General features: G+C 41.3%; 1 protein-coding gene across 4 annotated transcripts; it reads right to left on the bottom strand.

Annotated features, from left to right (window-relative positions):
- Positions 1 to 23,142: 23,142 nt before the first annotated feature.
- grhl1 (grainyhead-like transcription factor 1) lies at positions 23,143 to 143,588 on the bottom strand. Of its 4 annotated transcripts, none has more exons than XM_060853405.1 (17): positions 143,361 to 143,588; positions 116,653 to 116,839; positions 115,558 to 115,625; positions 113,206 to 113,328; positions 106,913 to 107,291; positions 99,847 to 99,923; positions 95,378 to 95,534; positions 94,797 to 94,908; positions 88,811 to 88,905; positions 46,956 to 47,114; positions 43,528 to 43,615; positions 41,461 to 41,588; positions 39,818 to 39,855; positions 34,771 to 34,856; positions 32,455 to 32,540; positions 29,201 to 29,265; positions 23,143 to 26,764 (listed from the first exon to the last, which is right to left on the bottom strand). In XM_060853405.1, the coding sequence occupies exons 1-17, from the start codon at positions 143,378 to 143,380 to the stop codon at positions 26,650 to 26,652; spliced, it is 1,983 nt and encodes a 660-aa protein (XP_060709388.1). In that variant the 5' UTR covers positions 143,381 to 143,588; the 3' UTR covers positions 23,143 to 26,649. The 4 variants fall into 4 exon arrangements, with proteins under 4 accessions (XP_060709388.1, XP_060709396.1, XP_060709405.1 ...); XM_060853413.1 differs by having other exon boundaries at positions 113,206 to 113,295; XM_060853422.1 differs by lacking the exon at positions 113,206 to 113,328.
- Between the last annotated feature and the right edge of the window lie 591 nt (positions 143,589 to 144,179).

The raw sequence follows: 144,179 nt of genomic DNA, 5'->3' as shown, positions 1-144,179 counted from the left end.
GTACCAGACCTATGGCCTCCTATGACATCTTGTTTCCCTGCAGTTGTGTGGAAGGCTGAAAAACTAACAGGAGATTTCTCCTCAGGGGTAGAGTAGAGGAGCTTTTTATTTGTCGTTTTTACCATATACAACTGATACAGTAAAAACAAGACAGCATTCCTCCAGGACCAAGGGTGGTACGTAGACAGGAGAAAGTGAGGTCTGCAGATGCTGGAGATCAGAGCTGAAAATGTGTTGCTGGAAAAGTGCAGCAGGTCAGGCAGCTTCCAAGGAACAGGAGATTCGACATTTCGGGCATAAGCCCTTCTTCAGGAATCTATGCTGTATAGATAGACAGCATAGACAGCACAAACTACACAATTGTACACGGCATTAAATGCATAAGAATACACAAGTTACAGTGTAATAGAAGAATGATAAATAAGAGACATTTTTTTCCAGTAGCATCTCAACTCGTGCAAAGAATTTCAGATGGGAAAGAGTCCGATTATACTGCGTTTAGGAACTTCGTGGCCTGGGGGAAGAAACTGTTGCACATTCTGGCAGTGAGAGACTGAATGCTGTGGTACCTTCTGCCAGATGGCAGGAGGGAGCGGAGTTTGAGTGATGGGTGTGTGGGGTCTTCCACAATGTCGGTAATGGAGGGACAAGATAGCTGGATGATCTTCTCAGCTGTCCTCCCTATCTGTTGTCGTGTCTTATGGTCCGAGACAGTGCAATTCCTGAATCAGAGCTGAAAATGTGTTGCTGGTTAAAGCACAGCAGGTCAGGCAGCATCCAAGGAACAGGAAATTCGACGTTTCGGGCCAGAGCCCTTCATCAGGAATGAGGAGAGGGTGCCAGGCAGGTGCTGAGTTCAAGGGAATCGACTGAGACAAGGTGGGGGGAGGGGAAATGAGGAAACTGGAGAAATCTGAGTTCAAGTAGAGGTCCTTTACAGTGTGAAAGTGTTGTCCTGAGCTGGGGTAGGTCTAATTCCCTTGAACTCAGCACCGCCCTCCTAACCTGCAATCCTCTTCCTGACCTCTCCGCCCCCACCCCACTCCGGCCTATCACCCTCACCTTGACCTCCTTCCACCTATCACATCTCCATCGCCCCTCCCCCAAGTCCCTCCTCCCTACCTTTTATCTTAGCCTGCCTGGCACCCTCTCCTCATTCCTGATGAAGGGCTCTGGCCCGAAACATCGAATTTCCTGTTCCTTGGATGCTGCCTTCCTGAAGTCAACAACCATCTGTTTCATCTTGTCTATGTTCAGAGACAGGTTGTTGACTCTGCACCAGTCCGTTAGCCTCTGCACCTCCTCTCTGTATGCTGACTCATCATTCGTGCTGATACACAGTCGTGTATCAGCAGGGTGAACAGCAGTGGACTGAGCACACAGCCCTGGGGGGTGAGGGGGAACGTGCTCAATGTGATGGTGTTGGAAATGCTGTTCCCAATCTGGATAATTAGCAGCCTCGGTGATGGCTGTTGTAGAAATTCATCCAGCCGACTCGTCTCAGTTCCCATCCCCACTCACCTCAGTTTCCATTCCACCTCCATATTAATTTAGGGTTTCCACATGATAAAAATCTGCACTTCAACCATTTCCTACTACAGATGGATGTCTGATGCTTATTTCCCACTTCCATGGCAGAACATTCAGCCTCAGTCTCCAAATTGGATAATGCTGTATATCTCCATTACAACACCCTACTTTAAATACTTAAGCTGCTTAAAAAAGTTTCTTCTCAAAATGTCCCAATATGGCATACTCATCATGAATGACCACAGGCAACTTTAACTTTCTGAGCAACAGTACAATGATCAGTTTCTGAGAGACAATGATCACATTGACATGGATCAACATGACTCAGCCTCCAGTCAGCATATTTTCAGATTTCTTACCCGAAGCAACAAAGGTTTCCTTATCTTTTGTTTTGAAGTGATCAGACTATTCTCCAATTATGATTTGGAGATGCCGGTGTTGAACTGGGGTGTACAAAGTTAAAAATCACACAACACCAAGTTATAGTCCAACAATTTTAATTGGAAGCACACTAGCTTTCAGAGTGACGCTCCTTCATCAGGTGACTAATTAAACCTGTTGGACTATAACCTAGTTTAGATTAGATTAGATTAGATTACTTACAGTGTGGAAACAGGCCCTTCAGCCCAACAGGTCCACACCGACCCACCGAAGCTCAACCCATCCAGACCCATTCCTCTACACTTAACACGTCACCTAACACTATGGGCAATTTAGCATGGCCAATTCACCTCACCTTGTGTGTGTTGTGTGAATTTTAACTTCATTCTCCAATTAAGTTTTAACAAGGTTAGCAACAACCAGGGAGAACACTAGGTAGGATTCTGCAGTTCTCAGAATCACTAAAGGGCAAGTTCACAAAAAGTGGAAGCCCCACTTGATTTTATTGAAGTCAGCGTTCTAAATTTAATCCTTTTTAAATTTTTTTTTCTCTCTTTACTCTGAGTAAACAAAGAGAAAGCAAGAGCTGTTGCAGTGAACCAGACAGAATAATGCTGTGTCATTGGCTGCGAGGCTTGACTGACATCCTTCAAATATCATTTAGCTCTCCTCATCCTAACTCAGTATCCATCACAGCTTGCAACTTGCTTGAGAATCACTTTTTTTTTGCAACAATATACCATCTTCGCTTGTGACACCCTATTTCTCTCTTTATTCTTTCCAGGTTCTCGTTCCATTGGCAGTAGAAAAGGTGGGGGGTGGACGTGTTCAATCTGAAACTGAAGGTGAGCCTTCGCGCTGTCTCTCTCTCTTAATTTTTTGCATGTGTTGATGACTTCCACTCATTCGTTACTTTCAGAAAGTAACGTCGGGGAGTCAGGTTGGAGCACTTTGGAAGGGACTAGTTCCAATTATGTATGACAGTCACATGATAAACAGAAGTGGGTGCAGAGCATATGAAGCAAGCAAAAACAGAAATTGCTCAAGAGCCTCAGCAGGTCTGGCAGCATCTGTGGAGAGGAAATCAGAATTAACCTTTTGAGCCCAGTCACCCTTGGTCAGGACTATATGATATGGACCTGCACTGAGGCAGACAAGTTTTCTGCCTCACCTCCACATTCCCAACCACTCCCAATATCCCGTGATGCCTCCTAGTGGCAGACTGGGCACAGCAGCAGCTGCAGTCTGCCCTAAACTCAGACAGTACTGTTTTGCATAGTGTCAAGGTTACAGAGGGAGCAATATGCAAGACCAACCAGGAGTGTGTTGTAATGGGCAAGTCTAGCAGTAACAGAGCATCAAGGAGGCATTCAGCAGCCCTTTACTGGGCTGAAGCAAAGGCAGAGCCAGGCAATGTTACCAAAGTGGGAATAGGTGGTCTGAGAGATATCATAGGTATATGGTCAGAAACTTGTCTTGGAGTCAAATATAACACCAAGGTTGTTATATATCAGACAGTTGACAGAGGGAGGGATGGAGCTGATAGTTAGGGAACAAAGTTAGTAGTGGAGACCAGTGACTTTTGTCTTTCCAGTATTTTAATCAGAGGAAATTTATGTTTGCCCTCTATCTTGCTGTATCCAGTGCACCTTCATGTCCACATCTTCCTGTGCTATTGACTCTGGAGTACTGTGTGCAGTTTTGGGTTCATTAGCTCAGGAAATATATTCCTGCCACAGAAAGAGAGCAAGGAAAATTCATTAGCGTTGTTCCTGGAAAGGTGGAACTGTCTTATGAAGACAGCCTAGGCAAATCAGGCCTGTACTCTCTAGAGTTTCAAAGAATTAGAGGAGATCCCATTGAAACTTACAAAACTCTTAAAGGGACAGCCAGGATAGGTACAGGTAAGTTGTGTCACCTAATTGAGGAGTTTAGCTCACAGGGTATAATTGAAAAATAAGAGGGATGTCATTGACGTCAGAGATTAGAAGATTTTTTTTCCCTTCGTGTCATAGACTCAAAGAGATGTATGGCTGGGAAACTGACCTTTCAGTCCAACTCACCCATGCCAACCAGATATCCTAAATTAATCTAATCCCATTTGCCACCACTTGGCCCATATCCCTCTAAAGTCTTCCTATTCATGTACCCATCCAGATGCCTTTTAAATATTGTCATTGTCCCAGCCTACCACCACTTCCTTTGGCAGCTCATTCCATACATACACCACTCTCTGTGTGAAAACGCTGCCTCATAGGTCCCTTTTAAATCTTTCCCCTCTCACTCTAAACCTAGTCCAGTCCTCTAGTCTGGAGTCCCCACCACAGGGAAAAGACCTTCTCTATTGATCCTATCGATGCCCCTCATGATTTTATAAACCTCTATAAGGTCACCCCTCAACCTCCGACAGTCCAGGGAAAATAGCCCCAGCCTGATCAGCCTCTCCCTAGAGCTCAAACCCTCCAAATTGAGGATTTGGTTAAGAAAAAGAAGGAAGCATGTCAGGTACAGACAGGATAGATTGAGTGAATCCTTAGAAGAGTATAAAGAAAGTAGGAGTATACTTAAGAGGGAAATCAGGAGGGCAAAAACGGGAACATGAGATAGCTTTGGCAAATAGAATTAAGGAGAATCCAAAGGGTTTTACAAATATATTAAGGACAAAAGGACAACTAGGGAGAGAATAAGGCCCCTCAAAGATCAGCAAGACAGCCTTTGTGTGAAGCCAAAAAAAATGGGGGAGATACTAAATGAATATTTTGCATCAGTATTTACTGTGGAAAAGGATATGGAAGATATAGACTATAGGGAAATAGATGGTGACATCTTGCAAAATGTCCAGAATACAGAGGAGGAAGTGCTGGATGTCTTGAAACGGTTAAAAGTGGATAAATCCCCAGGACCTGATCAGGTGTACCCGAGAACCCTGTGGGAAGCGAGAGAAGTGATTGCTGGGCCTCTTGCTGAGATTTTTGTATCATCGATAGTCACAGGTGAGGTGCCGGAAGACTGGAGGTTGGCAAACGTGGTGTCACTGTTTAAGAAGGGCGGTGAAGACAAGCCAGGGAACTATAGACGGGTGAGCCTGACCTCAGTGGTGGGCAAGTTGTTGGAAGGAATCCTGAGGGACAGAATGTACATGTATTTGGAAAGGCAAGGACTGATTCAGGATAGTCAACATGGCTTTGTGTGTGGGAAATCATATCTCACAAACTTGATTGAGTTTTTTGAAGAGGTAACAAAGCGGATTGATGAGGACAGAGCAGTAGATGTGATCTATATGGAATTCAGTAAGACGTTCGACAAGGTTCCCCATAGGAGACTGGTTAGCAAGGTTAGATCTCATGGAATACAAGGAGAACTAGCCATTTGGATACAGAGCTGGCTCAAAGGTAGAAGACAAAGGGTGGTGGTGGAGCGTTGTTTTTTACACTGGAGGCCTGTGACCAGTGGAGTGTCACAAGGATTGGTGCTGGGTCCTCGACTTTTTGTTATTTACATAAATGATTTGGATGCGAGCATAAGAGGTACAGTTAATAAGTTTGCAGATGACACCAAAATTGGAGGTGTAGTGGACAGCGAAGAGGGTTACCTCAGATTACAACAGGATCTGGACCAGATGGGCAAATTGCTGAGAAGTGGCAGATGGAGTTTAATTCAGATAAATGCAAGGTGCTGCATTTTGGGAAAGCAAATCTTCGCAGGACTTATACACTTAATGGTAAGGTCCTAGGGAGTGTTGCTGAACGAAGAGACCTTGGAGTGCAGGTTCATAGCTCCTTGAAAGTGGAGTCGCAGGTAGATAGGATAGTGAAGAAGGCATTTGGTATGCTTTCTTTTATTGGTCAGAGTATTGAGTACCGGAGTTGGGAGGTCACGTTGCGACTACAGGACATTGGTTCGGCCACTGTTGGAATATTGCGTGCCAATTCTGGTCTCCTTCCTGTCGGAAAGATGTTGTGAAACTTGAAAGGGTTCAGAAAAGATTTACAAGGATGTTGCCAGCGTTGGAGGATTTGAGCTACAGGGAGAGGCTGAACAGGCTGGGGCGTTTTCCCTGGAGCGTCGGAGGCTAAGGGGTGACCTTATAGAGGTTTTCAAAATGATGAGGGGCATGGATAGGATAAATAGACAAAGTCTTTTCCCTGGGGTGGGGGAGTCCAGAACTAGAGGGCATAGGTTTAGGGTGAGAGGGGAAAGATATAAAAGAGACCTAAGGAGCAACGTTTTCACGCAGAGGGTGGTACGTGTATGGAGTGAGTGCTGTGAGGAAGGCATATGGTGTACTGGGCTTTATTGGCAGAGGAATTGAGTTCCGGAGTCCTGAGGTCATGTTGCAGTTGTATAAGACTCTGGTGAGGCCTCATCTGGAGTATTGTGTGCAGTTTTGGTCGCCATACTATAGGAAGGATGTGGAAGCTTTAGAACGAGTGCAGAGGAGGTTTACCAGGATGTTGCCTGGAATGGTAGGAAAATCTTATGAGGAAAGGCTGAGGCACTTGGGGCTGTTCTCATTGGAGAAGAGAAGGTTTAGGGGAGATCTGATAGAAGTGTATAAGATGATTAGGGGTTTAGATAGGGTAGATACTAAGAACCTTTTACCGCTAATGGAGTCAGGTGTTACTAGGGGACATAGCTTTAAATTAAGGGGAGGTAGGTATAGGACAGATGTTAGGGGTAGATTCTTCACACAGCGGGTTGTGAGTTCATGGAATGCCCTGCCCGTATCAGTGGTGAACTCTCCTTCTTTATGGTCATTTAAGCGGGCATTGGATAGGCATTTGGAAGTTATTGGGCTAGTATAGGTTAGGTAGGATTCGGTCGGCGCAACATCGAGGGCCGAAGGGCCTGTACTGCGCTGTATCCTTCTATGTTCTATGTTCTATATGTAATGAGCTGCCAGAGGATGTGGTGGAGGCTGGTACAATTGCAACATTCAAGAGGCATTTGGATGGGTATATAAATAGGAAGGGTTTGGAGGGGTATGGACTGGGTGCTGGCAGGTGGGACTAGATTGGGTTGGGAGATCTGGTTGGCATGGATGCGTTGGACCAAAAGGTCTGTTTCCATGCTGTACATCTCTATGACTGTATGATTCTATGACATTCTCATTAGGGTTGTGAACCTTTGGAATTCTCTAACACAGAGGGCTGTGGAATCCTAATGTTTAAGGTAGAGACTGATAGATGTCTGAGTCCCAGTGGCATACAGGATTATGGGAATGGGTGGATAAAAGGCATTGAAGTGTTTGATCTGTCATTTTTGTGTTGGTTAGTAGGGCAGGCTCAATGGGCCGTAGGCTTACTCCTGTTCCTGTGATCTTATTAAAGGAATGGTGTCTGTTCAGTACATTCACCTCAGATAGAACCATTTGGTTGTGAATGAAATTGAACTTGCGCTAGATGGCATGGGAAGCACCTTCTCAGAAAGTATGGGCAAGATATGGTCAGGGAGAGAGGGGTACAAATGAAGCATGTAGATGAATGAAAATAAAAACCATAATCAAATTAAGAACAAAAGCGGGATAATGCACTATCACTATCATAATTGTAGATGTGGAAGAGGTGAGCAGTGGTGTCTGAGAAAGATTGGAACAACAGCATTCCACATGCCTGAATACTATACACAACTAGGTCTTGTGGTTCCATAGTGTCAAGTTGTATGTTTCTTTTATTTGTTCATAGAATGTGGATAAGACAGCATTTATTACCAATTCCCTAAAGGCCCTTATGTCCTAGATTGTATCGAGCTCTTTAAGTGTTGTGTAAGGGTTTTAGAACCCAGGAGCAACCATGTAATGATGTCACTGAGCTGTACATCACTGGATTTAAATAGCAGAGTGTGGAGGGAGTTAGAACTTTCTGGAAGAAAACATCAGAGCAGACTACAACTTGGACATAAAAACACAACCAAGGTAAGTTAGCCCTTGCCAAAAGTAACTATATGTTCACAGCCTGGAATATCTGTGATTACCATGTAATATTGTATTATTGCACAATATGTTGTATTAATTTTAAACTCTAAGCCCAAAGTCAATCCTTAAATTTACCTTAACCTCAAACTGTCTGCAAAGAACCCAAATTTTGAGTGTGTGATAGAAGTGCGAGCTGCCATTCTTAAACTGTTGTTAGAGCAAGTTCCAGGATTTTGACTTAACAACAGTGGAGGATGTCAAGATGGTTTGGGGCTTGTTCCTATGCATCTGATGCCCTTGTCCTTCTAGATGGTCGACCTTGTGGATGTAGAAGATGCTGTTGAAGGAACCCTGTTGGGTTGTTGCAGTCCCCCTTCTAGATGGTATATACTGTGTATTGACAGTGAAGGGAGTGAATGTTTAGGAGCCTCGCTCTGAAAGCTAGTGTGCTTCCAATTAAACCTGTTGGACTATAACCTGGTGTTGTGTAATTTTTTAAAATGTTTAAGATGTTAGATTGGGCATCAATCAAGCAGTTCTGCTTTGCCTCGGATGGCGTGGAGATTTGGTGAGTGTTTTTAGAGCTGCATTCACCCAGGCAAGTAGATGCTATTCCATCACACTCTTGAGCAGGCTTTGAGGAGTCAGAGATGAGTCACTCACCACAGAATTCCCAGTGTCTGACCTGTTGAGAACAGAAGCGAGTCAAACAGTCAGGGCAGGCAGGGACAAGGTAGGATTAATAAATTAAACTGCATTTATTTCAATGCAAGGGGCCTAACAGGGAAGGCAGATAAAGTCAGGGCATGGTTAGGAACAAGGGACTGGGATATCATAGCAATTACAGAAACATGGCTCAGGGATGGGCAGGACTGGCAGCTTAATGTTCCAGGATACAAATGTGACAGGAAGGATAGAAAGGGAGGCAAGAGAGGAGGGGGAGTGGCATTTTTGATAAGGGATAGCATTCCATCTGTGCTGAGGGAGGATATTCCTGGAAATACATCCAGGGAAGTTATTTGGGGGGAATTGAGAAATAAGAAAGGGATGATCACCTTATTGGGATCATAATATAGACCTCCTACTAGTCAGAGGGAAATTGAGAAACAAATTTGTAAGGAGATCTCAGCTATTTGTAAGAATAACAGGGTGATTATGGTAGTGGTTTTTAACTTTCCAAACATAGACTGGGACTGAAATAGTGTTAAAGGTTTAGATGGAGAAGGATGTGTTAAGTGTGTACAAGGCAATTTTCTGATTCAGGATGTGGATGTACCTACTAGAAAAGGTGCAAAACTTGACCTACTCTTGGGAAATAAGGCAGGGCAGGTGACTGAGGTGTCAGTGAGGAAGCACTTTGGGGCCTGCGACCATAATTCTATTAGGTTTAAAATAGTGATGGAAGAGGATAGACCAGATTTAAAAGTTGAAGTTCTAAATTGGAGAAAGGCCAATTTTGACGGTATTAGGCAAGAACTTTCGAAAGCTGTTTGGGGGCCAATGTTCGCAGGTAAAGGGGCTGCTGGAAAATGAGAAGCCTTCAGAAATGAGATAACGAGAATCCAGAGAAAGTATATTCCTGTTATGGTGAAAGGCAAGGACTGATTCTGGATAGTCAACATGGCTTTCTGCATGGGAAATCATGTCTCATAAACTTGATTGAGTTTTTTGAAGAAGTAACAAAAAGGATTGATGAGGGAAGAGCAGTAGATGTGATCTATATGGACTTCAGTAAGGCGTTCGGCAAGGTTCCCCATGGGAGACTGATTAGCAAGGTTAGATCCCACTGAATACAGGGCGAACTAGCCATTTGGATACAGAACTGGCTCAAAGGTAGAAGAAAGAGGGTGGTGATGGAGGGCTGTTTTTCAGACTGGAGGCCTGTGACCAGTGGAGTGCCACAAGGATCGGTGCTGGGCCCTCTACTTTTTGTCATTTACATAAATGATTTGGATACGAGCATAAGAGGTACAGTTAGTAAGTTTGCAGATGACACCAAAATTGGAGGTGTAGTGGACAGTGAAGAGGGTTACCTCAGATTACAACAGGATCTTGACCAGATGGGCCAATGGGCTGAGAAGTGGCAGATGGAGATTAATTCAGCTAAATGCGAGGTGCTGCATTTTGGGAAAGTAAATCTTAGCAGGACTTATACACTTAATGGTAAGGTCCTAGGGAGTGTTGCTGAACAAAGAGACCTTGGAGTGCAGGTTCATAGCTCTTGAAAGTGGATTCGCTGGTAGATAAGATAGTGAAGAAGGTGTTGAATATGTTTTCTTTTATTGGTCAGAGTATTGAATACAGGAGTTGGGAGGTCATGTTATAGCTGTACAGGACAATTGGTTAGGCCACTGTTGGAATATTGCATGCAATTCTGGTCTTCCTCCTATTGAAAAGATGTTATGAAACTTGAAAGGGTTCAGAAAAGATTTACAAGGATGTTGCCAGGGTTGGAAGATTTGAGCTATAGGGATAGGCTAAACAGGCTAGGGTTGTTTTCCCTGGAGTGTCGGAGGCTAAGGGGTGACCTTATACAGGTTTACAAAATTATGAAGGGCATGGATTGGATAAATAGACAAAGTCTTTTCCCTGAGGTGGGGAAGTCCAGAACTAGAGGGCATAGGTTTAGGGTGAGAGGGGAATGATATAAAAGAGACCTAAGGGGCAACATTTTCACGCAGAGGGTGGTACATGGATGGAATGAGCTGCCAGAGGAAGTGGTGCAGGCTGGTACGATTGCAACATTTAAAATGCATTTGGATGTGTATATGAATAGGAAGAGTTTGGAGGGATATGGGCCAGGTGCTGGCAGGTGGGACTAAATTGGGTTGGAATTTCTGGTTGGCATGGCCGGGTTGGACCAAAGGGTCTGTTTCCATGCTGTACATCTCTATGACTCTGTGATCTTGTAGTCAGTCCAGATCAACTGTTCCTTTAAAGTACACTTGAGCTTATTGACAGTGGGGGATTCAGTTGTGATCAAACTACTGAATGTCAAGCAGTGGTACTTGGATTATCTCTTGTTTCAGACCATCATTGCCTGGCACTTGTGCAGCAGGCACATTACTTGACTTTTATCAGAGCAAGCGGAATGTTTTGTATTTGGACGTTGGCTGTTTCAATATCTGAGGAGATGCGAATGGTGCTGAACATTGTGCAATCATCGGCGAACATCCCCACTTCTAACCTTCTGATGGAGGGAAGGTCATTAATGTAGCAGCTGAAGATAGTTAGGCCTCGGACCCTACCCTGAGGAACTCCTTCAGTGATGTCCTAGAGCTAAGATGACTGATCTAAACCAATCACAATAACCTTCCTTTGTGCTAGTTATGAATCCAACCAGCAGACAGTTTCTCACTCCAATTGCCATTAACTTCAGTTTTCTTATGACTCTTTAATGCCATTCTCTGTCAGAGTGTCAAAGGCCGTCACTTTCACCACCTCTGGAATTCAGTCGGGACCGAGACCGGGGTCAGGAGTGGAGTGGTCCTGATGGAAACTAAACTGAGTGTCAGTGAGCAAATTATGGCCGAATAAGTGCTGCCTGATTGCACTATCAACAACATCCTCTTACACTTTACTGATGATTGAGAGTACACTGATGGGACTGTAATTAGCTTTGGGCATTGCTAGTTTTCTTTGCTTCACCCTTGGTGGCTATGGCTGCATAATCAAGAATGTGTAACTACATTAAAGGAGCTTACTAGGGGCCCTCTTGTGATGCAGTATGGTAGTGTCTCTACCCCTGAACTGGGAGACTTGGGTTCAAATTCCAGGTGATGTATAATAAAATCTCTGAACAGGTTGATTAGAAAAAGGTTAAAAAATATAAAGGTGCTTACTAAATTGAAGTTACATTACAGCTTCTTGTCTTTTTCTTTCACCATCCGTCTGCTAAGAATGGGATCAACCTGGTTCTTAATTTGGTAGTGATCCCTGCTGATAATTTTTTCCCCACTTATTTCTGTATGAAGCACTGCAAGGGCCATTAGCCTTTCCAGCCTCGAAGAAAGAAATTCAGAATTAATAATTTAAGCCTGTTCTTGTGATATCCCCCTTCGCACCCCCGCCCCCCCCCCCACCACCCCCCCGAATTTGAACTAAACAAAAGCAGCAGTTTTAGGAGCTGGTATATTAAGTTCAGAATTCAATATCATTCAGATAAAAAGAAAGAAAACTGGTGTAGAAAAATATAAAAACATGCTCCTTTCCATAAGTCCTTTCGATGGAATGAAACAGAAATGCAGGAGACAGGAGATAAATGAAGCAAAACTTTCTTGGATGGAGAGTTTGTGTAATGAATTTTAAATACACTATCAATGGTAACATGTAGCATCTAAACTGATTGATAACAGGTTACTTGAGCAGTTTTGCAGATCTTTGTTCCAGGCAAGATGGGAACTCATAGTCAGCTACACTTCAAGTAGCAAGTGTATTGTTTGTGAATCCAGCATTTAGATAGGCAATAATCCAAGCATTCATTTGTTCTCAAGCCTCCTGACTAATTAGCTTGCCTACAATGCATCATTTTAGGTCCGCATGAGTGCAATATGTGACTGTGTTCAATTCATCGCAAACTGTGTGACCTTGAAAGTGAGGCTATCCCTGAGCCAACGGAAAGTTCAATCAATACCAGACTGACACACTGCAGGTTTAATGCTGTTTCTGAACCTTCCCCCACCCCCCCCACCCCCACCTCACCCTCCGTTATGCTTCTGAGTCTTTTGAAAATTAGAGAAAGATTTCTGATTCTACTGTTGGTCGATTGAGATGTGTACACTGTACCATGCCCCTTTGAAAAAATTATGTCAGGTGCTTTTACTTTTCCTTCTTCACTCCTGTACCTTTAAGAGAGTTTGTTTGCTTCAGGTAATCATTTTCTAATTGGTCTTTCTCCAACAGCCCATTGCCAGTTAAAGTTGCTGCTAAAATTGGCATAATAATAGAATAACATGCACCGAGTTATAAGTTAAAGTTATCAACTTAATATTTTTATGAAAATAATGAAAGCTTTTAACAGGGACTGAAACAGGTCAATTTCAATCAAGTAATACATTTCAGGGTCACTCGACCCAAAACATTAACTCTGATTTCTCTGCACAAGTGCTGCCAGGCCTGCTGAGCTTTTCCAGCAATTTCTGGTTTTGTTTCATATTTACAGCGCCCACAGTTCTTTCAATTTTTATTCAGTACTTTCCAGGATATGGTTTTTTGATTAAAAATAATAATAGTTCTTGTGATGCTGAGTGAAGTCAAAAGAACCCATTGCTTTTGCACATTACTCTTTGCTTGGGAAGTAAAAATAAATAAAAACACTTTGTTATGTTTGAAGCAGCTCTGCAGTTTAGTTCTTGCTGTGATGTAGTTTAGTGTCAATACACCAGGAATTCCGACTCACCAGAGTGAAATGGAGTAAAACTCCCTATAGGAAATCATCCTTGCTGCACTTCAAAGTCAGTTCAAACCTCAGTGCTTGATTTGTGTTAGATAGGTCATAGAATCATAGAGATGTATAACATGGAAATAGACCCTTCGGTCCAACCCATCCATACCGACCAGATATCCCAACTCCTGTACTCATTCTCATTGTGAAGTCACAACACTTCAAACGAACATTAAATTCATCTTTCGAAGATCTTTCAATCTAGATGAATTCTCCTGTTCAATTCCTATTTCTCTGTTTAAAATTTAAAAAACTTGATAATTACTACTGACATTTATTTAAGGATTGTATATCTATGAACGCTATGGTGGACATATAATGTAGCTCCACCAACATCTTGAAGAATAATAAGCCAAATTATTGTCTACTTGATTTCTGACCAATGTCAACTTAAAATAACTTTAGATCACTGTTCCTTGCTACTCCTTACAAGTTTACCTACAATTTTTCTTGTCATCGGTGACAAAGGACTATTGACAGCTCAGCTGTTTTAGGAGTGTAAAATGGAACCATTGCATTCCATATGGCAACTAACAGGTGTCCGTTCCATGTACGAAGTACATTGATCACACTATTGGTAAAGGTGGGAACAGAGAGAGACAGTACAGTGGCGAAAACAAACATAGATCCTCTGCATGTGCAAATCAAATCACTCTAACCTGTTGGAATCTCCTTTGTGAAAGTTGGAGGCCCTGAATACAGCTGGTGATAATGTCACTGAGTTCAGGAAATGTAACCTCCGTGTGACACCTAACCAACAAGTCTAAAGAGGCTATCATCTGAGGAGGCAAGTTTGTCCAAAAAGGAATGTGGAACTCTTTATGCACAGAAATTATCCAACATTGTCTGTTCCAATTTCTATTACTGGTCACAAGACTTGTTGATCGTATTTACTGTAGATTTAAGCAAAACTTAAGTACAACTGAAATTATGCTGTAAACATGCACAATAAAGAGAAGTGCCATTGTCAGAGTTAATTTGTCTGGTGTGTTAATATTGATTGTTTGGAATTGAATGTGATTCCTGAATTGGCTTTACAATCAAGAGTGCACATAAGCCATGTTTGTTGTCCAGCGCTGAGTCATTCTGATACTTTTGGCACTGAGAATTGGTTGGCAAGGATTGTAACTCCTGGATCAGGGCTAAAGGTTCATTAATTCCTTCAAGGTTAGCTTTGAGAGACATATTGCACGTACAAATGAGGAGAACACTCTTGGAAATGTGTCAATGTGGGGCAGATCCTTTTGAGAGTTTTCAGAGTTGGGAATCATTGGCACACCCAACCCAAAAATGTAAATGAAAGCATTACTAAAAATAGTAATGTGACTGCACCCAAGTCCCTAGATAATGACGTCGCTATGACAGAGTTCTTTTTGCACATCCTTAGTGACTAAACACAGAGTGAGTCACATCTACTCTACATGAAGGGGAAGGGTGAATGAGAATTATTTAGTTGCTCGACTGACTGCACGTGTCTATTTCAGATAATCTATAAATATGTGAGCTACCCATTCTCCTGTTTCTGGAAACAGTCTGTTTAAATGATCACCATTAATTATAGGAATACGCAAGTCAATGCTCCTTCTAATTTTTCTGGTGTCTGTGCAAAACTAAATCATCTGAGCAGTACATTTAAACCAGACTGTGCACAGAGTGGAAGTCAAAAAGCAATTATTTCATAGTTTGTTATTTTACAGCTTCAGGTATTCTAACTCCTAAAATAAACAAAATTATTTGCTCAGCTCAAGAGGTCTGGGGACCTGGGTAGCCCTATATAAACAACAAATTTCTTGAATCTTTTGTTGGTAGTTTTCACCTCTACCTTTATTAGCTTGTTATAATATCAAACATATTTGCAAACATCAGGAGGTCAGTCTGAGCAGTGACAGCAGCAGCGACAGAGCGAAGCAGAGTGATCCTGGGGGTGAACAGCAGGATAAATACCTGAGGAGTGGGGTCAGTCAGAGTGACCCTGGGGGTGAACAGCAGGATAAATACCTGAGGAGTGGGCTCAGTCAGAGTGAACCTGGGGGTGAACAACAGGATAAATACCTGAGGAAGAGGGTCAGTCAGAGTGAACTTGGGGGAGAACAACAGAGTAAATCCCTGAGGAAGGGGGTCAGTGAAAGTGAACCTGGGGATGAACAGCAGGATAAATACCTGAGGAGTGGGGTCAGTGAGAATGAACCTGGGGGTGAACAGCAGGATAAATACCTGTGGAGGGGAGGTCAGTCAGAGTGGACCTGGGGGTGAACAGAAGGATATGGTGGATCACAGTGGCTCAGTGATTGGCACTGCTGCCTCACAACACCAAGGTCCCAGGTTCGATTCCAGCCTTGGGCAACTGACTGTGTGGAGTTTGCACGTTCTCTATGTGTCTGCGTGGGTTTCCACCAGGTGCTCCGGTTTCCTCCCCCCAATCCAAATGATGTGCAGGTCAGGTGAATTGGCCATGCTAAATTGCCCGTAATGTTAGGTGCATTAGTCAGAGGGGGAATGGGTCTGGGTGGGTTGCTCTTCGGAGGGTCGGTGTGGACTGGTTGGGCCGAAGGGCCTGTTTCCACACTGTAGGGAATCTAATCTAATCTAAGTACCTGAGGATTGTGGTGAGTCAGAATGAACCTGGGGAGTGAACAGCAGGATAAATATCTGAGGAGTGCGGTCAGTCAGAGTGAATGTGGAACTGAATCTGGGGAAGGAGGTCAGGAGATTACAGCATGACTCAAAAATGACTTTCAGGAAGCAGGTTTAAAGACTGAGTGAGTAGTATCTAGGGAGAGGTAAAGTTCTTACATTTTGTAGTTGTAGTCTGCTAGGAAAAAAGAGCTGGAGTGACAGACCTGCCTTTGGTGGTGACCGGGTAAGGTTGTGTTATCAGTTACTGGATTATTATCTATAGTCGTTAAGGCTAATTCAGTTGATAAGTTTCAATCTGGCAGGAGAGCTTAGCCCCATGGAATGCTTTTCCTCTAAAATGTGGGAAATCAGGGACACATCTAGTCTCCGTCATGATTCTGTACGCAGGAAATGTGTTCAGCTGCAGCTCCTGATTTGCCACAGGGAGTTGCATGGAGCAGCAGCTGAACTCACTCTGGAGCATCCATGAGGTTGAGAACATTGTGGATAGTGCATTTAGTGAGCTGGTCACATCATCAGTAAGGGCTATACAGACAGAGCAGAGTTGGGTGGTCTCCAGGAAAACGGGTAATTGTGGGCAGGCAGCGCAGGGACCCCTGAAGTCATTCCTCCCTCAAGTAGGTAAATCATTTTGAATACTATTGGGAGGAAAAACAGGTGCAGCAGCCAGGTCAGTAGCATCACAACTGGCACAGTTGTGCAGCAGGGAGGATAGAAGTGTAGGAGGAGAAAGTGAGAACTGCAGATGCTGGAGATCAGAGCTGAAAATATGTTGCTGGAAAAGCGCAGCAGGTCAGGCAGCATCCAAGGAGCAGGAGAATCGAAGTTTCGGGCATGAGCCCTTCTTCAGGAATGAGGAAAGTGTGTCCAGCAGGCTAAGATAAAAGGTAGGGAGGAAGGACTTGGGGGAGGGGCGTTGGAAATGCGATAGGTGGAAGGAGGTCAAGGTGAGGGTGATAGGCCGGAGTGGGGTGGGGGCGGAGAGGTCAGGAAGAAGATTGCAGGTTAGGAAGGTGGTGCTGAGTTGAGGGAACCGACTGAGACAAGGTGGGGGGAGGGGAAATGAGGAAACTGGAGAAATCCAAGTTCATCCCTTGTGGTTGGAGGGTTCCTAGGCGGCGTAGTCCGGAGTCCATGCGGGATTAGTCGGTTCCGTAGACAGGTGCTGAGGAAGGAGGTGTGGCTGTGGTAGCGAGTCTGTTTGAGAACGTGGCTGAAGAGGTTCTGGGCAGAGGAGATGACCTGGGATGTGCAATGAGAGAGGGACTCACTGAGATCCTTGTAGAGGATGAACCCTCCAACCACAAGGGATGAACTTGGATTTCTCCAGTTTCCTCATTCCCTCCCCCTCCCCCCACCTTGTCTCAGTCAAATCCCTCGAACTCAGCACCGCCCTCCTAACCTGCAATCTTCTTCCTGACCTCTCCGCCCCCACCCCACTCCGGCCTATCACCCTCACCTTGACCTCCTTCCACCTATCGCATTTCCAACGCCCCTCCCCCAAGTCCCTCCTCCCTAACTTTTATCTTAGCCTGCTGGACACACTTTCCTCATTCCTGAAGAAGGGCTCATGCCCGAAACGTCGATCCTCCTGCTCTTTGGATGCTGCCTGACCTGCTGCGCTTTTCCAGCAGGATAGAAGTGTAGCCAAGCAGTAGTGATGGGGGACTCTATAGTCAGGTGCACAGACATTTCTGTTGCCGCAAGTGAGACTCCAGATGATGTGTTGTTGTGGCCTCCTCTATATTGGTGAGACAGGCTGCTTACTTGCGGAACGCTTCAGAGAACACCTCCGGGCCGCCCGAACCAACCAACCCAATCACCCCGTGGCTCAACACTTTAACTCTCCCTCCCACTCCACCGAGGACATGCAGGTCCTTGGACTCCTCCACCGGCAGAACACAACAACACGACGGCTGGAGGAGGAGCGCCTCATCTTCCGCCTGGGAACCCTCCAACCACAAGGTATGAATTCAGATTTCTCCAGTTTCCTCATTTCCCCTCCCCCCACCTTGTCTCAGTCGGTTCCCTCAACTCAGCACCGCCCTCATAACCTGCAATCCTCTTCCTGACCTCTCCGCCCCCACCCCACTCCGGCCTATCACCCTCACCTTGACCTCCTTCCACCTATCCCACCTCCATCGCCCCTCCCCCTAGTCCCTCCTCCCTACCTTTTATCTTAGCCTGCTTGGCTCTCTCTCTTATTCCTGATGAAGGGCTTATGCTCGAAACGTCGAATTCTCTATTCCTGAGATGCTGCCTGGCCTGCTGTGCTTTGACCAGGAACACATTTGCAGCTGTGATCTCCAGTATCTGCAGACCTCATTTTTTACTCCCTGGGGAAGGTAGACTGGGGGAACATGTTTGAGAGGAAAGCATTTATCATGTGGCAATCTTTTAAAAGTCAGTTGATTAGAGTTCAGGATCAGTATGTTCCTGTGAAAATGTAGGATTAGGCTGGAGAGATTCAGGAACTTTAGATGACAAGAGAAATTGAGAGCTCAGTCGAAAAGGAAAAGGAGGCATTTGTAAGGTTCAGGAAAATGAAGACAGACAGAACCCTCAAAGAATACAAAGAAAGCAGAAAGAACTCAAACAAGGAATCAGGAGGGCTGAAAGGAGCCAGGAAATGTCTTTAGCAAACAGGATGTGGAGGTGCCGGTGTTAGATTAGGGTGGACAAAGTTAAAAATCACACAACGCCAGATTATAGTCCAACAAATTTATTTGGAAGCCAGTACTTCCAAATAAGTCTGTTGGACCATAACCTGTTGTGTGATTTTTAACTTTAGCAAGCAAGATTAAGGAAAATCCCAAGGCACTTTATACATATATAAAGCTAGATGCCCTCAAAGAAGAAGGAGGGAATTTAAACATGGAGCCGGAGGAAGTGTGTGAGGTCCTTAGCGAATACTTTGTATCGGTATTCACAAAGGAGTGGTATATTTATATTCTGGGACATGTCAATATAAAAAAAGGTTTTAAAGGGCATTGAGATAGTCAAGTCCCCGGGATCTGATGGGACCTGTCCCAGAACGCTGAGGAGACAGGTGAGGAAATTGCTGGGGCCGTGCACATAATCTCTTTTGTCCTTTTTTAGTCACAGGAGAGGTCTCAGAGGACTGGAGAGTAGTCAATGTTGTTCCTTTGTTTAAAAAGGCCAACAGGGATAATCAGAGAAATTACAAGCTGATGAGCCTTATAAATATGGTAGGGAAATTATTGGAGAAGCTTCTTCACCATAGAATTTATTCACATTTGGAAAAATATAGACTTATTAGTGATGGCCAACATGGCTTTGTGTCTTACAAACTTGATTGAGGTTTTTGAACAAGTGACAAAGATGATTGATGATGGCAGGGTGGTAGGTTGTTGACTATATGGACTTCAGCAAGGCCTTTGACAAAATCCCTCATGATAGGCTGATAGAAAAGGTGAAGCCACATGGGATCCACAGTGAGGTGGTACAATGGACACAGAACTGGCCTAGACATAGGAGACAGACAGTAGTGGAAGGGTAGTTGTCTGACTGGAGGACTGTTACCAGTGGTGGGACATCTGTTTGTAATATAGAAAATGATTTGTAGGAGAGTGTGGGTAGCATGATTAGTAAGTTTGCAGATGACACAAAGATTAAGGGAATTGTGGTGAGTAAGGAGGATTGCCAGTGGATACAGTAGGATATAGATAGGCTGGAGACTTGGTTGGAGAATTGGCAGATGGAGTTTAATCCAGACAATTGAGTTGAATTAAATTGAATTTATTGTTACGTGCACCAAGGCATAGTGAAAAGCTTTGTCTTGTGAGTAATACAGGCAGACCACAGAGTTAAGTTGCATAGATAGTAAATAATAGGTAAACAGGGGCAAAATCCAAAACACAGGTACAGGCGAATATTAAGAGTTTGTAAGTCCATTCAGTATTCTAACAACAGTAGGGTAGAAACTATTTTGAAACCAGCTGGTGCGTGTGTTCAGGCTTCCGTACCTTCTCCCTGATGGTAGAGGTTGTAGAAAAACATTGGCAGGGTGGGATGGATCTTTAAGAATGCTGGTGGCCTTTCCTTGACAATGAGCCTGGCAGATCGATTCTCTATAGATGGGAGGTTGGCCTTTGTGATTGTCCAGGCCGAGTTCACCACTCTCTGTAACTGTCTCTGATCTTGAATGGTACAGTTGTTATACCAGGTCACAACCCAGACAGAATGCTCTCAATGACGCACCTATAAAAGTTGGCAAGGGTGTTCGCCGTCATGAAAGATTTCCTCAGCTGCCTGAGGAAGAAGAACCATTGTCGGGCCTTTGTAACCAGTGCATTCGCATGAAGAGTCCAAGAAAGCCTGTTGTGGATGACCACTCCCAGGAGCTTGACACTCTCCACTCGTTCCCCCTCTGTGCTGTTAATGTGTAGGGGGGCATGAGTAACATCCTGCCAAAAGTCAATAATGAGTTCTTTGGTTTTGCCGGCATTGAAAGCTAGGTTGTTCTCAGTGCACCATTTTGTCATGTCTTCCACCCCCGGCTGGAGTTTGTTTCATCGCCATCTGAGATTCGACCGACTATGGTGGTGTCATCAGTGAATTTGTAAATGGCATTAGTCTGGTATTTGGTGACGCAGTCATCGGTATACAGCGAGTACAGTAGGGGGTTGAGTACACACCCTTGGGGGGGCTCCAGTGTTGAATGTTAATGAGGATGAAATATTGTCCCCAGTCTTCACTGATTGTGGCCTGTGGGTCAGGAAACTGAGGATCCAGTTGCAGAGAGTGGGGCTTAGTCCGAGATCAGAGTGATGCTAGAAAAGCACAGCAGGTCAGGCAACATCTGAGGAGCAGGAAAAAATCAACGTTTTGGGCAAAAGCCGTTCATCGGGAATGCTCATTCCTGATGAAGAGCTTTTTCTCAAAAAGTCAATTTTTCCTGTTCCTCGGATGCTGCCTGACCCGCTGTGCTTTTCCAGCACCATTCTAATCTTGACTCTAATCTCCAGCATCTGTAGTACCCACTTCTGCTTAGTCCGAGATCACTAAGTTTAGTAATCAGCCTCGAGGAGATAATAGTGTTGAAGGCTGAGCTGTAGTCAATGAATAGGATTCTTACGTAGCTCTTCTTGGTGTCAAGTTGTTCTAGGGAAAAGTGAAAGGCACGTGAAATGGCATCTGACATGGATCTAGTGGTCCGATAGGCAAATTGGAGTAGGTCAAGAGTAGTGGGGAGGCTGGAGTTTATTAATGCCATGACCAGCCTTTCAAAGCACTTCATGACCACTGAAGTTAGGTCCACTGGGCAGTAGTCATTGAGACATACTGCAGGAGCCTTCTTAGGCACAGGGATGATGTTGGCCCTCTTGAAACAGGCAGACAAATGCGAGGTGATGCATTTTGGAAGATCTAATGTAGAAGTATACAGGAAATGGCAGAACCCTTAGTAGCATCAACAATTGTTACTCAAGATTCTGTACCTCGATACCTATGTTACTAAGATGCTGTACTCATGTGAGTAAAGCTAATTCAATTCTATTGGATTCCATTTCAGAGCTGTTCTGTCAGCTGTTCCCTTCTCACTACTTTCACTGTTACTACTTAACTAAAACAAACTAAAATAGCACTTGTGACAAAGATTATGGCAACAACCATCCCCAATATGTATCTTTTTATATTTGGAACTATTGAATGAATAGTCCATGAAAATATGAAGGCAACTTTAATGGGAAAAGATCCTGGTTAAATCAAGCCAATTTCACTTCAAGTGAAAAGGTTCTCTAAGATTAGCATTTGTAAAGAATATGGATCACATTCAGATGCAATGGCTCACAATTTATAGGTACATTTGCAGTTTTACAATATGTAGACGCAAACTTATTATGTACTCTGCCACCTGTTTTGAAGATCTCACTCATGGTTTGGATGTCTGGTTTTCTGTGTCCATGGAATACTAGGAGTAGTAGGATGAAGGATTGGTGACAGCATTCTACCCAAGGTATTTAGGTCTTATCATTGCTATTATATGCAATGGTCTGGATATTAACCCATGCCCTTACCAAAGCAGTCCAATTTCTGACAGCTCTGTACTGAAAGAAATTTCTATTTCCTCTCCCTAAGTGAGGATTTTTAATCAATTCTTCCTCAATATTGGCACCTCAATATTTCTACATTGAGTCTAGCATAGTCTTAAATAATGTAAAAAACCTTTTCTTAAACCTCCTTTTTGTCCTTCTCCAGTCCAATAGAAATAGTCCTGGTATCTCAAATCTCTTCTTGTAATCATTTTGTAACCATGACAAAAACAGAAAGTACTGGAGAAACTCAGCAGGTCTGGCAGCATCAATGGAGAGAGAAACAAAGTTAATGTTGAATCCATTAAATTCTCTTGTTACGCTGTTCAAGCAGTACTGCCAGACTGCTGATTTTCTCCAGCATTTTCTGTCCAAATTTCCACCATCCACTGTATTTTATTTGTATTTTAAGTTCCTGACTGAAGATCTGTATGATAGGTTCCTGTGCCTGACCTCATACTGGTGAACCTACTTTACACACTCCATGATTTCAATGTCCTTTTTATAATGACATATCGCAAACTGCACTCTCCACTCGAGTTGTAAAGCCTGACTATAGTAATATACAAATTCTTTGCTTGACCTCAATGCCCCCTTATAAAAAGATCTAAATACTGTAAACATTTACTTACCTGCACTTGAGCAGCTCATGTTTGCTGCTATAACTTAGGCAGAAGTGTGATGTGACATCTAATTCCATATCAGAAATAAAGATTTACACAGTATATATACAAAATGCCTTTGGCAACTTTAGAACATCTCAAACATTTCCAAACAGTATTTTGAATTAGAGTCACGAATAAAGTATAAGCAGCCATTTTATCATGTTACTGCCTGTGAGAGATTGTGTGCAATGAACAGATCATCTATTCTGGTTGTTCTAGTTTGTTTGATAGAACCTCAGGTTTCTTCAATGGCATGGTTTAAGGCATATATTTTAAATGGTTTTCTTTTTCATTTCCTACTTGTTGGTCCCAAGATGTTCAACAACAAATTCTTGCAAAGGTTACTACTGCAATATCACCACAAACCTAGCAGAATTATGTTGATTGATCTGAGTTCTGTCATGTTTGACTTCACAGAATCTTCCACAGTTCACTAGTCTTTATGTAAATAGTGTAAAGGAATCACACAATAACTCTGACTTGATGTAGAAATGTCCATATAAAATTTATTCCCTTTGGTTTACATTTAAGTTTTAATACATCTTTTCAAATGCATATCACAAAAATCAGAAATAAAAACACTTCAATAATATAGTAAAAACAGTTGTGAATAAGATCTTTTCCATTTTCTGCTGAAAAATTTAGGATTGTAAATATAGGCGATTCAAGTGTTAATGATACTCAATTGTAGCATGACCTCTTACCAAAAATATATATACAGAGATATACGTTTATCTTACATAATTGAATGAAACTGCAATAATTCTTTTCCTTAGCCATGGAAGTAAATTTTGTTTACGAAGACATTTGCTCTTTGTATGTTTTCATATACCGAGTAAATTCAATGTTAAGAATTTGTTTCCTTTTGTTTGGTTTATATATTGATAATTATTTTTAAAAACTGTCTTTTTGAAAAACTTTACAATAAAGCACTAACAAAAACATTTGAAAGTAGAGGAATTCTTTTGGCAAAACATTTAAGTATCCTTCTGTTTTAGTGGCAAAGATGAGATGTATTAGGAATAACTTGTTGTTTTAACAAATGTAGAGCATTAAAAGAAATCATTTTAATGGGCAGCATCACCATATCACTGTGGCTTTCACAGAAGGTTTGTCAGGACATTACACAATAACGTCTAGTGATTTCTTCCATCTGGTGTTTTCCTATTCCCAAAATTCAACTATTGGCTGCAGGCCCATGAAGAAAGATTGGTAATTTGGCCAAGTGGCCGGCTTTTCTAGGCGATAAATGTTATTGCGATAATCACAGTTGAATCACAGTCTTTCCCTGTCTGAAGCCCACACATTTTTCCAACAAGCAGCACTTTAGAAGTGACATTTCTGGTTGATTTACTTACTTTTTGAACTATGGGGGCTGCTTCCACTTGTCATGTCTCTCCTTTTGACTGAAATAAACTGTTCTGGTACAGATGAGGGATCATATTTGGGACCAATTGGGATGATAATCTGTCCTCCTTACCAACGTTAAGGCAAGAGCCATTGATTAGGCCAAAATCCCGAGCTGTCAGAATCCGACTTTACATCAGGATTGCTCAGAATCTTCTGTTTCAATCAACTCATCTCTTATTCTTCTAAACCTTAAGGGAATTCAAATCAAAAAGTGTGGCACTGGAAAAGAACAGCAGGTCAGGCAGCATCCAAGGAGAATCAATGTTTTGGGCATAAGCCCTTCATCAGGAATGTTGCTGAAGGACTTATGCCGGAAACATTGACTCTCCTGCTCCTCGGATGCTGCCTGACCTGCTGTGCTTTTCCACTGCCACACTTTTCGACTCTGATTGCAGTATCTGCAGTCTTAACTTTCTCTGGGGATACAAGCCTAGCTTGCCCAATATTTCCTCATAAAGGACTCCCCCCACCACCCCAGCATTTCAGGTACTAATCTCGTTAACATTCTCTGAACTGCATTTGAATGCAATTACGTCCTTCCTTGAATAAGGAGGGTACAAGTATTGACTGTGGGACTCAATTGCAAGTTTCTGGATCCCAAAAACACATAATTCAGCCCCTTATAAAGGTCCACTGGGAGTTTCGTTTTTGCTGATTCAAGGACTGGCTGACTGGCAGAACCCTGAGTGGCCTGCCATAGCATGTGGTAAGTGAGCTGTCACCAACATTTATGTGGAAGAACTTGGATGATGCCACTATGACCCACAGTAAGTAACCGACCCATGAAGCTAACGTTATCCACTGAGAATAGCAGCAGAAGTTCCCAGTGATTATAAAGCAGCATTTCCACACAATGCACATCCTACAGATATTTAATCCTGGGTCCATAAACTTCGGTTTCACATTATATAGAGCACTGGTTGCGCCTGACAAGGGCTTTAACTTTAAAAAGGCTTCAAGCCACTAATTATTTATTAGAAATTTGGTTTGAGATAAAAGGCAACCAGCAGTATTCTATAAACATTATACAGCAGACTTTTAGATACCTCAGCTAGCATATACAGGAGTGCAGTTATGCTGTTTATAGGATCACTACAAATTTACAATTTGGAGAGAAAAGGATGTGCCATAAAATATATTAGAAATGTTGAATGTATTGGTCCTGAGATTCAAAATCAAATCATTTGCCACAGGCTAACAAATTTAACATAATTCTTCAACGTACACTTAAATTTTAGAACAGTAGAGTTCTTCATATAGTATGGATGAATTATAATTTGCACTTGTACTTGTTTTACATAGCAACCTGGAGTTGAACAAGTTAATGCTAGCATTTCTGTAATTGCTCCATTGTGGTGGTACCACTAACAAAGACATTGACTCATACATTGAAATTGCTGTCAAAGGGAGTGCGTAGTCAGAGCAGACTATTTGTTTAAAACAAAACACTAACCTGACCTCAAGTTGGCAGATTACTGGAAAAGAAAACTGCAGGTTTAACAACCCTTTACAGTTTCCCAGGAGTCCCAAAACAATTTTAAATTAGCCTTAACTGTTTTCTACATTTAAAAAAAACTGTTCCATAGTAAACATTTAGAAGTACAGTTGAGGTTTTTTTTTATTAAATAAAATTAAACAATACAATTTATCTTTAAAACGTAAAGACCCAGACCCTCATCCTTAATAAACCTTTTCTTTTTGTAAATGACAATGAAAAAGGTTGTACAAAGTTATATATTTCTGTGATAATATATTGCACTTAATATACACAAAAAAACATGGCTTGAACTCTGGCTTCTTCAGCCATTCACTGCACTTTCCTGTAGCTAAGGCATTCTGACACCTATAGAAAGGCGTCTTACCACTGTTAGTGTAAAAGTGAAACAGGGACATTCTTCCAAGTGCTTTGTCTCAAATGCTAGTTCCTGCAGTTTATTTTTAAGTTATAAAATGTAACATTCGAATCTCTAAACTCTGAACTTAAGACAAGACACAAATTGAGACAAAACAATATTTACCTTCCATAATAAAAATACAGGATACACAATCACTGAGGCATCTTTTACAACGTTGTAACACATCAAGGTGTTCAACCAATCACCTGAACGCCAAGTTGTGCTCCATCTCTGAAAGACACTGCTATGCGCTTATTGTTTCTTTACATATATAATATATACAAGACTAACAAGGACATGGGTTTTATTGCAACTGTTCTTTGGTTAACATATATTGATATACTGTATGCATTTTGTTCTTTCTTTTACATCAACATAGCTGTCACAGTAATGAAGAATTTAATTGAGGATTAGAGAACAAAAAGCGCAGGAGAAATCATTGGTGGAAACTGAAGCATCATTACACAGGAACGATTAGCTGTTACTTTATTGCAATATATTATCTCAAATGATGCTGATTACAAATAAACACTTTTTGCATTATTATAGACTTTTGCTTTGAAGGTTGGTATTGACTTACAGGGTATGTCTTGTATATATCATATGTATTTTCACACTGTATTTTGTTCCTCTTTTCCTCTATTTCCATAATGTTTGAGTGGCATTAGCCTGGCCAATAAACGCATAGGACTGACAACGAGATAATAGATAACAATTCTCTTCATATTTCAGCAAGAGTGAGCTTGTAGGATCCTGCAATTTCTTCAATGCTTAGTTGGAACGTGTCTTCATTGGAATAGTGCTTCACTATATTATCATCCATGTTCACCAAGATTCTGACAACAGAATGACAGCATGTTAAAATATACCTTTTGATAATGTATAAAACAGGTAAATGGAATTTTACACTACTTTAACACTTCCAGATGGTATTGTGATCAGAAAGTTCCCACATGCGTTGCTGCAGGGCACTGCGTTTGCAAAAGCAGCCAGGTGAATTAACTCGTATTGAGTAAAACCAAGCATGGGCTTTGAAATCTGGAAGGGTCTTCGAAAGTTGAACTAAAAGGTAGCAAATCATTCTACAAAGGAGATGCTTCTATGTGATGACTCCTTAATTTCATAGCAAGTCTGCACAAAGGAGAAAGTGGGTTCAGACAGTACATTCAGAAGGATCAGCAGAGGCCAATTAATAAGGTGCAATGATCAAGTGACATCAACAAAATATATACAGGATGCACCAGGATTACAAAATAGATATTTAAAAAGCCAAATTTGAGAAGATTTGAAGTAGATTGACATTGTTTGTATGGGATGCAGAAATGAAGCAAGACAGTTCTAAGCACAGAAAAAAGGGAAAGCTGCAGAGAACTAATGAAACAACATCAAAAACTAAACCATGAAAGTGTTCAAGACTAAGGTCAAGAGATTTGTGTTTTTGTTAGGTAAGAGTAGCAAAGGACCTTTTGCTCAAAAAGTTGGAATAAATGGAATTAAGGAAGACATCAACTTAACAAAATAGCTGAAGAGGTTTAGAGGGATTGAATGACCGACAATTGTCTCCTAGGTTATGTCTGGGAAGGAGGTGGGGTGGAAGGAAATTAAGATGAGCACAAATATTTTAAACTCAATACCGTAATGTGCAACATTGTAAAATGAGGGAGGATGGATGAGTGGAACTTAACAAAGGCTGGTTCCTGAAGAAGGGCTTATGCCCAAAACGTCGAATCTCCTGCTCCTTGGATGCTGCCTGACCTGCTGCGCTTTTCCAACAACACATTTTCAGCTCTGATCTCCAGCATCTGCAGACCTCACTTTCTCCTCAAAGGCTGGTTATAGGCAGCAGAGTTACGAAGAATTATGAAAGGTGATGGAAGGGAGCTCAACAAGAAAACCATCTCAGAGATTGAGATGAAAATACGTAATCATGATCATGAATTAGATGTGGAACTTGTGACTCAAATGTAATTCAAACAGATTGTCAACGTTGCATGGGACGTCTGGGTGAATGACTGAGGATAAAATTGGAGACAAGGGAGAAGAGCAGAGTTTGTAGCAATGGCTATTAAAAAAAGGCTTTAGTCTTGACGTTTAGTTGTAGGAGGTTTTGACTCACCCTTGATTTGTGTTCTGATAACACTGGTGTGTGTTGAAGTAAAGGAAATGAATGATGATGAGGAGCTAAACATTAACAATGTAATCTTTGTTCATGAAGCATTGTGTGGATGATGGAAGAGCGTTAAGCAGAGGTGGTCAAAGAACATTGAAGGTGGCGATGCAGAGCCTGTGATCAATTTCATTACAGGAGAAGCCAAAGTTGGATTAGTTTGTTGAGACAGGAGAAATGGAATTTGAATGAGCACTCCTATGAAGCAGGATAACGAGTAAAGTAATGAAACAGAATAGTGTGATCACAAACTGGGAATGGTGAGAGGAACCAACAGCGGTAACACACCATGGTCACAATCATAGCAGATGCCAATCATGATTTCGGTCAGAATTGTGAAAGCATAATATGCAGGGCCAGAAACTGAATTGGAAAGATTTGTTCGAGAACTGGGGAAAGTTTGAAATGTTCAAGGATGTAAGGGGCCTGAATTGTTGCTGAGGAACACTGATTTGTCATAGTGAGCTTCCAAAGAGAAGGTAACGTCTGAGTTAACATCCGAGAAAAGGGTTCTACTAACAATAATCAGCAAGAATGGGAGCCAGTAATAATCGATCGAATGATCAGGAGTTAGGATCAGAAAAGTGGTAGATGTTATAGAACTGGTGAGCCTGGAGACCACAGGCAGAGGGAGAAGGAAATTAAAAAGTTCTCAAGAATTGGGGCTGGAATGCGAAGTGCGAAACGATGTCAAGACTAGGGGATAAGAGGAATTAGAGGTAACTCTGTACACGTGGCCTCAATATTTATGAACAACTTTTCATATTTGGAAGTGAAGGTAAAAGATTGCAGGGGGGTGATAATGGAGTTTGATGAGGTACTTTATCATAAAGAAAAGGAGCACTAGTTTCATTTCTCCCCTCCAGGTAACCATGGGGTATTTGGCTAAAGAGCGGGAGTCATGGTAGTCTCTAACGTGGTGAATTATATAAATAAACAACTAAATAATTTTGTTTTAGATGCAGATAAGTTTGCAGCCCTTCTACCTAATGATAATGAAATTTGTATTGGGGAAATAACAGAAAAGTATTCTTGGTTAATTCACCCACTGCAGAATAATCTTCCCCATACCACAAATGCGACCTGCAAAGTAACACTTACTCACCCTTTCTTGCATTTCTTGTAGACTTTTGCAATTTTATCCAGGGGTACTTCATATTTTTCTGAAATCTAGAATAATAGGCCAAACAATCAAGGTGGTCCTTTTAAAATCAGTGGTGATTTCACAAAAGTATATAGCACCAAAAGAGGCGAGTACATCTGTACTCATTCTTTGAGAGAAAGAAAGAGAGAGGTGCTGAGATGTGGCAGGTGGGTGGATGAGAGAGAGGCAGCAGATAGGTGAGGAGCCAAAAATTAAAAGTAGGAGGCAAGTTGAAAATATTACTAACTATTATGTTATTAATAATAAGTAGGAATTTAACAACTCTCCATTACCTAACAGTGTGCGGATTCTCAAACATTGGACTACCACTGAGTGTGTCACTCTCAATTGCAGCTTTTGTTGTTGCAGGATTAAAGAAAAATTGATTCCAAAGACATTCAACACATTAAAAACACAGCAAAATTCTCAGGTGTCTGGAAAGTTTTGTATTCCTCACCCAGACCTCAATAATAATATAAAGGCTCTTGCGAGGTTCGCTGATGGACCTATACATAAGGTATACTACGCATACCTCCAATTGCGACCTCTACTCAACTCACATTTGCAGTATAGAGAGAACAGCTTGCTTCAAAAATGGTGAATTGGCTTATTACTACACAATTTATAGATATTTATTCTAAAGAAAAATTGTAGGTGGAACAAATGTCACTTCTCCAAAGACAAGTTCAGCAGTCATTCTCAATCCTGGGATTCTATCCCCTCTTCAACAAGGTGTTCTCTTTCTCAATTCCCAGATTTAGCTTCCCCCTTCAGTACCCATTTAACTTACAAGGACACTTTCCCTGTGATCCTGGCCTAAAGTTCACAGCAGCCAACCTCTCTCCAAATCAGATACATTTTGTTTGTTGATGTTAATAAATTTAAGAGCTATTTTACTCACTATTCTTTGCAGATTTAAATCAAGAGAAATACGATGAAATATCAAAGATCATCAGTTCACGTTTTCTATCATTTCAAAATGTAAACCTTCTTTGCCTTTTCTAAATCAGCTTGACAATGAAACAAAAGATCCTGGTTTTATCTTGGCTACGAATTCAACTTACCTGCTCCCAAGTGACTAAAATACAAGTTACAATACAAAACCCCACAAATATTTATCTTGTATGGTAATGGAATGGTTAAGGTCTGAACTTAAATCCTAGAGGCCATGAGTTCAAATTCTGTCGTGGTAAATTTAAAATTGAATTCAGTAAATTTGGTAATTTTTGGACCAGCATGTGACTGTGTCAACAGCTGAGGGTGATATCCTTTATTCTTCCATAACCATGTCAACTTTTTAAAAATATATTTTGTGCATAGAACGTTTTTCTTTTTACTGGTCAGCACATGTTGCGTATTGCACTGATACTGGTGCACACAAATGGATGAAAAATAAGGGGGAAAATTGTTCCACACCCTGTTCTTTCCTTACAGCCTTGCATCATTTTATTTTCTAAGTTTGAGCTTGAGTTTGGGGAGAGGCTGAATCTTTTTTTACTGGAGCATAGGAAGTTGAAAGGTGATCTGATAGAGGTCTATAAAATCATGAGGGGTATAGATAAGGTGAATGACAGGTGTCTTTTCCCTAGGGTGGGGGATTTCAAGACTAAAGGGCATATTTTTAAGGTGAGAGGAGAACAATTTTAAAGAAACATGAGGGCCAATTTTTGTTCGACAGAGTAAACATGCGTGGAATGAACATCCAGAGGAAGTGGTGGATGTGGGTACAGTTACAATGTTTAAAAGATATTTTGATAAGTACATGAATAAGAAGTATTTGAAGGGATATGCACCAAGCGTGGGTAGGTGGGACTAGTTTAGTTTGGGATTATGCTCAGCATGGACTGGTTGGACTGAAGGGTCTGTTTCCATGCTGTATGACCCTATGTCTCTATATATTATTGTCTTACAAAAGAGATTGCAAAATATGCTTCCACCATTCTTCCATACTGTACATTTTGCATCATCATCACTCACAATGCAAAAGAAATTCTTCTGGTTTCTGTTGCCAATTATCACAGATCTGTGCACACAGGATACTAACCTGCTGCTGACAGAAACAACTCCTCTTTCCACCTTCTATTTAAGGACATCTCCATTTTGAATATCTTCATTAAACCTCTCCTCAACTTCTGTTCTTAGGAATAAAATCCTAATTTCTCTCCTTTGTCCGCATAACTGAAGTCCCTAATCCTATTTGAATAAATTGCCTCTGCACTCTCTTCAAGATATTTATATCCAGAGGTGCCCAAAGGTGGAAACAACATTCACACAGGAGCTTTACAAAAAAATAGATTTAAAAGGTTACCATAATTTCCTGTTTTCTTTTTAGTTTTGCCTTATAAATGGTGCAAAGGATCCAAATAGGCTTTTTTTTTAAAAAGACATGACTTTTCCCATCGCATTACAAGACCTCTGTATGTGAATGCTCACATTTCTGTTCTTTCACTCCTTCAAAATTGCGCATTTCTTTCTTCTTCCTATCAAAGTGTATCAGAATGCAACACTTCTGTGCATTAAATTTCATCTGTCAGGTATCTATATCACTCGTCTGCTTGCCCACATTATGCTATTATCTTATTTTTTACTGTTTACCATTTTTCCAAGGTTTGATTCACTGACTAATGTTGAAAGTATGCTCCCTATAGACATCATGGTTCTAGTCATGTTCATGGATAAATATTTTAGACAGTGGAATTCGCATAGTGACTCCACTCCAACCCCTCCTCCCCTCCCTTCCCCAATCCCACGTGGTTCATTCAGAAATAAATGAATTTGAACTTAGTTGAGATAGGAGTAAGTATGTTGCAATCAGCCACCTCAGTGCTGAAGTTGGGAAAGTTTTTGATGCTGCACTTCTTCAGCTTATGTTTTCATTTAAGTCATGATTATTAAATGTTTTTGAAATATGTGGGAGTCCTCCCACAATTCAATTGTTTCCCTTCTTTCATTGGGGAGCATGACATACAGTGAGACAAAGGAAGCTTGATTCTGTTTCCTATCTTGAAGGGGAATTATTTACATACGCCTGCTAAAATCTTTTCTGTGGATACTGAGCATTACAGAATCATCTGCTACAAAAATGCTGCAAAGGGTCTCTTTAAACTCCAGAAATGACAAAGATCCACATTCTGTATTTACAGTGCAGATGAAATAATAAAGAAAAGTTATTAGATATCAGAAGAGATATTTTAGAACCTTTTTTCTTTACTTACTGCCTCCATTAGGCCTTTTAGAGAAGGAGTTTTCAACATTAGTGCATCAAACACCTCTTCGCATTCCTTCCTGACGTAAAGCAAAACTGAAAACAGAACAGTAAGATTCTGAATACAAACTGAAAAAGACAAAGAGACCTTCCAGTCATTTGTAATGACTTCTCTAAAGTTAACTTAAATGCAATAACTTGGGTCTTTTTTTTGAAAAGTTTATCATTGAAGACTCAGATTTGTCTGCAGCATTCAATTAGCCATGTTACCACTGATGCCACATCTCGGTTATCAACAAGCCTAAGTCGATGCTCTACATTAACAGGAAACTAGAGTTAATCTGACTGACTAAGTAATTGAGAATTAGCATTGAAATTGAAAGAAAGTCTTATAGTTTTGAACTTTCCACTGTTCATCCTCTGGGCCAGTGCTGAATCCAGTTTGTCTATTAGTGGTTATCAATACAGTACTTATGCACAAAAATTTAGAAACATACTGCACACTGTGCCAAATGCCCCTTGCTCATTGTGCTGCTAGCTATTAACATTTAACAAATAACAATGATTATACGAGAGGCTGCTTTCACATGGGTGCATGAACTTTTTGTCTGTTGAAGGCCAGAACTACTCCATGTGACAAATTGTAAAGTATTGCTGGAATTATGTGTAATTTATGCACTCAAATGTTATTAGAACAAATTATCCTGTGCATTAACAAAATGTACAGCATGAAAATGAAGATGTTCTCCAAAAAGTAACATACAATCTGGATCCAGCTTTTCAACAAATTATTTTGTTTTTTTTCTGAACCTTGGCTTCAAAGTAATTTTTACAGACAGAAAATGAACATATTTTTCATTTTAAGGTGAAATAGAAAATCAAATGAAGAAGTCCTTTGGTCTAGTATTTCATTTTTAATATTTTGATTGCATTATTTTTTCTAGTGTCACTCTGGCTAGACATGGTACCCATCCAGTGATCTTTTATTATCACCTTTCACATCACTATCTCTCCAGCAATGCTGGAACCCTTGAATAGAAACTTTTTACAAGTGCCTAATTTTGGAAGGTGGAACAGCACCGAGATTGAATTGAACCAACACCAAAGCATTAATCAATGGACATTACAGACGTACTTTCACGACAGAATGGTAGATTTTACTACTTTGTCAGTGTCAGGAATTAACAACAATACCCCAACTCAAAGTCGCAAGCTCTCAACTGCAGGAGTTTGCAAGTGGAACTAACCTGGGAAATTCACCAGTCTGCCTGACTCCAGAATTGGGCCATCAGAAAGTACCAGTCTGGCCAATGAAGCTATCAGTGCTGACATATGGCACAGGAATTCAGGAATGCATGAAAAAGCCAAGTCAAATGAAGATAATAAAACAAATAATAAAGGAAATTGGACCATACACAATTAGCATTAGCAAATAAAACGTTTGAGAAATAGCTGTAGAGATTGTGCCAAACAAAGTGAAGGATGAAGGAATATCTTTAGTGGCTTGCACTTTCCATACACCAGTGTGTTAAGGGGACTGTTTACACCCACATCAGGTTGAAACTTCATGCCACGAGTTTTACTTCTCAGTCCATCAGATAATAGTGATTATATATGATACTCACAAATTCACAAAAAGTACCTTTTATTCTTTATATAGGAACCAAGAATAAACAAAAATCAGCTACTTGCTAGAAGTGATTGGATTTTAGATCATTAAAAACTCCCAACTGAACATGACTAGATAGAAATGGTCCTTTCTTTGACGTTACCACTTTTGCTTCTTCCTCAAATCTCCTACCCTTTCATTATATTGGATCCACATACTCTTGTCATTAAGCTGGGATTCTTGTTACACAAGAACGTAAAAGACATATTACATCACAACGATTTATCTCCCTCGCTATAAGAAATTTAATTCAAATTCTACTTAATACAGCCAATTGAGTTTCTGAACCCACAGGAAAATAGATCTCAAACTGTGCTCTTCAACCTCCCAAATGAATTAAATTTCATCCTAGCCAACTTTTTGTGGCATGCTTGATTTTTTTTTGAAGCTAAAAGGATGTCTAGACCTCCTTCCCTCAACCAACATATGGCAAAAAATAACGTTCACTATGGTAAATCCTCCCATTGCACGCCAACACAAACAAATATCACTATGTAGTGGAAGCCTTTTTCATCTTCCCAAACATTACTTTTACATGATCTACAGAAAATTCACATAGCTGTCTCTTCTTCCCCCTCCCTAATACTATTCTTGTTGGAATACTGGAGCTAAACTCTTAGTGTGGCTCCACATCTCCAGTCTACCAGAAATATTTACCTTTATTTGGTTCTTCTATCCTGAGGATCTTACTGGGTGAAACAAAATCATCTTCAGGCAGGAACGACAGCCTTTTGAGCCCTGATCTGAAAGATTAGTTGCATGTTCAGAAGTCCAGCGGTAAATTGCTACTCATTTAAAGTTTCCTAAAGAATTACATTTACTTTTATGGGTTATCAAAATTGCAATTTTCATAGTTTGGGATGTATAAAAACATTGAAGTCGTGGGTTCGCTCGCTGAGCTGCTGTGTTTTTCTGCAAATGTTTCGCTAGGTGACATCATCAATGCATCTTTGCCAAGGTGTTAGAGCTCTGTCCCCACCTGGTATTTATATGCCTCTGTTTGTTGCTACTTCCAGTTCTGTATCTGAGTGGTTTGTATACGGGGTCCAGTTCAATGTATCTAATGATTGAATTCCGGTTGGAGTGCCAGGCTTCAAGGAATTCTCTGATATGTAATCTTTGCCCAAAAACACACTGGCTCAGTGAGCGAATCCACAACTTCATTCACAACCCGAGCGGATTGCTGAAAATTGATTACAAATGGCATGTGTGTATGCACAGTCATAAAAGGCATTCAAAGAACTGGGAGTGATGCTACACGATGCGAAAAATGGTAAAATATGGTGACAGTTGTAAAAGATGGCATAGGATTGATACATGAGCCATTTCTAATGCTCTCAAAGGTTCATATTAGCCTGGCCCTGCCTGAGACTTTGCTCAAATTCACAGTTGGTTTGACGTTCAGGCATACCCTGCATCCTTGGTTCAGCCTTCCTTCTGAATTGTGGACCTAAAAATGCACTCAGTACTATTAGCTTGGCCCTTCAGAAATTACTTTTTCCAGTTCACCTTTGGCCAATACAGACACATTTCAAGAACAAAGCTGAAAATGTGTTGCTGGAAAAGCACAGCAGGTCAGGCAGCATCCAAGGAGCAGGAGAATCGACGGTTTGGGCATGAGCCCTTCTTCAGGAAATCCTGAAGTGGGGTTCATGCCCGAAACGTTGATTCTCCTGCTCCTTGGATGCTGCCTGACCTGCTGTGCTTTTCCAGCAACACATTTTCAGCTCTGATCTCCAGCATCTGCAGTCCTCACTTTCTCCTTGCATATAGAGAACAGCAAGAAGCAAAAATATCTTAAACCAGAAATGTCTTTGGTGTTGGTAATCTGAGCTACTGGAAAAACCCAGTGGGTAGAAGTGACTATTACTTCAAGATGAACAGTTGCTTTTTCATGGTCACCTGTGTCACCAGTAAAGTACCATTCAAGGAAGCAATGTGTATGGCAGAGAGGACAGCCCCTATCTAATAAATATGAATATAGAGCAGAGGTTGGTAATAACTTCTTAGTTATAGAAATTGGAGTAAAGTTATAAACTTTGCAGTTTTAATGTTAGTATCTATTGGAAAATGTTTGTACCACTTACTATCATCAGCAATATCTAGCACGTCATATAGTAAACTGAGTTTGTATAAATGGCAGAGTTAGAATACATGTCAATTATGTACATGAAGATTAGTCTTCATGAATAGATGGTTAAAAAAAAATCCAAGAATGTTAGGGTGCTAGTAAGAGGATTAGATCATATACAGTGTGGAAACAGGCCCTTCGGCCCAACCAGTCCACACCAACCCGTCGAAGAGTAACCTACCTAGACCCATTTCCCTCTGACTAATGCACCTAACTCTATGAGCAATTTAGCATGGCCAATTCACCTGACCTGCACATCTTTGGACCGTGGGAGGAAACCGGAGCAAACCCACACAGACACAGGGAGAATGTGCAAACTCTGCACAGACAGTCACCCGAGGCTGGAATTGAACCTGGGATCCTGGTGCTGTGAGGCTGCAGTGCTAACCACTGAGCCACCATTCAATATGCTCATGCTTATCTGTGGCTTTGACTCCGTCTTCAACCCCCAATTTAGTTAAGCACCCATGTACAGTCTTTAATGCAAGTAAACCTTTTCTTACATATTGAAATTAAAACTGCACACAGCGTTCCAGGCATGGCCTCACCTATACAACTAGCAACTTATTTACTCCTGAATTCTAATTCCCTGCAATACAGACTAATGTGAATCCCCTTGCAATACAGGCAAAAGTTCCTTATATGCGCTCATTTTAACCTCAGCGAACATCAAATTTACACATCTTAAGCCTTTTAAACCATATTCTACTCTTCTATTCTTACAACCAAAGACACCATCTCCACACTTCCTTATGTTATACTCCATCTACCCTCTTGTTTAACTTGCCTTTGGTTCTTTGCAGCCAGTGGCCTCTGAACAGTTTACATTCCCAGCTAGCTTCACATCATCAGCAAACCTAGATACATCGCGCTCTCTCTCATCATCTAAGTCATTAATAAGAATCGCAAATTATAACTATTTTAAAAAATAGGATTGTCTAATGCAAGTATAAAAAGAAATTGCTGGTGCAGGTGGTCACCATTGGAAAAGTCATCAGCAATCAACACAAACAGTGAATACGGCTTCAAGTTCCACATATCTTTGCAATACAGCCATATCCTGCTTGAATATTGTGGCAGTTATTAGGTAGTAGTAGTTAAACATACATTTCTCTAACTAAATAATGAGGCCCACTGCTGAGAGCATAACATGTTGCAGCTGAAAAGTAGGGTGGGAGGTCAACTTTCACAGTAAGTAAATGTAAAAGCACAATTCCTGAGCCTGCAAAAATGAGGTGGTCTGACACATGGCTTGACGTTTGCACTGTGATTTACTGCTTCTATTATGGAAAAACATGTTTTATCTTTCCAAATGGTCCCTAAGTGCGAGAGGTTTCTTTACAAAGTGATAGCATCACTAAGTATTTTGGACAAACATGGGAAGAAGGAAACTCAAGAGACTATTGCTTAGATAATTGAATCATTGAGGAAACTTGTCATGTAAAGTTTTTGTCCAGTTACAATTAAAGTAGGAGAACTTTCTACTGAATATCTTACTGTTTTAAAGCAACTCCTCTCAACGACTGCTTTTGCTAATTGCTGCATCTGTCATACAGACCAAAAAGCCAAACAAATTGTCAACCTTGCTTTCCTAGTTCTCAATTCTTTTTCTCTTTTGTGTGAATGTAAGAGTTTAAGAACAGCCTACAGCTTTACAACTCTGCTGCACCACTTGCTTGATTGGCAACATTTGGAAATAAAATCTAAACCTGTTTATCTAGTTCCAGATACATGATCAGAATGAAAAATAGAGAAGATTCAGTATAAATGTTTCAAACATTGCAATGCCCACTTTTAAGTACAATATTCCTACATCTTTAAATCAGCATCACAAATAAGAAGTACTTAAATTTGCAAACAGTTAGAAGACTGAAAAGGAGAAAATTAGGTTATGATCTTCATAAAACTGCTTGGTAAACCTGTTAGGGGTACTTGTGCATTGCTCCAATTCTATCTGATCTGCACTATAATCCTCAGCCAGTGCTCAATCTATACTATTTTTAATCCTTTCAATGTTCCCTTTTTTTCTCCGACATGATTGCTAGGAGCATTGATTCATGCTGGGGCAGGTTTCTGTAAGAGCTATTAATTAAGGTAATGGTTTTGGATGGGTTAATGGTGGAGAGTGTCTTAAGGTTCACTCATTCTAACAATGTCACACAGTTTTGGGTGGAAAAAAAGGAACATCTAGCTTGAGATCTCAATAAACAGAGAGGTGTCATTTGTGACTCCTGATAACGTTCTATATTTTCGTCAGCATGTTCAGACATGCTATGGCACACATCTGAGGCAGTTAGGTCTTGAGCCTGTAGCTTCGAGTTCAGAGGTAGGAGCACTATCACTGTATCTCAAGATCCATTCCTGATAGTTTTAGTTTTTGATTTTAACTAGCCAATAGAACTTGTACCAATTACTATCACACAATAAACTACATCTTAAGAAAATTACCTTTTCTTATTAAGACTCACTAGCGGTTCATCCACTGCCACTGTTATAGTCACAGAGATGTACAGTACGGAAACAGACCCTTCGGTCCAACTCATCCATGCCAACTAGATGCCATAAATAAATCTAGTCCCATTTACCAGCATTTGACCCATATCCTTCTAAATCCTTCCTGTTCATACACCCATTCAGCACTGACTTTGTCTCTCTTCCTCCTTTTTAAAGTGCTGTTGTTTTGATCTTTTGCTTTCCCAAAATTCCAAAACAATGCAACAGATTATAAAACAGCAATTAGTATTCCCAGAAATCAGCTCCAACACTGAAAATACCTCAAAAATAAAAGAAGAGCTCTTTCAACCACAGATTTTCCATGCCCACCATCTTGGATTACCCAGAAACCTTTAACCAATTAAGCTCTTTGATCCAGTGCTGAAAGGAGGATTGGTGACAGCATTCCACCCCAGCCATTAGCTGGTATACACCAAATTCCAAATGTACACAGCAAATACAACATGTACACAGCAAATACCACATGTACACAGCAAATACAACATGTACTCAGCAAATACAACATGTTAGCTGGTAGCATGGTGTAAAGTACACAGATGTAATAAAAGATATTTTAGTTACGTTGCTTAATTAGGAAGGATTTTTAAAATTTGATGCATTTGTTGTCTGCTAAGCAATGTATCAGATTTAAAACAGAGATGAGGAGAAATTCCTTCTCTCAAAAGAATCATGAATCTGTGGAATTCACTGCCTCAGAATGCCAGTGTATGAAGTAAATTTAAGGAGGAGATACACAGATTTGTAATGAGTAATGGGGTGAAGGGTTACAAAGAGTGGGAAGGAAAGTGGAGTTGAGACTGAGATGAGATCAGCCATGATCACATTAAATGGTGGAGCAAAGTTGAGGGGATGCAGCTTCTAGTTCTTAAGCTGCTTCGTTTAATCTATGTTGAAGTTAGCTTGTTACCAAGTCTGAAAATTGGGAAATATTTTCTTTGGTTATTTTGGTCAGTTGGGATAATATCTCTTAAAGTTATGGGTCCCTTCAAGGATCATTACAATACTGGCATGAAGTTTAAAATTTAAAAAGGATCAAAATTAAACAAAGATCAAACCTACCCCTCGCCTTCAAGCTCATCAGCTCCAACAGGGAATCCCTGTGAAAAGACAGAGTTGAAGACAAAATCACAACTGTAAGAAATTTAATGTCAATATGCCTACTTCCACCAAACAATCCATAACTGAACAATTAACTAAATAAAAGATTGACGAGATTGCAATAACCACAGCCTACAACATAGTACCTTTAACATAAAAAAAACCTGAGGTATTTCACAGCAGCGTTATAAAAACAGTAAATTACAAAGAGTAATTAGGTTAGATAGCAAAGCATTTGGGTAACAAGATACATGTTAAGCAGTTCAGTAGAGAGAAAAAAAATGAAGAGGTGTAGAAACAAAATCCTAGATCTTAGTCCTAAGCCATTGAACATACTGTTCCAATGGTGAAGTATTTAATATTGGGGATATTTAAATGGCTGGTGTTGGAAGAGCAATGAGATCTTGAAGCATTGTAGGCTTGGGGGATAATCTAAGGCTATGGAGGAACTTGAAAACAAAGGTGAGAATTCTAAAGTGGAGGTATTACTTCACTGGGAGATAAAATAGGTAAGCAAGCACTGGATTGGTTGGGTAAGTTTTAGATGACCTCAATGTTATGGACATTAGAAACTGATCCACAGTATTTTGGAGGAGTGATGCCCAGCAGTGGCAAAAGTTAATGAAGGTATAAGCAGCAGATAAGAAGAGTAGTGGAGTTGAGGTGGGGGAAATGTGGAGGTGCTAATTGACAGTTCTCATGATGGCATGGGTGTGTGTTCCAAGCTCATCTCAAGATTAAAAAACACCAAAACTGCAAACAATCTTATCGATCTTAAACAGTTGCTCCAGAGATGAATGGAATCAATGGCTGGGAAATGGATTCTGTTGGGGGTATTGAAGATAATGAGTTTGACTTTTCCAATATTTAGCTAGAGGAAATTTCTATTTATCCAATACCAGATCTCTGATAACCTGTTTGCAAATTTAGAGAATTGGGAGAGTTCAGAAACATTGAAGCGAGTTAAGGCTGGATACTATCAGCATTTATGTGGAAATTGTTGCTGTCTATTCAAATGATGTTGCTAAGGGGCTACATGCAGATAACATTAGGTTGATTTGAGAAGTGGACTTCAACTGATTTTAAGCGCCCTCAAAGTAGTGTAAATAAATTATGTAGTTTTAGACAAAAGAATTTTCTTTTTACATTTGAGAATATCACATAAAACAGAATACTGGATCAATTAAAAATGGCAAATTCTACATACAAATATTAATTGTGAGCAATATTTATAGATGAAACATGGACCACTAACATTCAACTCTTCTTTTATCAGAAACATATTGTTTATACCCCATTACAGAGAGAGAATGTTCAGAAGCAATTCTGTGCCATTATGTTGTTCATGTTGTTCAGAGCTCTGGGAAAACCAACTGAAACTCCTATAGATTCCTGTCCCAATGCCCATTTCAGCAGGGACCCCATTTTTAGAGAACTTTATCCTATGTTTCAAAAGTAAGGTGTGCTGTGGTGTGGTCAGGTAATGCATTGTGTTAGTACAGTGCTAGAATTGCTTCATTCTGGTGTAGTGCAGAAAACCACCACAGAACCGTACAGAAGAGACCCATCAAATAAGCTTATATCAAGCTGAAGGTGAGACGTACATGAACAGCTCGTTGCTGGACATCAGGGATGAAAAGAACTGGTTGAGTGACGAGGTCAGGAATGGACTTGAAGATCGTGGCCTCCACCTGCTTGAAGTTGGGGATCAGCTGTAATTTTTGGTCCTGGACTGAAAATAGGAATCACAGAATGAGAACATTAAAAAAGGATTGTGCAACGGCTGAAGTGATGATTTGCAATGTTTTAGATTCGATCCATTATCTATTGAAAGTGACAGTGGTTGAATGTTTTAAAAATATAAAATCAACTGGCAAATTTGAAGTCTTCATGATTAAGTATTAGCTACTGCCATTCCATGATCATAACTGATCATTACTCAAACGTTAGGCAAAACTGAGGACTGCTGAAGGGCTTTTGCCTGAAACGTTGATTTTCCTGCTCCTCAGATGCTGCCTCACCTTCTGTACTTTTCCAGCACCACTCTAACCATTACTCTAAAGTTGGTTAGTGATAAGATTGTATCTGTAAAAGGACTTCTTATAAATAATAGGAATTTCCTTATCTTTGGACCATCACATTTTTGAAACTTATGTACAAGAATTGAAATGCCAGCTACACTCATCACTTATACAATAACCCCCATAAATGAAATATTCAAAATCACTAATTATTCCAAATTGTACGGAAACCAAAGATATCAGGAGAGCTTTAACAGACAAAAGGAGGTGGTCTGGGTGTGATCAGGGAAGTAAATCCCCACCAAGAAATGACATCGGATCAGAATTCTGAAAATATCCCATCCACTTCCATGTTTCATCCAGAGAAATTTGAAGACAAGTGGGGAACTTCTATGCAGCTTTCGATTAAGTCATTTAAGTATTTTAAGTAGTAATTACAAGTAGTTCTTCTATGACGCGATGGTTGCATTCATGTACAACATTGCATTACAGAAAAGTTGCACATAAAGTGTTGGTGATGTAATCACATTGTAGCCAACAGACCTTTTCAGTTCGACAATGGTGTTACAGCGAATTCACGTTAACAAAATGCGTGTTATAGCAGAACGACCTGTAATTACTATTTTAACCGAGGGTTCAGGTCTAACAGCCTCTGCACCTCTCCAATAAGCTTTCAATGACTTGTCAGGCTCACTGAAGTGACTGCACAGTGGAAAGAACTTCTTTAGTGGAACTGACAAGCTGGGAAATTTCCGAGCAATGAAACTGAAGAACTCTAGTCCTGGCCATGAGAGGGGTTGCTGTTCACAGCACTCCTTCTCAATGCATGACCGACTGCTGATTGTCAACTTCTTGTAAGTCACTTCCTCTGTAAAAGCACTTCACTAATCTTCAGCTTATTCTCCACCACTGACCTTCATGACAGTAGCTTATTCAGGCTTTACCTTTTGAAACAGCAGGAGAAGCACTAACAGGAATTTTCTCAGCCATATGCACATGGCAGTGGTCACATAGATCCAAGTGAAAGGAGGTGAAACTCCAGTCACAAGGTCCACGGACAGGGAACCAATTTTCATGTTATGTCTAAACACCAATGCTCCAGGAGGTAGAGATTAATTTGGGGCAGCCTTTCCAGGTCTCCTCTCCATCACTGAGGGGCTGGGCCTCAAAAGCCCAAATGCTGGGGAGCCTGTATAACTCACAATGCGGTACCTTAAATTCGAAACTTTTGCTTCAACAAATTTGACATGGCATCACGCCCTCCTCTCTGATAAGCCCCAAGTGTGGTGACTGGCTGTTAATGTTGTTCAGGGCTCAGGGAAAACCAACTGAACCTCCTATAGATTCCTGCCCCAATGCCCATTTCAGCAGGGACCCCATTTTTAGGGAACTTTATCCTATGTTTCAAAGACTTGAAAAATGCAGCAAATCTAAATAATATTAATTTGAAAAAAGGTATTCACAAAATTCACTGGATTTTGTTATCAGAATGCTGATAAATGTCACTCTTTTTAAAACAAAAATCAAAATTAAATTAATCTCTACATTAATCAGTAATGTCAAAAATCTGTCAGCAGATGCAACATCAATTTTTATAATATTTACACATAGTCTGCAGGTTTTGTATTCTTTATATACTTAAGTACTCACAGGTATTTAAATGAGAACTGCCATCATTAGATTTGGACTTTTTACGAGATTGCTTTCGCTCCTCATCACGTATCTTGCGTTCAGCACCCTGCATAATCAATGTCAGGTGGAAGAAAATGCATAATTTTATTCCAAAGATTAATTGCATTAGAGAAAACAAGCATTCCATCACGATGTCTGTATAACCTGACCATCAGTATTACTCCTTGTATATGTCCCTTATCAGGGGTTCGGTCAGCAACACCATTAACACAGCACAATGAAGGAACCTTTATCCCACTGGAGATATTTGTAACTAAGTACTGGCTAAGTTTTCATTGCATGAGAGTCCCTAGCATTGTAGTAGTTGGCAAAATATTACACCAGCAAGCAAATAAGAAGGCAGTATACCCATGTCATGTACTGTAATAATATTCGATGCTCGCATTGAGAAATCTAGCTCTAGATTACTGAACACTTTCAAAGAAACTTGGGGAGAGGGAAGTGACCCACTTTTGTGGTATGTCTAAGGACAAAGCAAAGGCACTAGTTGGTGAATACCTTAATCAAATGGGAGAAAACGTAACTTTGGACACCAATGTAAGATGGGTGCGATCGGATCAGCCGCACATTTTACCCCTCACCATTTCTGCATTTCTATTGACTCCAATCAACCTAAAGAATGACTATCATATTCAGCTTTGAGCTGGGAGCTGATGGTTTGTGTAGCTTGCTGCTATTAATCGTCCTTTCTAAAATTATTTTTAAATCAATCTGTTCAAACACATTATGGCACATTTCCATGACAATTGGAACTTGAATGCGGCTCTTCTGGCCCAGAGTCAGGGACACTACCACTATGCCACAAGAGCCTCTAAAGGCTTGTCTAATTATTAGGGGTAGAAGATGGACCACTTGAGTTAATTGTCTTGTATAACAAAGAGCAATATATCGCAAGAAGCAATGGGTACAATTAACATCGCCATCTGGCATAACTGCAATTTACGCCACACACACTCACGACTGTGGCCAAATTCAGCTCTAATTCCATTCACAAACTTGCTGATGACACCAGTGTAGTGGGTCGGACCTCAAACAACGACCAGGAAAGGGATAGGCTGACTAGTGGCATGGGGTAAAGACAACAATCTCTCCCTTAATATCAGTAAAATGAAGGAGCTGGTCATCAACTTCAGGAAGTGAAGTGGAGAACACGCCCCTGTCTGTATCAGTGGTACTGAGGCGGTCAAGAGCTTCACATTCCCAGGAGTAAATATCACCAACAATCGATACTGGTCCACCTGGGTTGGTGGTATAATCAAGCACAGTAGTTCTGGATGCTGCCAGAACTGCCGTACTTTTCCAGCACCACTCTAATCTAGACTCTGGTTTCCAGCATCTGCAGTCATTGTACCACCAGGTAAAAACAATCAAGAAAGCACACCAATGTCTTCACTTCCTCAGAGGGTGAAGGAAATTCAGCATGTCCAGATCCATCACAGCTTCCTATGACAATTGCTCTGCCCAAGGAAGCAAGAAGTTACAGGGAGTTGTGAACAGCCTTCCCTCCAGTGAGTTTGTCTGCATTTTCTGTTGTCTCGAGAAAACAGTTAACATAATCAATGACCCCTCCCAACTCGATTATACTCTCTTACACCGGGCAGAAGATACAAAAGTTTGAAAACATGTACCAAAACATTTAAGGACAGCTTTTTCTCCGCTGTTACCAGATTTTTGAACTGACCTCTCATATGTTAAGAGTTGATCTTCCTCTGTACCTTCTCTGTAACTGTAACACTATATTTTGCATTCTGGTCTATTACCCTGATGTCCTTATCCAAGATATGATTTGTCTGGTTAGCATGCAAAACAAATACTTTTCACTGTATCTCAGTACATGTGACAATAATAAATCAAATCAAATTAAACCAAATCAACCATCAGGAGCCAGTTATGTCAGATCCGACTCCATCAAAACCTTGTGCAAGATTAACTGATTATCCACCCAGTGACTGTATGGCAGCATCAGGTTTGGTGGTCCTAATACAACTTCAAAACCAAATTTACAATATTTTCAATGGGTAAAATTTTCTTCTAAATAATACCAAATTTGACTCTGAGGCTGTTACTCAAACAAGGTTGGCATTTACAGTCACAGAGTCATAGCGATGTACAGCATGGAAACAGACCCTTCGATCCAACCCTTCCATGCCGGCCAGATATCCCAACCTAATCTAGTCCCACTTGTCAGCACCTGGCCCATATCCCTCCAAATCTTTCCTATTCATATAGCCATCCAAATGCCTCTTAAACATTGCAATTGTACCAGCCTCCACCACTTCCTCTGGCAGCTCATTCCATACACATACCAGCCTCTGTATGAAGAAGTTGCCCCTTAGGTTTCTTTTATATCTTTCCCCTCTCACCCCTAAACCTATGCCCTCTAGTTCTGGACTCTCCCACCCAGGAAAAAGACTTTGCCTATTTACCCCTCATAATTTTGTAAACCTCTACAAGGTCACCTCTCAGCCTCCGAGGCTCCAGGGAAAACAGCCCCAGCCTGTTCAGCCTCTCCCTATAGCTCAAATCCTCCAAGCCTGGCAACATCCTTGTAAGTCTTTCCTGAACCCTTTCAAATTTCACAACATCTTTCCGATAGAAAGGAGACCAGAATTGCATGTAATATTCCGACAGTGGCCTAACCAATTGTGAACAATAAAGTGCATTTCTCATTCATTTTTCAAATATCTGAGAATATAAATATGATGAAAAGCCAATCTTCTCTTCGTAAACACCATACAACATTCTTTGTTACACACATCTGTGAGAAATGTGCACAAAGTTGTAACTGTGTAATCGACCCCTCATACTGTTCATTGGCTGCCCTGCTATTTGCAATACACTACACTTATTTTGTGCAAATCATTTAATATAAAAAAGATTTGCATTTATATTACACTTCTGACAACTTCAGGGCATCCCAAATTGCTTTACAGAAAATGAAGCACTTTTTTTTAGAAGTGTAGTCTCTGTTGTACAGGTACTTGAATCAATCCTGTCCCAAGAAAAAGAATTTTTGCAAAGTTAATGAAGCAACTTGTTTCATTTCAAGGAACAGAAGATAATGTTTTCCTAATTGGCCAATGTAATCCCAGGTACAAGGAGGATTGTGAACAAACTCTTGAGTGAACATTACATCTAAACCTCATAATCACAAAGTATAAAATGGTGGAGGATAAAATGCTGCTGCTCCATTAAAAAATGCAGTCATTTTTTCCTTACTGCTTGTATATGAGACCTATCACAAATTTATGTCTGTAGCATGTACCTTTACAGCAATTTAGCATTTTGAGCAAACTAGCTACATGATATTGTTTTACTTCACAATTTATTGTTTCAAAATATCACCACAAAAGGATAACATTAAGCCACCGAGACCACCAGCATACCTTGTCACAGAAAACTTTAATCTGACAATAGGCCCTGTGGATGGGTTTGTTGCTTCGAGTGTTGTAACTGTACGTATCAATCTGGATGTTCAATGGCAGCCCTTTGACTCCTTTTTGAGATGAGAAGTCTGTGCTCAGGCAGTTGACTGAGATGAAAATCTGTAACAGGAAGCAGTTATTGTAAGGTTTCTGACTAAGTTGATGACAAAGTAGTAAAGCAGTACAGTAGTTTGATCATCACGTAACTACATTAAATGTTGTAATGTAGCTTCAGTAATATAGGAAAGGAAAAGATTAATTTTGCATGGTTCCATTTCCAACACAGAGCTTCGTTAGGAGAGAGATTGCACTGACAAAAATTGTAACTCCAATTTTAAATCCAAGCTTGTGTGACTCTCTGCATTAGATTTCTATGTTATAAAATTAGACTTTGAATCTTTAGCTCAGATATGCAATGATTTTTCAACACACGTTAGATATTGACCTGCATGCTCCTTGGAAGAGTTAAATCACATTCTGTACTTACAGTCCTGCCTATGACAGAACTGAAAAACCTTGTGGATGAACTTCAGTACTGATGTGTTGCTGAGCACATAGAACGTACATTCCAACAACAGGCTGTTCAAATCTAACAGCATGCTCTTTTGGTTTCTTATAACAGGTAGACTACAGACTGAATTCAACCAGCATCCTCCCACAACACACTTAGAGTCTTAGAGTAATAGAGAGGTATAGCATAGAAACAGACCCTTCAGTCCAACTAGTCTGTGCTGATTAGATATTCTAAATTAACCTAGTTCCATTTGCCAGCATTTGGCCCATATTCCTTTAAACTCTTCCAATTGGTATACCCATCCAGATGTCTTTTAAATGTTACAAAGTCCAAAATAAAACATCTGCTATTAGTTGTGATTCTGCATTTGGGCAGGTAATAGCTATTTGACAATCAATTTAAGATAATCAATTCAGTTCTATTTGGGTCGGCACCTTTCATGTCTTGCACCTTTTTTAAACGATGTGAGGGAACCTGGGGAACAAACAGCTTCCCAATCCTTTCTTTTTCAAGATGTTTTGAACAATCAATTAGCATCCTTTTCTCTCGGAGTACAAATGATGGTGATAGTTTGAAATCTGGCCTTCTTGGTGATGAGTGCAAGAAAAAAGCCTTCAGCACCATGTCTTATCCCTTCAGCAACAAGTAAATGTATTAATTTTCCAAAAGAAAACACTTGCAACGACAGAGCATCTTCTCAAATCCTCAGGATGGACAACAGCATGTTACCGTCACAAGTTCATTTTGAGATGTCGTCACAGATTAGTGAGGCATGTCAGACAATTTGCACACAAGGTTTCACAAATGGTACGTAATATGAATATAGTCAGTTGAAAGTTGGGTGATGGAGGAATGTCACAAAGACCCAGGAAGATCTCCTTCCTCTCCTTCCAAACATGTCATGTGATCTTTTAAGTTAGCCTGAACTGGTCATTTCTCTTTACACTTTATTCTATCTGTCTCCTGTTTCCTATTTCAAGTGAAGAGATGACCTTCAGTTTCCATGCAACTTTTCCTCATCTCATTACGTACATCCGCATCATATTCTCAAACCTTGAAGTGAGGTTTGAATTTGAACCTTTTGACTATGAAAAAACAAAACATGATACTCTGAGAAATTTGCCATGATGCAGTCCAACCCACATATTTGCATTTTTCCAAACTATCTCAAAACCATGGAATCACATAGTCATACACCGTGGAAACAGACCCTTCGGTCCAACCAGTCCATGCTGATCATAATTCCAAACTAAATTAGTCCCACCTGCCTGCGCTTGGCTCATATCCCTCCAAACATGTCTTATTCACATACTGTACCCACATCTACATTTCCTCTGAAAGTTCATTCCACACACTAGTCTCTCACTGTGTAATAAAGTTGCCGCTAACGTCTTTTTCAAATCTTTCTCCTCTCACTTTAAAAATGCCCCCAGTCTTCAAATCCCCCATCCTAGGGAAAAGACACCGGCCATTGACTTTATTTATATCCTCTGAATTTTATAAACTTTCATAAGGTCAACCCTCAACCTCCTACACTCCAGTGAAAAACATCTATCAAACCTCTCCTTATATCTCAAATTTACCATTGCCAGCAACATCCTGGTAAATCTCTTCTGAACCCTCTCTAGTTTAATAATGATTTGGAGATGCCGGTGTTGGACTGGGGTGTACAAGTTAAAAATCACACAACACCAGGTTATAGTCCAACAGGTCTAATTGGAAGCACACGAGCTTTCAGAGCAACACTCCTTCATCAGGTGGTAGTGGAGGGCTCAGTCCTAACACACAGAATGTATAGCAAAAATTTACAGTGTGATGTAAATGGTGGTATCGATGTCCACACTCTGACACGTCTTGCTGTGCCCACACCGTGACAGGGCTATATGGAGTTGTCCCGAGAGCCAGGCAGCTTGCTACGAACAATGATCTGTTTGAGATTTGGCGGTTGTTTAAAGGCAAGTAGTGGAGGTGTGGGGAAGGTCTTGATGAGGTGCTCATCCTCATTGATAATGTGTTGCAGGTCACGATGAACGTGCCGTAATTTTTCAGCTCCTGGGAAATACTGAACAACGAAGGGTACCCTGTCGGTTGCAGCACATGTCTGTCTCCTGAGGAGGTAATTATGGTTCCTTGCTGTGGCACATTGGTGTACGATGCCCAACTCATCGACCGCCAGTTCCGATGTGCCACAGCAAGGAACCGTAATGACCTCCTCAGGAGACAGACACGTGCTGCAACCGACAGGGCACCCTTCGTTGTTCAGTATTTCCCAGGAGCTGAAAGATTACGGCATGTTCTTCGTGACCTGCAACACATTATCAATGAGGATGAGCACCTCATCAAGACCTTCCCCACGCCCCCATTACTTGCCTTTAAACAACCGCCAAACCTCAAATAGCTCGTTCGTAGCAAGCTGCCCAGCTCTCAGGACAATTCCATACAACCCTGTCACGGTAGGTGCTGCAAGACCTGTCAGTGTGTGGACATAGATACCACCTTTACACGTGGGGACACCTCCCACCTTGTACATGGCAGGTACTCATATGGCTCAGCCAACGTTGTCAATCTTATACGTTGCAGGCAAGGATGCCCGGAGGCATGGTACATTGGGGAAACCGAGCAAAGGCTACGACAACGGATGAATGGGCACCGCACAACAATCAACAGACAGGAGGGTTCCCTCCCAGTTGGGGACATTCAGCCTCGGACCTTCAGGTGACTATCCTCTAAGGTGGATTTCGGGACAGGCAGCAGAGGAAAGTGGCTGAGCAGAGGCTGATAGCTAAGTTCGGTCCCCATAGGGAGGGCCTCAACCGGGACCTTGGGTTCATGTCACATTACAGGTGACCACCATTGCACTACACACACACACAGTCTCACACACACACAGGCACTCCTATACACACATAAACACAGACACACATACACACAGACGCGCACACAGACACCCACACACACCCTTATAGACACATACACATCCCCTCACAGACTTAAGACACTCTGCACTCACTACACACACACACACATACACTTTCTCACACTCACAATCCCCAACCCAGACAGACAGACAGAGAGACACACACACACACACACACACACAGACATGCACACATATATTTTGCGGGGTGAATTTGAGCTTGCAGGGTTACATTGTACTTTGCTCAAAATCTGCATGCATTCATGTAGAACTCTGAGCTCAAAAACTGCATGAATTTATGTAAAACTCTGTTATCTCACTTTTTAGATTAGAACCAATCTAAACATCATGGCATAGACAGAGAACACAGGGGGCTAACACCTTCAACATATTGTCTAGCTATCACCATTGTTAACAGCTAACCCGAGAATGCAATGTTTTACACAAAAAAAGGTTTTGTGAATTACACATGAAAGAAGTGAAACCATCACTGTATTCTAACAGATGAAAGGCTTAACACACAATCAATTTTTCAATGTATAATTTCAATTACATCACATTGTAAATTTTTGCTAAAAATTCTGTGTGTTAGGACTGAGCCCTCCACTACCACCTGATGAAGGAGCGATGCTCCGAAAGCTAATGTGCTTCCAATTAAACGTGTTGGACTATAAGCTGGTGTTGTGTGATTTTTAGCTTAATAATGACTTTCCTCTAACAGGGTAACCAGCAGAGGCCTCACCAATGTCCTGAACAAACTCAACATGACGTCCTAATTCTTATACTCAAAAGTTGAACAATGAAGGCAAAAATGAAATTCCTTCTCAACCACCCCATCAACATGTGACACAAACTTCAGATAGTTATGAACTTGAACCCCTAGGTCTCTCTGTTCTACAACACTACCTAATTGTGTGTAGTCTTTGTTGTTAATCTGCTCAGCAAATGAACTCAGCTACCTCAGTTCCTGCTCCCAGGTGACCATTGTTTAATCTCAGAGTTTACTCTTGTCTCAGCATCATTCTTTCACCTGCTTCATTCCCTCAACCAGAACATCTAACTGGTAATGTGGAAAATTTCTCCACATCCACCTAGCAACGTAGACCATTATATTACATTTACCTTCAACATTAAGACAGCAAATGAACAAGTACAGTACCAAGGAGTCCTAGCAATGCTGATGTCGATGTAAAATATGAAGATAAAAAACTGGCTGCAGTCAGACCTGCTGCAAAGAGGAACAGTTTTTCGTGTAAGAAGCCAGTCAACCCAGTCCTGAGACATGATGTGGAGGAACTGGTGTTGGACTGGGGTGGACAAAGTTAATAATCACACAGCACCAGGTTACAGTCCAACAGGTTTGTTTAGAAGTAGTGGCTTTTGGAGCGCTGCTCCTTCATCAGGTGGTTGTGGAGTGTAAGATGATAAGACACAGAATTTATAGCAAAAGATTAGTGTCATACAGTGATCTATTGAACAAACCTGGATTGTAAACAGTGATGTACTGAACAATCCAGCATTGTACAATATATCACTGTATGACACTAATTGTTTGCTATAAATTCTGTGTCTTGTGATCTAACTCCACAATCATCTGATGAAGGAGCAGCGCTCCGAAAGCTATTGTTTCCAAATAAACCTGTTGGACTATAACTTGGTGTTGTGTGATTTTCATCTCTGTCCTGAGTCATCACTGCAAGAGTTTCTCAGCGAATTATCCTAAGTCCAAATATTTTAAGCTGCTCACCTACTGAACGTCCTTGAGGGACCAACATTAAAGTATGAACTACAGCTGTTCAGAAGATGGCCCAGTATCACCTTCTCAGGACAACTAGAGAATATCCAATAATAATGCAAAAATCTGAGAGAGGGAAATGCTGTGGAGCCCATTGCACTGGATGCAATCAGTCTACAGGTTTTTCAGCACCCATATCCTGAATGTGGTGGCTGAATAGCTCAGTGGTTAGCATTGCTGCCTCACAGTGCTAGGGACCCAGGTTCGATTCCAGCCTTGGGTGACTGTCTGTGTGCAGTTTGCACATTCTCCCTGTATCTGTGTGCTTTGGTTTCCTCCCACAATCAAAAGATGTGCATGTTAGGTGAATTGGCCATGCTAAACTGGATGTGTAGGCTAGGTGCATTAATTAGAGGATATTAGAGTAAGGGAATGGGTCTGGGTGGGTTACTTTTGGAGGGTCGGTGTGGACTTGTTGGGCTGAAGGACCTGTTTCCACGCTGTAGGTATTCTGTTCTAACTTAATAGGGCAGTTGCAGTACGTATAAAAATGAAATACAGGCTTTAAATCAGATCCTTCAAACATTCTGTGCACCATCTTTGCTGTCAGAGATAGTGGTGTGATAATTTTTTTTTAAAAAGCAGCCTTTATCTCTAAGCCAAGGTTAATTTCAGATAAAAGATGACAGCCAAAGGTAAAATTATTGCACAATTGTCATTTTACAACTTCACACTCCTAATTGCTTCTATTATATATGGAACAATACACCAGATAGTTAAAACATGCAACATGTTTTCACATATCTACCACAGGAAGGCCTCCTGTTGCCTTTCCTTTGCAGGATGTGGCGCCCTCTGCTGAATGCTGTGCAAATCCTTTTCTTTGTATCTGACAACATATTAGCAGGTCAAAACCTGATACAACCTTCAGGTGCACAGATCTCTCCCAAAACCGATTGCCGAAGTTCAGGCAGACTCAAAAATTGCACAGGGGTGCCAAAAGGCAATTGATTTTCCACAAACAGATATATTTCTCTTATTTTTGATTCCGAATTCCAATTAATAATAGCAGCTTTGTAATGAAATTGACTAAATGCACTCCAGTCAAAATGACAACATGAAAACCTACATATATTAAAAATAGTCTTGCATACTGTTAACTGGTTGGTATGTTAAACACTCGTGTAGATCGATAAACATAGAAATGATAATTTACTATCACTATAGGAAAGACATTGTAAAACTTGAATGAGTGGAGAAAAGATTTACAACGATGTTGCCAGGATTGGAGGGTTTGAGCTGTAGGAAGATGCTGAATAGGCTGGGGCTATTTTGCCTAGGCTTCGGGGTGACCTTATAGAGGTTTATAAAATCATGAGTGGCATTGAAACAGCGAATGGACAAGGTCATTTCCCCAGGGTAGGAGGGTTCGAAACTAGAGGGCATAGGTTTAAGGTGAGAGGGAAAAGATTTAAAAGGGACCTAAGGGGCAACATTTTCATGCAGTGGATGAATGGAATGAGCTGCAGAGTAAGTGGTGGAGGCTGATACAATTACAACATTTCAAAGGCATCTAGATGGGTATAGGAATAAGAAGTGTTTAGAGAGATCTGGACCAAATGCTGGCAAATGTGACTGGATTAATTTAGGATATCTGGTCAGCATGAGCAAGTTGGACTAAAGGGTCTGTTTCCCTGTTGTACACCTTTAATGACTCTATTAAGAAACTCATGTTCAGAATCCACACTTCCCACATTTTGATAACAATGCTGGACAAATTATCCTCTGCTATCAATTCAAACTTGGCCAACCCCTGCAAAACTAACATCTACACACAACTAATCTGCGTGAATAGGATCATTGTTGAGACCTAGAACGAGATAGCATCAGAACTCTGTCATGGATATGGTGCTGTGTCCATATAGTCATCAATAGCTTCATTATCTTAAGCTTGGAAATGTCCCAAAAACGTATAATCTTTGTCATGGTGTAATACATCATATTGTACAATTCAGTATCCTAAGTGTTTTGTTCTGATTTTTATGTCACCTGACTGACTAGCAACAAAAAACATTTACGCAAACATATTTTGTGCCCAAAATCTTGCAGTCCATTAATACTTACTTCTATGGCATACACTGTTCAATTTTACTAATGTTTGGTCAGTAGGAAATCACAGGTACCCTCTGAGTATTCTTTAAATTTTTTGGCAAAATACAGAGAAAGTTCATAAGCAAGCAGCAGCATTTCGAGACGTTTTTAGCCGAACTTAAAATACAAATGTTTAACACCTAAATGACAAATATTAATTTTTTAAAAGAAACAATGACTAAAAAAATACTGGAGCCAGTCTTTACCCTTTATACAATCAACATTGCCAGGATACACTGGTTAGAGACAAAAAAAACTGCAGATGCTGGAATCCAAGAGAGACAAGCAAAAGACTGGAAGAACACAGCAAGCCAGGCAGCTCAGAAGGTGCAGAAGTCAACGTTTCAGGTGTAACCCTTCTTCACTGGGTACCTCTGACTCAACTAAACTATGTAAGCTTGATTAAAATGCCAATAAGTGCCTTCATCTACATGATAATTAAATACAATGATTATACAATTAACAGAATGCAATTCGTATCATATTGTCTTCTTTTATTCATTTGCCAGAAACCACTCCTGTTTTTGTAACTTTAAAATAAAATATTCAACAGCTACAATTTGCATCTGTAAAGCCTCTTTAACTGTACAACAGAAGGTGCTTTTCACAGAGGCAAGCATAGAAACATCGTGGTAGTAAAAAGAAAGCTTGAGAAGGGGACTGACAGCATGGTTTAAAAGGTATGTTTTAAATAAGCCATCCAAAAAGAGGTTAGATAGGGATGTAATTTAAGGAAATAGTTGCAGAATGTGAGACCAAAGTGACGCCACTGAGACTGCAGTACAATGAGCGTATGAAGGAGATTGCTCAGTTAAGAAAGCTGATTTTATTAAAGGAGATGTAACCAAGGGCAAGATTTTCGAATTCATATTTGGAGGTAGGAAGCAAATAGAAGTTTCCAGGAACAATGAGGAAGGTGAGCATAATGAAATAAGGCAGGGAGTAGAGGTTAAGTCCAGAAGACAGACCGATATGAGGACTTCAGTGCCAATAGGCACAGAAAACAAGAGTGGAGATGGAAAATGGTGGAGGGGAAAATAAGTGCCATTGGTGTAGAGGATGTCTGATGGGATCTTTCTTAGCAGCTCTCCTAATCATTTTGTGTACCACCTGCAGTAGACTAAGGGAAACCTAGCTACACTGCATAAGTGAGGTCAGGACCAATCTTCCACCAAAGATGTCTGTGTGGAGTTTACACATTCTCCCCGTGTCTATCTTGGTTTCCTCCAGGTGCTGTGGTTTCCTCTCACAATCCAAAGATGTGCAGTTTATGTAAATTGGCCATGTTAAATTGCCCATAGTGTTCAGGGATGTGTAGGTTAGGTGCAATAGTCATGGGCAATGTAGAGTAATAGGGTAGAGGAATGGGTCTAGGTGGGTTACTCTTCAGAGGATCGATGTGGACTTGTTGGGCCAAAGGGCCTGATTCCACACTGTAGGGAATTCTAGGATTCTAGGATAGAGTTATCAAGAATGCATTGAATCTTTAGTTTAGCTGAGTTGGGGCTTAAAATAAACAATTAATAGATACTTTTTTTTAATCAATTTTAAATAAAATGTAATTAGTCAATGGAATCTGGGCTCAGGTCAAAAATAAAACAGGAAGATAATACTAAAGGAGTTGAAGACACCTGCAACTAAAACTGAAGGTTAGAACTTGCATTGGAAACTAGAGATTCAGATCCTATTTTCCTTAAAAATATTCATCTGTAACTTGTAACATTTACCTGTGTATTTTCCTTGAGCTGAAAAGCAACATTTTGCCGAAAGTATAGCAGCAGCCTCTGGGTCATGGGGGGTAGCCCATTATTTACACAGTTAGAAACACAACCAGAGAACCAGAGTTGGCCTAGGCCACTAATACCGGATAAGGAGAGTCAGTGTGCAATAATGCTTTTCAGTGTAATTTTACACAAAGCATTTGCTAAGATCCCCAGGACATTGATCCAAAATAAAACTGCAAATTCCCTGGACTGCTGCCCATCCGTGAAAGCAGAAAAGCATTTGCAATATAGTACCTGATCCACGTTATGTAAGTGATGATGCTTCATTGGCCTCCTGTATAAACATCCGTGTCAGAATGTCACTATTTGCTTAATCCACTCATTCTTTGAACTTCTATGAGTTATGAGTGATATTTTACTGAAATGCTACGTTTTATCAACTTTCATTATCTTCACTAGGAGAAAGTGAGGACTGCAGATGTTGGGGATCAGAGTCAGAAGGTGTGGCGCTGGAAAAGGACAGCATCCAAGGAGCAGGAGAGTCAACATTTCGAGCATAAGCCTTTCATCAGGACTGTGGAGGGCAGCAGCCAAAACATTCAAAGGTTTGCAAATTAGGACATAAATGGCAATCGGTGACAGACAAATAAAGAACAAACAACAGGGGGAAGAGTCCTACTCCACCCTTTAATAATTTAAAAACAAGGCATTAAAGTAAAAACAATTAGGACCATTCAAAATGCAGATATATATTTAACAGAAGATCAATTATTCTTTATTATTGTACACTGCAGAGACTACAGCTGCCCAGTAGGGGGCTCTCATGAACTATTTCCAGGAAAATCAGTCAGACTGCCATCAGCACAAACTCCAAGGGAGCCAGTCTCATTGGACAAACTGGCAATTAGTTCAGTGTTATGCAACCAGGAGATTAATTCATTGCATTTTGAAGGGAAAACACTTAGAAAGACCAGCCTGTCTGCTTGCTTGAAACAAACAAAATATTATAGATCTTACCTCAGTTTCTTCCTCCTTTAAAGTTATTACGCTGATGAGTCATTGAGAATTAAAATAGATGTCCGGTTTATTAGATGAATCAGATGTTGGCATTGATTTACAGTTGGAACAGTTCTGTAAAACACTGGAAGGTAACACCAGTGCACCTAATTCTTCCCACCCTTCCTGTACCAGTATGCTTTCCACGCAGTTAATTCCCCCTAATTACCTTGCCCACTGCACAAGGCTAACTTGAAAAACAAGAAATTTGATTTGATTTCTGAAACCAATAGATGTATCAAGTTAACCCAGAAATACAATGTCTCTGTTGTATGTAAACGCGGTATATTTTGTTAAGAATTATTTCTTATCTTTTCTTTGGTAACAAACAATTAAAGAACAGATAGTAGGAAAAAGATGCTGCTCCGATTTGGAATAGTCTGAATGCAAAGTGGATGAAGTAGGCATTTAATGATCGTAAAAAGGTGAGGCACCCTCTCAAACCACTTTTATCTGTAGTGACAGTTCCTCCTCCTTTTGCCCCAGTACTGTCATACTTCAGAGCAATTTTTTTTATAAACTGAGTCATTTAATAGCTAGGTTCCTTCGAATCAATCATATTACAGATCACTCAATGCAATCTGCTGTAAGGTTGACCTATTTGCTTCCACAGAAGTGTAAAGTGATTAAGTTTTCAGTGCTGCACCGACTCTGAGCTGTCTGTCACAGCCTGACCCATATTCTTTGAACCTCTGGGCATATTTGCACTTTGGGAAGTGTATGCAAATGAGTCCAATTTGCATCGAGATGAACTAATATATGATATTTTCAGAGATCCTGAGAACCCAGAACAGGACGTCTTGTTTTCATTCAAATTAGGACTGTGTTAAAGCAATCTAGCAAGTCTACAATTTAATTTGCATAAAGGAAAACATTACAAGTCGCGCTCAGGAGTGGTTTTTCACCGTTCCTATCCTTACTGGAGAGTTGACAGAACTGCCCACTTACATATATCAAAAATGTCCAGAAACTTAAATATCCCATTTGAACAATGACATCTACTACATTACAGCAATTCTTGGTATCCCACTAAAAATGATCAGCCTGTTGAGAAACAACCAAAGCCAGAGTTTTTAAAGGGATCAAGGCAGAAAATGATGTTTGACCCACTGTACATTCTGAACAATAATATAACATAACCGTCTGCTGTTCCATATTTAGAACTTTGACAAAAAAAGGTTTTTACAGGAATTCTCACAGCACTTGCAGACTTGTGCGCAGGTCATAGATTGCTAGCTATTGCTGACTGAAGGAATTGATGTATTTACCAAGCAATATTTCAATTCTTGAACTTAAATAAAAGATTGGGTAGGAGGCTGTCTTGTGGCACAGTGGTAGTGTCCCTACCCTTGGGGTGAGAGCCCTGATTCAAGTCCCATCTGCTCCAGAGGTGTAGAATAATGTTTCTGAACGGGTTGATTAGAAAAATAAATAAAAGAGAATGCATATAGTACATATTGCTTCAAGCTGCGTCACGTTATCGGAACACAAAAACCTAAGTAAGAGCAGGAAAATGTTCCCACGGTCTGTCATTCAATATACAATCTTAGAGACATAGAGTCCTACAGCACAGAGACAGGCCCTTTGGCACAAACCGGTCCATGCTGACCGAAATGTCCATCCACACTAACACCATTTCCCTGCACTTGGCCCATATCTTTCTAATGCTTCCCTATCCCTGTATTTGTCCAAATGCCTTTTCAATGTTGTTAACGTACCCACCTCAACCACTTTTGCTGGCAGCTTATTCCATTTGCGTACTCACCCTCTGTGTAAAAAAAGTTGCCCCTCAGGTCACCTTTTATTCTTTCCCCTCTAAACGTAAACTGATACCCTCTAGACCTTGACTTCCCAATCCTGGGAAAAAGATTGAGTGCATTCACTCTATCCATGCCTCTTATAATCCTATACACCTCTACAAGGTCCCCCCTTGGTCTACCACGAAAGAAAGAAAGAAAAAGTCCTAGCTTGTTCAACCTCTCCCCATAACTCAGACCACTGAGTCCAGGCAACATCCTTTAAAAGTTCTAATGCACTCTTTCCAGTTTAATAATATCCTTCCTATAACAAGGTGACCAAAACTGAACACAATACTCCAAGTGCAGCCTCACCAATGTCCTGTATAACTGGAACATAACTTCCCAACTTCTATACTCAATGCCCTGACTGATGAAGGCCAGTGTGCCAAAAGCTTTCTTCAGTGCCCTATCTGCCTGTAACTCCACTTTCAGAGAACCATGTACCTGAACTCCAAGATCCCTCTGTTCCACTACACACCTTAAGGCCCTACCATTCACCATGAAACTCCTAACTTGATTTGACTTTGCAAAATGCAAGACCTCACACTTATCTATATTAAACTCCATTTGTCATTTCTCGGTCCACTTTCCAGCTGATCAAGGTCCTGCTGCAATTTCTGATAACCTTCTTCACTGTCCATGATATCGCATATTTTAGTGTCAACAAGCAAATCATGCCTTGGATGTTCTCATCCAAATTATTGATATAGATACCAAACAGTAATGGGTTCAGCACAGACCCAAAGCACTCCGCTGGTTAAAGGTCTCCAGTCCAACAAGTATCCTTCCACTATTACCCTCTGCTTCCTACCGTCAAGTCAATTGTGTATCCAATTTGTCAGCTTGCCCTGGATTCCATGTGATCTGACCTTCCAGAGCAGCCTACTACGTGGAACCTTATCAAAGGCCTTTCTCAACATTGAACATAGAACATTACGATGCAGTACAGGTCCTCGATATTGCAGCATCCTGGGAAACCAATCTGAAGCCTATTTAACCTACACCATTCCATTCTCATCCATATGTTTATGCAATGACCATTTAAATGCCCTTAAAGTTGGCGAGTAGGCTAGCATTGCAGGCAGGGCATTGCACACCCTTATTACTCTGTGAGTAAAGAAACTACCTCTGACATTTGTCCTACATCTATCACCCCTCAATTTATGTCCCTTTGTTCTAGACATCACCATCCAAGGAAAAAGGCTCTCAGTGCCCACCCTATCTAATCCTCTGATCCTCTTGTATGTCTCTATTAAGCCACCTCTTAACCTTCTTCTCTCTAATGAGAATAGCCTCAAATCGCTCAGCCTTTCCTCATAAGACCTTCCCTCTACACGAGGCAAAATCCTGGTAAATCTCCTCTGCACCCTTTCCAATACTTCTACATCCTTCCTATAATATGAACTGAATACGACCAGAACTGTATGCAATACTCCAAGTGTGGTCGCACAAGAGTTTTGCACAGCTGCTTCATAGCTCCGAAACTCAATCACACTACTAATAAAAGCTAACACACCGTACGCCTTCTTAACAACCCTATCAACTTGGGTGGCAACTTTCAGGCATCTGTGCACATGGACACCGAGATCTCTGCTCATCTACGCTACCAAATATCTTACCATTAGCCCAGTACCCTCTATTCCCGTTATTCCTTCCAAAGTGAATCACCTCACACTTTTCTACATTAAATTCCAGATGCCACCTCTGAGCCCAGCTCTGCAGCTTATCTATTTCCCTCTGTAATCTGCAACATCTTTCAGCACTATCCACAACTCCACCAACCTTAGTGTCACCCATAGATTTACTAACCCATTCTTCTACGCTCTCATCTCAGTCATTTATAGAAATGACAAACAGCAGTGGCCCCAAAACAGATCCTTGTGGTACACCACTAGTAACTGAACTCCAGGATGAACATTTCCCATCAACTACCACCATCTGTCTTCTTTCAGCTAGCCAATTTCTGATCCAAATCAGTAGATCACCCTCAATGCCATGCCTCTGTGTTTTCTGCAATGTCCCTTTGTTCTAGCTATCACCAGTTGAAAGTGTGTTGCTGGAAAAGCGCAGCAGGTCAGGCAGTATCCAAGGAACAGGAGAATCTATGTTTCGGGCTTGAACCCTTCTAGACATCACCATCCAAGGAAAAAGGGTCTCAGTGTCCACCCTATCTAATCCTGTGATCCTCTTGTATGTCTCTATTAAGTCACCTCTTAACCTTCTCTCTAATGAAAACAGCCTCAAATAGCCTACCATGGAGAACCTTATCAAATACTTTACTGAAATCCATATACACCACATCAACCACTTTACCCTCACCCACCTGTTTGGTCGCCTTCTCAAAGAAGGGTTAGTAAATACTGAAATCCATATAGACTACATCTATGACCATACCCTTGTCAATCTTCCTGGTCACTTCATCAAAGGTCCCTAACAAATTTGTGAGGCATGATCTCCCACTCACAAAGCCATGCTGACTACTCCTATCGCATTTCCAATGTCCCTCCCCCAAGTCCTTCCTCCCTACCTTTTACCTTAGCCTGCTTGGCAAACCTAACGCAGTTCCAACGCCCATCCCCCAGGTCCCTCCTCCCTACCTTTTATCTTAGCCTGCTTGGCACACTTTCCTCATTCCTGAAGAAAGGCTCATGCCCGTTGATTCTCCTGCTCCTTGGATGCTGCCTGACCTGCTGCACTTTTCCAGCAACACATTTTCTACTCCTAACCAAACCCTGTCATAGAGTCCTAGAGATGTACAGCATGGAAACAGACCCTTCGGACCAACCCGCCCATGCCGACCAGATATCCCAACCCAATCTAGTCCCACCTGCCGGCACCCGGCCCATATCCCTCCAAACCCTTCCTATTCATACACCCATCCAAATGCCTCTTAAATGTTGCAATTGTACCAGCCTCCACCACTTCCACTGGCAGCTCATTCCATACATGTGCCACTCTCTGTGTGAAAACGTTGCCCCGTAGGTCTCTTTTATATCTTTCCCGTCTCACCCTAAACCTATGCCCTCTAGTTCTGCACTCCCCCACCCCAGGGAAAAGACTTGCCTATTTACCCTATCCATGCCCCTCATAATTTTGTAAACCTCTATAAGGTCACCCTTCAGCCTCCAATGCTCCAGAGAAAACATCCACAGCTTGTTCAGCCTCTCCCTGTAGCTCAAATCTTCCAACCCTGGCAACATCCTTGTAAATCTTTTCTGAACCCTTTCAAGTTTCACAACATCTTTCCGATAGGAAGGAGACTAGAATTGCACGTAATATTCGGGCTTTCCAAATGCATGTATGTCTTAGCCCTCAGAATTTTCTCAAGTATACATGTTAGACTTACTAGTCTCTACTTCCCAGCATTTTCATTGTAGCCCTTCTTGAATAATGGCAAACATTTGCTACCCTCATGTGTTCTGAGACCTCACCTTTGGCTAATGATAATGCAAAAATATCAGCCAGGGCCCCTGCAATTTCTTCTCCAGCCTCTTGGTGTTCTTGGATATAGCTGGTCAGGAACAGGAGATTTATCTACCTTCATACATTCTATTACATCCATCACCTCCTCTAAGTAATACTGACAGTCCCCAAGATATCACCACTAACTACCCCAAGTTCCCAAATCTTCACATCTTTCTCCATGGTAAACACAGGAGAAATATTCATTGCCCACCTCCTGCGGTTCTACACACACATGGCCACTTTGGTCCTTGAGGGGCCCTATTCTCTCTCTGGTTATTCTTTTTCCTTTAATATACTTAAAGAACCTCTTTGGATTTATGCTAATCTTCTCAGCCAAGGCGATCTCGTGCCCCCTTTTTGCCCTCCTGATTTCCTTCTTCAGTAAGATCAGGCAGCACGGTGGCTCAGGGGTTAGCAGTGCTGCCTCACGCGACCCGGGTTCGATTCCCACCTTGGTCTGTGTGGAGTTTGCACATTCTCTGTGGGTTTGCTCTTGTTTCCTCCCACATTCCAAAAGATGTACAGGTCAGGTGAATTGGCCTTGCTAAACTGCCCATAGTGTTAGGTGCATTAGTCAGAGGTAAATGTAGGGAAATAAGCCAAGGTGGGTTACACTTTGGAGGGTCAGTGTGGACTTGTTGGGCTAAAATGCCTGTTTCCACACTGTAGGGAATCTAATTTAAACTGCTGTATACCTCCAAGAATTCCCTTGATACCAGCTGCTTGTACCTGAGTCGTGTCTCCTTTTTTTCTCCAGTTAAAGCCTCAACATCTCTTGTCATCCAAGATTCACTATTCCTGCCAACCTCGCCCTTCACCCTCACAGTAACATGTAGATCTTGAACTCCAGCTATCCCACTTTTAAAGGCCTCCCACTTGCTGGAGGTCCCTTTGCCTGGAAACCCCTTCACACCCCTGTCTAATTCCGCCAGAATTTGCCTTGCCACAATTTATGACCACGAACCTTAGACCAGTTTTGTCCATCTTTATAACTAATTTAAAATTAATAGAACTATGGTCACTAGTCCCAAAGTGCTCCCCCACTGTCACCTCCATCACCTGTTCTGCTCTATTTCCTCAAAGTACGATGAGTTTTGCCCCTTCCTGAGTAGGACCCTCTATGTACTGCTTGAGGAAGCTTTCCTGATTGTACTTAACAAATTCCACCCCGTCTAAACCTTTAATGCCCTGGCAGTCCCAGTTCATGTTAGGAAAATTAAAATCCCCTACTGTGACAACCCTATTGCTCCTGCAAGTGTCCCCAGTCTCCCTGCATATTTGTTCCTCTAATTCCTGTTGACTATATGGGGGCCCTATAGTACAACCCCTAGCAACGTCATCATCCCCTTCTTATTTCATAGCTCCAACCACAAAGCCTCACTGGATGATCCTTCTGTTATTTCATCTCTGACTACTGCTGTGATACTTGTCTTAATCAAAAATGCAACTCCTCCCCACTCCCCAACTTTTTTCCACGACCTCTATCCCGCCGAAAGCACCTGTACCCTGGTGCCAGTCCTATCCCTCCCTTAGCCATGTTTCTGTAACGGCTACAATATCGCAACCCCACCTACTTAACTGTGCCCTGAGTTCATCGGCCTTACCTGTCAGCCTTCTTGCATTGAAATAAATGCAATTTAATCTAACAGGCATTCCTTGCCTCCTGTTGTGTTCCAGCCTGACCTGTCTCTTCACTTTATTGTTTCTGATTGCCGCATCTCCTCTGAGCCTTGCACTATCCTCCCTGCTGTTGAGGATGCCACCCCCCTGCCAATCTAGTTTAAACCCTCCCTTGCAGCACTAGCAAACCTGCCCACAAAGATACGATTCCCCCTTCAGTTCAGGTGCAACCTGTCCCTCTTGAACAGGTCACCTCTGCCCCAGAAAAGATCTCAATGATCTAAAACCCTGCCCCCTGCACCATTTTTTTTAGCCATGCATTCATCTGCCATATCCTTCTGTTCTTACCCACACTAGCACCTGACACTGGAAGTAACCCATTCTGATAATGACTGATCTTGGGTTTCAACTCCACTGTTGCATCTCCTTCTCTATATCCCTCGATTCTGAGACTAAAGATTTATTTCAGCCTTAGATATGTTCAATGTGAGTGCATCAACAACCACTTGGGTAGAGAATTCCAAGTTGGTGGAACACATTGACGAAGGAATTTCTCCTCATTTCAGTCTCAAATGATTGGTTCCTTATCCTGTACCTGAGGCCCTTCTAGATGACCCAGTTAGGGAAACAACTTCCCAGAATCTACACCATCAAAGCATTTCATAATCTTAACATTCTTAGTTAGATCACCTCTCATCCTTCTTAACTCCAGAGAATATGGAAACACAGAAAATAGGAGCAGGAGTAGGCCATTCGGCCCTTTGAGCATTCTCCACCATTCAATATTATCATGGCTGACTATCCAACTCAGTACCCCATTCCTGCTTTCTCTCAATATGCTTTGATCCCTTTAGCCCTAAGAACTATATCTACCCCCTTGTAGAAAACATTTAATGTTTTGGCCTTAACTGATTTCTTGGAGGAGAAGTCCACAGGCTCACCGTTCCCTGGTTGAAGACATTTCACCTCAACTCAGTCCTAAATGGCTTAACTAGGTAAGGCTTTTTTACTGCTCCTCAGATGCTGCCTGAACTGCTGTGCTCTTCCAGCACCACTAATCCTAAATGGCTTAACCCTAGCCCCCTTAGACAGTGATCCCCGTCTCTGGACTACCCGGTGATCAGGAACATTCTCCCTCCATTTACCCAGTTAAGTCCTCTTAGGATTTTACAGGTGTTTATGAGATTCCCCCTTATTCTTCGAAACACCAGTGAACACGGTCCTAATTTACTTAACTTGTTATCCCGGGGACCAAACTGAATGTTCCCTGTACATCTACTAATACAAATGTATCACTTAATAGTTAAAGAGCAGAAGAAGGCCATTCAACCCATCGATTCTGCAAGACTAGTCCAGTGAAGCAGCTTACCTAGTACTATTCATTGCCTTTGTCCAGCACATTCTTCCCTTTCAAATAACAATCCACCTCCTCCTTCAATACCTTGTTTGAACCACCTTCCTCAATGCTCAAAGTCTATGCAGGGCCCTAACCTCCCAATAGAATGCACTGTTGCCAAACATTCTAAATGTTTTAATAAATTATTTCTCACTGTTTCTTTAATGCCATATATTTTAGACTAGTTACCCAACCAACTTTAGTTAGCTCCTCCCTCATGTCAATGTAATTTGCTTTGTTTAAGTATAAGATTCTTATTTGTGATTGGACTATATCATTTTCAATTTGATGTACAATACAATTACAAAGGATATGTATTATGATCACTACTCCCCAGTGGACTATTTTCCTATAACATTACTAATTAACCCTGGCTTATTACAAAATACTTGCTCAAAATAGCTTTGTCCCTTGCTGGTTCCATGACATACTGCTGCAGGAAACTGTAACAAAACCATTCTACAATCTTATCTTCCAGAGCACTGTTGCAAATTGATTGATCAAGTACATATGAAGATTAAAATCCTCCAAAATTAGTGTATTGCCTTTGTCACAAACTCCATTTTTGTTGTTCGATATTATGCCCAATGGTATAACTATAGTTGGACAGTCTATAAATGACCTTCAACAGCATATCCTGAGCTTTACTATTCCTAAATTCCAACCATACTGATTTTACTTCTCGATTTCTAAGATCTTTTCTCCCTGATGTCCTTAAGACATTCTTCACCAGCAGGTTCCTCCTCCTACACTGGGCGGCACGGTGGCACAGTGGTTAGCACTGCTGCCTCACAGCGCCTGAGACCCGGGTTCATATCCCGACTCAGGCGACAGACTGTGTGGAGTTTGCACGTTCTCCCCGTGTCTGCGTGGGTTTCCTCCGGTTTCCTCCCACAGTCCAAAGATGTGCAGGTCAGGTGAATTGGCCATGCTAAATTGCCCGTAGTGTTAGGTAAGGGGTAAAGGTAGGGGTATGGGTGGGTTTCGCGTCGGTGTGGACTTGTTGGGCCGAAGGGCCTGTTTCCACACTGTAAGTCTAATCTGATCTAATACCTTTCCATTCTTCCTGTCTTTTCAAACTCCTGGGCATTCCGGAATATTTATTTCCCAACCATTGTCACCTTGTAGCTTTATATATGTAATGGCGATCTGATTTAAACCATGTTTCTCTGGTAGCACCATTAGTTTATCTATATTATTTCAGATGCTCTATTCACGAGGTGAAGTAACTTCAGCTATTTTTTTAATAAACTATTATTTTCTTCACGATCCCTACACTGAGATGCACTATTACGGCTAACTTTCTGTCCTACCCTGTTCATCTTTAACCATATTTCTATTGTCTCAAATTTTATCTTTGAATTTATAAACATTCCTTCACCCCAATGCCTCCTCCCTCCCCATTTGCCTTAATCTAACCATATTTTCAAATGTTTTCTTGCATTTGTATGCTTTGTCCCTTCCTGTCACACTAATTATCATCACCCACATTGCAATTCTGTACCATTGCCTTGCCTTTTCTATTTAACTTTCCAAATCTCCTCCCTAGTGAACACTCCCTCCAACTATTTAGTTTCATGTCCTCTCAATAGCCCTTCCTGTACAATTCACCATTCCATTGTCAATGTAGTTCAGATGAAGACCACCCTAATATAACAGCTCTAACCTTCCCCACAACTGATTCCAATGCCCCATAAATCATAACCCATTCCTCCCATACTGATCTCAATTCACTGATATGTCAATTTTCTCATGTTCAGATATTAATCCAGAGATTATTAATTTTGTGGTTCTGCTTTATAATTTAGATTCTAGCTGTACAAACTCCCTCAATAGGGGTCCTTTCTTAGTGCTACTTTTGTATCTGACCAACCAGATCTTTCCCGTCCACTCCTAAATTCCTCTCCAATCCTGAAAGATGTCCTTGATCATGCCACCAGGTAGGCAAAACTGCCTAGGGAACAATATTCTCACATGTAAAGGACACAACTCTATCGTCCCTTGCTACAACTGTTCCTTCACATTCACCCAACTAGAGGGCTGCGATAAGTTTGTTCATCCACCCTGAAGTTCCTTTTTTTATACATATAAATGGCAAGAAACTTGAATCTATTGAACAAGTACAGTGTAGGCAGAGACTCTTCAGGGTCCCCACTGCTGCCTCACAGCTGTCATGTCTTCCCATCCCTGATAAGATCAGAAGTACTTCATGTAAAGAGTGTATCCATCTCCTAGAACAAAATGCCTACCTCAGAATCATTGAATTCCTGCAGTGCAGAAAGAGGCCATTTGACACACTGAGTCTGTACCGACCCTCTGAACAGCATCCTACCCAGACCTAGCTTCCCCGATCCTATCCCTGTAATTCTGCATTTAGCATGGCTAATCCAGCTAGCATGTACATCTCTAGACACTACAGACAATTTAGCTTGGCCAAGCCAACTAGACTACATATCTTTGGTCTGTGGCATGAAATCGGAGTGCGTGTTGGAAAACTCATGCAAACATGGGAAGAACATGCAAACTCTTACTTTCTCTCTCCCTCGTATACCTGAAGCTCAGGCCCCTGTTCATCAATTCTGAGCTAGAATTATTCAGTCTGCAGACAATTACTGCAGACATGATTACTGTGGGTCACACTAATGGTCACCACCTTCCACATGCTACAAATACAACACATCTTGTGCACAGCCTTCATTGTGTTTCAATTGACTAAAAATGTTTAAAGTTTATAAATATCTTTCAACCTTTGTCTATGGTTATATTGAGTAATTTAACAAGTTCAACCATAAATTTAAACCAAAACTTAAACTCCCCAGTGTTGGCTTTAATGAAACTCACCAATCATCAACTTTAGTAATTGGAAGCAAGGTACAAAAAGAGCACCTCTTTCCCCCTCTCACTTCATGCTTAGTCTCCACTCAGTGTGTTCCCACTCAGATATCATTCATATACCACTGCATCCAATGGGCAAAGATATTATTCAGATGTGGGCGGCACGGTGGCACAGTGGTTAGCACTGCTGCCTCACAGCGCCTGAGACCCGGGTTCAATTCCCGACTCAGGCGACAGACTGTGTGGAGTTTGCACGTTCTCCCCATGTCTGCATGGGTTTCCTCTGGGTGCTCCGGTTTCCTCCCACAGTCCAAAGATGTGCGGGTCAGGTGAATTGGCCATGCTAAATTGCCCGTAGTGTTAGGTAGGGGGTAAATGTAGGGGCATGGGTGGGTAGCGCTTCGGTGGGTCAGTGTGGACTTGTTGGGCCGAAGGGCCTGTTTCCACACTGTAAGTAATCTAATCTAATTTGCAAGTTTAAAAGAGTCACAATAGGGTCACATTACCTTAAAGATACAAGTTATGCATGTAAATAAATTTAAAATTCAAGGTTATTGGAGACTTCACAAATTAAGCTTGCCTGCCCTTCACATACCTTTTTAATTAATAGCCTGTCCAAAATTGAATATGGCAGACTAATTTGTGGTGATAGACCAAAGGCCATATAATATTAAACATGCTCTAAATGTTCAATCCAGTTATTAATTTTACTTCACCACATCAATATCCCTACTAAATGCATCCCATTAAAATTAATTGCCTGGAATTTCCAGAGGGATTCTCTGATGGATGACTGGTGATATGCCCAGAGAAACAGTGGTTAAAATGGATAAAAAAAACAGCTGGATCAGTCATTTCTCCAGGGTTTTCACTGATGCTGCGATAGCAGATCAGGCAAACACGAGGTAGGTTCTCATCTAAAAGGAGAAAACACTATTTCATACAACAACTACATATGGCACACAAATAAATAGGCCAAATTCCAAATATCCAGTTCTTGCCAGTACCTCACTGGCTAGACCACTGCAGACGATAATGACTAGCAATCGTAAAAAAAAAATGAGAATTAGAAAATATCAACAAAAGATTGGATATAAATCCTGTTTAGTGCAATGAATCAAATTATGGATCAGTTCCTTGCTGCAGGCAGGCAGCTATACCAAAAGACTATCTACAGTTGGCAAACCTTCAGAGAAGCTGCTAATTGTGCAGTAGCTTGCAAGATGCCTAATAAATCTGGTCCTCATGCTGTCAGAACACCTTTGCACTTCCACTCTGATGAACCAAGCAGTTATATTAAACATTTGATATCACAGCTTCCATCTGCAAGATGTGACACAGAGGAGTACAGTGCTCTTTACTCAATGTTGGTGGCAGAAAAAGCATTTGTTTTGTTATAGAATTGTTGTCTAAACTCAAAAGACATTAGACCTTGACGGCTGCTGCATTCTATATGCTGACTTCAAGAATCCCCTTCCCGCTATCAGAGGCTGCACAATCTGTGAATGCTATGCTATATGTAGTAAATGAGACTAAATTAATTTAGGATATCTGGTCAGCATGGACGAGTTGGACCAAAAGGTTTGTTTCCATGCTGTACATCTCTATGACTCTATGTAAATTAAGCAAAACAGACCTTTATTTTTCATTTCAGGTGCAATGATGAAATTGTTCCAGCATTCTTACTGAGTTAAGTGGGCTCTTTTCATCTTCCTAAGTACAATAGGAACTCCACTAGCTCATTCATTGTAAGGAGTCATGAGTGCTTTTACAGAACTGTCCTTTTTCAGCAGCATATAAAAGCAATAAAGTAATGTACATGTAGTTCTGAGATAATGCATGTTTCAGCTATTTGGCTGTAACGTTGTTGAAGAATTAGGGAATGGCATTTTGGAGTACACTTACCTCTGTTGGCTATAGCGTGATTCCAGGGGGCATTGGTTCGTACCCTTCGTTCTGCAATGTACCGATGTGCCCACTGAAATCTTTGCACTGTTCTGTGTATGAGCCAATGTTTATGCTGTTTTGCATATACACTGGTGTCCGCACTGTCAGGCACATGTGCCAATGTTTGTGCTGTTCTGCGTATGCACTGGTGTCCGTACCATCAGGCACATGTGCCAATATTTGTGCTGTTCTGCGTATGCACTGGTGTCCTCACCATCAGGCGCATGCGCCAATGTTTGTGCTGTTCTGCGTATGCACTGGTGTCCATACCGTCAGGCTCATGTGCCAATGTTTGTGCTGTTCTGCATATACACTGGTGTCCTCACCGTCAGGCGCATGTGCCAATGTTTGTGCTGTTCTGCATATGCACTGGTGTCCTCACCGTCAGGCGCATGTGCCAATGTTTGTGCTATCCTGCGTATGCACTGGTGTCCGCACCGTAAGGCACATGTGCCAATGTTTGTGCTGTTCCGCGTATGTACTGGTGTCCGCACCATCAGGTGCGATGTCAGCTGCCAACAGAGCAGCCTTCTGTGAGAGGTACTGTACACAGAGCAGCCTTCTTACATTTTGAAATATATTGTGGTAAATTTACTTTTGTTTCGTTCATAAATATGATTCCAAAGTTCAGTCAGGCTGTGCTAGACTTTTGGGTGATTTTTAAGCAATTGTGAGTGATATTTTTTGCTGGTCTGCCCCTAACACCTTCTTTTCCCATAGGCCCCATTATTTCTATGAAGCGTTTTTCTATTAAGCGAGGTTTTGGTGGAATGCCACTAGGAGAACTACTTGTATAGCCCAATATGAAGAGTAACTACTGTCTGGGGATTCAAATTCTGTCTATAGTTTACAGATAGATGCTGTGGTTATACAGTACTGGCAATGCAATCACTCTAACTAATGTTAAACAATATTGTCAGCCAGCTACAACATAATCCTAAAATACAGCAGCCACTAAACTGAAATTGACAACCTTATCTTACTTCAACAGAAGCAATGAGTTGCATCTGAGGCCAGAAGAAATGTCAATATTTTAAGCACAACTTCTCGTTCGAAAAGTCTTCTTTTAATTTTTAACATATTTTCGAATGATACAATCTCGTTAAAATACTTCTGGAATAAAGTCAGTAGCCTTCATTTAAAAACTGAGAAAAGTCATCAGGTCAGTGACTTTGATCACTTTTAAACAACTTCCACGTTCACTTTTGCTGCAAAGGCATATTCCCGAGTTGTGGTGGGGCTCCCACCAGAATCCTGCCCTGCCTAGCTCAGGAAGAAAAGTCAGGGTTACAGTGATACCAAGAGATAAGGCATAAATAGTAATGTGACACCTGCCTCTAGTGGCAAAACTGGAATAGGATCTGGCTCATAATCCCGCAAAGAGTTAAAGTGATTGATGACTGAGATTAGTTGAGCATATTCACTCAATTTCATCCACTTGACCATTATAATTTTTGTGGATATTTGAGGAGAAACTTGGACCTGAGGGCACAGCTTCAGAGTGAAGGGACGACCTTTTAGAAATGAGAGGAGGAGGAATCTCTTCAGCCAGAAGCTTTGCCACTGGAGACAGGTGTCACATTACTACGTATGCCTCATCTCTTGGTATCACTGTAACTCTGACTTTTCTTCCTGAGCTAGGCAGGGCAGGATTCTGGTGGGAGCCCTACCACAACAGAAGAAACAGAGATTCTGCCAAAGTTGAGGCTGTGTGGCAGGAGCAATTCTGAGCAAATTTACCCCCTTGGAGTTAAAAGCACTTCTTATTCAGGTCAGAAACCTGGGCGTAACTTGACTAGAACAGATTATCAATCAGTCAGGTTCCACAAGTTCTATATCCAGCCAGCATACTTTACTTGTGGAACAGGTCCAATCATCAACCAAGCATCCAGCAGTTCTTTATCCTTTGCACTTCTGGTATTTTCATTGTTTAGGAAATTATTATCCTCTGATTGACAACAGATAAAACTCGGGTGAGGTATAGGCTAACTGGATTCAGAACTGTAGGTAACTTTAATAGTAGTGTTGAAACACAGTAAAAATAGCTACAACTATACAGAGTATGGATTATGTAGATTGCATCTTGGTGGTAGATGCCACCAGTTTCTAGGAGGAAACCGTACGGCAGTTTCAAAGCAACACTCCACAAAAATCACCGATGAAACCATTAAGGAGTCCAATTTTTTTTCACGTGGGAGTCAATGTCAAATACTCATTCAAAGCCTGAGACACTTAGGGTGAACAATTAATTTCAAGACCATAAGATATAGGAAGCAGAATTAGGTCATTTGGCCCATCAAGGCTGTTCCATCATTCTGATATGTTTCTCAGCCCCATTCTCCTGCCTTCTCCCTGTAACTTTTGATTCCCCTTACCAATCAAGAAAATATCAACCTCTGTCTTAAAGACACTCAGTGACTTGGCCTCCACAGCCTTCTGCAGTAATGAGTTTCGTAGATTCATCAGCTTCTGGCTGAAGAGATTCTTCCTCCTCTCAACTCTAAAAAGTTGTCCCTTCACTCTGAGGCTGTGCCCTCAGGTTCAAGTTTCTCCTACTAGTGAAAATATGTTTTCCATGTCTACTCTATCCAGGCTTCTCGTATTCTATAAGTTTCAATGAAATCTACCCCATCCCCAATCCTTCTAAACTCTATCAAGTACAGATCCAGAGTTCTCAACCTTCTCCTCATATGATAAGCTCTTCATTCCCAGGAACATTCTTGTAAACCTCCTATGGACCCTCTCCAAGGCCACAACATTTTTATGTTGCTACCTGAATGAAAGTGTCAGCAAGTTACTATTAGTTTTCTCTGAAGATGCTACTAATTTTTCCAGATTATTGCTTTATTTATTTTGCAGATGGGTAAAAAATGAGGTCTGCAGATTCTGGAGATCACAGCTGAAAATGTGTTGCTGGTTAAAGCACAGCAGGTCAGGCAGCATCCAAGGAATAGGAAATTCGACGTTTCGGGCATTATTTTGCAGATGGTAGGTTTTGCATAGACAATCACAAAGGCCAATCTTCCATCTATAGATTCCACCTACCAGGCCCACTGTCAAGGAAATGCTGCCAGCATTCTCAAAGATCCACCCACCCTGGCAATGTTTTTCGATAACCTCTACCATTGGGGTGAAGGTACAGAAGCCTGAACACATGCACCAGCCTGTTTTGAAACAGTTTCTACCCTATTGTTGTTAGAATAGTGAATGGGCTCACAAACTCTTAACGTTCGTCTGTGCCTGTGTTTTTGTTTTTGTTGCCTGTTAACTGTTTACCTATTATTTACTTACCTATGCTACTTAACTCTGTGATCTGCCTGTATTGCTTGCAAGACAAAGCTTTTCACTGTGCCTCAGTACACATGACAATAAATTCAATTCAATTCAGTTCACCTCAATAAACTGGTCACGAACTTTCTTTGTTTTAGTGACACACAGTCTCTTACAAGGTCATAATAGTTTTGCACATTCTCTGCAATAATAATTGAATGATAGAGGGAAGGCTGGGTGAAGGACTGGGTCTGTCCTCTCAGCTGAGGAGTAGTGAATTGCATGGAGGGAACATTTTTAAAAAGCACAAAACTGTCGTTGAAATAATAAAAAAATTACAGTAATGCCTTTCTTTTATAAATTTCACTAGTATGACCAGATTTCTTTTCTAAGAAACCTGCATTTGTGAAAATTTTCTCATTCCTTATAAATTAATCATGTGACAGTGTTCTTCTTTTATTCTCAACATTGAAGTAGGAAACTACCTTGTACTTTTATTATCTTCAGAATCTTTTGACCTAAGAGGGCAGTTCATAGCATTTTAATTTCCTTATTAATGAATGACGCCATTGCTCAAATAAAACATGTCTACATGCCTTTGACCACACCTCAGGGATGTTCTGTTGCCAAGCAACATTCAAGTCTTTCACAATTGTGTATAAAATCTAAAGGAAGAAAAAACTTGCTATTCAGAATGGATTTTCTTCACGGATTCATCAGACGCGGATAACATTAAGCAAGAATATTGCAATTCTCATTTAACTCAAAAGTAATTGTCATAACAGAGAGCAATCTGCAGGAACAGGGGAAAGAAATACTGAGGGCATCATAGCTCCACTCAAGATGAGACATGAAGCAAGGAGTAGTGGGAGGGGGGCGGGGGAGGAGGAGAAAGGTAAATCTCTGAAACAGAAATACAAAATGTTGGAAACACCCAGGTCCATCAACATTTTTTAAAAAAAGTTAATCTCTCAGGTGTGGATACATCATCAGAACTCACCTATTCTGACATCTGAACCACGCCTGCAGTGTTAACTTGTTTCTGTATGCAGCACAGGTGCTGCCTGACAGGAGTGTTTCCCAGCATTGTTTTTGTTTCCAGTTTCCTGCATCTGCAGTGCTTTTTGTCTGAAGGTGAACTACTGCTTGCTGAGGAGCTCCATGAAAATACATTTAACAATCATATTTCAATTTGTATAGGGTCAATGAAGACAGAAACAATCAATTTGCCCATAAAATTCAATGGTTGGGCAAACTGCTAGCCATGTATATAAAAGGTAAAAGGCATCTGGATGGGTATATGAATAGGAAGGGTTTGGCGGGATATGGGCTGGGTGCTGGTAGGTGGGACTAGATTGGGTTGGGATATCTGGTCGACATGGGCGGGTTGGACCGATGCGTCTGTTTACGTATTATACACCTCTATGACTCTATGAAAAGCAAACATGAATTGTGTGAAGCAGTTAAGTAGTTAAGTAGTTTTATGGCTACCATTGCACTAGCTTTCTTTCATTCAATCGGGGACTTGGGCATCACTGGCTGGCCAACATTTATTGCCCGTCCCTAGTTGCCCTAGAGAGGATGGTGTGAGCTGTCTTCTTGAACCATTACAGTCCACCTACTGTGGGTTGACGCACAATGCCATTAGGGAGGGAACTCCAGGATTTTGACGCAGTGATAGTGAAGTATCATTTCAGATTTACGAATTGAATTCAAATTTCACCATCTGCCACGATGGGATGCATACCCACATCGCCAAACCATTGCCCTGGATTACTAGCCCATTTGCACTGCGCCGCATTTTTTCAGAATTCTCACATTACTCATTCGAGTAGAAAAGTGCATGTCAAGACATGCAAAGTTCTGTTGCAATTTCACTGCAATGGGTATTCTAAAAACAAATCCGTAAGGTTGCTTAATATTTTGTTTCGGTCATTTATTCTGGCATGCCAGCATTCAGTGCTCTTTTATCAAAGTAATAATGGCCTGTACGGGGTGACAACTCACTTTTTATTCAGATACAACTAGGTAGATCTGTGCAGGTATGATATTTGTTGGAGATTTTCCAACAGCAAAATAAAGATGCATAGACTGAGAGACAATTCTTGCCTACAATTGCCACTAAAGCTCCAAAATGTAACTATGACACACATGATAACACGGAGCAAATTGCATCAGACGGCATATTGTAAGAACATTAGTGTACTCTCTGAATATCTATCAGATGTAGAGCTGACTGATCATGACGACAATCAGCCTGCAATACTGAACTGGTACTTCAGAGTTGAATACTTCAACTAAAACTCTCTCTATCTCACACATGCTCAATAGCAGATTCACCACTAGCACGATTTAAAAAAGGCTCATCAACCACTTAGAGGTTTGCTGCTGATCGATTTCTTCCAGCTTTTACTTCAACTGTATAATTACAGGAAACAAAACCATTGGAGGAAGCTGCAAAGGTTTACAAAGTGTGACAAGCAGCAAAGGAATTTTTGCATTTTCAGAGGCTTTGGCAGCAAATAATTGCTCCCAGATATGCACCTGTCAATGACTGTGATGATAGACTTTTTTGCATCCCGGCTCCTTCCAGGTCTACACTGGAGATATTTGCAACAACTCAGGTTTCTGGCCAAATTTGCAATGATTGGTTACTGAGGCTCTATTCAAAAGACAGCTAACCTCATACCATTCTGTATTGTCAAAGCTAGGTATATGGCTGATCTCTAATGGTAGATTTATTCAAATCGACATCGACAGCACACTGACCACTTACATTATCAGCAGCACATTAACTCTGCCCTCACTTACTTGGTTTTCGTTTGGCGTATGACCATAGACGATGACATTGTTGCAGTAGGTAAGCATTAGTGTATCTTCCTTGAGTATTATGTCCAGTGTTCTCTGTGCGACTTTCAGAGAGCCTAATTCTGGTGTGTCTTACTAAGTGTTCCTTCTAGACCGTTCTCATACTGCCCACACTCTGATATTTATACCCAGTGATGTGCAGCTCAGTGACATAATTGCAAGGTTGCCAAAGGTCCTCAGCCCCTTTAAGAGATGCACACCAGCATTAACTGATTCTATCAATTTAGGATTTTGGATTGCTGCTGACACTTACAGCCATTAAACAACAGTTAATTCTGGCTGTACACAGCAACAGGATTAAAAGTGCAGGCTGCCCAGCTGAAACACTCCTTGCATTTCTTTGAGAACAGGAGTTCATCTTGCATCATGATGCCTATGCCCATTAATGGGGACTTTTCACTATAGACCCCACATGATCAAGTTGAAAGTCACTGCATCAGCTCACTTTGAGTGGAAGAAAAACATAATTGTACAGTCAGACATTTGTCAAATTAAATTCCTGGCCAATTTTGACACTCAGGATGATGGTGGGTGATTCAACAATGATAATGCTGTTGGATTTTGAGTACAGCTTGATTTTCTTTTGTTGCAGACGGTCATTGCCTGGCATTTGGATGATCTGAATGTTACTTGCACATGGATGCAAGGTAGCCTGTTCTGGAGTGAATTTTGGCATGATTATTTAAACAATTTGGTGCCTGTTCTTTGTGTTCATTATTTATAAGGATATCTTGTCCACTATTCACTAATGTGAGTTAAAAACGTTGATCCAAAAATTAGACTAAAAATCATTTTATACATTCATTTGAGGCAAAGAAATTATGCCTTTTTTGCATTCATGGCTTTAAGTGTTTTAATGTTCAATGTAGTGCAATTGCCATTACAAAATAAAGCTCAGTTTTTCCCACATTTGCAAATAAAAAGGATTTAAAAATAACACATTCTAATGAAACAATTTGTTCTGACTGTCAATAAGAAGAAAACTGCCACTAAAGCCAATTCACATCAGAGATGAAATTCATGTTCATCACTTGCAAATCATGGTGGAACCTGTGGTGTGAAAAGCATTTAATTTAGGCCTTGAGCCAGACTGTAACAATTGGAGTGAGCGCCAATGCCTGTGATTCCCTCAGGCAACTCATGAAAAAGGCTGGTGGCGAGGAACTGGAAGACTGGGAAGGGCTAGGTCTAGAGGGAGGGGAAAAATATGGTAACATTTGGTGGGAGCCAGGTCCGACAGAAGGTCAAACATTTTCAACGTGCATTCAGGAGGTATTCTGTTTCTGACTTAGGTGATTCAATCTTGCAATGGGGGTCTCCAATAGGAGTTAGTTGCCCTATTTACATATGCAAAGGGTCCAAAGCACATGTGCTCAAATGGCTATTTTGGGTTTTTGCCTTTGTCTATGTGGCAGGGAGAGTTCTTGAGCTCAATGAACAAGTGTTTTCTACCTGTTCTAAGCTCAAGTACCTGCATATCACAGAATTGCCTGATTATTACAAATGCTAGGCTCCACAAACAAACTTTTCAACTTCAAAATGCTTTGCTTTTATCAAAATCTCAAATCATGACGTGATGGCTTCAGTATTTTAAATATAAAAAGTATGTTCTGTGTTCTAAATATGCTGCATTTTTTTTCTAAAGCTTTACAGTGGCTTAGTTTATCTTTTCGAAACTAATTTTATTCCAGCTCCATTTTAGTTTGGGTTCCAGAAGATATGCTAATAAACATCTCATTTACTTGACTAAACTCCATGCTCTTGAAATACAGTGTTTGGCATTGCTAATGGTATAAGGAGTTTATTGATGTAAATATACAGAGAGACGGTTGGTGAATGCTCATACCCACAAAAACCTATCAATCATAATGCCAAAACTATCAGTTGAGCCAGCCTCAACAGTCTTTCTGGGAGTAAAGGTGGGTTGGGAAAGAGCAATTAGTATCTCTCTAATCTACTGAATTCTTTAAGCCTCTCAAGACGAATAATTAGATCATCTCTCAATCTTCTATAATCAACAGATAAAAGCCTAATCTATATAATTTGCCAACATAATTAAAACTTTTTGGCTAGGGCATAATTCTGTTGCATTTTTACCCAAATTATAACTTGATCCTTTGCAGCCTTTGTTGAAAGTGATTTTAAACTTTTTTTACTATTACTGTTCAGTGTACCAACTGGGATTTGGTTCTTATTGGGTAAGGTGGGAGGAGCCAGGGTTTAGTCAATGGAGTCCTCCAAAGAATGAATTCTCATCTGGTCTGTGCTGACAAATTGTCATCTTAAATATTAGGTGTGGATTTTACTGGAAGCTCAGACGATATAATGAATTGCTCATTAGACCCACTGGTTCTGGAACACCTATGTTAATGAGTTCAGCATTAACAATCAATCTCCATTTTATTGTGGCAGATATAGCATAGGATTATGCTTTAAAGACATCTGCTTTAAAACACTTAAAAAACACTAAATTGGTTGCAAACTCCAGACACAAGGCATTCGTACTGACTCTATTTCCCTTCTACATTTTTATCACTTTACTCCCCACACCCAACCCCTGCCCCGACCCATTCACATCTTACCCCTGTTATTCTTTTCCAAATAATTCTAAACACTTAACAGAAAGTTGTCCAAGGAATTTTAAGTAATCTTCAGCTGCGTTTGATGACAACTGATGTTTTTGGAATATCCAAAGGCTCAGTACAGGACTCTGCAACTTAGTCCATTGTCATGGCCTCACAATGCAAAGCCTTTTTCTAAAGCAGACCATAGATATAGCAAATGCAAACAATTTTTTTAAAAAAGATACATATGCAGAACTTTTCTTCAATGGAAGTTTCATGCACTCTGAGAATCCTGTGTGTGCTAATGTTACACAGGGATCAATTAGTTAACAGTTGAACACAAGTTCTCTCTTTAGAGTTAGTATTGTACTTTTCACAGAGTTTATATAAAATATTAACACTTGGACTATACCAACTAAGAACATGAACTATTGACAATTCCCTGGCTGGCTCCCAAATAAGCAATATTCAATAGTTTAAAAACTTTTGCTTCTAAATGCTGCTTCTTTTGAAATTGAGTTTCTTGACAAGCTAAAACTTCATTGTAGTAGTTGTGAATTCTAAAATGTACAATTTGAAATAAAACATCACAATCAGATTTTCCCTTTGCAACCCATGTCAGAGGAATATCTTCTCCTGTATTGTCATTAGACAGAAAAAGATGATTTTATACAAGTTGTCAGACCTGATGCAAAACAACATTAAAAATGAAACTCCTGATACTAAACACCTGTACTGACTCCATTAACTGTATTAAATGAAAATTTTAAAAGCCTGTCTATACATTCTGCTGTTTAAACTTTTCCTGCCCTGGCAGTTATAACTAGCTTGCACTGTTATTTTAATAGGTCTCTTGGCTCCAAGACATGTGATTGTCTATTTACATTGACATCATATACACCCATGTTTGCAGATTGAGTTGTTTTGTTTTGCAAGGCATGAAAGCCCCTTTAAAAACCACAATCTTTATTTTATTATTTGCTGTTCTCTCATTACCTTCCAACGTACCAAAGTGTCTTTCATTTCTCAGAAACCACAAACACACCCATTTTTATTTGGTAATTTCAACAACTTTTAGTAATAAGAGACTTTGGGGGCCTTTTTAAAGAAGTTTTAATTGCCCTTATTTCAATAAAAGCTACAAATCGAAACACAAGGGGCCACAATGCTGCAGGTGACTTTGTTCAATGCGAATCTGATACAATGGGAATCACACAAAGACCAGCCAAGCACAGCTTACAATGATAGCATTCCTTTTACCACCCGCAAGGAGTTAAATAGCAATTCAATTTGAACAAATGACAATTTGTTTTGTTCTTCCAGCTACAGTGCATGTAGAAGTTTTGAAAAACAAAGGCAAAAGGAGAATACACTGCAGTACATGGACTAGTTTCTCAGGCTCCAAGGAGCAATATTTCCAAGTCAGAACTATTTGGCAATGGATAAACATATAACTATAAAAATTGGATATAAAATCTCAAGCATCACTAGTATATCAAAAACTGAGACTATTAGCTGGCTGACTTTGGAGACTTCATCCCATGGTGGTAAAACCATGTGCACAAATATTAAATCCAACTGTGACCAATGATATTCACTGAACCAACTAAACCCAGTTTTGAGTATAAGGGCTGTTGAGCATACAGTGATTTGAACTGAAATCTGCCAAGTCAAATCAAAAGCACTTACAATTTACCACAGCCTACATTTTTCTGAGCCACAAAACATTAATATTTCCATGTCTTTTAAGAACAGAGGCAGATATCTATCTAAACTAAAAGATGGTATACACATATATTCTATTTACAACACCTTAACACAATATGTTTTCCATATATGTCTATTTTGACAATTAGCCATGAACCTCAATTTTGCACAGTTAGTAATTAATGATTAACTGACACCTTTAAACTCATCTTTCATTGTTCTTTTCATTTTATAATGCACATTTTCTGTCAAGGTGCATACAATGCTATGCAGACATTTACCATTAAAAACATAACCATACATTATACATCATAGTATATTATGTCCTTTAGGGAAGGAAAGTGCCAACCTTACCCGGTCTGGCCTACATGTGACTCCACACCCAGGGCATAGGTTTAGGGTGAGGGGGGACAGATATAAAAGAGACCTAAGGGGCAACTTTTTCACACAGAGGGTGGCATATGTACGGAATGAGCTGCCAGAGGAAGTGGTGGAGGCTGGTACAATTGCAACATTTAAGAGGCATTTGGATGGTTATATGAACAGGAAGGGTTTGGAGGGATATGGGCCGGGTGGGACTAGATTGGGTTGGGATATCTGATCGACATGGACGGGTGGGACCGAAGGCTCTGTTTCCATGCTGTACATCTCTATGACTCTTAACTGCCCTCTGGGCAATTAGGGATGGGAAGTAAATAAAGGCTGGCCAGCAATGCCCTCATCCCGTGAATGAATAAAGAAAAAACTTATGCAGTACTGCATACCTTAATGTATGCCATTACAACAAATAAAAATGTTTCTAAAATAGGCTCTCACAGCAGCATTTTTAATGATAAATTTACCAAAAGAAAATAAAATAAACGTTATCACCGTGTACACTTGAAAGGTGGATCAGTTTACTTATTAGCTAACAAATCAGAGGAGGCTTCTTCAAATTTACAACTAATTGTCAATCTCCATCAAACTGGAAATGCTAGTTCACAAAGCAAGTACCTTACCATGTCACATGTTGAAAAATATTTTTACAACCGTCTGTTACTTCACATGTCTGTATTTAATACATAAAAATAGGTTCTTAATTCAAAATGTTGCAGGTCAGAAATGTAGCCCATCTTATTACATATTTTCTCCAGGGAAATGATTTTTGTTTAGCAAGTTTTCATTTAGACCTCTGTTTTTCAGGAATGTTTAAATGTAGGATAGCTGTGGACATACACAGTCAAAAAAATCCTACGTGAAAAAATGGGTAAAGTTATGGCACCGATAGACAAGGGTAAGATGATTTCATCTTATTATTTCCGATTATATAAAGCATTCCTTCCTTCACATCTTGTTGTGATGTGGGCATACTAGGTCACCACACTGCATGATCTGATGTTCAATATGAAGGTTGCTGCCACCATCCTCTAGGTGTAGACCTGCTTAGACTTGTGGTAGAGAAAAAACACTTCCTTGCCTAACTAGCAGTCCCTTGTAGCTGACAAGATTAGATTTCATACAGTATGGAAACAGGCCCTTTGGCCCAACAAGTCCACACTCAGCTTCCAAAGAGTAACCCATCCCCCCACATTTACTCCTGACATTAATAATTGCCCAACACAATGGGCAATTTAACATGGCCAATTCACCTGTCCAGCATATCTTTAGATGGTGGGAGAATGTACAAACGCCACACAGACAGTCATCCAATGTGGGAATTGAACCCAGGTCCCTAGTGCTGTGAGGCAGCAGTACTAACCACTGAGCCACGATACCACCCAAGATAGGGGACAAGATATAGTTTATTGCACGTGAGCAACAACTTATAAATTACATTGATACGATAGACATTGTTAGAGACTTTGAGGAGGACCAGTTATTAAACCTCACTTCTTCAAGATCCTAAGCTCTCCACATATCATATGACAATTACATTGTGGGGGTGTTTATAGCACTCCTTATCTTTTTTCAAACTCATATACAACACTAGGTGTTCTTTCTCTCTATAAAGATAGATCGTGTTATGATTTTAACTTTCAATGAATGGACATTTCTTTCTCTATTTTCCAATTTTTGATCCAGAGGGACCTTTTCTGACAGCGTACATGAAGTTAGCAATCGTTCCTCAGCCAAGGCCAAGAGAATAGTGGACCTCACATGGATCCACTTCTGGCTGGTGTACCCCATATACAAAGATTAATTGCAAGAGTGATCGCCTGAACTAATTTCAGTCACTTAATGGACCACAATGAGTCTTCGAGTCATAGAGATGTACAGCATGGCAATGAGACCCTTCAGTCCAACTCATTTATGCCGACCAGACATCCTAAACTAATCTGGTCCCATTTGCCAGCACTTGGCCCATATCCCTCTAAACTTTTCCTATTCATATATCCACCCAGATGCCTTTTCAATGTTGTAATTGTATCAGTCTCCACCACTTCATCTGGCAGCTCATTCCATACACACACCACCCTCTGCGTGAAAAGGTTGCCCCTTAGGTCCTTTCTAAATATTTCCCCTCTCACCCTAAACCTATGTCCTCTAGTTCTGGACACCCCAGCCCAGGGAAATTTACCCTGTCTATTTACCCTGTCCATGCCCCTCATGGTTTTATAAACCTCAATAAGGTCACCCCTCAGTCCCAGATGCTCCAGGGAAAACAGCCCCAGTCTATTCCTAGATGTTTTATTCTCAGCAAAGTCTGAGGTTTTAACTGAAGTACAGGCAGTAGTTTGATTTTCCTTCACCCTGCTCCTGGAGCCAGCCTTGAAGATGTTCTTTAAACTCTCTCACTCAGAACTTTCCACAGTGTGCCCAGACTACATTGCTGGGAAATCTGAATATTCTCATGCCTCTGAGTGCTTGACTGATTTCCACTAACATAACTCCTCAGTTTAAGTTAGTTGACTTCAATATCACACAATTAATGAACGGGGCAAGTTTTAGTGTTGAATGTTAGCAGTTTCATTTTAAATGTTGGATTGCATTAGCTCTAACAACTTGTATAATTTCTCATCTTTTCTGATGAGAAATGAGAAGCTCATGCTTTCAAATTGGCTGCAATGGGAGAATCTGATTCAGTGAAGTTTTCATTTGCACTTTTGCAAATGTTTGCAATTTTCAGGGTTCACAACCACCAAGTTAAGTGTGGCATTACTATAGTTTCAGTTTGGGAGAAAGTGAGGACTACAGATGCTGGAGATCAGAGCTGAAAATGTGTTGCTGGAAAAGCGCAGCAGGTCAGGCAGCATCCTGAAGGCTTCCTGAAGAAGGGCTCATGCCCGAAACGTCGACTCTCCTGGTCCTTGGATGCTGCCTGACCTGCTGCGCTTTTCCAGCAACACATTTTCAGCTATAGTTTCAGTTTGTCAAGAAACTCAACATCACAACCTCATTTCCCAGAAACCTGAAAATCAAGTTTTGCTTCCAATAAGTGTCTGACATAGACAGAAGAAACAACAGCAAAATAAAATCTTGGCAAACAGTGTCAATACAGACAACAGAACATTTAACCAGTCAACTGTTCAGGTAACAGCTCACACATACTTTTGTGGTCATCCTGCAAAGGACGTCCATATTCCATCAAATAAGGTCAAATATTTCCAACCATATAAAGTTTTGAGAGTATTCACTGCACTTCAGACATTACAAGAAAATATCCCAGTAGGTCTTTCTTCTAATTCAAGAAGGAATGATGAGGACAAACTTTATTCAGCAATAACAAAAGAACAATTAATCAATCAATTATATTTATATATTATATATATAGTCTTTAAGGAATAGTGAAATTTAAACACAATTCTACCACAGCAACAGAATAATAAATATATTGTGCATTGCACAGCAAAATGCTCTTGTGATTACTGAATGTATTTAAGGCAGAGATAGATAGGTTCTTAATTAGTAAGGAGATCAAGGGTTACTGCGAGAAAGCAGGAGAAAGGGGTTGATAAATATATCAATCATGATCGAACGTTGGAGTAGACTTGATGGGCCGATTGGCCTAATTCTGCTCCTTTATTTTATGGTCTAGCACATGGTAACATAAGCAATATCATAAGAGATCTGCGTATAGCATTTACCCAGTTACAACTGAACAAGTCAACTTGTGCTGCTCGGTAGTTGTCTCACCTCAAGATTTAAGAGTTGAGAGTTCAAACTTCATTCATGGACCTTGAGCACCTAGCCTAGACTAACACAACAAAATACAGTATCTGAGAAAATACTGCACTGTCAAAGCTGGTTTCCCTCAGACTCGAGGACCTGCCGACATTCACAGATTAAGGATTGTACGGCACTAAAGGAGCAACAGGAAACTGTTCTAATCAATATTCCACTTACTCCCCCACGTCCCCCCACCCATCCAAACAAAACCATGGCAAACAGACTAATTGGGCTTTAATTTGTTTGTGGGATCGTGTATTGCACCAAATAGCCGCTGTATCTGTCTAAAAATCAACAATCACTGCACTCTAAAGTCAATAGTAGTGTTTGCCTTTGGACAGCCTGTACAAAAGGTCGAGTACACTGGGTCTGGTGTCCCCTACACTTTACAAGATAATGGTCACTAAATACTATCCATTTAATCTGGTGTCAAATTTACAACAGCACGTGAAAAGTGTAAATAATTCTCTAGAAGGCTCTCCACCTGAAGCAATAATTTATCTCTCCAGACATTGACTAAACAATTTTTTAAAGTTCTAGCATTCACCTTAACTGCAAAACTACGATTTTAATTAATCTTTTCTTTAAATGCAGGGCAAAAGGGAAGGAAGGGACAGGATAGAACAAAAGGCAAGGAGGGAAAAGGAGTGAAAGTGAAGGAAAGTTTGGAGCCACATCCTAATCTCACTTCTCCTTATGGTTTCAAAATCAAACCTGATTCAATGTGGTGGGCTATTAATTCAGTGAACGGAGAGGAGGGAGCCAGGGAACAGTACTCTGAATGCTCAGCTCCTGTGTGCTTTTAGCATCAAGCCAAGATGTGTGCAGCAGGTTCCAGTTTGGGTGCATTATATCTACATTTTAGACATACTTAATGATCGCTCCTACTTGTAGACATGTTGATATATGAGCCCATCAGCCACAAAGTTGGTTCCTCCACTGATCAAAATGCCATGCATTGGATCAGGGCCTTGTGCATCACCCCAGAAACATTTCAAGATGCTGCTGGAGTGTGAAAGAAAGGATTACACAAATGGAAACCCCTCTGCTCATTATTTTGGCACAGCCTTGCGCCCATTTCTTTTGACCTTTCACATAGTTTTCCCAATTACAAAACAGAACTTATTGTACAGTTATTTAGTCAAGACACACAGACATTAAAAATTCATAATTGTCTGTTAAAGTCTCCTGAACGCCATTACTCAGGCTCATCTGATTGGCTGCAGCTGTTCATGTTTTTTTGCAGATACATTCTATTTTTTTCAAATAACACACGGTCAGAGGGCAGACAATCCATATGACATTTTATAAATTCCTACTTTGGAAACAGAACTGGTCTGACTCAAGGTTGGAATACAGACAGACTCTAACCTCACACCTTGAATGCACTGTCTGAGCTGAGATGTCACCTTTTTTAAAAAAAACCTTAAGTTATCTCAAGGCTGGAACTTGAAAGAAGTTCTGAGATTTACATATTAATCGGTTGAAACCCACATCCCCATTCTGAGTGATTAAAGACTTAACAGCAACCTAGGTTTGTTCTATACATTGCACCAGTTGTTTGACACTTTGATCTTTTACTATAAATTCATGTCCTACCCTACTAACTACCTGATGAAGGAGCAGCGCTCTGAAAGCTTGTACTTCCAAATAAACCTGTTGGGCTATAACCTGGTGCTGTGTGATTTTTAACTGTCCACCCCAGTCCAACACCGGCACCCCATGGCTTCTGGTAAATTTAGGGTGGCATGGTGGCTCAGTGGTCAGCACTGCTGCCTTACAGCACTAGGGATCCAGGTTCGATTCCAGCCTTGAGTGACTTTCGGTGTGGAGTTTGCACTTTCTCCCTGTGTCTGCGTGGGTTTCTTCCGGGTGCTCCAGTTTCCTCTCACAATCCAAAGATGTGCAGGTCTGGTGAATTGGCTGTGCTAAATTGCCCATAGTGATAGGTGCATTAGTCAGAGGGAAGCGGGTTTGGGTGGGTTACTCTTCAGAGGGTCGATGTGGACTGGTTGGGTCAAAGGGCCTGTTTCCACACTGTAGGGAACCTCATCAAACTTTGATTGACAAAAAGAGCTCAGCTTGTCTGCACTTTTTAAAATGAAAACAACAAATGCTGGAGACCACAGTGGGTCCAACAGCACCATGGAGAGACAGCAAGCTAACATTTCGTGTCGAGATGGCTTTTCATCTGAAGTGAATGGAGTGAAGTGAAGTGGAAAGGGGACAACATTTATGCTCCTGTTGGGGGGAGGAGAGGAGCAGTGATGGTGGTAGTGGGTGTAGGCTGCTGATGGAGAAAAGACGTTGATAATTTAGATTAAGTGATTGGAATGTCAGAATAGCCGAAGAATGGTGTGTCTAACTGCCAGACTGGAAAGGACAGTGAGTGAAATAGGGGGAGGGGAGAACATGGCAACAAGCTAAAAGACGGAAGAAATGGGAGCTGGTTCACAATTTGAAGGTGTTGAACTCTATATTAAGTCCAGAAGGCTATAAAGTGCTGAGTGTGAAGATGAGATGTTGTTCCTCTAGTTTTAGCTGTGATTCACTGGAACACTACCGTATGCTGAGGGTAGACATGTGGGCATGCAAGCAGGATGCTATGTTAAAATGACTGGCTACAGGAAGGTCAGGGTAATGCTTACGCACAGACCAGAGGTGCTCTGCAAAGCAGTCACCCAGTCTGCATTGGATTTCTCCCAATGTAGAGCAGATCCCAACCTTCCTGTAGCCAGTCATTTTAACACAGCATCCTACTCACATGCCCACATGTCTGCCCTCACCATACCGCAGTGTTCCAGTAAATCACAGAGCACACTAGGGGAACAACATCTCATTTTCAGACTAGGCACTTTACAAATTTCTGGACTTAATATTGAGTTCAACACCGTCAGATTGGGAATCAACTCTCATTTCTTCCCCTTCTTTAAGCTTGTTGCCATGTCCTCCCCTCCCCCCATCCCACTTACCATCCTTTCAAGTCTAGCAGGAGACACATCATAGTCCTTCCATCCTCACATTCCAATCACTTAATCTGAACTATCAATATCTTTGGCCCCCACACCCACTATCCAAACCCGTCCAACCCCCTCCAAACTACAGCATAAATCTCTGCCCTCCACATTTCACTTCAGCCCTGATGAAGAGTCATCTAGACTCAAAACATTGGCTTGTTCTCTCTCTCCATTGATGCTGTCTAACCTGTTGCGATCTCTTGCATTTGTGATTTTCAATATAGATTCCAGCATCTGCAGTAATTTGTTCCTGCACTTCTTTTTAAATTCGCTGCAAACACTTCAATTAAAAACTTTAAAACATTGTTAATGAATTGCTCATTGCGAATCTTGCTGGTGAAGCATCATAGCTGCTACTGTCAGTCAGCAGTAGACATTTTGCCCAGAGTCAAGATTAGTATGGTGCCGGAAAAGCACAGCAGGTCAGGCAACATCCGAGGAGTAGGAAAATCAACATCGATTTTCCTGCTCCTCGGATGCTGCCTGACCTGCTGTGCTTTTCCAGCATCACTCTAATCTTGACTCTAATCTCCAGCATCTGCAGAACCTACTTCCGCCATTTTGCCCAGGGTGAAGATTCTTCTCCTGATGATGTTCACCAAATTACATTCCAATATAGAGTGGCATCCATAAACCACCAGGCTGAATCAATCTTACAGCAGACACCAGGAGACAACAGAGAATCAAGATGTTCATGGCTCTAGGCCAGGTGGGCTTACACCAAAGAGAAAGTTAAATTGTAGAAACGACTTGAGAGGTTCAATCAAGTTTAAATATTCAGAAATAAACACAAAATCCTGCAGATGGTGAAAATCGGAACTAAAATCAGAAAATACAACTTTGAAGACAGAAGTAAAGATCATGTTTTGAAACCAAAGACTCTTCTTTGAATTGAGGGACAGTTACATTGAAGAGTCTTTGGACTTGAATCGTTAATTCTGTTTCTTCTCCACAGAAGTTGTCAGATTGGCCGAGTTTCTCTAGTTTGTATTCTAAATATTTACATTTATGTCATCTTGATGAGTGAAAACTGCATCACCTTAAAACAAATTGAAATGTGCTGCAGTGCAGCAATCCAGCCCTACCTTAGCTTCATCATTGATGTCCCATGTAAAGGAGATGGCATTGTAAGCGATTTCTTCAATGTTGCTAATTGTGTTGAAACTTTCTTTGTAATCAGCTGTAGGAAAACAGTAATAAGGGACTGATCTTATTAAATAAAAATGAGTTTTACCAAACCTAGCTAAACTTGAACTGCAAAAACAAAAGCAGACTCCCAAGATAGCACAACCCCAAGACAAAAACTCAAATATAAATCAGAACCTCCGAAACCACAGGTTATGAGCTCAAATGGAAGCTTTAAGGCCAAAGCCTTTGACATGGTAATGGTACCATAAAACATGGATCAATTCCTGATAGCTGCAAGGCTCCTTTAAAAAGCTCACATATGGCATTCTACTGGCTGGCATCATCTAACTGACTGCTCAGTAATATCTGATTCCTGCTTGGTTAAAATGTAAGCGTTCATTCGACTGTCTTCTCATCAACAAGGCAGATGAGCTGAGGGGAGGGTCAAGTGAGAGGCAATGGTGTAATGGCAACGTCATAGATTAGTAATCCAGACACCTGGGGGCATGGGTTCAATTCCCTTTACGATACAGTGAGATGTAAATTCAATAATATCTGAGATTAAAAGCTAGCCCAATAACAACCCTGTGACCATTGCTAAAAACACAGGACCCCAGGGGAACAGAATCCATAATTAAAATGCATTGCCCCAGTTTTTTGACTTTCAGAAGATGATGTGCACAAATACACAAAAAAGTTCTTTACTCTTTACTTTTTACCTAAGCTTGCATTTCTTTTCGATTTAGGGAATAAGAAAGTAAAAGTGGGGTAGAAAGAATGTTAATTTGTATAGTGCACCCTTGTATAATATCTCTCGTTATATCAAGTCCATTTAATTTTCGTAATGATCTTATTGCTTCACATAGTTCCCTAATAATTCACTGCCACAGAAGTCAGTAAGTATATTTAATATGGAGATAGATATGTTCTTGATTATCAAGGGGATCAAAGATTATGGGAAGAAAGCAGAAGAATGGGGTTGAGAAACTTATCAGCTAGATTGAATGACGGAGCAAACTCGATGGGCTGAATGGCCTCACTTCTGCTCCTATGTCTATGGTCTTATGGTCTAATATTGGTGTATTCTGGCAGTTGGTAGGATTACCCAGGACAAAGTGTCTTTGCGGGCCTATCTGTGCAAAGCTTTTAGTTTCCTAGGAGTCTGAGAGACCGAGTGGCAAGGAGACGTTAATCATCTAAATGAGACGTTACCTGTTGTCAAGGCGTGTTCCTCCTCTGTGTTGCTCATTTTACAGGCAACCTAGAGAGACGCTTCCCTCACAAACTGGCAACTTGTATTTAAGAAGTAAAGATCATTTACTTTGGATACTTGTGTTCAGTACCTATGCTAATCAAATCCTCCCTCTTTATATCTTTCACTGTGGTTCATTTGCCAAGGCTCTCAAAAAGGTTAAGAAAAAGAGTTCTCCTGTGTTTACTTTACCCTGAACTGTAAAGGTCGATTGAGAAATCAATCTATGGTTTCACATGAGAAACTGCTTAAAAAATCCATTCAGTGAGACTCATCAGTTTGAAAACGTAATAATAGTCACTGACGTCTTGCATGACAACCAACCATGTCTATCCTATAATTATTAAAGCCTTGCAATTGGTTTTAGATTGCAAGATAAAACTGCCACTTACAAGTTTAAGTGGAGGAAAGAGAGGAAATTGCATATACTGCTCAGTCCTTTGACTACAGGAGTTGGCATGTTATGTTGAGGTTGTATAGGATGTTGATGAGGCATCTTCTAGAGTAGTGTGTCCAGTTCTGGTTACCTTGTTTTGGAAGGATATTATTAAGCTGGAGAGGGTTCAGAAAAGATTTACCAGGATGGTGTCAGGAATGGAGTGTTTGAGTTATGGGAGAGGCTGGATTGGCTGGGACATTTTTCACTGTGGTAAAGGAAGTTGAGGGGTGACCTTATAAAATCATGAGGGGTATAGATTAGGTGAATGGCAGGTTCTGTCCTGCGGTTGGTGGGGTAGTAGGCGAGGACCAGTGGGGTTCTGTCCTGGTTGGTGGGGTGGTAGGTGAGGACCAGTGGGGTTCTGTCCTGGGGTTGGTGGGGTGGTAGGTGAGGACCAGTGGGGTTCTGTCCTGGTTGGTGGGGTGGTAGGTGAGGACTAGTGGGGTTCTGTCCTGGGGTTGGTGGGGTGCTGGGTGAGGACCAGTGGGGTTCTGTCCTGCACACCCCAGGTCATCTCCTCTGCCCAGAAGCTCTTCAGCCACGTTCTCAAACAAACTCGCTACCACAGCCATATCTACTTCCTCAGCACCTGTCTATGGAACCGACTAATCCCACAAGGACTCCGGACTATGTTCAAACCAACAAAATTTGGACCCAACCAGGACAACCAATACCTACATCCAGGACAGATCACCACTGGTCCTCAACTGCCACCCCACCAACCTCCATATACATCACATTATCCATCGTCATTTCCGCCACCTCCAAATGGGCCCCACCACCTGAGATATATTTCCCTCCCCTCCCGTATCAGCGTTCCGAAAAGACCACTCCCTCCGTGACTTCCTTGTCAGGTCCACACCCCCCACCAACCCAAACTCCACTCCCGGCACCTTCCCCTGCAACTGCAACAAATGCAAAATTTGTGCCCACACCTCCCCCCTTACTTCCCTCAAAGGCCCCAAGGGATCCTTCCATATCCGCCACAAATTCACCTACACCTCCGCACACATCATTTACTGCATCTGCTGCACCCGATGTGGCCTCCTCTATATTGGGGAGACAGGCCGCCTACTTGCGGAATGTTTCAGAGAACACCTCTGGGACGCCCGGACCAACCAACCCAACCACCCCGTGGCTCAACACTTCAACTCCTCCTCCCACTCCACCAAGGACTTGCAGGTCCTTGGATTCCTCCATCGCCAGACCATAGCAACATGACGGCTGGAGGAAGAGCGCCTCATCTTCCGCCTAGGAACCTTCCAACCACAAGGGATGAACTCAGATTTCTCCAGTTTCCTCATTTCCCCTCCCCCCACCTTGTCTCAGTCAAATCCCTCAAACTCAGCACCACCTTCCTAACCTGCAATCTTCTTCCTGACCTCTCCGCCCCCACCCCACTCCGGCCTATCACCCTCACCTTGACATCCTTCCACCTATCGCATTTCCAACACCCCTCCCCCAAGTCCCTCCTCCCTATCATTTATCTTAGCCTGCTTGACACTCTCTCCTCATTCCTGAAGAAGGGCTCATGCCCGAAACGTCGACTCTCCTGCGCCTTGGATGCTGCCTGACCTGCTGCGCTTTTCCAGCAACACATTTTCTACACATTCTCTTCACAACTTAAGGCCAATGCAAATGCAAAACGCACTTGAATCCACCCAAATAACGACACAACCAAAGCCATCAGCCAACACATCCGTAGGCACACACTGAACTGCAACCTGATACTATTGCCACTCCCCTCAAATAACCTTCAGAGTCACATACAACCTCGACTATAATGAGTAATTTGCTCATTATAACATGACCACACATACTACATCTTGCAACTAAGAGGCATAACAAGATAATATTACAAGATAATCTACACTCAGATTCAAAGTCAGGTTTACCTCTATTCTCCAAACAAGAATGATACAACAATTTTAATGAAGTTACTTTCAATCTAGATAAGGACTTGCACTAGAAAGAGAAAAATTACAAAAGGAAAATTAACAGCTGTACAGCAGAATGGGCAAGATATCTGGAGTGTGGAGATTATTCTTATTCTTATGATTTGGATGCGAGCATAAGAGGTAGTTAGTAAGTTTGCGTATGACACTAAAATTGGAGGTGTAGTGAACAGCGAAGAGGGTTACCTCAGATTACAACAGGATCTGGGCCAGATGGGCTGAGAAGTGGCAGATGGAGTTTAATTCAGCTAAATGCGAGATACTGCATTTTGGGAAAGCAAATCTTAGCAGGACTTATACACTTAATGGTAAGGTCCTAGGGAGTGTTGCTGAACAAAGAGATCTTGCAGTGCAGGTTCATAACTCCTTGAAAGTGGAGTCGCAGGTAGATAGGATAGTGAAGATGGCGTTTGGTATGCTTTCCTTTATTTGTCAGAGTATTGAGTACAGGAGTTGGGATGTCATGTTGCAGCTCTACAGAACATTGGTTAGGTCACTGTTGGAATACTGCGTGCAATTCTGGTCTCCTTCCTATCGGAAATATGTTGTGAAATTTGAAAGGGTTCAGAAAACATTTACAAGAATGTTGCCACGATTAGCTACAGGGACAGGCTGTTTTCCCTGGAGCGTCAGAGGCTGAGAGGTGACCTTATAGAGGATTACAAAATTATGAGGGGCATGGATAGGGTAAATAGGCAAAGTCTTTTCCCTGGGGCTGGGGAGTCCAGAACTAGAGGGCATAGCTTTAGGGTGAGAGGGTAAAGATATAAAAGAGAACTTACGGGCAACTTTTTCACGCAGAGGGTTGTACATGTGTGGAATGAGCTGCCAGAGGATGTGTTGGAGGCTGGTACAATTGCAACATTTAACAGGTATTTGGATGGGTCTCTGAGGAGGAAGGGTTTGGAGGGATATGGGCCGGGTGCTGGCAGGTGGGACTAGATTGGGTTGGGATATCTGGTTGGCTTGGACGGGTTGGACCGAAGGGTCTGTTTCTGTGCTGTACATCTCTACGACTCTATTTGGTTATATATTTAAGTCATAAAGTGAGCATTGTGAGCAACATGGACCTTCGGGCTGGCTGAGACCCCAGTATAGACAGGTCAGTGTTTCATGAACCAAGAGATGGAGTTTCAACCAATCTTAGTCCTCTGACAAAATTCAGATCGCAAATCTAGTGTTAAACCAGAAAGAAAATCAAAATTCTGACCAACTTGCATGTATATTCAGATCAGAGTGGAACTTGTATGCTTCTAATCTCAGAGTTGAAGCAAGCTATGATTTAGCAAACTCTTTGATTGTTCACCCTCAATTAACAGTGCAAGCCTAATGATCTAACTGCAATGATGGGATGGTGTTTGTCAGGTTAAACCACTACCTGTTATCCAATGAGAGAGCAGCCCTCTGATCCTCTGGGACTCGGGTGGATGTGCAGGAGGAGAACAGAGCAAGTGGGAAATCAGCAGCAGTACTGAACAACCTGCAGATGCTGCAGCAGGAGCTCTGAAATGGCAGTAGTTGAAGGGACTGCTTTAAGAAGGCTTTGCCCATCCAGTTGGACTGATAGGATAAGGGTGTCCTATCTTTAAATATTGGAGGAAATTGTATTTCTCAAGACAGTTTGGCTTTGATCTTTGCAACCTTCTACAGGAATATCAAAGGACCATACCTTAGCCAGTAGCTGCAGTGGCAACAATTATCCTCAAGTTCTTTGCTTTAGGATTATTCCTATTTCTGTTGTGAACATCTAACATTCCTCACAGTCAGGCAAAGCAAACTCAAGGAGGTGAACAATGGCTTGTTTCTAGTGTGGACCAATATACATCACAGAATCCCTATTGTGTGGAAACAGGCCATTTGGCCCAACAAGTCCACGCCGATCCTCCAAACAGTAAACCACCTCTACCCTATTAGAATACATTTCCCCTGACTTAATGCACCTAGCTTACACATCCCTGAACACTATGGGCAATTTAGCACAGCCAATTCACCTAACTTGCACATCTTTGGACTGTAGGAAGAAACTGGAGCACCCAGAGGAAACCCGCACAGACACGGGGAGAACATACAAACTCCACACAGTCACCCAAGGTTGGAATCAAACCCGGGTCCCTGGCCTTGTGAGGCAGCAGTGTTAACCACTCAGCCACTGTGCCACCCTATTGTTTCCCATTGGTGACCACAGTCAAAGTGAGGCACCTATTCCACAAGGGATAATTCGGTAACATAAGTCACCCCCGGCCAAACAAACATTTACTCCCTTTTTATCTGACAGCAAGCAGTTGTTGGTTCCATACCAATGTCAATACAGCGCTGTTTCGCAGTATGCTGCCGGGAGTGCCAGTATTTCCAGTGCCTAAGTTGCTCATCACGGATTTTATCATCGCCAAAAACAACCATTATCACACTCTGAAAATAGAAGGAAATTCAGCATTTTACAATAATGAAGTGCAAGATTTTACTAGGACCATAAATTGTACAATGAAAAGGATCTGTAAAACATTCTCTGTATGCAATCAAAACATGGGTAGATTTTGGCCTTTGAATGATAGAGTGGCAGGTTTTAAAAGAAGTAGTAGATTATCTAACATCTCTTCTGAAGTTAATGTAAATAAAAAAATACCAGGACAAGTAAACTTCAAGTTTACTATCAACTATTTTCCACTACCACAAAGTCAGAATTTACTCCACTTAGTAAGAGGTTTGTGCGTTAGCTATGTAACAAAAGTTTTCACAATGTATATATTTCATTCGGTTTACATCAAAAAAATCTTTCAGAAATTATTTTAAAGATCGAAAATGGCAGTATGGTAGTTGTACAGGGACCAATTATATATTATGACAATGAAATCAGGTTGACATTCACACCAACACTTACTCTGACTTTGCTGACTGGATGATGGATTTCTTCATTGGAACCCACTTCTTTGAGTGTGATGGGATAAAACTGTCCTTTGTTCAAATAAGTCATGGTTCCATCACCTGTCTTTTGTTTAAGTGATTTGGAAGCTTCCAAAACATATTCAAATGTACTTCTGTAAAATAGTAAATGAAAAATGAACCATATTTCCAACAGTATTATGATTGTAGTAAAAATGGAATATCAATATTCAATGTCTATCCTCTAATTCTAAAGATCAAAGCTTTTACAGACTAAATGACTTTTAAAAATGGTAAGTTCAGACCTAAAATTTCTGCTGCGATCATTGAATTGAGGCAAACTTTGTGAAACAACTAACTGTGTTTAGTCCAACACCGGCATCTCCAAATTTATGAAACAATGACGTGAAGGAGCCGGTGTTGGACTAGGGTGGACGAGGTTAAAAATCACACAACACCAGGTTATAGTCCGACAGGTTTATCTGGAAGCTCTAGCTTTTGAAGCACTGCTTCTTCATCGGGTGGTGAAAAAGCAGCGCTTCGAAAGCTAGTGATTCCAAATAAACCTTTTGGACTATAACCTGGTGTTGTGTGATTTTTAACTTTGTGAAACACAAGTTAGAGTTATACAAAAACTACACTGAAATGATCCCTTCAACCAAAGACAGTGAAATCAGACAACCATGTCTAGAAGCATTGAGAAATTTGCATCCTGTTTAATTCATGCTTGTATGATAATTTCATACGTCGGGAAATGAAAGGTTTGGCTGCCGTTAGCCAGCTTTGAAAAGCAAATGAGCAGACTCAGAACATACAAATAAATCCAAAGCAACAGCTGCTCTGGAGGGGAAGCAGAGACCAGGAAACGTCACTTTGTGAAGGAGAATTCTCAGAAGACACACTCTCTCTGTCTGTCCCTGCCTTGTTACGCTCACCAAAAGTCAGTGCCTAGTGAAACGAAAACTTCAAACAACTATTCACTGAGAATTCAAGTGAATTGAATTTGAATTCAATGGGCTTGTTTGCTGTAGACTCTTAGGTAATTCTATACCATGTTAAGTCATGTCAACTGAGATGCCAGGCACTCACTGGAGCACTATTTTTACTGTCAACAGTTCTGAGACAGGGTGGGGTAATTTGGCCAGGCCTTTCACTTCTGACAGGTATGGAGAGATAATTAGATTACTTACAGTGTGGAAACAGGCCCTTCAGCCCAACAAGTCCACACTGACCCTCCGAAGCGCAATCCACCCAGACCCATTATCCTACATTTCAACCCCCCCCCCCCCCAGCTATGGGCAATTTAGCAAGGCCAATCCACCTAACCTGCACATTTTTTTGGACTGTGGGAGGAAACCCACGCAGACACAGGGAGAATGTGCAAACTCCACACAGTCAGTCACCTGAGGCAGGAATTGAACCCAGATCTCTGACGCTGTGAGGCAACAGTGCTAACCACTGTGCCACCATGCCCCTCTAATACTTCTTACTATTGAACAACCCCTCAATAGACTCTGTTTGGGTGCACACACCAGGATCATCAGCAGTGAGTGATAGTAACTCGCACCCGAGAAAATATATCCCAGGAAAATATTAATGATTTAAGAAAAGGAGGAGGGAATTGTGGAGGGATGAGTGTAGAATTGTTGGGGAAATTAATTTATAAATGCTCACTTTCCAGTAAACCTGCTGTGAGCTGGATCACAATGATTCTTCCCAAGCTGTGAAAGAAAGGAAACAATGTTTGCTGTTGTCACTGTGTCAAGAACCAGAGCAGACAAACAGGAGGCTGGAAGACCACAGTAACCCAGGCAGCATCAGCAGGCGAAGTCAACGTTTCGGTTATAACCCTTCTTCAGGACTAGATGTAAGCATAGGAAAGCTATAGATAAAGTGAGATGGGAGGGTGGTGGTGTTTGGGGTAGGGAGAGGCATAATAGGGAGGTAGTGATAGGTAAACACAGGCTGTGGGTACCACCTGGGTGATCGATGGGAGGGACGAATCCGATTGGTAGCTGGAAGGAAGGGTTAATAGGTGGAATGGAAGGGTGGAGGCGGGGCTGGCAAGGGTAATGGGGGATGGATGGGAAGGTTATTTGAAATTGGAGAACTCAATGTTGAGTCCTCTGGGCTGTAGGCTGCCCAGGTGGAAGATGGCCTGTTGTTCCTCCAATTTGTGGTCTGATTCGCTCTGGCAAATCAGAGGAGGTCGAGGGTGGACATATTGGAGGGAGAGTGGGAGGGGAATTGAAATGGACAGTGACTGGGAGGTCAGGCTGGCCATTTCGGGCCCGGTGAAATGGACATCTAGTTTACATCAGATCTCACCAATGTGGAGAAGACCACATTGGAAGCAACAGGATGCAGTAGATTGGGTTGGAGAAGATGCATGTGAACCTCTGTCTCACCTGGAAGGACTGTTTGGGGCCCTGAATGGAGGTGAGGAAAGTGGTGTACAGGCAGGTGTTGCATCTTTTTTCACTTACAGGAAATGGTATTGGTGGGGTTGGAGGGGTTAGGGAATGTGGTGTGAGCCCGGAAGTGGCAATGGAAATGGTACCCCCACATCTAGTCTTGAAGAAAGGTTATACCCGAAACGTTGACTTCTCCACCTCCTGTTGCTGCCTGGATTGCTGTGTTCTTCCACTCTCATGTTTGTCTACTTTGGATTCCAGCATTTGCAGTTCTTTTGTCTCAAATCAGGTCATGAACCAGAGGCCACTGTTTAAAAATTAGGAGTTACACTTTTAGGACTGAGGTGAATAAAAAGCTTTTCTCTTGGAGTACTGCATGCCTTTGGAACATTGCCTCAGAAGGCTGTGGAGGCCAAGTCATTGAATATTTTTAAGATTGAGGTGAATAGTTTATTGATGGGCAAGGGTTTGAAACGTTAATCGAAATGGTAATGTGGAATTCAGAACACAAACAGATCGGCCAGGATCTTATTATGTGAAACAAATGCCAGGCAATGACCATTATCAACAAAAGAATCTAACCATCTCCCCTTGACATTGAATGGCAGTACAATTTCTGAAACACCCACTATCACCATAGTTACCATTGACCAGAAACTGAACTGGAATAGCCATATAAATACTATAGCTAAAGAGCAGTCAGATTCTAGGAATTCTGTAGGAAGTCACTCACTTCCTGTCTCTGCAAGGCATTACTGACATCTATAAAGGTATACGTCAGGAGTTTGATTGAATACTCCTAACTTGCCTGGGCAAGTGCAACTTCAATAACATTGAAGACGCTTGATCCAGGACCATCCAGGGCAAAGCAGCCCACTTGACTGACAACCCATCCACCACCTCAAATAACCACTTCCTTTGCTACCAACCGTCAGTGGCAGTTGTGTAGACTATCTACTAGATGCACTGCAGCAACTCACCAAGGCTCCTCTGACAGTACATTCCAAATAAGTGACCTCTACCACCAGAAGGACAAGGGCTGAAGATGCATGGGCATACGATCACCTGAAAGTTCCCCTCCAAGTCACACAATATCCTGACTTGTAACTATATCGCTGTATTTCACTGGTTCAATATCCTAGAACACTCTCCCTAACAGCACAGTGGTTATCCCTACACCACATTGTAGTGGGTCAAGATGGCAGATCACCATCACCTTCACAAGGGCAAGTAAGGATAAGGAACAAATGCTAGCTAAGGACATCCACATCATCTGAAGGAATAATAAAACAAATCCTGTATCTTCTTTGTTCACCAGTGGGGATCAAGACGCATTTTTATATGAATTTCTTTCCACAAATTAATTGGTGTGTGGTATTTATGGTAGAAATTAGCTTGATGGGTTGAACTGCACTTCCTAATTCCTTGCTTTCTTGAGCACCCACATCTTCCAAATTTCTCTGCTACAGTACTATAAAATTTTACAAGTGTTGTGCATCAGCTAACATCCCCCAGAAATTAATACCGATTAGATTCTGCATACTATAGTAGATTCACTGAATGTTATATCACAGAGTCAACTTGATTCAGCATGACTTGATTAGTGCTTCCCTCTATTAAAAATTCTTGGGTCCAATCTTACTTTCTGACTTAAAATGAGTTACTATCTACCTATCTACTGCAACTCACTTCACACAGTATAGGAGCATTTTATGAAGTTGCAAATGCTACCAATTAAGACACTAATGATGTATTTGAAATGTAAGTATTAGTGTATAAAAATGCACAGACATTAAGTCTCTATTAAAAAATAACAAGCATATTTAAAATATTTAACAAATGAAAACGGAAATTGCTGGAGAAACTCAGCAGGTCTGGCAGCATCTGTGGAGAGGAAATACAGTTTACACTTGGAGTCCACCCACCCTTTATCAGAACGTCAGAACATTAACTCTGTTTTCTCTTCACAGATGCTGCCAGACCCGCTGAGCTTGTTTTTGCTATTTTCAGATCTCCAACATCCATATTCTTTGCTTTATGTAAAAATATTTACCTCATTCTATCAAAGGCATACTCTTCTGAACTCATAGTGGGCATTCGTACATGGAGATCCGTAGGAAAGCCAAATACCTGTGATGAAAGGTAACGTAAGAAGATGGATTAAAAGGCCAATGTGACCGTGACTGCACAGACTTGTCCTTTTTATTCTATTGTGGACATATGAGAGGGAAAATGCTATAAAATCTCATCTTGTCCCCAAAGTCAAACGAAAACTATACAACACATCTTATTGAAGCAGGCTTTGCTTCTTGCAAATGCCTTTGAACAAATTAATTAACTATTATATTTTGCACTGAATAATTTATTCATTTCAATGCACCTTAACCAGCACCAGTCCTGATTCCAATCAACAATTAGGTTGATGATGGTTGATAAACCTGTAGTGGTCTTGATTACGTGCAGAAGTATAATTCTATTTGAGTCTGTGTGATTACTATTTCTCACACAGGGTGAACCTTAAAACATGACATTTGAGGTTTTGCTCCATTCCTGATGAAGATTATACACCCATGGTACTGTGTCAGCCTGGTCCAGTTGCTAACATTTTTCAAGAATAATAGAAGTCCTGGACCTTAGTAATCGAGGCAGACAAGTCAATGTGGGATGGAGGACCATCCATTGATCCAAAATTGGATGGAAGACCATCCAAACACTGTCAGAGAATGAGAATGAAGCTCCTATTTGACAATGTGGGCATTAAAGGTTTAGTGACACAAATTGAAGAAATGCAGATAGTTTGCTGGATATCTTGGCCAACATTCTTCCCATTCCCAGGAATTATTTAACTGGTTATATATTTCATTGATAAGTTTGAAGAATACTTCAAGCAAAACACATGCTTCTTTTGCTAACATGGCAACTGAGTGAAGGCAATTCAAAGCAATTCAGCATGTGAAATGATATCTTGTGCAAAGCAATAAATGAAAGCTTTTCTTCCTCCAAGTAAAGGGTTACAACTTTGGCTCTCCATTAATTTTAACCTAAAGCAGGTGGGGTTTTAAACTAGAAAACATCACCCGAGACTCTTGGCTACTTTTCCATTTAAAATCAGCAAAAAGGGTAAATATGCACCAACCACAATTCCTCTTCCCATTAGATAAACAATATCTTCCCCACCAGCTTGAGTTTTCCACTTGTATACTTGCCAACCTGTGATATTCTTGCATACATTTGATTAGAATGCAAAATCACAGGTTGGCGAGATTAGAGCTGAAAGCCGACTTGTTTAGTAATTCATATTATAATCTGTATCCTGTTTGTGTCTTGCGGAGGAGCAGACCTCAGCATTTATCCTGATCCGTATCCTAATTCTGCAATAGTGCTGAGGCTAAATCACCAGTGTGACTTACACATTGAAAAAATATACAGACTTAGGGATTACCTGTGATTCTAAGGGGCATGTTATAAATTCAATTATTCCTGTATTGCTGTTGCAGAACAGTTGTGGAATTTTTGAAATCAAGAAGAATGGACAAAAGTAGCAAATGTCTGCACCATAAGTCATCAGTAAGACTGAGTGTAAGTACAGACCCAGAGTCCTCAATTGCTTCTCATATGACAAGAGGCAATGTGCAGAGGCAGGAATTTGATGATTCAACCTCAGAACACTCCGTTGTATTTTACAGCCAGTGAAGAACTTTTGAAACACACTCATTGTTATCATGTAGGAAATAAGGCAACCATCATCAACACAACAAGCTCCCACAAATCGTAATGGAATATAAACAGATAGTCTTTTGGTGAAACCAAAACTGAAAATATTTATACTATTTAGGTCTGACAGCATTTGTGGAGAGAAACAGTGTTAATGTTTCAGGTCAAAGAACCTTCAGAATTGTCCTGATGAAGGTAATCAACCAGTGATGAGACGATAAAATATAAGAGCAGAATTAGACCATTCAGCCCATCGGGTCTGCTCTGTCATTTGATCATGGTTGAAATGTTTCTCAATCTCATTCTCCTGCTTTCTCCCCATAACCCCTGATTCCCTTACCAATCAAGAATCTAGCTTTGTCTTAAATAGGCTCAATGACTTGGCTTCCACCAGCCCTCTGCCGCAATGACTTCCACGGATTAGCTACCTTCTGGCTGAAGAAATTCCTCCTTATCTCGGTTCTGTGTTGCCCCTTCACTCTGAGGCTGTGCCCTCAAGTGCTAGTCTCTCCTACTAGTGGAAACATCTCCATGTCCACTCTATCTAGACCTGTCAGCATTCTGTAAGTTTCAATCAGATCCCCCCATATCTTTCTAAACTCCTTCAAGTACAGGCCCAGAGTCCTCAACTGCTTCTCATATGACAAGTCCTTCATCCCTAGGATCATCCATGTAACCATTTTCTGGACTCCATCAATGCCAATACATCCTTTTTTTATATACAGGTTGAAAATTGTTCACAATATTCCAAATGCAGTCTGACCAGAGCCTTATACAACCTCAGCAGTGCATCTCTGCCCTTGTATTCTAGCCCTCTTGAAATGAATGCTAACAATTCATTTGACTTCCTAACCACCAACCACCTGCATGTTTAACTTAAGAGAATCCTGAACTAGAACTTCCAGGTCTATTTGAGCTTCAGATTTCCAAAGCCTTTCCCATTCAGAAAATAATCTGCGTTTCTATTCTTCATACCAAAGTGCATAACCTCATACTTTCCCACACTGTATTCCATCTGCCAACTTGCCGAGCATATTCAAATGTTTCAGCAGCCTCTTCGATTCATCAATATTACTTGACCCTCCACCTATCTTTGTGTCATCTGCAAATCTAGCAACAATGTCCTCAGTTCCTTCATCCAGATTGTTAATATATAATATGAATAGTTGTGGTCCTAACACTGACCCCTGCGGAACTCATAGGTCACTGGCTGACATCCCACAAAAGACCCATTTATCCCGACTTTCTGCCTTCTGTCAGCCATTCCTCTATCAATGCCATACCTTGCTCCTAACATTACAGACAATTATCTTATTTCCCAGCCTCCTGTGCAGCACCTTGTCAAACACCTTTGGAAATCCAATTAGATCATGTCCACTGGTTCTCCTTTTGTCTAACTTGCTTGTCACCTCCTCAAAGCATGACTTCCCCTTGACGAAGCTGTGTTGATTCAGTCCTATTTTACCAAGCACTTCCAAGTACACTACAATCTCATCCTTAATAATGGACTCTAAAATCTTACCAGTGATCAAGATCAGGCTAACTGGCCTACAGTTTCCTGTTAGTGTCTTCCACTGTGTAGACTGATGCAAAGTACCTATTCAGTTCCTCCACCAGTTCCTCTACTACTTCTCCAGCCTCAGTTTTCAGCCGCCAATGTTTACTCTTACCTCTCTCTTTTCAGATACTTGCAATCATCTTTAATATTACTAGCTAGCTTACTCTCATATTTAAACTTCTTCTCCACCAACCACCTCCCCCACCAACTCCCCTCACTCCACACACACACCTTATTGCTTTGTTAGCTATCTTCTGATGGTTTTTAAAGACTTCCCAAACCTCTGGTTTTCCATTAATCTTCACCACATTATATGCTTTTTCTTTTGCTTTTGTGCTGTTCCTGACTTCATTTGTCAGCTATGGTTGCCCCATCCTCCCCTAAGTTTTTTTCTACTTCCTTGAGATGAATTTCTGCTGTGCATCCCAGATTATCCCCAGTAACTCCTACCATTGCTGCTCCACTGTCTCCCCTTCCATGCCTCATTACATATTACCAAATCCAGAATTGCCGGTTTCCTAGTGGGCTCTACGATAAGTTGCTCCAAAAAACCAATCTCAAAGACATTCCACGAATTCCTTTTCTTGAGATCTGTTACCAACCCGGTTTTCTCAGTCTGCTGCCATAATGAAGACTCCTATGATTATGTAACAGTGTCTTTCTTACATGCCTTTTGCATCTTCTGATTCAATTCTTCCCACATCTTGACAACTGCTTGGAGGCCTGTACACAACTCTCATCAGGATAAATTAGCAAGAACTCCAAACAGAATCGAAGTTTAAGTGATTTTTAAAACTGTGCTAAGGTATTGAAGTTTCATTGGATTATCACCAAAGCAAGTGTTCGTATGCATCTGCAGTCTTTGACCTTCTAGGTAGCTGAGGTCACTGGTTTGGAAGATGTTGTCAGAGCCGCCTTGGTGAGTTGCTGTATGCATTTTGTAAATGGGTTTCACCATGGCTTCTGATAGCTGGTGGGGAAGGAAATTAATGTTGGAGGTATTGTATCGGGTGTCAGTCTAGCAGTTTCTTTGTCAAGCTTCTTAAAATGTTAGGGAAGCTACTCTCATCCAGGCAAGTGGAGTGCTACATCAAACTTCTGGTGTGTACATTGTATATGTCAGGAAAGCTTTGAAGAGTTAGGAGGTGAGTGACTTCCCGCAGAAATTGCAGCATCTGACTTGCTCTTGTAACTATGTATTTGTGTAGCTGTTCAAGTTCAGGTCAAAGGTAACATAGAACATAGAAAAATACAGCGCAGTACAGGCCCTTCGGTCCTCGATGTTGCGCCGACCAAAGTCTACCTAACCTACACTAGCCCAATAACCTCCATATGCTTATCCAATGCCCGCTTAAATGACCATAAAGAGGGAGAGTTCACCACTGCTACTGGCAGGGCATTCCATGAACTCACAACCCGCTGCGTAAAGAATCTACCCCTAACATCTGTCCTATACCTACCACCCCTTAATTTAAAGCTGTGTCCCCTAGTAACAGCTGACTCCATTAACAGAAAAAGGTTCTCAGTGTCTACCCTGTCTAAACCCCTAATCATCTTGTACACCTCTATCAAATCTCCCCTAAACCTTCTTTTCTCCAATGAGAACAGCCCCAAGTGCCTCAGCCTTTCCTCATACGATCTTCAAAGGTAAGGTTGGATATTCAGTGTCACGTACAAACGATCAGGGGTAATCTCATCCACTATCATCTTATGCAGTTTGGTGTCACAGTTTGGTTTATGATGCTCCTGAGAAGCACCTTCAGATTTTTCAATGAGTTACACACAAATGGCTGTTTTAGACAGGAATTCATAACTAAGTTCTTTTTTCTTGCATATTCATTGCAATGAATTCATTTGTAACATACTTTATTTTATCTGTAATGGTGGCAAACAGTAACATCTGTAATGGTTGAAGGTGTTTTCTTGTTATACAAGATTATCAGATTGCTGTAAATTGTTGTGGCAAGAAATGAGGTTCCTACTCAGACCAGGAAAATTCAAGTTAATTACAGCCTTAGTGTGCTCCACGTAATGGCGTAATTGTTCCAAATTATGAAATAGATATAAAAGTGTTTATACTAGTCAAGAAACAACTTGCATTTGTATTGCATCTTTAACACAGTAAAAACACCCCAAGGCACATCACAGGAGTTTTATCAAAAAAACCATTGACACCAAGCCACATAATGAGAAATTTGGGCAGATGATGATGGTTATAGAGGCAGATTTTATGAAGCATCTTAAAATTGAAGAGTGTAGAATTGCAATGAGCTTTACAGAAGGAATATCAGAGCTTAAAGCCTAAGTAGCTGACGACCTGACTGTCAATGGTGGAGTGATTAAAATCAGAGATTTAAGGGTGACAAGCCCACAATCCATGGAGCGCAGATCTTTCAGATGTGGTCAGGTTGGAGGACACTGCAGAGATCAAGAGGAGAGAGAGAGATATGAAAACATAAATGAGAACTTTAAAACTGAGATTTTGTTGTCTCAAAAGCCAGCTTAGGGTGGTATGCACAGCATTATAGGGTGAGCAGAAGTTTGTGCAAGTTAGGATACAGGTGGCAGAATTTTGGGTGAGCTCATGTTTATGTAGAATTAAAGATGACAGACTGGCATTCCTATTCCTTTAGTTCTGTCCCAAACATTTCTATCTGTCACATGCCAAATCCTGCATACCATTCCAGCTTTTGTTCTCTACAGTTAATTCTCTGGAACCCATTCAGCATTACGTTTCTTACTATTTTTTTGCCTTCAAATTTGTACTGATTCCAGATCTAATAACCAGAGTTTTTTTTTAAGCCCTACTATAATAAAAGCTCTGGACTCTATCTGTAAGAATGACCCTGCCCTTCCAGTTACTTGCCATTTCGATAATACCATCTTGCTCCAGTGCTAACATTGTTATCCCAGGCTTCCTGCAGTGCTCCAGTGAAAGCTGGTGCAAGCTGAAGATACAGCGTCACATTTTCTATGGAAGCACTTCACAGCCCTCTGGATTCAACATTGAGTTTCAACAACTTCAGAGCATGAATTCTGTCCTCCATTTTGACTACACCTGCCAGTTTGCATCCAATCTCTAAAAATCCAAATGAAAATTAGCTATCCACAAAAAGTGAAAGTGGAAATATCTGAAGGGTTGGGCTACACTAACGATTTTGCAATGAAAAGCTGTCATTATGATCCCACATTTTCCACAGAACAGAAGTAATCCCGGATGGTAATGACTCAGCGATAGTTTTATACTCCACTGGATTTTTCTTTTCAGAAAGGTTGCTCAATGGGCTGCAATTCACTGTTCTTTTCATATTACTGCCCAATGTGAATATCAACTCAAATGATGTACTCTTTACTAAGTAAGTAGACGATGTGGCACACCAAGGTTAAACTATAATTAATAATGCTGCAAGTAGTCTTACATGTCCTGGTCCATTTCAATACTGCTTCATGGCACAATAGATAGATGAGAGATTGGTTTAACTCCTTCCATCAATTGTATCAAGTTCTCAATCTACATCATGCCACTATGGCATTGAGGATAGAAATTCAGCCATCCATGGCCTTGTTCTGTACAACCATAACAGTGCCTTAGGATGGCATTAAGAGGGCTAAGGGATAGATCATCTTCCATCTGCCCTCTCAGGGAAACCAAAACTAAAATATGGGGTATTTAGAACTAATCATATTTGACTCCAAACATTGGCTGTTTCTCCACAGACGTTGCCAGACATTTCTCCAACACTTTCAGTTTTGATTTAAACTACAGGATTGTCATTCCATGATAAAGGAGACTAAGCGCTAACAATTATGTCAGATCATGCAATAAATGTGCAAATGGCCGGTTTACCTCTTGAGTGCCTTCCTTGAAATTCTCTGTGAAAGTTGTGTCTGGAGTTCTTCTCTGTGACTGTGCAGTTGAGGCAAAGTGGTCACCATGAGGATTTCGATCATGAATGACCGAGCGCTCAGGAGGCTCGCTGCAGTATGATGTCGGCAGCATTCCCACAGAAAAGTTATTAGGGTTCATTTCGGTTTTAATAGGTTGTGTTGGTACTGTTGTGACAGAGACAGTGACAGTAGTGTCTGTGTTTGTAAACTGATTTACTTTATCGTGTCCGACGGAGTGGCCAGGCAACACCAGATTGACTGGCAAAACTCTCAGTTGTTGCACTCGATTATCTGCAGTGGAAATGACTGGGTGGTCTGTTGCAGACAGCATGCAATTCCTTAAAAAGATAAGACAATAATTTCATACATACTGTAATGTAATGGCAACATGGAAAACCACTTAACCATCTAAAGCTGATTTGTCAACCTGGCCATTATTTCCCTCAAAACAAACTTTTTTAATAATGGGTAGATTTTAACGAGGAGGAAGCGCTCACTAATCAGCTACACAGTCTGGCAAAGAAGTGTGTCCTGAAAATGTGTTGCTGGTTAAAGCACAGCAGGTCAGGCAGCATCCAAGGAACAGGAAATTCGACGTTTCGGGCCAGAGCCCTTCATCACAGGAATGAGGAGAGGGTGCCAGGCAGGCTAAGATAAAAGGTAGGGAGGAAGGACTTGGTGGAGGGGCGATGGAGATGTGATAGGTGGAAGGAGGTCAAGGTGAGGGTGATAGGCCGGAGTGAGGTGGGGGCAGAGAGGTCAGGAAGAGGATTGCAGGTTAGGAGGGCGGTGCTGAGTTCAAGGGAATCGACTGAGACAAGGTGGGGGGAGGGGAAATGAGGAAACTGGAAAAATCTGAGTTCATCCCTTGTGGTTGGAGGGTTCCCAGGCGGAAGATGAGGCGCTCTTCCTCCAACCGTCGTGTTGTTATGTTCTGGCGATGGAGGAGTCCAAGGACCTGCATGTCTTTGGTGGAGTGGGAGGGAGAGTTAAAGTGTTGAGCCACGGGGTGGTTGGGTTGGTTGGTCCGGGCGTCCCAGAGAACACCTCTGGGATGCCCGGACCAACCAACCCAACCACCCCGTGGCTCAACACTTTAACTCTCCCTCCCACTCCACCAAAGACATGCAGGTCCTTGGACTCCTCCATCGCCAGAACATAACAACACGACGGTTGGAGGAAGAGCGCCTCATCTTCCGCCTGGGAACCCTCCAACCACAAGGGATGAACTCAGATTTTTCCAGTTTCCTCATTTCCCCTCCCCCCACCTTGTCTCAGTCGATTCCCTTGAACTCAGCACCGCCCTCCTAACCTGCAATCCTCTTCCTGACCTCTCTGCCCCCACCTCACTCCGGCCTATCACCCTCACCTTGACCTCCTTCCACCTATCACATCTCCATCGCCCCTCCACCAAGTCCTTCCTCCCTACCTTTTATCTTAGCCTGCCTGGCACCCTCTCCTCATTCCTGTGATGAAGGGCTCTGGCCCGAAACGTCGAATTTCCTGTTCCTTGGATGCTGCCTGACCTGCTGCGCTTTAACCAGCAACACATTTTCAGCTCTGATCTCCAGCATCTGCAGACCTCACTTTTTACACAAAGTAGTGTGTCCCCCAACACAAATTACCTTGAGCACACATTGTGCAATCATAGTTCCTATCTTAAAATGAGCCTCTCACCTGAATCAAACATGTGCTTTTAGTCTGGTACTTTTAAAACAGTGGCAAATGTAATGGTAGTGTTAGGTGACAGTGCTGCTATTGACACTGTGTGAAGTCCTGTCAATGTCAAATAAAGCCACTCAAAATTAATCCCAAATTTCTTATTAATTATTTATGTTTCCAATAAAGCAATAAAGGAAGAATTATGGAGCAAAAAGCTTCATCAATCTGAAGTTCAAAATGAAAGAGAGTTATTAATTTTGTTCCACGAAGCCAAAGGTTTGTCAAAACATTCGCACATTCAAAGGTTCATAAGAAAAGCAGTGCAAACAGGAAGTGCCACAAACATATTGAGCATATCAGATCTGACAGAGAGGAGATTTTCATACTGAGGGAACCCAGCCCAGCCCAGTCCATGAGGGAAGACAGTGACACCGTGAGAGAGTCCAGCCCAGTCCACAAGGGGAGACAGTGACACTGTGAGGGGGTCCAGTCCAGTCCACAAGGGGAGACAGTGATACTGTGAGGGTGTCCAGTCCAGTCCACAGGGGAGATAGTGACACCATGAGGGTGTCCAGTCCAGTCCACAAGGAGAGTCAGTGACTCTGTGAGGGGGTCCAGTCCAGTCCACAGGGGAGACAGTGACACCATGAGGGTGTCCACTCCAGTCCATCCCAGCCTAGTCCAGTCCATGAATGGAGTCACTGACATCATGCGGGTGTCCAGTCCAGTCCATCCCAGCCTAGTCCAGTCCAGGAGGGGGGACAGTGACACTGTGAGGGTGTCCAGTCCAGCCCAGACCAGGAGGAGAGACACTAACACTGAGTGAATCCAGTCCAGTCCAGGAGGGAAAACAGTGACACTGAAGTCAAACCAGGGTCTCATCATTAATCAACATGAAAACAGCATTAATATTAAAATAGTTTATTTATAAAGTTCAAATTGCACAGGCAATTGATCTCTGTTTCCACTGAAAATAAGGATTTGCAATCACTGGCTTTGTAGAATATCACCACAATAAATATTAAATGTAGTGAGTTTTTTATTAATAAAAATAGAAAAATGACAGACAGGTAAATCCGTTGTTCCACAAAGCTTACTTGACAACTTTATAACTGGACTATCAAATCATTATTTTTGTCCCCATTGATTACTCATCCCCCACCAGCCACTTCTTCCTCTTCAGCTGAATCATTTCAGGCCCAACACTCGCCCACTGACAAACTCACGTCTACTCAAGCAGCCATAGACTTCTGGGACAGGCAAACAGACAAACCACAATCTCCAAAACTCTTCTTTGACCTCCTCAGAAAATCAAAACCAGAAGCTCCCATGGACTAAGTGTTACCTAGAAAAGACATTGGCTTTCCAAAGAATAATGTGTCCAGGTCAGGAATTAGTTCAGCTGCTTCTTGAAGGTATGTCAACTATTACACTGTGCAGTCAGTCAAGTGTTATTCCCCCATTACCAACAGCAACTTTAATAATATTATGAGCTGAATCACTCAGTGAATTGTTCAGCTAACTTGTATTTCTAGCTTTGCTTGTTTTTATTTCCCATACTCGGTTACTCAACCATTTCAATGTTACACCTTCAAACTCCAGCTTCCAGCCCTCCCTTACTTTCCACAGTCCTTCTTTTGAACACTGGAAGGAGGGTAGGGTAGATGCTTTACATTAAATCTGCTGACTGAAGAAAGTATTTTCAGGCACTGGCTTTTCTGAGCGAACATTAGACACATAATAATATTATTTTAATAAGCTTTCTGAATAACACTTTTTAAAAAAGGATGTAAATTTGGGAATTCTCTTCGGTGTTATTGTAAATGTTTGTTGCTCAAGTGAGCGAACAATGTTTGAGAAATCCAAGTATGTGCGTCTCAATCACAAAATGTCTCATTCTAAAGTATCAAATGTGGGTGAGCCTCCTGAGTACCTGAGAAGATGGTTCAACCGTGCAGGTCATCCCAATCTAACAACTTTTTTTTTTAAAAATCACTTGTGAGATGAGGGTATTGCTGGATAGACCAGCATTCATTTCCCATTTCTCACTCCATTGGAGAGGATGGTAGTCAGGTGTCCCTGTTGATTGCAGTCCACACGGTTTAGTGTACCCAACAGCACTGTTAGAAAGGGAGTTCTAGGAATTTGACACAGTCACAGTGAAAGGATGGTTCCATGTCAGGATAGTTTGTGGCTTCTATAGGAACTTGTAGGTAGTGATATTCCATGCATCTGCTGCCCTTGTGTTCCAGGTGATAAAGCTCTCAAGTTTGAAACATGCTTTCGGAGGACTTGTTGTGAGTTGTTACAGATCATCTTGTAGACGGTACACACTGCTACCACTGTGTGTCAAGTGAACGTTGCAGGAAGTGAATGGGGTACAGTCAAGTATGCTGCTTTATCCTGGATGAAGTTAAGGTCCTTGAATCTTGTTGGAGCTGTACTCATCCAGACAAGTGGGGAATATTCCATCACACTGAATTTTGCTTTGCGGATAGGGGGCAAATTTTGTGGAGTCAAGAGATGAGTTATTTACTACATAACCCTTAGCCTCTGGCCTGCTCTTGTAGCTACAATATTTATATGACTTGTGCAGTGCAATTTCTAGTCAAGTATAACCCAGTTGATACTGGGGAATTCAGCAATGAAAATATCATTGAATGTCAAGGGGCATTGGTTAGATTCTCTCTTGTTGGACGTGCTAATTGCCTGGTACTTGTGTGGTATTAATGTTACTTGGCATTTATCAACCCAAGCCTGAATTTAGCCGAGGTTTTGTGCATATAGACATGGACTGCTTCAGCAACTGAATGAGTGGTGCTAACCATTCTCCAATCTTCAGTGAACATTCCACTCTGACCTTATGATGGAAGGTATGGCACTGGTGAAGTAGCTGATGGTTGGGCCTGGGACAATGCTGGAGGAAATCCTGCTGTGATGTGATTGAATTGAGGTGACCAACCTCCGACAACCACATCATCTTAACTTGTACTATGTGTGACTTCAACTAGAGTTTCTTTCCACTTCTCCACGATTCTCATCAGCTTCAAGTTGGCTAGTCCTGTTTCTGTACACCTTGATGTTCTTCCACATAAAAACTATTTATAATTGAGCTGGAGTTTGCAAGAGCAGGGAGCTGAGTTGATTTCCACCATTCTCCCTAAATTTTGGACCCTTATCAACTAACTTAAACTGTACCAAGGATCCATTTCAGCTCTATTTACATTTCCCCATTTTCATAATTCTAATCTCGGTTTAATTAAATCTCATTGTCTAGAGTGTCTATTTCACACTGCTGCAGGACATAGAAATCTTTCTCGCTTTCTTTCTAGTGTGACAGAATTCATAAAAATTAAAACATTCAGGGCAGGAATATGGTGAATTGAATATAAATTTTAATGAAATAGTTGCATTTTATTTTCTGATGCCTAAAACCTGCTATGCCAGCAAATAACAAAAATGAGTTGCCATGAAGTAACTTTAGAAAGTTCTCAAACTCTTAATTACATCATTTTTCCAAAATTTCAGGCAGCATTAAAACTACCCTGACAAGCCAGCTATCCCAAGAATGTGACCACACCATTATGCCAGAAAAAGAAATACTCTGGAAAGAAAGGATTAGTTTACACTGCAATGAAAAAATTGTCACGTTTAATTTTCTTCAATAACATAAACATATGTAAAATATCTCAATTTAGTTTAGCATTTCTTTGAAAATCATATCCAGGTATTACTAGAGACTGACTATATTAATTTTAAATGAAACTTGAGTTTGACAGATAAAGCATGTTTCTGTAACAGTACTTTAGTGGGGAGGCAATGGCCTAATGGTATTATCGCTGGACTGTTAATCCAGAAAGCAAGATAATCTACTGGAGACGTGCGTTTGAGTCACACCTTTGCAGAAAGTGAAATTTGAATTTAATTTTTAAAAAATTGAATTAATAGTCTAATGATTATCATAAATTCATTGTCCATTGTCAGAAAAACCCACTGGGTTCACTAATGTTCTTTATGTAAGGAAACTGCCTTCCTTACCCGGTCTGGCCTACATGTAACTCCAGACCCATAGCAACGTGGTTGACTCTTTATTGTCCTCTGGGCAATTAGGGATGGGAAATAAATGATGGCCTAGTCAGTGATGCCTTCATCCCATGAATGAATAATAAAAAAAGAAAGATTTGATGGTTCAAATCTAAGGGCTTATGGTACTCAAACCTGTCTACGGCATTGTCCCAGGCCCAACCATCAGCTACTTCATCAGTGCCATACCTTCCATCATAAAGTCAGAGTGGAATGTTCACTGATGATTGGAGAATGGTTAGCACCACTCATTCAGTCATTGTTAAGTAGGCTGCTTGGTAGAATTACCATTTAAAAGATAATTGGATAAGTTCATGAATAGGAAAGGTTTGAAGTGAAATGGGCCAAGTGGTAGACAGGTCTTGTTTAGTTTGGGGACCTGGTCAGCACAGATTGGTTGTACCAAATGGTCTGTTTCCATGTTTTATGACTCTCTGACTCAATAATAATAGTCATTATATAATCAAAGAAAGGAAATATTTTAAAAACCCAATACTGCCGGCTTACCCTGTTTGAATTGTGGCTCCTTCAGAACGATCATAGAGCAGCATTGAAGCTGGCTGTGTAGAAGACAGCATCCCTGACCGCACTCCCCTTCTAGTGCGAGGGAGATGCATGGGGGTTAGCAATCTTCCAATGAGCAAAACAAAACGGAAAGAAATTTTTAAAACTATTACATAAAAAAGGAATAAAACATGCTCATAAGATCCCAGTCAGTATGGTAATTATTTGGAACCTGGGTTCATTATTTCGTAGCACGTTTCCCTGGATTGCTGGTCAAAGATGTTCAAAGAATAGTGTGTCCATTGTATGTGTTAACAATTTCCAATTCTTCAAGAATAACAAAGTGTGATTCAGCCCACCATGTCTGTTGGTTCCATAGATTGTATCACCCAAGTGCATAAGAAACTATTGCATGGCGCAGAAACTGCTCTCAGATCAGCACAAAAGGGAACAAAAAATTTATATCTCTCTTTTTAATGGATAGATATTTCTGAACATCAATAGTCAAATTTTGGGGCATTTCTATACTTACTAAATTTCAGTAATATATAGCTCAAACCCAAATAATTAGGAAAGTGACCAACTCTTGCAGTAAGGTAAAAACAAAATCAGATCACTTGCCATTATACTATAACGTGAAAGTTAATGCAAAATTCAAAGTTAAAATTTGGGAAAAACATGTGACAGACAGCCACATCAATATTTGAGAGTGTGGTGCTGAAAAAGCACAGCAGGTCAGGCAGCATCCAAGGAGCAGGAGAATCAACGTTTCAAGCATAGGCCAGGGCTCCTTGAATGCTGCCTGACCACCTGTGCTTTTCCAGCACCACACTCTCGACTATGATCTCCAGCATCTGCAGTTCTCTATTTCTTCTAGCCACATCAATATTGTCTGAATGACACATTCTGCATAAAATTAAAAAGTTGAGTTGTTGGAATATTAACTAACTCACTAAAATATGGAATCAGCTGTCCTCTTTTAATTACAGAGACAGCACAACATCCAACAATAAAGTAATTACACTCAGGCTTCACTTTCTGTTGGACATCCCTTTGCATCACTCAGACAGAGAAACTATGGGGTTTACAGCATCCATAAAAAACAAACACTATCTCCTTAATTGAGCAATCCCTTAAGTGTTATTCACCTAAATTAATCAAGCTAAGTAATTGTAGCTTTCACAAAGTTCAGATTTTGTGTCAATGATTGAGTTCCTTTCTTTGATTAAACAAAAAAATCTTTGCATCTTGTGTGGAGCGTTTGGGGTACTGATGAGTTGTTCTCGCAGCTTTTACATGAACAGACGAAAATAGCAGCTCCAAGAATCCAGGGCTGTTCCAACAGGAATGGTTGGAACCTTGTTAGACCAGGTTTCAACTCAGCATCGGTGTTCGCAGATTAACTTGGTGGGATGATAGTTTACACCTGTCAGTATAAAGGGCTGGAATTCCTGTAGTTCAGACATGGTGCTTCAGACTGACCCATTTGGGCGATCAGGTCTGTTGCAGGTAGTTCACGCAACAAGTATGGCTCTTTGGAAAGGGAAGGAAAAATGGGATTGGAGTCTCATTCCTGATTGCCAGTGGAAAATATTTAGAATATTAAATTCAGTTAAGTAGGCAAGCAACAATTATTGACTAAGCCCAAATAGTAATTGTACTGTGCTTCAATGTAACAACCTTGAGACCAAGGCTATGTTCAGTTTCAGGAATTGCCAGTTTGTGGATCAGGTGGTTCAAGTCATGGGCAATTTGCTTCAAGAGGGATTAGGATTTGTTTGGAGCATCAGGTACAGTGATCCATAAAGCAGCAAACCATTAACTACTCTGGAGATAAACCGCACTAATACAGTTTGCTTCACCAAACTGTCCAGGCAAGGTTTTGTTAAAATTTTGCTCAGTTAAAATTGATGTATGCTGCAAAATCTTTCAGACAGCTCTGGTATTTGGACATTTGGATCGGAGCTTCTGAAACCGTACTTAAAACTTCCTCTGATTTAAAATTATGAATGGTATTGAAAGAGCAAATAAAGAGACAAGGTTTCTTCAAGTGAGCAGGAAAGATCAGTAACCAGAGGATACATTTTTAAGCTAATTTATGAATGAGCCAGAGAGAAGATCAAGATTTTCTGGTTTATTAAGTCATAACTGTTACCGGAATAAGTGATTGAACCAGACTCAAAGCCACATTAAAAATGTATTGATCGTGCATTTGAAAAAGTAAAACTTTGTAGGCTTTGGGGAAAGTGGGAAAGTTGAACTAATTGGACAACTCTCCCAAAGAGCCAACAGACAGTGTGGGATGAATGACCTTCAATGGTTCTAAGCACATGTCAACAGTTATAATACACTTACCTTTTGTTGTGCTCAGGCTCAGTACTGGAATTTTTCTCTGGTGGTATTGTCCTCTTCTCTCTGGGAACCTAACAAGAGAGGTATTTAAATGCTCGGTATCAAGTTATGAACAGTATTTTGTTGGCAGCAATCAAAACACATAGATTCTGTGAGTAGCTGTTGTCTGCCAGCAAATGCTGAGTACTGTATTGCAATGTACAGTGGTCATCAGCAACTCAAGTCAGGGTGGTTTAAGCCAGTTTGCACAAAGATCTCAATTGTCAACCCATGTTATGCCCTTCTTTAATAAAGTTAAGTTGAACAACAATTCTCTTCCAATGTGGCTCAAGTCAACTTCACTTTCATCCTATCATTTCTGTAAAAATACAGTAAGGAAGTCAGACAACTGCATTTATATTCACTCACTCATATCCGCAGAATTATTTCAGAACCAGTTTTGAGACATGGTGAAAATCACAGAAAGGGAAACTCACAAGGTAAGCAATATTCTTTTGTTTCAGCACAAATTGAATTAGAATATAACCAATCCTGTGTACTGCTTAGATTAGATTACTTACAGTGTGGAAACAGGCCCTTCGGCCCAACAAGTCCACACTGACCCGCTGAAGCGCAACCCATCCATACACCTACACTTACCCCTAATCTAACACTACAGGCAATTTTAGCATGGCCAATTCACCTGACCTGCACATCTTTGGACTGTGGGAGGAAACCGGAGAACCCGGAGGAAACCCACGCAGGCACGGGAGAACGTGCAAACTCCACACAGTCAGTCGCCTGAGGCGGGAATTGAACCCGGGTCTCAGGCGCTGTGAGGCAGCAGTGCTAACCACTGTGCCACCGTGCCGCCCACTATCTTAAGCATCTTTTAAGATTCAGGATTTGGAGATGCCGGTGTTGGACTGGGGTGTACAAAGTTAAAAATCACACAACACCAGGTTATAGTCCAACAAGTTTAATTGGAAGCACACTAGCTTCCGAAAGCTAGTGTGCTTCCAATTAAACCTGTTGGACTATAACCTGGTGTTGTGTGATTTTTAACTTTAAGATTCAGATGTGATATCTGGGAGACTCTCAGAATTGTGGATTACCTACCTTGTAATAATCATACAGTAAACCCAAAGCTGCAGCACTATCATCATCTCCATTGATGCTCATCATGGCCTTGGTGGCAGCAGTCAGGGGATTTTCTAGGAAGGATTTCCACGCCTCATCTTCACTGGTGTATGAGCGCCTCTGAGAATAAAGCTGCTCATTCTGTAGCACCAAAACTGCTCTCTTGCTGCAAAGAGATGGGCGGAAAACTAGTGAAAAACCTCTTTGAAAGCCGAGGGTTTTTTTTTAAATTTAAATTCTATACCTGGGTCATAAAAACTTAGAAACAGAGAAATGTGTTCATTGGTAACCAGAAAAACAAATTAGCCAAGCTCTTCCAAAAAAAAATTGTAACATGTGTAGTCTTGGACTTGGTTCCAAATAGTAGTTTGTCGTTGCTAAACTGGTTTGACAACAGTAGCTTATAAGATTCTTTCAGATTTTATTGTAATTCTTTAATTCGGTCCTCAGAGGCACAGGATCACTTTGAGTCACTCAGAAGATATGACAAGTACACCAGATTTCTTGAGTATACTGTTTTTCATGCAGCATACAACCTGGACATCTCTACTCAGCAAGGATTTCTTAGTGGGGTTTTCCCCTTTCCATAGTCTCAATCAGGAATACCCTTATGTGCCAGATATATGACTTAATCTTTACATCGAATAATAAATGCACACAATGACACACCTCAGTGTCATTATCTCGTTGTTACACACTCATTCTAACTCACTCAATTCAATGTATATATAATAAGAGGGTGTGTCTGAATTGTTCCTGAAGCATCTGTCGACTGAAACTATTGAAAAAGCTCCTTAGCTTTGACACTTAAAGATCACTCTTGCAGGTCGACAGTTCTCATTCGTGATTTTTTGGCCTATCTGCTTTTAAACATGAAACCTTGCGATAGCCCTTTGATTGCCGAAGAGAAAATCAAAAACAACATCCAACATATTCTGGAGGTCTGCATCAAAATCTCACGGTGACTCACAGGTGGGCAGAAAAAATATTCAGTTCATAAATATTCACAACATGTAGTGGAAGAGTCGTGTCCACATACTTCACAGTGCTAGCAGGACAATGGCATAATGCATTACAGACCATCCTGCTTTCATCCAGCTCTGCTCAGTTCAGGAAACTACACCTCTATCCTTTGCCCAGAAGCATCCATTTGAAAACTAGATCATTTCCAAACGCCACAAAGTATTTTACAAGAGAACAAGGAACAAAAAAAAGGTTATTAATCCATTAAGCCAGTTTCTTCCACATCCACTTACAATGTTTCTTTATATATTTTACATTTGTGTATTTTTCCCATTGACAATTATATTAATATTGATGATGTAGAGGTGCTGGTGTTGGATTCGAGTGGATAAAGTTAAAAATCACACAACACCAGGTTGTAGTCCAACAGGTTTATTTGGAAGCACTAGCTTTTGGAGCGCCGCTCCAGCTAAAGGAGCAGTATTCTGAAAGCTTGAACTTTCAGATAAACCTGTTGGACTATAATCTGGTGTTATGTGGCTAATATTGATGTCAGCTAGGAGAAAGTGAGGACTGCAGATGCTGGAGATCAGAGCTTAAAAATGTGTTGCTGGAAAAGCGCAGCAGGTCAGGCAGCATCAAAGGAACAGGAGAATCGACGTTTTGGTCATAAGCCCTTCGGAGGATGAGGGTGAAGAGCTTCAGGACGGAGATGATGACCTGGGGGGGTGCAGTGAGAGAGGGACTCACTGAGATCCTTGTAGAGGGAGGAGGAGAGCATCTTCAAGGAAGGCATCCTTGCAAGAGGATTCGCAGAAGTCCTAATTCCTGAAGAAGGGCTTATGCCCGAAACGTCGATTCTCCTGTTCCTATGATGCTGCCTGACCTGTTGCGCTTTTCCAGCAACACATTTTTAAGCTCTAAAATTGATGTCAAGTTTGACTATCTGTATTCCTGTTACCGGTTCTGAAGATTAGGTCCCATTCCAGAAAGTTGATGTTTGTTCATTCATGAGGTGTGCGCACCACTGGCAAATCCAGTATTTATTGATCATATCTATTTACGTCAAGGTGGTGGTGATGGGGCACCTTTTGACTAACTGCAGTCCGTTGGTGCCAGTTCTCCTCCGTGCTAACATGGAGGGAGGTCTTGGGGTTTCAACCAGTGACAGTGAAGGAAAAATGATATAGTTTCAAGGCAGGATTGTGTGGGGCTTGGAGGGACAGTGGCAGGGTGGTGGCATTCCCATACACCTGATATCCTTATCCTATTTCTCAGCAGAAGGAGTCATGAATTTGGAAGGCACTGTCAAAAAAGCTTTAACGAGTAACTTCAGCACACTTTATAGATGGTACACACTTCAATTAATTTTCACCAGTGATGGAAGGCAGTGGATGAGGTGTCAATCAAGCAGACTGCTTTGTCTTGGTCAGTGCGAAGCATATTGGAGCCACACCTATCTAGGCAAGTGAGGAACTATTCCACCACATTCCTGACCTGTGACTTACAGATGCCGAAAAAGCTTTGATTGGTCAGAAGCTGAGTTTTTTACTGCAGAATATTCAACCCCTAATCTGTTCCTGTATCCATAATGTGTGCCTGGTCCAGTTCAGGTAATTGTCCCATCACCACCACCTTGACGTAAATAGATTAGATTAGACTTACAGTGTGGAAACAGGCCCTTCGGCCCAACAAGTCCACACCGACCCGCCGAAGCGCAACCCACCCATACCCCTACATTTACCCCTTACCTAACACTAGGGGCAATTTAGCTTGGCCAATTCACCTGACCCGCACATCTTTGGACTGTGGGAGGAAACCGGAGCACTCGGAGGAAACCCACGCAGACACGGGGAGAACGTGCAAACTCCACACAGTCAGTCGCCTGAGTCGGGATTTGAACCCGGGTCTACAGGCGCTGTGAGGCAGCAGTGCTAACCACTGTGCCACCGTGCCGCCCACTAATATCCCTAGGATGTTCAGAGTAGGCAACTCAAGCAAAGAAAAGTCACTTTTTTGGTCAAATCTCTGATTAGATGCTCTCTTGTTGGAGATCATTGCCTACCATTGATGATCATAGACACAAATATTCTTTGCCACATATCCATCCAACCTTTAATGTTTGTCCAAGTCTTGCTGCATTGAACATGTGCTATTTCAGCATCTTAGCATTCACAGTGCAACCACAAGAAAACATCCACACTTTTGACCTTTCATAATCATGTCATAGAGATGTACAGCACGGAAACAGACCCTTCGGTCCAAATTGCCCATGGCAACTAGATATCCCAAACCAACCTAGTCCCACCTGCCAGCACCTGGCCAATATCCCTCCAAACCCTTCCTATTCATATACCCATCCAGATGCCTTTTAAATGTTGCAATTGTACCAGCCTCCACCATTTCCTCTGGCAGCTCATTCCATCCATGTACCACCCTCTGTGTGAAAAGGTTGACCCTTAGATCTCTTTAATATCTTTCCCCTCTCACCCTAAACCTATGCCCTCTAGTTCTGGACTCCCCCAACTCAGGGAAAAGACTTTGTCTATTTATCCTGTCCATGTTAATGGAGGGAAGGTCATTGTGGCAGCTGTAGATAGTTTGGCTAAGAACACTGAATGTGAATACATCATTTAAGTTGACATTTCACTGTCAAGAGTGTTAGCATTTTAAAAAATTACATTAGTTCTTACAAATGCAAAAGATCCCTTGTCATTATTCAAAGACAGGGAGGGGAAAATTAATTTTCACAGTTTCAATCCATCAAAATCACTCAAGGTCATCCTGCAAGGTTAGCACTGCTGCCTCACAGCACCAGGGTCCCAGGTTCGATTCCAGCCTTGGACGACTGTCTGTGTGGAGTTTGCACATTCTCCCCGTGTCTGCGTGGGTTTCCTCCGGGTGCTCCAGTTTCCTCCCACAGCCCAAAGATGTGCAGGTCAGATGAATTGGCCATGCTAAATAGCCCATAGTGTTAGGTATGTTAGTCAGAGGAAATGGGTCTGGGTGGGTTACTTTTTGGAAGGTCGGTGTGGAATTCTTGGGCCGAAGGACCTGTTTCCACACTGTAGGGAATCTAATCTAAAACAAAGTAAATGCAAGTTCTTTATTTTTCAGGCATTTTTTGAATACAAGAGACAATTTCAAAGTGTGACAATATACAAACAAAACCTCTAGTTACAACAGGAGCCACATGTCAGCTCTCTGGAACTAAGCTGCTTTCACAGACTGTCGTCAGATCATCCACGTGATTCCAATACTCTCAAATGCCTAGTTTCAAAAACAGTCATTTGGCTCATTTGTTTTATGTCACTTTTTGGTCAAATCTTTGAGGAATCAGGAGGTGTGTTACTCTCTGCAGAATATTCAGCCTCATGTACAGCATGGAAAGTCTTAATAACCATTACTTTAATGCACCTTACTTCTGAATTTAACAATGTTTTATTACACCAGGACGTATGAAAATTTCTGTTCGACTGTAAGGGGGAAAACGACAACTCAAAAACACAGCAGGATAGTCATGATTTGGAGATGCCAGTGTTGGACTGGGGTGTACAAAGTTAAAAATCACACAACACCAGGTTATAGTCCAACAGGTTTAATTGGAAGCACTAGCTTTCGGAGCGACGCTCCTTCATCAGGTGGTCAATGAAGGATTGGCACTCTGAAAGCTAGTGCTTGCAATTAAACCTGTTGGACTATAACCTGGTGTTGTGTGATTTTTAACAGCAGGATAGGTTGTCAGTCTAAACATTTTCCACTTTAAGTCAAGGCCCTCAAACCCAATTCCTTTTTCAAGTATCAATGAAAGTAATCAATCAATCTTTGACAGCTTATTGTAAGGAACTAATTTTAAGAGCCATGGATTTTCAATAACAAAGTGTTATTTCTCAATCTCCCTGAAGCAGCAATGATTAACTGAACATTAGAAATGTCTGGAATCTCACCTCAGTGTGGAATAAAATCTCTAGAAATTGTTGACCTATTGCACTAAATCAAATGATTACTTCCGCAGGAGCAAAGCTGAACTGTATGAGGCATGAGACGAAGAAACTTATAATTGGAGAATAGAAAGCAACAAAAGCTGAAAGCCGATGAGTAATGAACACCATTTAGCACAGTGTGCCCATTCATTTAACGAATCATGATGGATCCATCCACACAACCTCCTAAGGGAAGCCTCTGAAATAACAATTCTATTCAACAGCTGACTCCACTGTATAGACTGAAAGTCAAAATGCATAGTATGAAAACAATCTATTACCCTGGCTACGACAGTAACCTTGACCACCACAGAGCACGAATCATATTCTGCAGAACATTTGAGCATATGTATCGGGATCTATTTCGAAAAGGTTAGTCATGTCTCATACCAGATATTTGTTAAGATTATATAAAATAAGTTCATGCTGGGAGTCTGTTTCACATTTCCTCGTGTGTGAGGGTAGAAAAAACCTTGCTTAGTTTCTAGTTTTGTGTCAAACTTGTTGTATATTCTAGCTCTCCGACTCTGAAAATTCAGTCAGAGCAAACTAATCTGGGTCCACCATTTCTGTGAAACTAGTCATGCCATCGACCTGAATCATATTTTTTATTGTACTCACTAAATCGTGTAAACACACTTCTGAGTTCAACATTTAGACTCCCAAGATAATCCTCTGGACTAATATTACACTGTTTCATGTATTTACCCACAATAAAATCTATCTTCTTCCATCCATTTAAAATAACCCAATACATTGGAATTATATCAATCTCCTTTCATTAACTGCTTACTCACATTTGATTGATTTTTATCAACAAACACTGAGAATTACTCTCCATGTCATTCCTGAAAAATAACCGTTTAAAATTCTGCATCTTATTTTTCTCTCAATCTTAATTGGCCACTTAGCTTCATGATTTCATTCCTGTCAAAAGTATAGTCATAGAGTCCTATAACATGGACACAGACCCTTCGGTCCAAACATATTCCCAAATTAAACTAGTCTCACCTGCCTGTGTTTGGCCCATATCCCTCCAAACCTTTCCTGTTCATATACTTATCCAAATATCTTTTAAACGCTCTAACTGTAACAGTATCCACCACTTCCTCTGGCATTCCACATACCACACACATTCCACATTCCTCATTCCACATATAAATCACTTTTCTGTGTAAAGACATTGCCTCTTGTGTCCGTTTCAAAATTTTCTCCTCTCACCTTAATTATGCTCCCTCGCTTTGAACTACCCCATCTTGGAGAAAAGACTCTTGCTATACACCTTATCTATGCCCCTCATGATTTTATAAACCTCTATAAGGTCATCCCTCAATCTCCTAGGAAGGATGTTATCAAGCTCAAGAGGATTCAGAAGAGATTTACCAGGATGCTGCCGGGTGTGAAAGGTTTGAGTTATAAAGAAAGGTTGGATAGGCTGGAATGTAGGAGGTTGAGAGGTGACCTTAGAAAGTTTACAAAATAATGAGGGGTATAGATGGAGTTCATGGTAGTTGTCTTTTCCATAGGATGAGAGATTTCAAGACAAGAGGACACATTTTTAAGGTGAGAGGAGAGAGATTTTAAAAAAGGCATGAGGTACAAGGATTTTACACAGAGGGTGGTTCACGCGCGGAATGAACTTCTTGAGGAAGTGGTGAGTCTGGGTACAATTACAACGTTTGAAAGACATTTGGATAAGTATATAAATGGGAAAGGTTTGGAGTAATATTGGCTAGGAGCAGGCATACCACGGTTTGGTTTGGGATTATGTTCAGTGTTGACTGGTTGGACCGAAGGGTTATTTTTATAAATCAATCCCTCCATTCCTGCCAGCATCCTGGGAACTCTTTTCTGAATCCTCTCCAATTTGATAATATACTTGCTATGGCAGGATGAACAGAACTGCACACCGTATTCCAGAAGAAGCCTCACCAATGTCCTCAACGTGACTTTCCAACTCTTATACTCACAGGTCTGGGCAATGAAGGCAAGCATACTAAATGCCTTCTTCACCACTCTGTCTACTTGTAAAGCAAATTTGAAAGAATTATACATCTGAACCCCATAGTTTCAAGTCTTCTTGCTGCAGGACAGTTCACAATTTCCCCAATGCTGTGTTCAATGCCTCATGAATCCAAACCCATTTCTCTCACACTGGTTATAGAGTCATAGAGTCATAAAGATGTACAGCACGGAAACAGACTCTTCGGTCCAACTTGTTCATACCGACCAGCTATCCTAAATAAATCTTGTTGTATTTGCCAGCATTTGACTCTTATCTCTCCAAACCCTTTCTATTCATGTACCCATCCAGATGCCTTTTAAATGCTGCAATTGTACTAGCCTCCACCACTTTGTCTGGCAGCTCATTCCATACACACCATTCTCTGCGTGAAAACGTTGCTCCTTAGGTCTGTTTTAAATCTTTCACCTCTCACCTTAAACCTATGCCCTCTAGTTTGGGCCTTGTCTATTTACCCATTTGTCTATTTACATGATTTTATAAACCCTTAAAAGGTCACCCTTCAGCCTCTGAAGCTCCAGTTAAAATAACTCCAGCCTATTCAGCCTCTCCCTATAGCTCAAACCCTCCAACCCTGGCAACATCCTTGTAAATCTTTTCTGGACCCTTTCAAGTTCCACAACATCCTTCCCATAGCAGGGAGATCATAATTGCACGCAGTTTCCAATAGTGGCTTAACCAGTGTCCTGTACAGCCACAACATGGCCTCCCAACTCCTATACTCTGACCAATAAAGGCAAGCATACCAAACAGCTTCTTCACTATCCTATCTACCTGTGACTCCATTTTCAAGGAACTATGAATCTGCAATCCAAGGTCTCTTTGTTCATCAACACTTCCCAGAACGTTATCATTAAGTATGTAAATCCTGCCCTGATTTGACCTTCCAAAATTCAACACCTCACATTTATCTAAATTAAACTCCATCTGCCACTCCTCAGCCCATTGGCCCATCTGATCAAGAGCCCGTTATACTCTGAGGTAACCTTCTTCACTGACCACTACACCTCCAATTTTGGTGTCATCTGCAAACTTATTAACTATACCTCTGATGTTCATACAGATCACATCCATCACTCTACCCTCATCAATCCTCTTCATTACTTCTTTAGAAAACTCAATCAAGTTCATGAGATACAATTTCCCACGCACAAAGCAATGTTGACTATCCCTAATCAGTTCTTGCCTTTCCAAAAACATATAAATCCTGTCTGTCAGGATTCCATCCAACACCTTGTCCACCACTGATATCAGGCTCACTGGTTTACAGTTCCTTGGCTTTTCCTTACCATCCTTCTTAAATAGTGGAACCATGTTAGCCAACCTCCAGTCTTCCAGCACCTCACCTGTGAGTATCACTGATACAAATATCTTAGCAAGGGGCCCAGCAATCACTTCCCTCGCTTCCCACAGAGTTCTAGGGTACACCTGATCAGGTCTTGGGGATTTATCCACTTTTATGTGTTTTCAGATATTCAGCACCTCCTCCTCTGTAATAATGATATTTTTCAAGATGTCACAATTTAAACCCCCATGTTCTCAGTCTTCCAAATCCTTCTTCACAGTAAACCTTGATGCAAAATTATCATTTCATATCTCCTCCATTTCCTGCAGTTCCACACACAGGTGGCCTTGCTAATCTTTAAGGGCCCTATTCTCTCCCTAGTTACCCTTTTGTCCTTAATGTATTTGTAATGTCCTTTTGAATTCTCCTTAACCCTATTTGCCAAAGCTATCTCATGTCCCCTTTTTTTGCCCTCCTGATATCCTTCTTAAAATATACTCCGACTGCTTTATACTCTTAGAATCATAGAAATATTATCTTCTGGAGAATCACTCAATTTCTGCTGTCTAGGCCTGATATATGCTTCCTTCTTATTCTTGATTAAAACCTCAATTCCTCTAGTCATCCAGCATTCCCTACACCTACCAGCACTGCCCTTCACCCTAATAGGAACATACTGTCTCTGAACTCTCATTATCTCATCTTTGAAGGCTTCCCATTTTCCAGCTTTCCCTTTACCTGCAAACGTCCGTCGCCATCAATGTTTGAAAGTTCTTACCTAATACCGTCAAAATTGGCCTTTCTCCAATTTAGAACTTCAACTTTTAGAACTGGTCTATCCTTTTCCATCATGGTTTTAAAACTAACAGAGTTTTGGTCACTGACCCCAAAGTACTTCCCCACTGACACCTCAATCACCTGCCATGCCTTACTTCCCAAGAGTAGGTCAAGCTTTGCACCTTTTCTTGTAGGTACATTGACATACTGAATTAAAAAAAATTTCTTGTACACACTTAACAACTTCCTCTCCATCCAATTCGTCTTTGAGTCAAGTATTCATCTCTCTAATCTTATGAATCCTGTGCTAATTTTCACGTGGCTCAGCATCTCACATTCAACCTGCTTTTATATAAAGGAAATCACGTATGGGTACCCAGCTTTATCAGGAGAGATATACAGAAGCTTTTCTCAATGAGCACCAGTGCATCATTTTTCAGGGCCCATCAGAGCAGAATATCTGCTTCTACCTGGAGGTTGTATTTTTCAGAGACAAACATTTCTCATTAACAATATTCACCTCACCTCAGTCATGTGCGGCTGTCTACTCACTGATAAAGCTGTAGGCACTTACCTGAAAGCAAGTGACTTAGCCTTGTGCCACAAAGGCTGACATGAAGATGCTCATGCACAGACTCTGGTAAGCAAAAATCAAGAAAATAATCTCGCGGTAGTGGTATGAGCACTTGTTCTCACCATTTCCCGGATATGACTGACTCCTCTAAACAGCCACTACCTGATCCTGGTGTTGTTGCTTCTACTCATTATTCAAACCCCTGTCTCCCATTGCCTCTAACTCAGCCACAAACACCACTATTTCTCAGTAAAGGTAACATGCAAATTCTTATTCAGCAAGGAGCTATGGGGTATCAACACAGCACTAGGGTAGGCTGCAATTCGAGTATGAGAGTCCTGTCAAGTGATATGGTTGGTAATTCATTTCAATCTTTTGTTGCTTCAATGCTTCTATACCACATTACAGACAAGGGACAGGACAGGGTAGATCAGAAAACAATAAGATGCAAAAAACAGAGAAATAAATTGTAGCTGAAAGAAGAAATAAAAGAAACCTAAATCTGCTCAGTACAAGCTTGGGAAAGTTTGGAGTAATTAGTCACTGGATTTAAGATCTTTTTAAACATGTTCTGGAAAATGCAATTGAAATGCCAAAAAGAGATCTTTTGTTTTAAATTCAATTTATTTTAATAGGTCTGCCCAGATTCCTACCTATACAGTACTTATTCTACTTTTCGCTTATACTTCAATTTTTATTTCAAAAGGAATCATTTTAAGCTGAGTAGCTTTCCTTATCAGACATTTGCACCCTCAGTTTTCTCTTTTTAGAATCCCACTGCAGCTCAAAATCTTCAGAAGACAGAACCCTTCAATGCATATGGAAAAGATTCTACAAAGAGGAACAGGAAACTGCTAAGAGTGTAATTGTCTACTGAAATATATTCTTTGGCTACACCTCATTTTAGGTGCACGCCTTTAAACCATGTCTGATTAACCCTCATACACACACACACACACACCTAATAATTTTCCAGCAGAGATTTTCTAGGTTTCAAAGAGCTCAGTACACCCTGTCTTGCTGCCAACGGTGAGTAAGCAAAACAATACCAAAGTTTGCTTCACCACTGACGCTATGATTGTAATTTTACTGTTAAATATGAGACTAATCACATTTTTAGGACCCTACTTTAGGAAACATGGAGAAAATACCTTAGATGCTCGTGTAAGAAAATATCTCATCTTGAAAGGTGTTTCCACATTGTTCAAAATGGCTTACAAATCACCTGACCACATTTACATTATGTGGAGGAGGGAAATGCTATGGCACAGGAGAACTGCCAGCAGTCACTGATCATGTTTGATACCACAAATGATCTCCTCAACATAGTTTGATAATAAACTAGATAAAGTGAAGCTAGGTGGCACGGCGGCTCAGTGGTTAGCACTGCTGCTTCACAGTATCAGGGAACAAACTTTGCTTCCACCCTCAGGTAATTGTCTGTCTAGAGTTTGCCCATTCTCCCTGTCTGCATGAGTTTCCTCTGGGTGCTCCAGTTTCCTCCCCCAGACCAAAGATGTGCACGTTAGCTGAATTGGCCATCGGAGATTGCTCTGCAGTGTCCAGGGACATGTAGGTTGGTGGATGAGCCATGTAGGGGTGTGAGATGCTCTTCAGAGGGGTAGTGTGGACTCGATGGGCCGAACAGCCTGTTTACACAATTCTGTGATTTAACTTGTGTGCCAAAGGAGGATACCTGTTTCTTGCAAAAGTCAATGGTGTATTTGGACTTGTTAAATTTAAATCATTTAATTTAAGCACTGCGAATAACACAAGGTAGAAACATACAAAATAAACCTCTCATGTTTAATCAGCATCTTTAACAAAAAGCAAAGTCTCAGCACACTTCAGAGATGCAAGCAGAATATAGAAAGCAAATACTTGCAAAGGCATATGGAAGTCATCCGAAAGGTGAACAAAGAATCAAGGGACAAGTTAGAAGTCAACAGTTGGGGCGGAGCTAAGGACAAAGTTTCAGAGTCAAGAGTGTGGTGGTGGAAAAGCACAGCAGATCAGGCAGCACCCGAGGAGCAGGAGAATCAATTAGAGTCAAGAGTGTGGTGCTGGAAAAGCAAATAATTAGAGTCAAGAGTGTGGTGCTGGAAAAGCACACTTTGCTGCCTAACCTGCAGTGCTTTTCCAGCACCACACTCTCGACTCTAATCTCCAGCATCTACAATCCTCACTTTCTCCTACAAAATTTCAGAGTACAGGGTCCTTAAGGCTATTAATGGCATGGAGAAGAAATACAAAAGAAACCAAAGGAAACGAAGTGTGAGGTTTAGAACATAGAACAATACAGCACAGAACAGGCCCTTCGGCCCATGATGTTGTGCCGAACATCTATTCTAGATTAAGCACCCATCCATGTACCTATCCAATTGCCGCTTAAAGGTCGTCAATGATTCTGACTCTACTACTCCCACGGGCAGCGCATTCCATGCCCCCACCACTCTCTGGGTAAAGAACCCACCCCTGACATTTCCCCTATACCTTCCACCCTTCACCTTAAATTTATGTCCCCTTGTAATACTCTGTTGTACCCGGGGAAAAAGTGTCTGACTGTCTACTCTATCTATTCCTCTGATCATCTTATAAACCTCTATCAAGTCACCCCTCATCCTTCGCCGTTCCAACGAGAAAAGGCCGAGAACTCTCAACCTGTCCTCGTACAACCTATTCTCCATTCCAGGCAACATCCTGGTAAATCTTCTCTGCACCCTCTCCAAAGCTTCCACATCTTTCCTAAAGTGAGGCGACCAGAACTGCACACAGTACTCCAAATGTGGCCTAACCAAAGTCCTGTACAGCTGCAACATCACTTCATGACTCTTGAATTCAATCCCTCTGCTAATGAACGCTAATACACCATAGGCCTTCTTACAAGCTCTATCGACCTGAGTGGCAACTTTCAAAGATCTACGTACATAGACCCCAAGATCCCTCTGTTCCTCCACCTGACTAAGAACTCTACCGTTAACCCTGTATTCCGCATTCTTATTTGTTCTTCCAAAATGGACAACCTCCCACTTGGCAGGGTTGAACTCCATCTGCCACTCCTCAGCCCAGCTCTGCATCATATCTAAGTCCCTTTGCAAACGACAACAGCCCTCCTCACTGTCCACAACTCCACCAATCTTCGTATCATCTGCAAATTTACTGACCCACCCTTCGACTCCCTCATCCAAGTCATTAATAAAAATTACAAACAGCAGAGGACCCAGAACTGATCCCTGCGGAACTCCACTTGTAACTGGGCTCCAGGCTGAATATTCACCATCTACCACCACTCTCTGACTTCGACCGGTTAGCCAGTTTTCAATCCAATTGGCCAAGTTTCCCTCTATCCCATGCCTCCTGACTTTCCGCATAAGCCTACCATGGGGAACCTTATCAAATGCCTTACTAAAATCCATGTACACTACATCCACTGCTCTACCCTCATCCACATGCTTGGTCACCTCCTCAAAGAATTCAATAAGACTTGTAAGGCAAGACCTACCCTTCACAAATCCGTGCTGGCTGTCCCTAATCAAGCAGTGTCTTTCCAGATACTCATAAATCCTATCCCTCAGTACCCTTTCCATTACTTTGCCTACCACAGAAGTAAGACTAACTGGCCTGTAATTCCCGGGGTTATCCCTATTCCCTTTTTTGAACAGGGGCACAACATTCGCTACTCTCCAGTCCCCTGGTACCACCCCCGTTGACAGTGAAGACGAAAAGATCATTGCCAACGGTACTGCAATTTTCTCTCTTGCTTCCCACATAATCCTAGGATATACCCCGTCAGGCCCGGGGGACTTGTCTATCCTCAAGTTGTTCAAAATGTCCAACACATCTTCCTTCCTAACAAGTATCTCTTCTAGCTTACCAGTCCGTTTCACACTCTCCTCTTCAACAATACGGTCCCTCTCGTTCGTAAATACTGAAGAAAAGTACTTGTTCAAGACCTCTCCTATCTCTTCCGACTCAATACACAATCTCCCACTACTGTCCTTGATCGGACCTACCCTCGTTCTCGTCATTCTCATGTTGAAAGAATTCTGGTTATAACTGATGTAGAGGAGCAAGGCTATGAAATGATTTAAAGAAAGATAGGAATTTGAAATCTGAGGCATTCAGAAACAAGACAGGAGGGGTGGTTGAGCAGCACTTACAACAGAATAAGGTGCAGGCAAAGTTCCGAATTGCTAATCCTACAAAGGGCAGAAAATGGGAAAGTAATGGAATGGTCAAATCTGAAACTGGAGAAGTGACAGATGAGGATTTTAACAGCAGATGGTTTAGGTAAGGTGTGAAAGTAGACAACATTAGTGGGAGGACCTGGGTTTGTGTGGAAATATATTTTCAGGGCAGTGAGCAGCCACATGCACATAAAGGCAGTGGCTGCAGACTGTTAAGGAATTGGTGACAAGGATAGGGCCAAAGACAGTGGCTCCCATCGCTGATGGAAAGCTATGGGGAAGGGGAGATCTGAGAAGAATGGGGTGTGAAAAGTGTGTCAAAATAAAGTCAACAAAAACTAACTGCATTCCCTTCATCCCATGTGCCAATGACAAGCCGTTCTCCTGAACAAGTGAAGAAGGCATCCACAGGAAGACAACGTAGTCCTTCTTTAAAAATGTAATCACAGCCAAATGACAATTAGGGACTAATCCATAACTTTATAAGGAGGCCATGGACAGAGGAGCAGTGACAGCTTTTCTGACTGGCCCGACCTTATGGGAGGTGAATCACAGGCTCAAAAATGGGCAACTCTAATTTATTTCTAAAAGAGACTTCCTTGTGGATCTTGTGGAAGTGGCAGGGATGCTGAGGGGAGTGGGAAGAAAGGTGAAAGGAGGAGGACTCCTCCCAGCTTGATAAATCCTTGACCTCCCTTGCCACAGGTTGCCCCATACCCTAAACTCTATTTACCATTTGAGAGTTGGTGACTAACCTTGACATTGCCTGCAGCATTCCCCCAAAACTCCACTTCAAGCATCCAGGCCCTTTTATTTCTAGGACTACCTACATCCCCCAGCTGCTTTGGGCCTTGTGTCAATCCTATGTGCTGTTGATTTAAAACCGAGTCAGTGGTTATGGTTTTGACAAATGTTAAGCCAAAAGGAATTACAACTAATCTAATGTTAGATTATAGACGAGCAATTTGATCACACATGTAGTACTAGAGTTGGACCAAGCCAGGATTTTTCAACTGTGCTCTACAGTTATGTAGAGGCAATACTGTGATGTGTGGTGGGGTTGACAATGTCAAAGGCTGAAGGAGCACAAAGATACTGTACCATACTCACCATATTAGAAGATGTCACTTAAGTTTTGGTATTTCCTGTTGTTGAAGTGCTGGGGGGCAGAGACACAATTGGAGAGAAGCAAACAGAAAGTTGTGTGAAAGCTGAGCACAGATTTGAGGAGATAGTATATTCAGAACTTGAGAAAACATGGAGATTTGTGCATGGGCATTAGTTTAAGACATAGTAATTTAAGAAGACGGAGCTTAAGGTTAATTTTCTCAGGAAAGAATAATGAAAGTGATATTGAGTTGGAGGTGGGGTGCATGTTGTAGGTATAGATGACAGCCCTCTGACTGTTTCTGGTCTCACTTCCTCTTCATGACCTGGTATGATCAGAGGAAAGGGTGTATGGTGCATGTCCTGCCCAGTCTAACCATTCACCTATTTACACGACTGCACTTCTGTGGGGACTGTAAAATATCCAAAGACATTATCTCAAATAAACTCAAGTAAAGCACCTCTGATCTTTATTTGGCTTCTAAATATCACTTAGGAAATAATCTAATTGCAACTTGTAAGGCCAAACCTTGCTGCACAGACATTAGATTAGATTTACTACAGTATGGAAACAGGCCCTTCAGCCTAACAAGTCCACACTAACCTCTAAAGACCCATTCCCCAACAGTACATTTATCCCTGACTAATGCATCTAACACTATGGGCAATTTAGCATGGTCAATTTACCTAACCTGCACATCTTTGGATTGTGGGAGGACACCCACGTAGACACGGGGAGAATATGCAAACTCCACGCAAACAGTCACCCGAGGCCTGAGTCGAACCCAGGTCCCTGTGAGGCAGCAGCGCTAACCACTGAGCCACTGTGCTGCCCATTAGCTCAGACATTTTTCTAAATTACAAATCATCACTACAATTCAAACTTTACATTGGCTGTGAAAAAATCATGATATTGTGACACGGTGTATAAATGTAAGTATCTCTTTTTTCTTTAAAGGATCTGTGTCAAACCATGAATCAAACAGCTGAAGGTAAATGAATGAACTTGTGCATGAAGCAATCAAGTGGTTAGTAACCACTAAACAGTTAGCAACCATTAATGTAAACTGGATGGTATGTAATCTGTTCAACAGTTGACAAATCAAAAATTTGCAGCAAATTCTCTGATGTGTAGAGACAGTTTCTGGCAGAACAGTTACTTTGGCAGTTTACCAGGCAAGACACCATGAGGTTAATATTAAAAAGGAGTAAAAGAAGATGGTTGCAGATTGTAATCTATTATACACCATGCTAGATTTTCATTGATTCAAATACAGTGACAACCAATCCACAAAAGGCAATCTTCCACTCCTGCTGAAAGTGAAAATGGTCTCCAGTTTCTATTTGGACTGCCATGCTCCAGTAATTAATACTACTGTTCGTGCAATGGTCCACTAAAATCCTGCATATGAAAGTAAAACAGCATCTTTGAGCCAATATGCCAACAAACATTTCATCCTATAGACGTATAGATTGAGTTGGCTCCTCTATCAAAATAAAATGGCAGTGTCACCAGTCCAGTTTGCATTAGCATTTAACATAGAAGATTGGTTGAAAAGTTAAACATACTCCAACTATAATAGTTTCCGCCGAATGCACACTTAGATTCGGACATTGTCAGAACTGTGACACTGTCAGAACTGTGACACTGTCAGAACTGTTCCCTTTAGAAACTCATGAACTCTTTGTCAGTATAAATGGTGATAATTGTTTTTCAGGAGGCGCTGACAGCTTCCCTCGTAGTTCAGCCTCATTTCAAAAACATCACTGCTTAAGTTATTAAGACAGGCTAGATGAGACATTGAGGGAACGGCTACGTGTTTGCACAAATTGGGATGGCATGGCTGAGGAAAAATAGCTACAGCCAGGCAAGGCTGGAATGGAGGAGCAGCTACTGTCTGCAGGCTGAGGGATGAATAGACTGGAAACTCTACTGTTCCACTTACAGAAGGAGCTTACAGACTCTTTCCGCAATTTGCTCACCAGTCCGGAATGAAATAAAAAAATTGAAAAATAGCCCTTCATGAATAAAGGATGGATGTCACTGAGTTAAATGAAGTGGCCTCTTTTATTATTTAACCTATTTTTCTAATCAACCTGTTCAGAGGTGTCATTATGCACCTCCCGAGCAGGTGGAACTTGAATTGAGGCCTACTGGACCACAAGAAGACCCCTGAAATGATCATTGAGATGGGTGTTATAATTAGATCTTGGGAATGGAAGAATTAACCAGGGCTGTTAATACTATTTGTTAACTCGTCACTTTCACTACAAGGTGCCTGTGTGGAGGATTAGATTCAGATGGAATGTCTCAAAGAATCATCGGAACTTAGAGACCAATGTGTACTAACCTATACTTCACACTAGCCTTTGCATGTTCTTTCATGTTTAAATATCCTTTTTTGTAAACTTGAGACCAGACTGTACACAATGATCTGCATAAATCTAAATGTGTATAAATACTCCTTGTTTTATATCTGATTCTTCTACAATCATTCCCTGCCATTATTATCAGTTATGATAAACAACATAATTAAAGGCAATTAATTTAATTGCTGGACAATTAAAGGCAATTATTTTCTATCATCATAGTCACTTACACGGTGACATTTATAAGGACAGTGCTTATTTCAGGACATTCATAAAGCTCTTTACATTTTGTTTAAGAATGATTGACTTAATTATTCAGGCTCTATATCTATTGTTTAAAGCCACCGATTAAAAAGGAAAAATGAACTGTTTCAACAAATTTTCTTGTCATTTTAAATGTACTTATTTTTCTCAAACTACACTACAATTCCAAATCTGCAAATGCTCTGGGCAAACAGGCAAAGTGGTTTATAGTGTAGGAACAACAAGCAAACTACAAGTGGAAAGCCAGTCAATTCCAGAGGACCGACATTTGCTGCTGCCTTTGAACTACAGTCTCTTCATGTTTCATTTCTCATAAGGTACTGTAAGATGAACATTAACATCAACTTAAATGTTGCTTGGTCATTGTCCATTGTGTGCTGCTCCCTTCACCACCCTTAAATTTACTTCATAACTTTTAAAGATGATCCCAAATCCTTTGGAGAATGTCTGGGGGCATCATTAGAGCAGGTAGCATTAATATCACCAGGCCCACTACAAGCAGTCCAGGTCACTATTTACACTCTTACTGGTCTTATCAGTTTGTGTTGTTACTGATTTCTAAAACCATTTTTTAATCTACTCAATTAACTGGCTCCTAACTTTACAAATTTTGCTTTTTGATGTGAGTCTCTTTCATAGCTCCTTATCAAAGGCCTTCGGAAAGTTCACGTAAACATCCACTACAATATTCTTTATTTCACTTCAAAATAATTCAATAAAATACATTATCTTCCTTTCAAATCTCTTCTTTTTATCTGATCTTTTAGCAAAATTTCCAATTTCCTTCCTCCTGCTGACATTAAACAAGCTGATTTATAGTTCCCTTTTTGAAAATAGAAATTATATGTATTTTATGCTAGCCCTTTGACACTTTATTTTAATATATTGCACAGATACTTGTACTTCTGCTGTCTCCTTCTCAGGACAAAGGAACAGGAATAGGCCATTCAGCCCATCAAGTGTACCTAACCATTCAATATGATCATAGCTGATCCAACAATTTATGCCTTTTACCCACTCCATTCCCATAACCCTATATGGAATTGATAATCAGAAAGTGGTCAAACTCTAAACATACTCAAAGATTAAGCTTCCACAGCCCTTTGTGGTGGAGAACTTTGCTAGTAGTGCCTGTGTATCTTCAGCTACAATTCATCCAAAACTGGAATGTTGGCCTAAAGTTTGGCCAACTTATCTAATACCATATTCTGTTCTCAAGAGTCAAGACTAGCTTTATTTGTCATTTCTACCATATGCAACTGATACAGTAAAAACGAGGAAGCGTTCCTCCAGGACCGAGGTGCTACATGGACAGCACAAACTACACAATCATACGCAGGGCAGCTTAAAGTGCATAAGAAGTGCAAAACACACAAGACACCACAATAATTCCTGACACAACAAGATAACAGGCACAGTGCTGTACAAATTACAGTGTAAAGAAATAATAATAATTAATAACAAATTATTCTAGCAGCAATTTGAAGTCATGCAAAGAGTTTCAGATGGAATAGGGACTGATCAATACAGTGTATTGATGGCTCATGGGTAGAAACTGTTGCACAGTCTGGCAGTGAGAGACCGAAGGCTCCGATATCTTCTGCCAGATGGCAGGAGAGAGAGGAGTTTGGTATGTGGGGTCTTCCACAATACTGTTAGCCTTTCGGATGCAGTGTGTAGTGTAAATGTCTGTAATGGAGTGGGGGGGTGGGGGGGGGGGGGGGGGGAGAGACCCCGATGATCTTCTCAGCAGTCCTCAATACGCGTTGTAAAATCTTACAATCCGAGACAGTGCAATTCCCGAACCAGGCAGTGATGCAGCAGCTCAGGGTACTCTGAATGAACCCTTTGTAGATTGTGGTGAGGATGGAGGTGGGAGGTGGGCTTTCCTCAGCCTATGCAGAAAGTAGAAATGCTGCTGGGCTTTCATGGCTATGGAGCTGGTGTTGAGGGTCCAGGTGAAATTCTCTGTCAGGTGTACACCAAGAAATCTGGTGCTCTTCACGATCTCCACAGGGAAGCCATCAATGCCCAGCAGAGAGTGGTCGCTCTGTGCCCTCCTGAAGTTAACAACCATCTCTTTCATTTTGTCCATGTTCAGAGACAGGTTGTTGGCTCTGCACCAGTCCGTTAGCTGCTGCACCTCCTCTCTGCATGCTGACTCATTGTTCCTGCTGATGAGACCCGCTACAGTCAGCGAACTTAACAATATGATCCGAGCTGCACATCGCTGCACGGTCATGTGTCAACAGGGTGAACAGCAGTGGACTGAGGACACAGCCCTGGTGGGGCCCTGTGCTCAGTGAGATGGTATTGGAAATGCTGTTCCCAATCTGGACTGACTGATGTCTCCCATTCAGGAAGTCCAGGATCCAGTTGCAAAGGGAGGTATTTAGACCCAGCAGACGAAGCTTTCCAATCAGATGCTGAGGAATGATGGTATTAAATGCAGAACCGAAGTCTATGAACAGTAATCTGACACATTAGGTGTCCTTCTTGTCTAGGTGGGTAAGGGCCAGATGGAGGGTGATGGAAATGGCATCACCTGTTGAGCAGTTTGGACAATATGTGAACTGCAGGATGTCCAGTGAGGGAAGCAGCAGGGTCCTAATATGCCTCATCACGAGCCTCTCGAAATACTTCATGATAATGGGTGTTAGCGCCAATGGGGCGGTAGTCGTTGAGACAGGATGCTGAAGACTTCTTCGGCACAGGGACGATGGTAGCGGCCTTGAAGCACATTGGAACAATGGCGCAGCTCAGGGAGATATTTGGGATGTCTGTGAGAATATCCACCAGTACGTCAGAGCATCCTCTGAGCCACTCTGCCAGGGATGTTATCTGGTCCAGCAGCCCGAGGTGGGTTGACTCTACATAGGGTTTTCCTCACGTCGGCTGTGGTAAACACAACACCTGTCATTGTGTGGGGAGGGGGGAGGGGGTGTGGACTTCCTGCTGCCACGTCATTTCATGCCACAAACCGTGCACAGGAGTTGTTCAATTCATCTGGGAGGAAGGCATCACCAGCAGAAGCAGTTGATGCTGTTCTGTGGTTGGTGATGGCTTGAATGCCCTTCCACATGTCCCACGTATCGCCACTGTCCTGAAAATGGCTGTGTATTCTCTGTGCCTGGTTACACTTTGCCTCTTTGATGGCCTGGGTCAGATTGGCCCTCACTGTTGGTAGGGCTGCCTTGTCATCTGGTCTGAAGGTGGAATCACGGGTCCTCAACAGTACACATGCCTTTACAGTTCTGCCTTAACTGTTAAACACAGAAATATAGAACAATACAGCACAGAACAAACCCTTCAGCCCTTGATGTTGCGCCGACCTGTGAACTAATCTAAGTCCATCCCCTACACTATCCCATCATCATCCATGTGCTTATCCATGAATTGTTTAAATTCCCTAATGTGGCTGAGTTAACTACATTGGCAGGCAGGGCATTCCACACCCTTACCATTCCCTGAGGAAAGAACCTGCCTCTGACATCTGTCTTAAACCTATCACTCCTCAATTTGTAGTTATGCCCCCCTTACAAGCTTAATACATCGTACTAGAAAAAAGACACTCACTGTCCACCCTATCTAATCCTCTGATCATCTTGTATGCTTGTACCATCTTTCTTTACTTTTTACTTTTATGATTATTTTTGGTGGTGTCTTCAGTGAAAACTGGTCTGGTTAGGTGCATTGGCCATGCTAAATTCCTCAGGGTGTGCAGGCTAGGAGAATTAGCCATGAGTATGAAGGGTTACATGGATTGGGTAGAGGGGGGTGGGGCTGGGGCTGGGTGGGATGGTTTTCGGAGGGTTGGTATTGACTCAATGGGCTGAATGGCCTGCTTCCTGTAAGGATTCTATGATTTTATTATCCTACAAACTGAAAAAAGTATCTGGTCAGTATCCATGTAACTTTAATATATTTTCCCTTGGGTTTATATATTCTTCTGTGGCCTTATTCATATCTTAAAGCTATGTTACTTATGTGTTTATAAATCACTGCTCATTTTAATTTTATATTTTCTCTTGACTTTCCCAATTGAACGTTTTTTCCAAGTTCACATTCCCCTGTCATCCTCTCCTTTGTTATTTATTGTGCATAACTCCTTTGCTTTAGATTCAATTTTATCTTTATTTATCTGTGATGTTCTACTCTATGCTGGATTTTGATTCATAATAGAGTAAATTTCCTGTATACCATCTCTCTTACAGATGCTAATTGTTGGTCCATCGATATTTTTCTTTAATTTGCTTCAACCAAGTCTTGGATGCTTTCCCACATTTAATTCTCCCTTTTTTTTGTTAACTTACCATTACTAGATCCAGCAGCAAATGCTGCCTTTTTGATCTTCTGGCATATGAGAAAGGAGAATTACAGTTGTTGGTGTTTACAACATGGAAACAGGCCCTTTGGTCCAAATTGTCTACATTGCCCAGTTCCTGCAATGAATCTAGTCCCATTCGTCTGCATTGGTCCATATCCCTCCATATCTATCCCATCCATGTACCTGTCCAAATATTTCTTAAATGATAAAATTGTGTTTGCTTCCACCACTACCTCTGGTAGTCCTTTCCAGACACTCATTACCCTCTGTGTGAAAACACTGTGCATCTGGACACTTTTGTATCTCTTCTCTCTCATCTTAAACCTGTACCCTCTAGTTTTAGACTTCCCGACCATGGAGAAAAGTTGTTGGCTACCTAATTTATCTATGCCTCTCATGATTTGATTGATGTCTATAAGGTTATCCCTCAGTCTCCTACGCTCCTAGATTAATATCTAGATATTAAAAGCGCCATCACAATGTTCCCTTTTCACTTCTTACCCATGCCACTTGGAGATTTATGAAATCTCTTTTTATTGCCACCACTTTTATGCTCCTGCCATCATGTCGATCGTAATTAACTAGAGTTTCCCCACCATTTCTCCTTCAGCCCTATTTTCGAGAAATATTATTACCCACAATATTTGTGATGCCCTACCTCCAGTGATTCTTCCGTTTCCTCTGTTCCAACTGCTTCCTCACTACATCCAAATAACCTTGCCAAAACTCAGGGCACAGACAGACACATAATGTTGTGGGTGAGAAGCCAGATGGCTGACAGTATGAATCAACATCTTCTGAAAAGGAGTGGAGGGGAGGAAGAAGTTGGGAAAAAAACTCAATTTGCAAAGAAGAATTGACCTTAGGTCATTCTGGATTCGTAAGACAGAAAACTGTGATCTCAACAAGTCACTCTCCTCTGCACCACAATGCCAGAATGCACATCCTGCAACTTTTTGATAATTTACATGAAGAATCCAAGCAGTACATATTTTGCAGTCATAAGTATTTAGTGCTAAACTCCTTTGAGATCAATGCTGGATGATCTCAGCAGATTTACAATCAACCATCCAATCAGTAACACAATACTGCATTTATTGATCAGTTAAGTATTGGACATAGCCATTTTACCAACATTGTGACACCCCATATAGGCACTGCATTATCTGGGTGAAATTATGGAAAGAATAACCTTTGCATAGGAGACCTCTGAGTACAAAATAAATGATAGTAGCAATTACTGAAGTAATCAACTACGCTACCCCTTACCTGCACCTGCATTCAACTTCCACTGCAATGAAGAATATGGAGAACCTGTTCTACTATTTCAATTTGGTTAGAGACAAAAAAAAATTGTAGATGCTGGAATCCCAGGCAGACAGGCGGGAGGCTGGAAGAACACAGCAAGCTAGACAGCATCAGGAGTTGCAGAAGAAGGGTAACACCCAAAACATTGACTTCTCCACCTCCTGATGCTACCGGGCTTGCTGTGTTCTTCCAACCTCTTGCTTGTCTACCTACTATTTTAATTAGCATTGAATCTGACTCATTTTTACACAATATCAGAAATTCGAAAGAAGCGAAGGGTTTAGGATATAGTTTTTGATAGTATCTGAAAGGGGGAAAAACAGTATTGTTTCAGCTCTGATGCTAATGACTAGCTAAGTAATAGAAACATTAAGTGAATTATGCTGCTATTTTTAATAACTAGATGCAATCACTCATTTAGAATGTATTTCTTTATTTACATTTAGTAACATATATTGAATTACCACAAATATACTTATAGAGTCAGAGTCATCCAGCATGGAAACAGACAGTTTGGTTCAACCAGTCCACGCTGACCAAGTTCCCAAACTAAACTAGTCCCACCTGCCTGCACTTGTTCCATATCACTCCAAATCTTTCCTATTTGTGAACTTATTCAAATGCCTTTTAAACCGTGTAACTGTACCTGTATCCACCACTTTCTCTGGCAGTTCATTTCACACACGAACCAGTCTCTGTGTAAAAAAAAAGTTACCTCCTGTGTCATGTTTAAAATCTTACTCCTCTCACCTTAAAAAGTGCCTACTAGTTTTGCACTTCCCCACCCTAAGGAAAAGACCCTTGTCATTCACCTTACCTATGCTGCTCGTGATTTTACAAACCTCAATAAAGGTCACCCCTCAACCCACTACACTCCAATGAAAATAAGTCCCAGCCTTTCCAGTCTATTTTTATATCTCAAACCCTTCATTCTCGACAACATCCTGGTAAATCTTTTCTGAACTCTCTCTAGTTTAATAATATCCTTCCAATGACAGTGCACCTGGTCCTGTACACTGTGCTTCAGAAGAGGTCTAACCAATGTCCTGTACAACCTGATTTCCCAACTCCTATACTCAAAGATCTGAAGGCTAACGTTCTAAACACCTTCCTAACTACCATGTCTACACGTGAATAAGGAAACAGCTTATTCCTGAAGGTAAAAGTGCTTCAATAAATGTGACACATTATTCTGATTGAGAAGCTGCTTGGGAGTACTTTTACTAATTATAAATATTTTTGGCATTCGATCCAAAATATCTCTATTCTTCAGGCCAAATACTGTTAACAGAAATCTCACTTGGATAAAGGATGCACCAAATGTGGAATTTTTGAATGATGGTTATCTGCACTGCTTTTCTCCAGTTCACAACTGGAGTTAGAACAGAAACCTTTTAAGGACTTCAAAATATGATCAGAAGTTGCCACACAGAAAAGTTAGAATGGAATTCGAGATTCAATTACACCACCTTCCGCATGAAGGTTAACTTTTGATTTCGGGTTATTCATCCTTCACGCACTGTATTTGCATCATTCCCTTAGTTGCTAAACCACGAAGCATCTTCTCCGCTACAAACTAATGTAAACTTCGTGAAACTCCTAACATCAGGGGTAGTAATCCCAATCCCGAATAACACGAAAAGCTGTGCAATCTCTAATCTTTACAAAAGAACAATGCATTATTTAAATCGACGGGCGTACAGAGGGGTGGGAGTTACAAGGTTAGGCAAAGACGTAGGACATGTTTTGAAGTCTTAACTGGGAATTAGGCTATCGAAGGGATAATAATTGTTAAGGAGTAAAAGTCCTGACTGTCAGGTGCCAGTACTGAAAGAACTGCGGCTTATATGCAATGCATAATGTTGCTGATCTTATTAATGTCAGTGGAACTTTGCCTGGGGTTGACATTCCTTAGGGGAAAGAGGATAAAGCAAAACTGCCTCACGGGGTCATCAGATGAATGATCAAAACAAGGTCAAAGCAATTCAACTTGATGAGTCTTCAGCTACGCCCCCCAATCCCCTCTCACATTTGAGAAAGGTGTTTAGACCTGGGCACCTGCCAGGCGGATTGTTCTCCTGACTCAGGGATTTTATAAAGAGGTGACGGACAACGCCTAGCAGGTGTAGAATTTCACTGCTGCCAAATGTCTTTCACGCCATTTTTCCTTCCAGCCTCCCTCGGTCGAAACTAAACAAGAAAACCGCGGCCAGAAATTAAGAAATCCTGCAGTACCTCGAGGGGAGAGTGAAGCGTGGGATGGTGCTCTGACTTGGGAATTGTATCACTGCAGTGTCACACTGTTCGGAGCGAGATTGCAATGAAATAAGAGAGATGAAGAGGAGACTCTTCCTCCAGTGTGAACCTTCCCCCACACCCCACTCCCATCCTAGCGAGGTCTGTGATGTCGCCTGTTGTAGGGAAATGTGCTAACACTCTCTTGATCACCCTGCAGTCACAGTGAGCGCTCAGCTGAAAACTTTTGCTGAACTGAGCGGTTGACCTGTTGCGCTCGATCCTGACCCCCATCTCTCTACATCAAGGTCCCTTTCCCCAAGTGCGGATCTCTCTTTTCCCCCAGCCCACCTCCACAATCTGGATCCCTCCCCTCAACCCCTCTTTACAAAAAATGGATCTCTCTCCCGCACCTCCCCATCCGAATCTCTCCACCACCACCTGGATCTACCCCAAAAATCCTGATCTCTTCCCTCTTCCCCCCCCCCTCCCCAATCCGGATCTCCCCCCTTCCCCAATCCCACCCAGTCCTTGCACAAAACGTTCCCCAATTTTTCTCTGGTGCTGACGAGGAGCCCCAGGGAACGAACGAACGAACCAAAAAAAAAGGTAAACTTTCTCTTGGGCAAATAAAAAAAACTTTATTGCAAAAGGTGGAGAAACATGGTTTGTAACCCAGCCCACCTGGGAGTTATAAACACCTTTCCATCGAAATTTTCAAAGAATGGGAATTTCCCCATTGGCCGTTCGATAAACCAACCCCCCAAAACAAATCTACGAAAATACTTTTCTTTGAGAGAAAAAAAACGAATGAAGTAATTCCCTGCAACTGATCTCCCAGACAAAACTCGAAATCTTGGGGGGGAAAAAAAGCGCTCGACCAGTTGGGAGTGAGTTTAATGCAGCGTTGACCCTGCAGAGAGTGTGGTGGATACATTCCACCCTGACCCTTTCCTCTTGTCCTTTCCTGCCGCCATCTCCAGTGTCTATGTTGCTCCCTGGAGCAGGTGCTGCTATTGCTGCCTTTGACAGGTGCATCTTCAGCTACAGCTCTTGTCTAGCGCGCAAGTAACGCTCTTGCCACCCCTTGTAAATCAGGGGACCCAGGGTTCAAATCCCACTGCTGTATCACCTCTTTAAACAAGGTGACTGAACTGTAAAGCCACACTTAGCCCCCCCACAGAAAATCCATCACACACACACACACATACATAAACCTCAGCAGCAAACCACGTCAGCTCGCTCTGGGCGGACAGTCCCGAGAGAGAGAGAGACTAGACTTACTTGTCGTGTTCCTGTGTCATTTTCTTCTCCCCTACATACACATACAAACTGGACTTTCAAGTTCGGTCAATGTTCGGGCAAACCCGAACCAGCAGCGTCTCCGCACAGAGCGGGAGCAGAACGGGTTTTTCTGAAATGTTTTTGTTTATTCTCGAACTCACTCGGCCAGTTGTGTTGCAGCGATTCAGAGTGGATTGAGGGTTTCAATACGATTGGGCTGTCGCTGTGGATTTTTTTTGTATGTGTCTGTTTGGCTCTCTCTCCCCCCCCCCCGATCTGATGGCTGATGTGATTGGACATGCTAATGACTCCAGGTAAATTGGGTGTGATCTCAGGTTTGTTTTTCGCATAACCTGTTCTCCCTGGGAGAGACTGAGTGAGTGTTTTTGGCTGTGTTAAAATTTACACAGAGCTGCTTTGACCCCCCCCCCCCCGCTCCAAAAAAAACCACATTTCTGTGGTGATTTTCGTCACTTCAGCAGATCCCAAAAGACCTTCTAATCAGTGAAAATCCTTCAGTGCAGTGGCTGTAGTAGGAAATTCTACAGCGGTATTTGCACATTTTATGAGGTTCGCGGATAAATATTGGACAACGGGTCACCCCGATTGTTCCCGACTACCCACCACGTGTGGAACACTGTTTAACGTCAACAACATGGCACCTCCAACACTGCAGCACTCCCTCAGCCCTGTCAGAAACATAAGCGACTTAATGACGCACTAAGCATCTCATATTACAATAAAATACACTTAATTTAAATGTCTCAAACACTGTGGCTTAATCCACTCTTGTTCATGATAATAGCTTGAGACTTGAAT

Source organism: Hemiscyllium ocellatum, chromosome 3 (assembly GCF_020745735.1).
Source record: "Hemiscyllium ocellatum isolate sHemOce1 chromosome 3, sHemOce1.pat.X.cur, whole genome shotgun sequence".
Lineage (NCBI taxonomy): Eukaryota > Metazoa > Chordata > Chondrichthyes > Orectolobiformes > Hemiscylliidae > Hemiscyllium > Hemiscyllium ocellatum.
This window is presented reverse-complemented; position numbering and strand designations above follow the sequence as displayed.

Coding starts and splice junctions, on each gene's coding strand:
- grhl1 (XM_060853405.1), bottom strand. CDS start 143,380: ATGACACAGGAACACGACAA. Junction 94,909..95,377: donor ATCCAGTCAGCAAAGTCAGA/GTAAGTGTTGGT, acceptor TTCTATTTTCAG/AGTGTGATAATGGTTGTTTT. Junction 88,906..94,796: donor ACAGCGCTGTATTGACATTG/GTATGGAACCAA, acceptor GTTTTCCTACAG/CTGATTACAAAGAAAGTTTC.